The sequence below is a fragment of the Palaemon carinicauda genome, chromosome 27 (assembly GCF_036898095.1).
Source record: "Palaemon carinicauda isolate YSFRI2023 chromosome 27, ASM3689809v2, whole genome shotgun sequence".
Lineage (NCBI taxonomy): Eukaryota > Metazoa > Arthropoda > Malacostraca > Decapoda > Palaemonidae > Palaemon > Palaemon carinicauda.
In genome coordinates, this window is record NC_090751.1 from 27,138,607 (window position 1) to 27,282,785 (window position 144,179).

Genomic DNA, 144,179 nt, shown 5'->3' on the forward strand with positions numbered 1-144,179 from the left:
TTTAGCCTCCGCAGGGGAGCAATGACCACTCGGGGTCCCCAGCACACCAGCCAAACCTTAAAAAGATGCTGATGTTAATCCGTTCTCTCCTGATCCATGCGGCATACTCCAGGGAACCCATCTAAGGGCGTATGCACAGTGACGGCAGCAGCAGCAGCAATCTTTGCTATTGTCTTCTTGGGCAACGCCCAAGAAGACAATAGCAAAGATTGTCTTCTTGGGCGTTGCCCAGTCAGTACCCGACGAAAGCCTAGAGCACTTCTTCCCCTTCAGAGCTTACACCTCCCACTGCACCAGAGACCACAATTGATACTTGGTACAAGGGGATGCCTGCGTACAGACATGCCCCTGACAAGAAACAGAGAGAGAGTGTGGGGCTATATAGGTTTTCACCATGAAGTGGTTGCCGTGTTTGCCCTTCCCCTGACAAGCATGGATTTCCTGTTTTCATTTCATCATCAACAACAAAGCAGAAGAAGAAGAATCAATAGCTTGAAGAGTGCCAATCACACAGTTGTGGACAACACACCGCTCGAAGCAAAATTTAGTAGAGAACCGACAGTGAGGGCGCTTTAAACAGCTCTTTCACTGGTCAGATAACCGCAGGTTATCGGTTTTCAATGACCAATTCTAGTTCGGGCCTTAGTAATTGTCCTAATTAAAAGACTCAGGTTTATATGGCTAAGAAAAATACAAATTGCTTTTTAAATTTGTTATATTACAGTAACAGTTGGATGCTGAAGATCCTAGAAAATTAAATGAACTTGGATTCATCTTGTGATTAATGATCATTTTCCAAATGTGATTTGTTTTATATAGTGTGCTGAGGAAATGCTATTAACTGTACTTGAATGAATTGGAAGAGATATTCTTCCTCCTCTGTGTGTACCAAGAAGAACGAACATCTTTGGAGTTTAGTGAAATTAATACAAGTTTGGATTATAGTTTTACTGAACAGCATTAAAATGCTGGTGGCCATCATATTGGCCTCAAAGAGAATGGTCTTTGTGGTCAAAGTGACTGAGGAGGTTGTTATGCAACCCTTCTTCTCAAACAACTTTTGAGAGGAGTGTATACCAAGTTTAAGGTTGTACAGAGTATCCTCAAAAGCTAAGGTTTTTTTTTCAGGTCCTCTGGTTTATCTATTTTAGGTTTGAAAGACAGTCCATAGATAATCTTATTAAGTCAGTGGAATGGTAATTTTGATTGGTGCAAGTAAGCAATGGGCCAGTAACTGGAACTAGTTTAGGTAATACTTTGGTAAATTTGTTCATACTTTATTGTTTTTTAGGAATAGAACTTATCCACTTAAGATAATTTTATCTTCTTTGCAAGCATTTACAGAGTTTTCTTCAGCAGTACATGTACTAATTGGACTGGCAAATATTTTTATGATGCTTAGCTATACGAGAATAAACTCTTTTTTTCAATATTAAACTTAGCCGGTGATTATATAAGCTGCAGCTCTGCTGCTCGACAGAAAACTCTACGTTCAAAATCCGCCAGCGATCGCTAAGCAGGTAGGGGGTGTACATCAACAGCGCCATCTGTCGTGCAGATACTCAGTACTCAATGTAAACACAGAACTCAATTTTCTCTCTGTCGGGCTACCGGCAAGACCTACTAATTCGCTGTTGCTAACTGGATTTGTTTTCACAACTATTTGGTGAAGTACACTATTCTAGTTTTGAGCTTTCGCTATGCAGGTGTTTTATCTTCATCTCAAAACTTGAACTCGTTTTGGATAGATTTAATTATGGTGACAAAGAGAGTATGGACTTTTTTTCACTTTTAAATGGCCGACCCTTCCCTTAGACGGAAGTGTGTTTAGGTTTTTAGTAATTATCTTATCACGTTATATTATACCTCTCCGCCTTTATTAGGCCTCTTCGATTAACTTTCCATTCATTATAAACATATAAAAATAAATTTTAATGTTCTGTTTATATGCGACCTTTCCTGATAGTAGGCGGTCCTAACTTGGAACCGAAGTTAATCAACGTTGAGCCCTTTATATCGTAATTAGCTTATAAAGAATTTAAAACTTTTTAATTGTAATATTTTATGAAAGAATTTCTTTGATAGTCTTCGTACTGTTTTCAAAGATGAACTAACGTTTAGTTTTTATGCTACGCAGTTGTTGACGTTCAGGACGTTCAACTTGCGCTCTATCGTTACGATAGAGAGAGAGTGTATCACGGTTTCACTTTGCAGTAAGAGTAAATCGATTCTAACGTTTTGTTCATTCTTTCTTAACTTAAATGTTTTAAATTCTAATTTAAAGGAACTTTTTATTTGAAAAACCTTTCAGTTTTTTTTCCTTTAGTCAAATAACATGTTTTTTTTGACGAAATATAATTGGGCTCTTCTCTTAGGTGCGAAATCAAGAGAGAAAGAGAGAGAGAGAGAGAGATAGAGACGGAGGGAGAGAGAGGAGAGAAAACGTTCCGTTCAAGCGGGTAACGTTGTTCTCGTGTTACTCTCGTCCCTAGTCTCTGTACGGGGAGGAAGGATAAAACGTTTCTAGGTTTTTATTCTCGTCCCCAGGCTATGTGCGGTGAGAGATTGAAAACGTAGTTTATATGAACTAGTGTTTAGTCTCTTTCCCAGCCACTGAATTTTTTATCTTAATATATGTTTTCTGTTTTTTGCTGGTATTAATGAGATGCATTATACGACTGATTTCGCAATTACTACCTTTTTATGAAGGGTAGAATTGCGTGTTTCAGGTAGAAATCAGTAAAAGTTTCGATTTCAGTGAAATAAGTGCAAAACAGAAAATCGAAGTGATAAAGTGATATGCGCAAAGTGTTACAGTGTTGCGTCCGAGGGTTCGTCTGTTCGTGCCTGTCGTTCACCTAGTCCGGGACCTCTTGCAAGCTCCCAAGCCCAGGGGAGAAGTAATGTCGAACGACTTATGGGTTCGAGAGGCCTTGATCAACGAACAGACGTTTCCCTCCGTGGTTTCGGGCGTATCTACCCAAGATCGCCCCACCCACACAAAGACGAGAGAGCCCATTTATTCCTCGTCTGCGGAAGAGGTTTCTCATAAGAAACCATGGACCAAGGTCTAGCGGCTTATTAAGCGCAAGTCGGTCCCTTCCGCGCAAGTCCAACGGCCCAGTTGTAGCCACTGGGTCAGTTCAGACTCGCTGCAGTCTTCCGACGACTGCTCACCTCCTAAGAGAGGCAAAGCGGTACCGCATCAGGCAGTCACACCGTCTGTTGCCGCACCTGCTCTTGTAGACCCTAAGTGGTCTTTGCTGCAGACCATGCAGCCTCAGTTAACGTCATTGATGCAGGACTTTCGTGCGGAGAAGGTTGACACTGCACCAACCTCTAGCCTACAACCAACCACGGTTGTGCGTCCTGTGGACGCTGAGGTGACCTTCTGCCGCACTCCAGCTGAGAGAGTCCTGCCACCCATGCGTTCCAGTGTACCCTGCCAGCCGCATGTTGACGTTCAGCGACGCACGGAACCTTCCGTTGACGTTCGCGAGGTACAACAACAGTCTAAGTTGTTTTGTTTTGACGCGGTGCGTCAACCTCCACATTCTAGAGTTGTTTTGACTGCTCAGTCTAGACAGTCAAAGCAGTCTCGAGTGAACGCTGTATGTCCTCACGCACCTGTTGTGGTTGACAGTTCAGTTGTTGACAGTTCACAGACTGTCAAGCAGTTACATGACGTTGCGTTCTGGTCCGCTACTAATGCACCAGTGAGAGACTCAGCTTTTATCGGACAAGGTTCCTGTAGATGAGGAAGTTGCTGTTCTCCCTCCTACTGATATTCCCTTGAGGACTCTGTCAGATGGAGAGGAGCCTTAAGCTGCTTAGCCTCCTATGGACTTTAATTAAATCATGATGATTCTTTTTAAGGATCTTCGTCCGGATCTTGTAACTGCTGCTCCTCGTTCGCCTTAACGTCAGAACTTACACTAGGCCTAGCTACTTCGAAGCCGTTGTTTTTAAGCTAGTGCTCTCTCGCTCTCCTAGAGAGCGTTACGTTGGCTAGGCGACTGGTTTTTTCACCAGGAGGAGTTTGGGGGATACAGCCTTTGATTTCCCTTCTTTTAAACTGGTTTATAGAGCGAGAGTCTGATATGACACGAGAGAAGTTCTCGACTTGGGAGTTCATGCCTCTGCCCAGATAGACTTCTCAATTCTGGTAGACTCTCCCTGGCGCCTAGCCAGGAGACGCTCCAAGTTGTTTACAGGTCAACTTCTCAGCTTTTGTCGAGCCTTTGAAGTTTTGCTGTACTATTATGTCACGCATAACAAGGCTTTCAGGGATGGTAAACGGTTCCGCCTCAGTCGCTAACCCCGTCTGTTGCCACACCTGCTCCCGTAGACCCTAAATGGGCTTTGCTGCAAGACATGCAGTCCAAGCTTGCGTCCTTGATAGAGGACTTAAATGCGAAGAAGAACCTTCTGGCCGACAACCTTCCAACCGGTCGGTTCATCAGGCAGTCACACCGTCTGTTGCCGCACCTGCTCCTGTAGACCCTAAGTGGTCTTTGCTGCAAGACATGCAGTCCAAGCTTGCGTCCTTCTTGATAGAGGACTTAAATGCGGAGAAGAACCTTCTGGCCAACAACCTTCCAACCGGTCGGTTGTGCGCCCCGTTGACGCTGAGGTAACCTACTCGTGTCTGCCAGTTGAGGTGGTTCCTCCACCGATGCGACCCAGTGTGGGTTGCCAGCCGCACGTTGACGTTAAGCGACGCTCGGAGGTGGTTGTTGACGTTCAGGACGTTCAACAACCAGCAGAGGTGACTTGTTGTGACGCAGTGCGTCAACCTCAGCAACCCGGTAGGGTGTTGACTGCACAACCCAGACGGTCTAGACAGTTTCGGGTTGACGCTGTACTTCCTCGCACACCCATGGTTGTTGACAGTTCACAGACTGTGCAGCAGTTCCATGATATTGCGTCCGGCTCCGTCACGCATCCACCAGTGCGACCGGATTCAGCGAGTCAGACGTTGCCCACTCCGTTGCCGTTTCCTCATCAGTTTCGGATGAGGAACCATCTGATGAGGACGTTGCTGAACAAGACGATCAGCCCCCAGCCCTGCTATCCATCCAGAAGATGCTGAAGAAGGAACGCTGCTCAGTCAGGCTGTGGATGAGTCTGGTAGGGACGCTGTCATCCGTGGATCAATTTGTGTCACTAGGAAGACTACACCTCCGTCCTCTTCTATACCATCTAGCTTTTCACTGGAAAAAGGACAAGACGCTAGAAGCGGTCTCGATCCCGGTTTCCGAAAAGATAAAGTCTTGTCTGACTTGGTGAAAGGACTATATCAACCTAAGAGAGGGTCTTCCCCTGACTGTTCAGACTCCCAACCACGTTCTCTTCTCGGACGCATCGGATGTAGGCTGGGGTGCGACATTAGACGGTCGGGAATGCTCGGGAATATGGAACTCGAGTCAAAGGACAATGCATTTCAACTGCAAGGAGCTACTGGCAGTACGTCTGGCCTGGAAAAGCTTCAGGTCTCTCCTTCAAGGCAAAGTGGTGGAGGTGAACTCGGACAACACCACGGCTTTGGCGTACATCTCCAAGCAAGGAGGGACCTACTCTCTGACGTTGTACGAGATCGCAAGGGACCTCCTCACCTGGTCAAAAGGTCTAGACATATCACTAGTAACGAGGTTCATCCAAGGCAACTTGAATGTCATGGCAGATTGTCTCAGTCGGAAGGGACAAATAATTCCAACAGAATGGACCCTCCACAAGGATGTATGCAAGAGACTTTGGGCCACCTGGGGCCAGCCAACCATAGATCTCTTCGCAACCTTGATGACCAAGAGGCTCCCAATATTTTGCTCACCAATCCTGGACCCAGCAGCAGTTCATATAGATGCCTTTCTCCTAGATTGGTCACATCTAGATCTATATGCATTCCCTCCGTTCAAGATTGTCAACAAGGTACTGCAGAAGTTCGCCTCTCACGAAGGGACAAGGTTGATGCTAGTTGCTTCCCTCTGGCCCGCGAGAGAATGGTTCACCGAGGTACTTCGATGACTAGTAGACGTTCCCAGAACACTTCCCCTAAGGGTGGACCTTCTACGTCAGCCACACATAAAGAAGGTACACCAAGGCCTCCACGCTCTTCGTCTGACTGCCTTCAGACTATCGAAAGACTCTCGAGAGCTAGAGGCTTATCGAAGGAGGCAGCCAGAGCGATTGCTAGAGCAAGGAGAACATCCACCCTTAGAGTCTACCAATCGAAGTGGGAAATCTTCCGAAACTGGTGCAAGTCAGTATCCGTATCCTCGACCAGTACCTCTGTAACTCAAATAGCTGACTTCCTCTTATATCTGAGGAAAGAACGATCTCTTTCAGCTCCCACTATCAAGGGTTACAGAAGCATGTTGGCATCAGTCTTCCGTCACAGATGCTTAGATCTTTTCAACAATAAAGATCTACAGGACCTCCTTAAGTCTTTTGAGACCACGAAGGAGCGTCGTTTGGTTACACCTGGTTGGAATTTAGACGTGGTACTAAGATTCCTTATGTCAGACAGGTTCGAACCGCTACAATCAGCCTCCCTGAAAGATCTCACCTTAAAGACTCTTTTCCTGGTATGCTTAGCCACAGCTAAAAGAGTCAGTGAGATTCATGCCTTCAGCAAGAACATCGGATTCTCATCCGAAACGGCTACATGTTCTACAACTTGGTTTTCTAGCCAAAAACGAGCTGCCTTCTCGGCCTTGGCCAATATCGTTCGATATTCCAAACTTATCGTATGGTTGGAAATGAACTAGAAAGAGTCTTATGCCCTGTAGGAGCTCTTAAGTTCTATTTAAAACGAACTAAACCTTTACGAGGCCCGTCTGAAGCTTTATGGTGTTCAGTTAAGAAACCATCTTTGCCTATGTCAAAGAATGCTTTATCCTTTTTTATCAGACTGTTAATACGAGAAGCTCATTCCCATCTGAATGAGGAAGACCAAGCTTTGCTGAAGGTAAGGACACACGAAGTTAGAGCTGTCGCAACTTCCGTGGCCTTTAAACAAAATAGATCTCTGCAAAGTATAATCGACGCAACCTATTGGAAAAGCAAGTCAGTGTTCGCGTCTTTTTATCTTAAGAATGTCCAGTCTCTTTACGAGAACTGCTACACTCTGGGACCATTCGTAGCAACGAGTGCAGTAGTGGGTGAGGGCTCAACCACTACAATTCCCTAATTCCATAACCTTTTTAATCTCTCTTGAAATGTTTTATTATTGTTTTTGGGTTGTCCGGAAGGCTAAGAAGCCTTTCGCATCCTACTTGATTTGGCGGGTGGTCAAAGTAATTTCTTGAGAAGCGCCTAGATTAGAGGTTTTGATGAGGTCCTGTTGTATGGGTTGCAACCCTTGATACTTCAGCTCCTAGGGGTCGCTCAGCATCCTAAGAGGATCGCGAGGCTCCGTAAGGAAGACGTACTTAAAAAGGCAGAGTAATTGTTCAAGTCGTCTTCCTTACCAGGTACTTATTTATTTTATGTTTGTTATTTTGAATAACTGCTAAAATGAAATAAAAAATCCTTAGCTCATAATAATGTAAACAATTATTGCTGGTCTCTACCCACCCCCCTGGGTGTGAATCAGCTTATATAATCACCGGCTAAGTTTAATATTGAAAAATGTTATTTTTATAATAAAATAAATTTTTGAATATACTTACCCGGTGATTATATATTAAAGGACCCTCCCTTCCTCCCCAATAGAGACCCAGTGGACCGAGGAGAAAATTGAGTTCTGTGTTTACATTGAGTACTGAGTACCTGCACGACAGATGGCGCTGTTGATGTACACCCCCTACCTGCTTAGCGATCGCTGGCGGATTTTGAACGTAGAGTTTTCTGTCGAGCAGCAGAGCTGCAGCTTATATAATCACCGGGTAAGTATATTCAAAAATTTATTTTATTATAAAAATAACATTTCTGAAAGAAGTGGTCCCTATCAGCTATTAGGGTTTTTTGTCCATTCATCACACTGTACTCGAACAGGTTCTGATTTTGAACATTTGGAAAATCTTTCTGTTATAGGCCTCATGTCTAAAGCTGTCTCTTTGACATTATCATTGGCTAAATGCGTTAGTGAACTAAAACCTCTTTCTTGTAAGGTAAGAATTGTAGAACATAAGAGGATCTTATTGCTTCTGTCTGCCAAATCAACCATTGTCCAAATGCTTATCTTTCCTGGTTAAAAGATTGGTCACAGAAGCTCCAAAGATATTGTTTCAAAGTTGGTGGGAAAATATGTAAATTAGATTTCATGATATCAAGAGTGCAACAACATCACTGAAATTTTGTAGGAATCTGCCTTTGGGAAGAGTTTTGGCTGCAGATCAGAGCTTACCAAATCGTATTTGCTAAATATTCTCATAGAGAATCTTGGTCTCTTATCAACTTACGGGCATTTAGATACCATATTAGCAGCTGAGGATGTTTTAAAACAGTTAATTTTCTTTAAGTTTTATGAATTAGTCTTAAAAATATTTAGAATAACCGTAGTTATAACTGTTTAGTACTAAGGCACTACACCATTAGGTAAGTCTGGTGTATTGATGAATATTATTTTTGTACAGGTACTTTAAATTTTTGATCTCTCTCCTTCATAACCCATCTTCATCAAAGTATATGAACATCAGTGGAGGCTCATAGAAATTTAGTGAAGTTTGATGATGAAATTTGATTTGTGAATACTGTACTCACCTGATGTTCATATACAGTACATATTCCCCTTCTCTCCACTGACTAATGTGGTTAAGAACATAGGATATTAGCTTTGACTCTGAAACTGAATTAGATTTACATAAACCACCAGATGTCACCTTGGTGGGCAAGAGGTATGTCCTCTTGAAAGGGAAAAATGGGAAAATTTCAGCTTTTTGGCGGTAAGGTCAATATTGAGTCAGCTTCAAGGACAAAGCAGTATGAAAAGGTAAGTATAGAAATAACAAATTTTATTAATGAAATTAATTATTTTTGCCTTCTTAGGTTGAAGGCATTTCTCCCAAGTACACAGAAGAACTGAGAAGCTTGATTCATTCTCTGTTAAGCCGTAACCCTAACATTCGTCCAAGTGCTTCCCAGATTCTATGCAAACCTTTTATACGGGACCATATTTCAACCTTCCTAAAGGATACAATGACTCCATCTTATTTAGAGGACAAGAAAGATTGTGAACATCCTTTTAAGGAGAATATTTGTTACTTACCCCAAAATAATAGTGTTGAATGTAGACATAGCGAGGAAGAAAAATATTTAGAAAACAAGGTGCCAAATCAGTTTGTTAAAAGATGCTGTGAGATTCTGCCGACAGAATTTTCATCTTTGCACATAACAGGAGATAAAATGAAATTAGAGTGCAGGTCTCGGATAGAAGCGAAGCCTAGTGGTGTAAAGGAGTGTCACTGTAAACGTCGAGAAAAGGTTGATGTAAATGCTGCTGGTCAAATTGGATCACAGTCTCGTAGGAGACGGCGCATTAAAAAGGCACCATCTTCTGAAAATGAAGTTCATGAGAATAGAATTAACAGTTCTGAGGAATTAGATAGCTTTTATGAATCTCCAGAATTTTCGCAGTTGCCAGGAAACCATTGCATCCCTCAATCTTCTGCACGGGAAAGAAGAAGACAGAGAAGATACAAGGAAGCTGAGAATAGAGGCTGTAATGATCCACCAGATGAATCTAGTCTTGAAGAGCCTAATTCTGATATCGATGAGACTAAAGATCCTGATTCCAACAGCAATGAAAGAGAAAGTGAGAATGAACTCTCTCCAAGGAGACAATACACGGAAGGAGCTTGCACTGAAAATGTCTGTTCTGTGAAACCAGATTGCTTAGAGGACTTTGTTAGCATGCTTGATTCAACGCTGAAAGACTCTATCAGTTGTGAAAGTGATATAACAGAAGAGATAAAAAGTAATGTTACTAGTGATTATGGCATGGATCTCTCTAGCAGATTGTCGATGTTAGAAGAAACATTGAAGAAAAATATTGATGAGGTAAAGTATTTTCAGTTTCTGTATTGAATGTTGACTTCTTTTTACTTTAGATACATATACTGTACTGTATTTATTGCTGCTTTGTGTATTTTCTTTGTACAATACTCATCTAGTATTAAGAGTTAGGACAATTACAAATACTTGCAATACAGTACTGTGGCTTGTATATATTGTATATTTAATACTGCAGAGGATATTCAAAGCAAAACTCTAATTATAAGGGCAAGATAAGACTAGTTAAACAAGAGAATTATAGAGCGGTATAATAGTATAATTCATTTCAATAACCCTTACCTAGTAATGTATTCATGTAGCACTGTGTCTTAAGCTTTGCTTGAGGTTGGCAGAATAGAGAAAAAAATAGAAGTTCCTAGTCCAGTAACCTATCCCTTGAGGCTCACATTCTTCAGAAGCAGGTGATGTTTGTGAGGCCTAGTTATGATAATCACTCTTGCTTCTGTTTTCCGGGACTAGAGGCCATTTGTGTTGCTACAAAAATAAAATCCACGCTACATCGGTTTTCCAAACCTGACGTCAAGTTTCTGTTTCATAAAATAATGATTAAATGCTGTAATGTACATTACTGGGCTTCACATGGAAGCTTATTAATGTAAGTGTCTGGTTTTTATAAAGTAATAGCAGTTTATAAGCACAGAATTTTTTGTGTTCAGTATGAGTATAGGGAACATATAGTCTCTTTATATGGAGAAAATCTGACCTCTGTCAAAAATCATCTTACGTAAAGTCTCTTGGAATCAATTAACAATCTGTGCTGGAAAACATTCTTGTATGGCACCACCTATAGTATCAGTTAGTCCTTTTAAGATATTCTTGGTGCTCGCCTTCAGTACCACATACACTCAAGTTGCCTGTCCCATTTGCATATTTAGAAGGGTGAATGTAAGCAAAAAATAAAGTCAGGGTTAATAATGGTAAAAGTATATGGTAAATATTTATATGTACCATTCACTATTGCATGTGATTTGTAGTACCCGTACAACATAATATGAGCTATGGTTTAATTTTTCCTTTGTAGCTTATTTTACCATCCTTTGTTTTAACACTTTTTGTGTGATATAATCATGAAATGTAATTGGTTTCCTATATGAGGCCAATATAAAGAGCCATGGCTATTATTTTTTATGAGTTTTTTTTTTATTAATTATAAAGTTAATGTGCATCAAATTCCTATAAGGAGATTATTCCTTTTCATTTTGTGTCAAAGATCATTATGGTTTTTAAATTTTGTAAATTTTTATTTAAAGAAGTTTCATTCTATCATGTAGACATCAAATGAAATAATGGATATAAAATTCATCTATGCATTACTGATTGACTATTTTAATCTTTTACTTTGGTATTCTGTATCTGATAAATAGTGTACTTCATAATTTTTAGGAGCAAGCTGGTTTGATCTTATCCCTAATCAAATCTGGATCTTGGGAGGACTGGGAGGAGCAGCGCGAGCGGGCACGTTGCTTGCTTGGCGATGAGAAATTTGATGCTGTGTCGTCAACTCTCTGTCATGTGAAGTTATGTTTTTGTTTTACGCAAGAGTGATGCTGTTACGAAGAAAAGTGGTTGGTTGTTATGTAAGTTTTCTGTCTGTCATTGGAAATATTGTCATCTTCTCAAAGTTTTTCCCATATTGGGAAATATTTTATGAAGGTTATGCATAACAGTTTCTTAGAATCTTTCTAACGATCATCAATCAATAGATATGATAATCTTTGAGAAATTATATGATTTTCTATGGTAATATTTGATCCCACTTATATGTTTGTATTCGAGAATAAACAATAATTTCTAAAAAAAGAAAAAAACAGAAAGACTAAACGGGAACTAGATAAGCCTTAGAATTACTGAGAAATTGTAATTACACATGCTTATGAAAAAGATAATCAGGAAACTGTACTATACAGTATATATAGTATATTCATCATTGCCACCATCTTGAGAACTTTATATAATCTTTCTTGAAAATCAATAAATGTTTATTTACATATACAGTATAGAGAGATAGATAGATACACACACACACACACACACACACACACACATATATATATATATATATATATATATATATATATATATATATATATATATTAATTTATTTTAACTTAATATATTACTGTAGTGCCATTTTCTAGTACCTGTGCCTGCATGTGTAATAATATTCTGTACTTCAAGGAACAAAGATATATTTTTTTATGAAATCATATATATTATTTCATTGTGTATATATGTATATAAAGTAAACTATTGTATTTATTTTAATCACATATGTGGAAATAGAATAATTTGTCTTGAGCATTTTGTAATATGCTTTCGTTTGACTTCCCTTTGTTATGGCAAAATAGAGGTTGCTTGTTATGCAAGCAGGACAACAGAAAAATTGGTAATGTCTTTTTGGGATTACTTATTTTGCTAGTTGTAACTATCATGAGTAATTTAACAGGACCACTAACATGTTATTGTGAGGGGGAACTTTTGGTAGTCAAGGTCAAGGTGGATGTTTATAATTTCATTTTTAAATCTATCCATTGTAAGGCATGGAAAAACAAGCTCTAGATTGTACTTGGAGAGATTGGGATTCAAGATTATGTAGATCCTTTACCTTATTATGGAAGATTGTGGGGGTATTCTTCAGCATTATGTCTCCCAAGACATAGAAAATTATTGGCTAACTTTATTTTTTTTTCTGTCACTTTCATGAAAGCGGGCAAATAACAGTTGAGATACATTGCTTCATACTTTAGTATTTGAGCAATAATTGCAGGCCTTTTTTGTATCCTCAAACCTGAATGCAACTCAATATCACCTTGCTTATTATGAATATTACAGTCTAAACATTTCCCTAGTCTACAGTGAAAAGCCATCTATGAAGAAAGTAAAGAAGCTTCAATAGTAATACTGTACATGATGAAGCTGCATATTCATGTACTGTTTGGCAATTGTATGAAATACAAAGGCTTGCTTATAAAGCATGTTTTAATGTAAAGAAAACAATATTAGAAATATTTCTGTATCATTACAGCAGAATGGTGTAAAAATAGTATTAATAGAGGTACTGTATAGTATAACAGTAAATTGTTTCTAGCAGTCATAGTGCAGTGTAGGTGGAACTAAAGGTTCGTTAAAAGGCCCCATCAGGCCCAATTTATAGTGAGGTGCAGTAAAGGCACTGGTCTTCACACTGTTCCTTCAGCCCCCGAGCTTCAAACACCCTGAGGACTTCTACTGTACCTTCATTCCTGCTTCTTGTTTGGTCTCATGGTGTCTATCCTCTTCCAACTTTCCCCTCAAAGTACAAGTGCAACCCATCTCATTTACACCTTAATGCAGAGTAGCCTCCCCGACCGCAGTGCCAAGCCATACCTACCTCAATGCCAGGCCACATGGCAAAACTTGCTGTGTTAATTGCAGGGCAAGGCCCAAAATCCATAAGTCCAATGTTTAGTATAGATTGTTCTCTGTATTCCCCCCCCCCCCTTTTTTTTCTTAACCAACCAGGTTCTTTTGCATTACTTGCTTTGATTTTTAACTTCAAACAATTTATGTGATTTATAAAATCCTTTCCATGTCTCTTTTAGGCTGTTGTCACTAGAGCAAAACATTTTTGCAAACACCAGTAATACTTTGCCTTATGAAAAGTACCCCAACCCACCATTTTAGAACTAAACACCATTGGCATAAGGTAAGAATAACCACTTAGAACAGTTAAAAGATCAAAAGGCAAGCTTGTTTTTTAAATGCGGGCTGTTGAGCTCATTAACTTAGTACTAAAACTTTTAAAAGTCATTGCATGGAAAACTTGAAAATTTGGAAGCATGTATCTAAGCTTATGTAAGAAAACAAAAAAATCTTTTTACTAAAAAAAAAAAAATGTACCGTGCAAACTGTCAGTGATATGACTTCAAGTTAAAAACCAGTATATTTTTTTGTTACAATGAAGTAATATATTGAGGTACCCATAGTTATGTCATCAAACTAAAGGGAAATGAATAATATAAGCAGTTTACTTGCTTTTGGATGGCCATAGTGTTTATAACACTTAAATTGAGTAATCTGCAAATATTGAGGACCCTACAGGAGAAATATACCACATGTGACTGAAGTGAAATTTTTCAATATCTGCGTTTTCAAAAGGCCTATTAACACATACTGTCGTAAGAAAAAACTTGAGATTTTCAGTTATGATGAAGAATGAAAATAATACAGACTATGATTAATTTAATAATGCAATAATAAATGCAGGTAGTATCTTGGTCAAGGCACCAGCCACCCATTGAAATACTACTGCTAGAGTTATTGATTTCTTTGGAGTATCACTGTATGTTGAATCCTCCTGGTTATTGCTCCATTTTCCCTTACCTACACATGCACTGAATATTCTTGCCCATTCTTAACACATTCTGTTTGTTTTATCATAAACCTGCCAACATTTCTGACACTTTCCATTCGCTGTTGTTGCGTATACATAATTAAAAAGTAAAAAATCACCGAAATAACCACTTAAATTGAGCAATCTTCAAATGTTGCATGACCCTGCGAGAGATATATACTTTTGTCAGATCCATATGAGCCATCCAAGTATACTTGATTGTGAGCAAATCAAGCCACAGTGGAACAAACATCAATTGATGTAAGTTACGTACTGTAGATTATAGGTAATTACATGATGCTTTAATTTCATGCCAAATACATATAATTTTCTAGCTGGCTATCTTGTGTTTTTTAGGCATCTGTGACCATTATACCATTATTAATTATAGTAGCCAGTTGGTTTTGATATTTCTTACTCAAAATCCTTTCCAAATGGGATCTCCCGCAACTGTTTTGATATAGCTAGCGACAGTAGGAAATTATAAACGACCGGTTGACACTAATATACCATGGTCAGAAATTAATAAAACAAGGTAAACAATTTGGAAAATAGTACAGTATCTGGCAAGAAAAAATTAAAACCATATAGTTACTGAGTAATTTGTCTAGAAGAATGAGAAGAATTAATGTCGCTATTTCTTTTAGTTGGCCTAACATATGATATTCAGAGTAGATATTATACTGAGCAATTAGAAAAGATAAGGGGATAATTATTATATATTCTGCTTTTCACATATATAGAGAGAGGAAAATGTCAAAAAGAAAAAAATATATTTCGAAAATTAAAATCACACAAGGTTTAGCAAATCAAAACAAAATGGAGAGGCGTTCCAAAGGAAAAATCATAATATTACTACTACAGTACCTTTAGTAAACAAAGTAATTGAGAAATCAAACCTTCATGCAAGATTTAGCAATTAAATTTACTAATTTTCATAGAATTAAAAAAACTCCCATAGAAATGACTAATAGCGCAGGTTTCTGGTTGTATATATAGTGATTGAGATAGGTTAAGTTTGGAAGACCTAAAATCGGTAAGGCATGTTGATTTACTCATTAATATTTGAATAGTGAAAGCTTTTAAATTAGTGATACATTTTTATGGTAGAGAATTAAGAAAAAGCAATTTAAACAATTGAAAATTTATGGGGATGTATGTATGATAGCTGCCACTTGTATGATTGATAACGGCTAACAGAATATGGCAGTGTAAGGGAGGTCGCAGGGTGGCTTTAAACCCCCCCCCCCCCCACCATTAGGTAAGTCGGTTAGGACACGGCTTGTAGGTTAGGTTAGGGGGGAAAGTTTAGGTTAGTTGATGACCATTTTTAATTCACACGGGAGTAACGCCGCTGATATACAAAGGCTCCGAGAATTTATGCAGAGGGTGTTACCCCTCCCTCCAGTTAGGCAAGTGGGTAATGACGTGGTTTGTAGATTAGGATAGGGGAAGTTTAAGTTAATTGGTTTCCATTTACTATGCATTCAGGAGGACCTTGCCGCTGATATACAAAGGCTCCAGTTTATATAAGTAGATAACACAGTAGCCTACTATCTTGGGACCTTATTGCTTTGAAAACGTATATAGTAGCAGCTAAACAGGTGTGCAATTGAGTTCAAAGTTAACATTTTGTATTTCATTTTATATTTTGACAAAATTGCAAAACTATTTTGACCAGTATATTTCAATAGAACTCTACTGTTATATTAGTTTGGACCTCATAACCATGATTATGGGTGTATTACTGCTTCATGTAACTGTTACGCTGTATGTTATTTATGAACCATTGGAATCCGCAAAAAAAAAAAAGAAACCCTTATCTTTTATATCATGCATTGGTTGGATACAATTTTATCGATAGACGCAGCTAATACTGATTTTTTTTGGCTTCCCCAGATGGAATTTGAAGCTGGATCATCTGTTCTGTTTGTCGGAGAAGGCGACTTTTCATTTACTGAAGCATTGAGCTGTCATCATAAACTTGCTTGTGACATCACACTGGTAGCTACAGGTTTTCATCAAGATGTCACAGAACGAGCTAATATCAACATACAGAAGCTAAAGGAAAGAGGTAAGCTCATTCTCTCTCTCTTTTGAGTATATTTTGAAAACAGAAAACTAACCCTAACCATCTAACCATACCTGACTTTCATTATGTGCTTATAATGAAGCTGATTTTATTAATATGATATTAGTAACTAGTGTATGCGACCTGCCAAAAATGACGGCTAGATATTTAGATAGATATGCACGCACATGCTCACACACAGATTCAACTCTTCTCACCCCTTCCAACCTTTCCTAAATACTACACGTCAGTTTGGGTAATTTGTGGAAGATTGTGGTTTCCGATTGGTTACCACTCAGCATGACTGGAAAGAAACATACTGTATACAGTATATTTATTTATATACCCATACACTTGTTCTTTATTATATAGGGTAAATACAGTACTGTACATTAATTTGAAATGATAGCAATTCCACAAAACTTCAATAATTGTACTTAGAACTGTCTAGGAGAATTGTATTTGCAAAGAAGTCAAATTTCTCAATGTCTTTGTACGTCTGAATTTTTTAATTTGTGTTTTACTGTATATGACACTACAGTAAACACACAAAAATTGACATTTTCAATATTTAACTTAGCCGGTGATTATAATAGCTGCAACTCTGTTGCTCGACAGAAAAACGCTACGGAAAAATTCGCCAGCGATCGCTACACAGGTAGGGGGTGTACTCAACAGCGCCATCTGTCGTTCAGATACCCATTACTCATTGTAAACAAAGAACTCAATTTTCTCTCTGTCGGGCTACCGGCAAGACCTACTAATTCGCTGTTGCTAACTGGATTTGTTTTCACAACTATTTGGTGAAGTACACTATTCTAGTTTTGAGCTTTCGCTATGCAGGTGTTTTATCTTCATCTTAAAACTTGAACTCGTTTTGGATAGATTTAATTATGGTGACAAAGAGAGTATGGACTTTCTTTCACTTTTAAATGGCCGACCCTTCCCTTAGACGGAAGTGTGTTTAGGCTTTTAGTAATTATCTTATCACGTTATAGATTTTCCTATATATATTTTATATCTCTCCGCCTTTATTAGGCCTCTTCGATTAACTTTCCATTTTTTATAAACATATAAAAATAAATTTTAATGCTTTGTTTATATAGACCTTTCCTGAGAGTAGGCGGTCCTAACTTGGAAACCGAAGTTAATCAACGTTGAGCCCTTTATATCGTCTTTAGCTTTTAAAGAGCTAAGGATTTAAAACTTTTTAAATGTAATATTTTATGAAAGAATTTCTTTGATAGTCTTCGTACTGTTTTCAAAGATGAACTAACGTTTAGTTTTTTTTTTTTATGCGACGCAGTTGTTGACGTTCAGGACGTTCAACATGCGCTCTATCGTTACGATAGAGAGAGAGTGTATCACGGTTTCACTTTGCAGTAAGAGTAAATCGATTCTGACGTTTTGTTCATTCTTTCTTAGCTTAAATGTTTTAAATTCTATTTTAAAGGAACTTTTTATTTGAAAAACCTTTCAGTTTTTTCCTTTAGTCAAATAACATGTTTTTTTTTTGACGATATATAATTGGACTCTTCTCTTAGGTGCGAAATCAAGAGAGAAAGAGAGAGAGAGATAGAGACGGAGGGAGAGAGAGGAGAGAAAACGTTCCGTTCAAGCGGGTAACGTTGTTCTCGTGTTTCTCACGTCCCTAGTCGCTGTACGGGGAGGAAGGATAAAACGTTTTTAGGTTTTTATTCTCGTCCCCAGGCTATGTGCGGGGAGAGATTGAAAACGTAGTTATATGAACTAGTGTTTAGTCTCTTTCCCAGCCACTGATTTTTCTTTTTATCTTAAAATATGTTTTCTGTTTTTTGCTGGTTTTATGAGCTTGCATTATACGACTTATTTCGCAATTACTACCTTTTAATGAAGGGTAGAATTGCGTGTTTCAGGTAGAAATAAGTGCAAAACAGAAAATCGAAGTGATAAAGTGATATGCGCAAAGTGTTACAGTGTTGCGTCCGAGGCGCAAAGTGTTACAGTGTTGCGTCCGAGGGTTCGTCTGTTCGTGCCTGTCGTTCACCTAGTCCGGGACCTCTTACAAGCTCCCAAGCCCAGGGGAGAAGTAATGTCAAACGACTTATGGGTTCGAGAGGCCTTGACCAACGAACAGACGTTTTTCCCTCTATGGTATCGGGTGTATCTTACCAAGATCTCCCCTACCATAAGACGAGAGAGACGTTGTTTCTCCTCGCCATCCGTAGGCTTTTCGCATAAGAAACCTGTCACAAGGTTTCGAAGCCCTTAAGCGAAAGTCAGTCCTTTCAGGACAGGTCCAGCGTCCTGGTTACAGCCATTAGGACAGCTCTGACCCTATGCAGTCATCGGATAACTGCTCGCCGCCTAACTAAAGCGTAACACAGACTCCGAGAGTCTTTTTTTGTAGGCAAAGTGTTGCGGTCACAGACGTTACCCTCGTCTATTACCACAACCATTTCCGTTGATCCTTAAGGGGTTGTATGGCAAAACATGCAGTATATGCTTGCCTCCCTTATGGAAGACTATTCTGCCGATTAGTCCGTTGAGTCTAGCCGTTTATCTCATCGATATCCAGGCTTTCAGCCAACCTAACGTTCCTTTGTGCTTACTGTTGACGTTGGCGTAGCTTAGTCACGTCAGTCAGGTTGTTTAGAACCACACTCGATGCGGTCTCGTGTGGTTTCTCAGCCGCATTTGGACGTTAGGCCACTGGCTGATGCTCCTGTTGACGTTCAAGACGTTCACTAACAATCGGAGTTGACTTGTTTTGACGCTGTGCACCAACCTCCGCATTCTAGAGTTGTTTTGACTGCTCAGTCTAGGCAGTCAAAGCAGTCTCGAATGGACGCCGTGCGTCCTCACGCACCTGTTGTGGTTGACAGTTCACAGACTGTCAAGCAGTTACATGACGTTGCGTTCTGGTCCGCTACTAATGCACCAGTGAAAGACTCAGCTTTTATCGGACAAGGTTCCTGTAGATGAGGAAGTTGCTGTTCTCCCTCCTACTGATATTCCCTTGAGGACTCTGTCAGATGGGGAGGAGCCTAAAGCTGCTTAGCCTCCTATGGACTTTAATTAAATCATGATGTTTTTTTTAAGGATCTTCGTCCGGATCTTTTTGTAACTGCTGCTCCTCGTTCGCCTAAACGTCAGAGCTTACACTAGGCCTAGCTACTTCGAAGCCGTTGTTTTTAAGCTAGTGCTCTCTCGCTCTCCTAGAGAGCGTTACGTTGGCTAGGCGACTGGTTTTTCACCAGGAGGAGTTTGGGGGATACAGCCTTCGCTTTCCCTTCTTTTAAACTGGTTTATAGAGCGAGAGTCTGATATGACACGAGAGAAGTTCTTGGCTTGGGAGTTCATGCCTCTGCCCAGATAGACTTCTCAATTCTGGTAGACTCTCCCTGGCGCCTAGCCAGGAGACGCTCCAAGTTGTTTACAGGTCAACTTCACAGCTGTTGTCGAGCCTTTGAAGTTTTGCTGTACTATTATGTCACGCATAACAAGGCTTTCAGGGATGGTAAACGGTTCCGCCTCAGTCGCTAACCCCGTCTGTTGCCACACCTGCTCCCGTAGACCCTAAATGGGCTTTGCTGCAAGACATGCAGTCCAAGCTTGCGTCCTTGATAGAGGACTTAAATGCGGAGAAGAACCTTCTGGCCAACAACCTTCCAACCGGTCGGTTGTGCGCCCTGTTGACGCTGAGGTAACCTACTCGCGTCTGCCAGTTGAGGTGGTTCCTCCACCGATGCGACCCAGTGTGGGTTGCCAGCCGCACGTTGACATTAAGCGACGCTCGGAGGTGGTTGTTGACGTTCAGGACGTTCAACAACCAGCAGAGGTGACTTGTTTTGACGCAGTGCGTCAACCTCAGCAACCCGGTAGGGTGTTGACTGCACAACCCAGACGGTCTAGACAGTCCCGGGTTGACGCTGTGCTTCCTCGCGCACCCATGGTTGTTGACAGTTCACAGACTGTGCAGCAGTTCCATGATATTGCGTCCGGCTCCGTCACGCATCCACCAGTGCGACCGGATTCAGCGAGCCAGACGTTGCCCACTCCGTTGCCGTTTCCTCATCAGTTTCGGATGAGGAACCCTCTGATGAGGACGTTGCTGAACAACAAGACGATCAGCCCCCAGCCCTGCTATCCATCCAGAAGATGCTGAAGAAGGAACGCTGCTCAGTCAGGCTGTGTATGAGTCTGGTAGGGACACTGTCATCCGTGGATCAATTTGTGTCACTAGGAAGACTACACCTCCGTCCTCTTCAATACCATCTAGCTTTTCACTGGAAAAAGGACAAGACGCTAGAAGCGGTCTCGATCCCGGTTTCCGAAAAGATAAAGTCTTGTCTGACTTGGTGAAAGGACAATATCAACCTAAGAGAGGGTCTTCCCCTGGCTGTTCAGACTCCCAACCACGTTCTCTTCTCGGACGCATCGTACGTAGGCTGGGGTGCGACATTAGACGGTCGGGAATGCTCGGGGATATGGAACTCGAGTCAAAGGACAATGCATTTCAACTGCAAGGAGCTACTGGCAGTACGTCTGGCCTGGAAAAGCTTCAGGTCTCTCCTTCAAGGCAAAGTGGTGGAGGTGAACTCGGACAACACCACGGCTTTGGCGTACATCTCCAAGCAAGGAGGGACCTACTCTCTGACGTTGTACGAGATCGCAAGGGACCTCCTCACCTGGTCAAAAGGTCTAAACATATCACTAGTAACGAGGTTCATCCAAGGCAACTTGAATGTCATGGCAGATTGTCTCAGTCGGAAGGGACAAATAATTCCAACAGAATGGACCCTCCACAAGGATGTATGCAAGAGACTTTGGGCCACCTGGGGCCAGCCAACCATAGATCTCTTCGCAACCTCGATGACCAAGAGGCTCCCAATATTTTGCTCACCAATCCCGGACCCAGCAGCAGTTCATATAGATGCCTTTCTCCTAGATTGGTCACATCTAGATCTATATGCATTCCCTCCGTTCAAGATTGTCAACAAGGTACTGCAGAAGTTCGCCTCTCACGAAGGGACAAGGTTGACGCTAGTTGCTCCCCTCTGGCCCGCGAGAGAATGGTTCACCGAGGTACTTCGATGGCTAGTAGACGTTCCCAGAACACTTCCCCTAAGGGTGGACCTTCTACGTCAGCCACACGTAAAGAAGGTACACCAAGGCCTCCACGCTCTTCGTCTGACTGCCTTCAGACTATCGAAAGACTCTCGAGAGCTAGAGACTTTTCGAAGGAGGCAGCCAGAGCGATTGCTAGAGCAAGGAGAACATCCACCCTTAGAGTCTACCAATCGAAGTGGGAAATCTTCTGAAACTGGTGCAAGTCAGTATCCGTATCCTCGACCAGTACCTCTGTAACTCAAATAGCTGACTTCCTCTTATATCTGAGGAAAGAACGATCTCTTTCAGATCCCACTATCAAGGGTTACAGAAGCATGTTGGCATCAGTCTTCCGTCACAGAGGCTTAGATCTTTCCAACAATAAAGATCTACAGGACCTCCTTAAGTCTTTTGAGACCACGAAGGAGCGTCGTTTGGTTACACCTGGTTGGAATTTAGACGTGGTACTAAGATTCCTTATGTCAGACAGGTTCGAGCCGCTACAATCAGCCTCCCTGAAAGATCTCACCTTAAAGACTCTTTTCCTGGTATGCTTAGCCACAGCTAAAAGAGTCAGTGAGATTCATGCCTTCAGCAAGAACATCGGATTCTCATCTGAAACGGCTACATGTTCTCTACAACTTGGTTTTCTAGCCAAAAACGAGCTGCCTTCTCGACCTTGGCCAAAATCGTTCGATATTCCAAGCTTATCGTATGGTTGGAAATGAACTAGAAAGAGTCTTATGCCCTGTAGGAGCTCTTAAGTTCTATTTAAAACGAACTAAACCTTTACGAGGCCCGTCTGAAGCTTTATGGTGTTCAGTTAAGAAACCATCTTTGCCTATGTCAAAGAATGCTTTATCCTATTTTATCAGACTGTTAATACGAGAAGCTCATTCCCATCTGAATGAGGAAGACCAAGCTTTGCTGAAGGTAAGGACACACGAAGTTAGAGCTGTCGCAACTTCCGTGGCCTTTAAACAAAATAGATCTCTGCGAAGTATAATCGACGCAACCTATTGGAAAAGCAAGTCAGTGTTCGCGTCTTTTTATCTTAAGGATGTCCAGTCTCTTTACGAGAACTGCTACACTCTGGGACCATTCGTAGCACCGAGTGCAGTAGTGGGTGAGGGCTCAACCACTACAATTCCCTAATTCCATAACCTTTTTAATCTTTCTCTTGAAATGTTTTTATTGTTGTTTTTGGGTTGTCCGGAAGGCTAAGAAGCCTTTCGCATCCTGGTTGATTTGGCGGGTGGTCAAAGTCATTTCTTGAGAAGCGCCTAGATTAGAGGTTTTGATGAGGTCCTGTTGTATGGGTTGCAACCCTTGATACTTCAGCTCCTAGGGGTCGCTCAGCATCCTAAGAGGATCGCGAGGCTCCGTAAGGAAGACGTACTTAAAAAGGCAGAGTAATTGTTCAAGTCGACTTCCTTACCAGGTACCTATTTATTTTGTTTAGTTATTTTGATAACTTCTAAAATGAAATAAAAATTCTTAGCTCATATGATGTAAACATATTTTGCTGGTCTCTACCCACCCCCCTGGGTGTGAATCAGCTATTATAATCACCGGCTAAGTTAAATATTGAAAAATGTTATTTTTATAATAAAATAAATTTTTGAATATACTTACCCGGTGATTATAAATTAAAGGACCCTCCCTTCCTCCCCAATAGAGACACAGTGGACCGAGGAGAAAATTGAGTTCTTTGTTTACAATGAGTAATGGGTATCTGAACGACAGATGGCGCTGTTGAGTACACCCCCTACCTATGTAGCGATCGCTGGCGAATTTTTCCGTAGAGTTTTTCTGTCGAGCAACAGAGTTGCAGCTATTATAATCACCGGGTAAGTATATTCAAAAATTTATTTTATTATCAAAATAACATATTCTGAAAAATTGGAGTTTGTCAAAGAGGTTCTGTTTTTTTTTTTTTTTCATTATAAGCAAAAATTTAGAGAGAATCTGGAAGAAAATGACACTTGTTTCATTTCATGATATTTAATGCTATAGAATGAAATATCATCCCTATTACAGTATCTCCTCCTACGCTTATTGATGCAAGGGGCCTTGGTTAGAGTTTGTCAGTCATCTCTATCTTGAACTTTTAAATCATTACTTCTCCATTCATAATCTCCAACATCACACTTCATAGTCCTCACCCATGTAGGCCTGGGTCTTCTAACTCTTCTAGTGCCTTGTGGAGCCCAGTTGAAAGTTTGGTGAACTAATCTCTCTTGAGGAGTGCAAAGAACATGCCCAAACCATCTCCATCTACCCCTCACTATGATCTCATCCACATATGGCACTCGAGTAATCTCTCTTATAGTTTCATTTCTAAAACTGTCTTGCCATTTAACTCGCAATATTCTTCTGAGTGTTTTGTTTTCAAATCTACTAAATCTGTTGGATATTGTTTCACTGTCATGCTATGACTCATGTCCATACAGTAACAATGAGCTCACTAAACTGATATATAGCCTGATTTGTATATGTAATTTCAGGCAATTTGATTTCCAAATTTTACTTAACCTAGCCATTGTTTAATTTGCTTTTTCAATTTTTCATTTAACTCAAATTCTAAATATTGTGCATCAGAGATCAGTTCCTAAATATTTAAATGATTCAACCTCATTAATCCTTTATTCCTTTATATGATATTTCATCTTCCATTGCATATTCCATTCTCATAATTCTCTGCCTTTCTTCTATTTATCTTGAGCCCAACCTCATGTGATATTTCATGCATTCTGGTAAGCATGAAATATAATGATAGAAAATTACAGGGATGGTATTAAGTCTTTATTGTACAGTACTTGAAGTTATGTTATATTTACAGTAATTAATATTATTAGGTAAAAGCTCATTGCAGTAGTTTTAGATTTTGCTATATCGTAAAAAAGCTAAGTTAATTATATTAGATAAATTGAAATTCATCATATACAATACAGTATAGGGTACAGTATTATAATTCCTTGCGTGACTACTACAGTTAACACTCACCAAACAAGTGTAGGCAGAGTTGACTTTGTTGACCTTTGTACTACAGCCCTCTAAAGAATCCTTAGATGATGGTCCTTTTATAAAATGGAACAAAGTAACCAAAGATAGATACTGCACAGTACTCCAGGTGATTAGTTTTCAGGTGATATTTATACAACAGGTGTAGATAAAAATATTCAGAGGTAAATATTAGTTCTTAATGCTTTTGTGTGAAGTTTCCTTTCAAGATTGTTTGGCTGTATGTGCATGCAGCACATATTTTATCAGTAACACTTACCTTGTAGTCATTATGTTAAAGTTATTGAAGCCACCGCTTGCCCGACCTCTTAAAATAAAAAAATTTCTACCCCACTCTCTCTTTCTCATCTCCCCCCTCCCCATGGAGGCCCATTAGACCTGATAAGGAGTGCCACTTGGGGAACATCAATACAGGCCTATTAATACCAAATACTTCATATAATCTACATAGGTAATACCAGGCAAACCAACATCTCCATCATCAACTTACTGTTTTAGAAATTTGTGTAATTTGGTAGTAGAAGTTGAGTGAGTTAAAAGGTGTATTTATCAAGTTTTAAAATACACGTACATCTAAATTTTCTTCTTAAAACATGAAAATAATTTATCGAATTAGTACTACAGTACAGTGCAGCTAAGGGGAAATATGTAATGAAACAGGAACTGAAACAGCAACTGAATCATTAATAAAGTGCAGTACAGTATCTGGTTAGTGCCCATTTGCAGGTCACAGGCTGTTTAGCCTGTTTGGTAGTTTGGTTGAGTGAGTTAGAGACTAAGACACAATTTCCCAATTTTATAGTAGGTTTTGATTAATCCAAAGTTTAGCTAATAAGGTTCAGATTCGTTTGTATGAAAAATGAAGAGCCTTTATGTGCAGTGTTAAATATGGTTTTCTTTAGTGCTTGTATGAAGTTACCAAGAATAAGAGGTTGTAAACTAATTTCTCACTCAGTTAGATTTGGGTGTTTTATCTAACGTTAATTAATGTAAATACAGGAGCCGGTCGGCAATCACAAGAACCATAGCTAAGCTGTTTGATTGCCAGATAACTCTTGCACGAAGAATATTGATGCGAAGGATTTGGATGGCAGTAGAAGTAATTGGTCAGGCTAATAGTGAACTGTATGAGGTTTGCAATGAAGTTGATGATCTTAAATCTCATGTTTCAGTGTTTAAGGAAAAGTTTCTTTTGTTCAACCAGTCTGAGAAGGCTAAAATTCCTGCTGGTATTATTTTTAGTCTAACCTGTCTATGTTTGATCCGTAGGTTAGTTTCCCCTAATAGTTTGGCCAGCAGTTCTTATGTACCATCTGGTGAGAGTTCTGATGGTACTTGGAGCATTATTGAGTCCAATGTCTCCTCACAAGCTTTGAGCTATCAGCTTTGTCCTTATCCTCTATTACAAAACCATGGCATTTTCACATTCCTGATTTGCACTTAGACAATTGTATACCGAGACAGAAGACTGGAGCAGGAGTTTGGATTCTCATATCCCTCTTTCTGCTGAATTAAATGCATATGAGCAATCTTACAGTGCCATTATTGATAATGTGGTATGTTGTATTATGCCTCTAATGCCAGGCACACAGATTTTCAGTTAGCCTTTAGCAACATCTTCAAAGGTTAACAAATGGTTGCATTATGATACACATTGCAGTGGCCCCAACCCTTCTCATGTAGGCTTAGCCAGTAGCAGTCGTCATCTGTCTAGCAAGTCAAAATGATTAGGTGTTTTAGAATTGATCACTTTCCTAACCTAACTATTTTAACAGATCAGACTACAGTAATTTTCTGGAGCCCCTAGTCAGTGTCAATAGGAGACAGTCACTAAATTCAGGTACTGTAACTCAAGCTTATTGACTAAAGTAATTTTGGCTATGTGCGAGTGTATGGCAAGCTATTGTGATGATGACAGAGGTGGTAAAAATTTTTAAAGAGATTTTGTTTCTCGGATCTAAAAGTGCCTTAATTATTAAGAAAGATAGGATTTAAAGAGATTACTATACTGTCCAGGCATTCCTCCTATTGGCTTTGGCTTCGGTGTAACAAATGGATAATCTACAGGCTCTCTAAATGTGAGAGGTTTTGCTATGAATATTTAGTTTGATTAAATTAACAAGTTATAGAGCTTTAAAAGATGACAAGGCTAAGAATGGAATCCAGTATATGAAATACAAACTGAATCTGGGATAGAAGAATGGGTCAGGATAGCAGATGCATTTTGCAGTTCCTTAACTTGTAACAGTACAGTTTCTGAACAAAGCATTGAAAGGTACCCTGTATATCTTTAATTCGATTTAAATTAACAAGTTATAGTTATTACAAATTATGTCAATGCTAAGAATAGATTCTGATTCGTATTTTGCAATTGAAATCCCAGATAAAGAAGGGTCAGGACAGCAGATGTATTACCCAGTTCCTTGATACTGCATCTGTACTGAGCACTCAGCTGTGAATGTTAATTTGACTAAGTATGGCACAAATTTTCTCAATCAGTCCCTTGTGGATATAACATACCAAAAGCCTGCATGTGTTTAAGGTACATTATCCTCATCAATTTACGATAGGTTTAAGTAAATTCAGCATTATGAGGGGATTCAGCATTATGAAGCTTTATTTGTGGTGGATAATGTGGGAGGGTGGGCTGTGGCACCCTAGCAGTACCAGCTGAACTCGGTTGAGTCCCTTGTTAGGCTGGAGGAACGTAGAGAGTAGAGGTCCCCTTTTTTGTTTTGTTTCTTTGTTGATGTCGGCTAACCCCCAAAATTGGGGGAAGTGCCTTTGTATAGGTATGTACAGTATAAGTAAATTAGCAATTTTACAGTTCTTCATTTTGTGCATGGGCAGTTTGGTAGGAATCTGTCTTTTTTGCAGAATCTGTGGTAGTGGTTTTATCTGCTCATTTTGAAAAGAAGTTTCTTGGCCAAATAGATTTTAATCTTATTTTGGATATACTGTATTGAGGTGTTTGGGTAAAACGGTATTGGATGGTGCACAGTAGGCTACCAGTTTGTTTGAAAAAGTCGGGAGTAGATGCGCAAAAGCACTCTGATTATGTCTGCCATTATGAGGTCCGTTTTGGATTCTGGTCGGATCATTTTAGTGGAGTCCCCTTTTTGTTTTTGTTTCTTTGTTGATGTCGGCTACCCCCCCAAAAATTGGGGGAAGTGCCTTGGTATATGTATGTATGTACCAAATTCATTTTACAAAACATTCAAATAAATCTTATTTAGTTTTTTAGGTTATTGTTTTCTAGGCCAGTAATAATGCTTGTGTTATTCAGATAATTTATCCCTGATGTCAAGAGCTTGTGAAGCTCATTACTATCAAAAGATGACTGAATTTGTGTTGTTCAAAGGTGGAAGCATGTCATTATCAACATCATCCTTGCTTTAATCAACTAACCTAGTCTTCCCCAACTTCTCCCTATGAACTAACTGCAAGTTTCCTTTTGTGCTTAGAGCTGTTAACTTGATCAGTAACCATTGAAACACTTTTCCATGAGTGGTACCGAGAGTGAAATGCACTCTTCACAATGAACACATTATTGCCTCTGACTTAGTACACAAAAGGAATATAGATTATGATCTCCCAGGCAATAATTACTAACAAAACCAGAAGACTTCTCTATGAGATTCCAGCCGATCAATGAAGATAACCGAAGAGACAGAGTTTCTGATATGGCAGTCCAGGGTTTTTTACCACTTACTGCTAGATGTTTCCATTCCTTTGTTTAGGGCATGTATTTATTGAAGTAAGGGAAAATGGGAAAATTAATTTTTTTTTTTATAGGCAAGTGTCAATTAAGGGATTTTGATGAAGGAAAAATCTATTTCTGGGCGAGAGACCCGTGCCGCCCAGTGAAATGCTCCTTTAACATCATTTCTAAGGTAAAAACTGCTATGAATTTATCAGAGAAAAATTTGTATAGGAATGCTAGGTTGAACCCAGCTCGCTCACCTTAATAAGGTGTCGGTATAATACTGGGGCGCTGAATAAATCACAACCAGAGGCCTCGCACCATTTAGATATCTCCTGTCAACATCCTCGAACAGCGAGGTGCCGTTCAACATCCTACTACTACTAGCAATCCCACCCCAGTGACGTCACTCCTTATAGCACCCCAGATTGGGGCCCAATCAGGGAGGAACGGGTGGGTTCACTGGGCGGCACGGGTCTCTCGCCCAGAAATAGATTTTTCCTTTGTCAAAATCCTTTTTCTGGGCTCCGACCCGTGCCGCCCAGTGAAATCGTACCAGAGAATGGGGACCCAATATGGCTAACTACCTGAAGAGGGAATAACACAAAATAACAGAGCTGATGAGTTTAATATAAAAAAAAAGAGGGATGTGGAAACCCGTAAAATTAGATCAACATGTGTATGACAGTGATAAATAGACATGGTAAACAATCAATAATGAAACCCGTAGGTAGAATTCAACAGATATGAATAGTGGGAATCCAGCTTGGGAATCAAAAAAGCAAAATAAAATCAGCTCGGGGATTCAAGAACAAGTGTAATGAAAACAATTCGTGAAATTGAACAATTGAATAATAAAATAATACACCATAAGGGTGTATAGTAACAAAACAGGTAGGAACAACAGGTAAGCCAGGCAGGAGGGAAAGAGGACAGAGCAAGACGTTGTGATTAGGACTCAGTACCTTCAGGAGGAATTATATTCCCTGCAGCTACTGTGGCAAATCTAAGAGCTTCTAAAGGTTTTAGGTAGTGGCGCTTGAAAACTTTAGGGGACTTCCAACCCGTATATTTTGAGAGCTCATCAAATTTCATATGGTGGAAAAAATTAATTGAGGTAGCCACAGCTCTAATATCATGGACATGTGGGAATGATGCAGGATTAGCTTGTTTAATAAAATAAAGAATTTGTTGTCTAATTCCCTTAAGGGTAATAGTTCCTCTCTGTTCTCTAATAAATAAGGGCCCTGTGGTTGTAGTGGAAGTTCTACCTAAGTAGGCTTTCAGGGTGGTAACTGGACACAGGGATGGATCCCGAGGAAGTGGAACAATCTTCCAGGGAGACCACCTGTTTTGGGGGTCTTCATTTTTAGCCAGGAAAACTTTGTTAGGAGAGAGAAGAACCTCACCCGAAGAGAGAAACTCTATATGACCAGGGTCTCTAGATAAGGCTGACAATTCTGAGATTCTGGAGCCCGAGACGAGGCTCAAAAGAAAAAGTAACTTTCTTAACAATGCCATATAGTTACAGGATTCATTTGGGGTGTCAGAGGCTAGCTTAAGAACATCGTTCAAAAACCAGGAAACTGCGCTAGGGCGAGTTGAAGGTTTTAGTCTGGCACAAGCTCTCGGAATGGATGAGAAATATGAATCCGTTAGATCAATGTCAAAACCAATATGGAAGATCTTTTTCAAGGCTGACTTGATTGTAGTAATGGTATTGGCTGCCAGGCCAGATTTGAAGAGAGTTCTGAAGAATGTCACAGTTAGGTTCCTCGTCATTTTTTTTGGGAATCTTTCAAGAACTTAGCTAATTTCTTGACAGCTGAGTCATATTGACGGAGAGTAGATTCCCTTTTGTCAGATTCCAGGAAAATAGTATTCAAAGGATCGATGTTTGCACCCCGTTGGGCTGCGAACTTCATGAAGTCCATAAAGTTAGGGCATTCAGAATCCTTGAGGAAGCGAACACATTGCGAGTTTGCACTGTCTTTGTTAACACCGGATTGAGAATCCGCCAGGGGCGGAGCCCAGTTCTAGCAACAAGGGGAACCAATTGCTCTTGGGCCAGTTGGGGGCTACGAGAGCCACTTGACCTTTGAAGGATCTGAGTTTGTGCAGAACTTTCAGCAGGAGATTCTCCGGAGGAAACAGATAAATCGTCTTCCAGGTATTCCAATCAAGAATCATAGAGTCTGTGGCATAAGTCTGAGGGTCCAGGTTTGGGGCTACGTAACAATCTATTTTGCTATTGGATTTCGTCGCAAACAGATCCACCTGGAGACCCGGGACTAGAGATATCATCCACTGGAAAGATCGATTGTCTAGTGACCATTCCGACTCTAGCGGAGTCGTCCAGGAAAGTAAGTCCTCTACCACATTCTGGACTTCTGCTAGATGGACTGCTGACAGGTACCACTTGTGCATCGCCGCCATGGAGAAAAACTTCAACATGATGTGGTTTATTTGGGCTGATCTGGAGTCTTCTCCGTTGAGGCAGTGTACTATGACTGCACTGTCGAGAACTAGTCTGATATGGAGATTCCTGGCTGGATTGAGACGTTTTAAAGTGAGGAAGACTGCCATGGCCTCTAGGACGTTGACGTGAATTTGTTGGAAGACCGGTGACCATAACCCTTGGACTTTCTAGTGTTGTAAAGGAACCGACTTGGAAAGATTCTTGATCTTCGTCCAAGTCTGCAGACTTTTTCTCAGGGTTGGGGAAAGGCGAGCATGTCTGTCTCGGCATATTGCGGTTGCTCTGGAGCGCCACACACTGTTTATGTCCTTGAGTTTAGACCTCAGGACGATGTCTGTCACGGAGGCGAACTGTAAGGAACCTAGGATCCACTCTCGGCTCCTTCGGAAGGTCAATTTTTCCTTGAGAAATTGTTTTGTATTCCTCGCTATCACCTTCCTTTTGGCTTTGGGGAGGCACAGCGTATGGGAGAACAGGTCCCCTTGTAGTCCCAGCCATTGAAACTTGGTCTGTGGCGGCGGGATTTCTCGAGGTTGACTTGGAATCCCAGTTGCCGAAGGAAGGTGAGGACTTTGTTCGTTGCTACGCGGGAAATCTGGGTATTTCACTGGGCGGCACGGGTCGGAGCCCAGAAAAACAGTTTGTTCCAACACGAATACTTACCTCGAACTACTTTCTTAGGAGTTACCTGTAATCTCCTCTCTACCGACCAGAGTTTTGTGTAGGATACCCTAAAACCCGTTTTCTATGGAGGGCTCTCTCGGGCGTAAGAGAACGTGCCCCGAGGGTAGCTTTTGCGCTAGGTCGAGGTACGCCTGGGTCGTGAGCGTCAGTAAGTTCTCTGGTCGCGACGTGTCACCACGTCGCTCTCGTTCTCTCTTGACCCTTTGTGTGCGCCGCGTGTGTCCCTCGTGTTTACCGCGTGGTAACTTGTGCTTATCCCTTGTGTTCCTGTGTGTTCACTTCCCTTCCTTATGCTTCCCCAGTGTATTCCTTTAATTCCCTGCGTTCCTGTGTCTTGTGTTTGTGCGTTATGGAGCAGATCCGCCGTTGTCCTGGGCCTAGAGCCGGAAAATCGTGTGGTGCGTTCCTCTCCAAACCTCAAGTGGACCCTCACTCCCTTTGCTCTTCCTGTAGGGGCAAAGTTTGTTCGTCTTCGGATACGTGCCTCGAGTGTGTTGGTTGGAGTGATATTCAGTGGGTGCGTTACGGCACGAAGAAGAAGCAATCGTCGAAGCGTTCACCCAGGAAAGCTAGTGTTTCTTCGCCGCTACCGTCGCCCAGTGAATGGTCCAACGGGGCTTCTCTCTTGCCTTCCCCTACCCAGAGTAGGGGACGAGGTAAGTCCATCATGGGGAAGGAACCGAGCGTTCTTCCCCAGGAGTCTGGTGAATGTGAAGTGGGGGTTGCGGCGCCTTCTCGGGCTAGAAGGAGCCCGGTAGTGCTGTGTCAGGGAGCTCTGGAGACTCGGCCCTTGTGCTTGGGGGGCACGTTTCCTCCGATGACCCCTTGTGGTGTAGCAACGTTGTTTCTGTGTCTTCGCCCCCTTCGTGGGCCTGTGTTTCAGGTTCTTCGGCAGGCGGCGACAACTAGGGTAAGTTAGGTTCCGCAGGGAGTGATGCCTTCAGATGGAAGCTTCCTAAAACACCAGGTAGGTCCCCTATGCGGATGGAAGAGGGCCTGGATTCCTGGTTCCCTAGTGTTGGGCGCCAACCCTCGTTTCCAACCCCTCTCACGGAAGTTCCTGAAGAATTCCTGCAACCCTCTACCTCGGGTACACAACGAGTAATGAGCGCGAAGACCCCCGGGTTCCCCGCTCCCGCCCACCGTACGGTAGGTACAGTGACGTCGGGCTCCTCAGAGGAGTCTTTCTCGTCGGGAGAAGAAGCCAGGAGGAAACATCGGCGTCGGAGGGAGCGGTCCAGGAGCAGGCGTTCCCGCTCAAGATCACGTTCCAGGTACAGCAGGAGGCGCTCCCGTTCTCCACGAAACACAGGAGGAGTAGGTCACCCGATGGCGATTGGGTTTTCGTACCCCGTAAGTCGGAGATACAGTGTTCCCCGGACCGGCGGTCCAGGGATTTCTCGCCAAGGAGACCATCCTCCAAGCATGGTTATGACCCTCGCAGGGAGAAACGCGAGAAGGCCTCTGCAGGCAGGCGTAAGACCGCGAAGCCTCCGGTTCACCCCGCCCAGCGGGGGGAACCGCGCTTCCTTACGGGCAGCCTGGCCGAACTAGCCCAGCTGGTGCGGCCCTCGGACCTTAAGGAACGGTTCCCGCTGTTGGGTCAGCCCACGGGATCCGTGTCCTCGTCCCCCAGGGAACATGATCAGACACTAGTCCTCGCTTGTTCGGCGATGCCTGTCCTAACCCCCGCCCCTGGTGCGGAGACCTTCGCCGGGGAGGACCATTACCTCTGCAGGGGAGTGCCTATTGTGCCAGGACCAAGGCGCCCGGTGGGAGTGCCCGGTGACCCGGCTCCCCGGGCTGAAGCCGAAGCTTCGGCCGACGGAAGAGAGGGTTCCCCGACGGAGGACTCGGCTTATAGAAGAGTGATTGGCCCAATCAGGAGGCATCACAAGATTGAAGAACCGGCAGCTACCGACGAGGACTATTGGAGGTCCAGCCTTATCCGGCTGATGCAGGCCCCTGCCCAGCCAAAAACCTCCCTGGCTCTTCCTGTAGCCCGGGATCTCGTCCTGGGACAGGAGCACGTGGATAGAGTGGTGGCAGGTAATGCCGAAGCCCCCAAGACTCAGAGCTCTTCTAAGGTGCTCCAGGGACTCAAGACGCAGAGCAAGGTCTATGTACCAGAAGGACGACGGCCGGGAGCCTGCAAAGTAGAACCTTCTCTTGACATTCTGGGGCGGGGCGTCTCGGAGGACAGAGCCTCTTCAGCCCCAGTCTGTTTTTCTCCATCGGAGGCTGCGATGATGGAGGAAATGTCTAGGGACCTGGTACACGTCTCCTCTTGGCTAGACTGGTGAGCTTCCACCTTAGTAGGGGTGCAAGCTACCTTTGACCCTATAGACCCGGAACAGCAAAGCCTCCTGAGGGAACTTATCACCTCCGGGGGCAAGACTCTTAAGTTCCTGACTTACCAGTCCCTCGCCCTGACAGCGAATTGGGTGCTTCGCAAGAGAGACACTATCCTGGCGAAGGTGTCCCGAAAGGTCCCAGACAGAGAGGCGCGGGCCATGAGGAGCCTTCCTTTGTGGGGTGACTCCTTGTTCCCCTTAAAGGACTTGGAAACGATCATGGAGAAAGTGTCTAAAAGGAAAGAATTAAACACGCCCATGCCTACGCCGGTAAGGAGACCGCCCTACAAGAGGTCAGTCTCAGACAGTGCCGCGACGTCTCAGGCCTCTTCTAGTATGACGAAGCGAGAAGCTCCTTCTTCCTCCTGGGCCTCAGCGCCTCAGCCCCCCCATAGAGGAGCCCCAGCAGCTTCAGCCTCCTTTAGGACAGGTTATTCTGCCTCCAGGAGAGGCCGTTCAGGCCGCTCCTCCAGGAGGAGATAGAGTGGGAGGCCCCCTATCCCTGCCCAAGCCTCAGGTTGGGGGATGCCTCAGACTATATTGGCAAGCATGGAAAGCTCACGGAGCAGAGCCCTGGACAGTGTCCGTACTGAAGGAGGGCTACAGGTTACCGTTCTTAGCAGAACCCCCCCCTCTAATTCCGGCCATCCGGTCGGAGTGGCTGGTTCCCAAGGATCCGTTGAAGAGGGCCGCCCTTCAAGAGGAGGTGTTCTCCATGTTAGAGAAGGGCGCCATGGAGGAGATCCTACACCCAGGTCCAGGTTTCTACAGTCGTCTGTTCCTGGTGGAAAAAGCAACGGGGGTGGAGGCCGGTTATAGATCTGTCGGCTCTCAACAAATTCATAAGGAAGACAGACTTCAAAATGGACACTCCAAAGTCAGTCCTGCTGTCCTTGAGGGAGAAAGATTACATGATGACCATAGACCTCAAGGACGCTTACTTCCAAATTCCGGTCCACCCCTCGAGTCGGAAGTTTCTCCGGGTGAAATGGGGTACCCAGATCCTGCAATTCAAGACCCTTTGCTTCGGATTGTCAACAGCGCCCCAGGTATTCACGAGAGTCTTCACGACAGTCTCAGTGTGGGCTCACGAACGAGGCATTCGCCTCATCCGGTACCTGGACGACTGGTTGCCTCTTTCCTCCTCGAAGGACCTCTTGAAGGAGCAAGGGATGAAACTTCTCCAGTTTTGCAAGGATCTGGGTATCGTGATCAACCCGGAAAAATCGAACCTATCCCCCTCCACCAGAATGACCTATTTGGGGATGATACTAGATACCCTTCTGGGAAAAGCATTTCCTTCGGAAGACAGAATAAGCAATCTGATGGAGATCCTTCGTCCGTTCCTATCAGGGCAACCCAGGAGAGCGAAGGACTGGCAAAGACTAATAGGGCATCTGGTGTCGTTGGAAAAACTGGTTCCCCAGGGGAGAATCAGGCTCAGAGCCATCCAATGGAACCTGAAGAACCTCTGGTGCCAACTGGACTCGCAACAAGAACTAGTCCCAGTCCTACCAAACACAATGCCCTCCCTGGAATGGTGGCATTGCCGATCGAACTCGCTCAAGGGGATGCCCTTCGCGAACGACCCTCCCGAGTTACTTCTGTTCACAGACGCCTCCAACCAGGGATGGGGAGCCCATCTCCTCGACGAGACAGCGAGAGGAACCTGGATGGACGGGGAAAAGAACCTACACATCAATGTCCTAGAGTTGAAGGCAGTCCAGAAAGCTTGCCTACACTTCGTAGATCTACTAAGGGGAAACACTGTGGCGTTGATGTGCGACAACGCCACAGTGGTAGCGTACATAAAGAAACAAGGAGGTTTGAAGTCAAGGGAATTGTGCGATCTCGCCCTAGAGATTCTAGATTGGGCAGAAACGAACCAGGTTGTGTTATTAGCAAGGTTCATCCCCGGGAAAAAGAACGTGCTGGCCGACGGTCTCAGCAGGATGGGTCAAATAGTAGGGACAGAATGGTCCCTCCTTCCAGAAGTAGCCAAGCTCATCATCCAACGTTGGGGTTCCCCGGTGATGGACCTCTTTGCAACCAAACTGAACGCGCAACTTCCCGTGTATTGTTCTCCTGTCCCAGACCCGAAGGCAGCCTTGGAGGATGCCTTTCAGCACAGGTGGGACAACCTAGACGTGTACGCTTTTCCCCCCTTCACGTTGATAAGGCAAGTACTCAACAGAGTAAGGACTGCCCGGAACTTAAGGATGACTTTGGTAGCGCCCTGGTGGCCGGAGAGAGAGTGGTTCGCAGACCTAAAAGACCTGGCGAGTCAACCTCCGTGGCTACTCCCCGACAGGTCAGATCTTCTACAACAACCGCATTTTCTCAGATTTCACGACAACCCACAGTCTCTACGTCTTCACGCCTGGAGACTATCGAGCGACTCCTGAAGAAGGAGGGGTATTCATCAGCTACTGCTAAGAGGATGTCGCTATACCTGAGAAGGTCGTCGGCAGCGGTCTACCAAGCTAAGTGGGCCTCCTTCACGAAGTGGTGAGCTTCGAGGCACATTAAACCCCTCAAAGCCTCGGTCCCAGACATAGCGGATTTTCTGGTATATCTCAGGGACAAAATAGGAATGTCAATCCCAGCCATAAAAGGAGTACGGGCCGCCTTGGGTCAAGTCTTCCTCCTGAGGGGCATCGACCTGGGTTCCTCTAGGCACATCTCGATGCTTGTCAGGAGCTTCGAGCAGTCCTGCCCCCACAAGCAGTTAGGGTACCTCAGTGGGACTTAGCTAGGGTCTTGAAGATGTTAAGTGGCCCCCCCTTCGAACCAATGAAAGATATCGTAGACAGGGATCTCACTCTCAAGACAGTCTTTTTGCTAGCCTTGGCTTCCGCTAAAAGAGTAGGGGAGATCCATGGGCTGTCTTATGACGTCTCTCATTCGAGGGGGTGGAAGGAAATATCTTTCAAGTTCGTTCCCTCTTTTGTGGCGAAGACCCAGAATCCAGTTGTCTGTGATCCTAAATTCGAAGGTTTCTCTCTGCCAGCCATCCCTTGGACGGGGAATGCTGAGGATTTGAAATTATGCCCGGTCCGTGCCATTAGAAAATACCTTGAAAGGACAGCTCATCTCCGGCCAGGCATCAAGAGCCTTTTCGTCTCCACGGGTGTTACTAAGAAACAGGTATCCAAGAACACCATTTCCTTCTGGTTGAGACAAGTTATTGCCAGGGCCTACAGGGAAGAAGCTCTGGCCTTGCCAGGCGTCCCAAAATCCCATGACATCAGGGGTCTGAGTACGTCCTTAGCCTTTGAGAAAAACATGGCAGTGGGTCAGATCCTTCGGGCAGGTACCTGGTCTAACCAGTCAACCTTTACTGCCCATTACCTTAAGGACTACTCTAGGAAGTCCTTAGACGGGTTCTCCATTGGAACAGTCATCTCCGCTCTCCAAGTGGTTTAACGGTAAAAGCCCCAGGCTCAATCGTGGATAGCAAACCGGGAGACACAGGTTCGTTCCCTTTCACCCTATTCCGCGTTTTTCCCTATCCTTATCGGAGATAACCCTCTTGTAACCATTGGATTACACGTTCTCCACAACTACGTTACTGGATTCAACATCAGAAGAAGTTTTTCAAAGGGTGAGTACTTAGACACTAACGTGAGCTCTTTGTGTAGTTACCCTATCGTCCGTTTTCCTAGTATGTTTCGTTTATACCTAGGCCTCTTGGCTTCCGCTTACTGGGTCTGAAGGTCAGAAAGGCACTCCCGCCTCCTAAAGTGTAAGTCTCCTAAGAAAGTAGTTCGAGGTAAGTATTCGTGTTGGAACAAATAAAAAATTTTAGGTAATTTTTATTTTTCCTAACATACTTACCGAGAACTACTTTCGGGTAATGGCCCTCCCTTCCTTCCCCGAGTGCCTCTCTACCCTTGCGAGTATTGTGCAACATCCGAAGAACTTACTGACACTCACGACCCAGGCGGACCTCGAACTAGCGCAAAAGCTACCCTCAGGGCAAGTTCTCTTGAACCCGAGATAGCGCTCCATAGAAAACGGGTTTTAGGGTATCCTACACAAAACTCTGGTCGGTAACTCCTAAGAAAGTAGTTCTCGGTAAGTATGTTAGGAAAAATTAAAATTACTGAAAATTTTTGATTTTTGGAGAAGAACTAGTATGAACATCAGATAAGTATAGAAATGAGAAATGTAATTATTAAAATTCATTTTTTCTCTATGGTTGGTATACACTTTTCTCTCATGTTGTTTGTGAAAACTACATTATGGTTTGGTAGGAAATTTTGTTACATTACTAACTGAAAAAGCTTTATCCTTATGGAAGCTAAAGGGAAGAAAGAACTGAATATTCCCTAATTAAGTCAAACATGGAATGTTAATAATGTTGATAAGTTGAGATGTATCAAGTTGGTTTGAACATCTGATTTTAAAATTGGGATTAATTTTGTCCCATCACATACCCATCTCCAAAAGAGTGTGGTAGTCAGCATGGTGATTACAAAATAAGGGTCATTTAATTAAATTTTATAAAAAAAAACACTGTGTAGCAATACTTACCTTATTATCAATTTCCCTCCTTCCTCTCCATATTTAGTGATTTCAAGAGCTTATTTTTTAATATCAACAGGTGTACAATGACTCGGAATATGTGGAGTTCTTGGTATTAATAGCCCTATGGTGATATTCCCTCCATGGTACCACCTGTTGGGTTTACTAGGCATCACAGGGGAGGGGGGACGGGTCAGGAGATTGGGGTAGAAATTTTTCGGGTTTTTGTTAAAGGACAGGAAGCCTGTGGTGTCGATGAATTTAGCACGATGACTGCAAGGTAAGTACGGTACTGTATATAGGTAATAAATTTTTTAATAAAAACTCCATTTTTGCAGCATTTAATTTCTTTTATATTTTATTCACACTTTCTATTTCAGGAGTAGAGGTGATATTGGGTGTAGATGCAACCAAACTTCACATTGATGAAACCTTAAAAAGTCGAAAGTTCACCTGCGTAGTCTTCAACTTCCCTCACGTTGGGGGGAAAATGAAGATCCACTTGAATCGAACCTTGTTAGAGGAGTTTTTTGCAAGTGCCAGTTGCATGCTTACTGATCATGGTAATATCATTGTATCACTCTGTGCTGGGCAAGGAGGAGTACCCATAGATTCAGAGACTAGGAGGTGGGACGATACTTGGCAGGTGGTTCTCATGGCCTCACGTGCTGATCTCATTCTAAAAAGGGTTTTTAAATTTGATGCCTCGCGCTATAATGGATATTCGGCCACTGGGTACCGATCTTTGGAAAAGGGTTTTGATCTTTCCAAAGCCATTACATATGTGTTTGAAAGAGGCCCAAGTGAAATAGATCTTTTCAATTGTGATTCCTTGTGTACAGAAAGTGCAATACTTTATGATGGACATCGTATGAATATTCCCTATTTTATATATGCTCAAATACAAAGGAATATTTGTTCTGATTTATCCACAGTTCCTGGCCAGCTTTGTTCTCTGATCCAGAAACATTTATCTAGAAATGTGATATTGCAATTTAAGGATTACATATTAATGGATGAAAACACAGAATTTAGAAATATATTGCATCATTATAGTGGGTATTTATTATCTGTGAGCGGTAAAGTTGCATCTGTATATCCTGTATATATTTTGAAAAAGTCACCATTCTCAATAGACGCTTTCTTACTGATTATGTATAACAAGAAAAATCTTGATTTTGAAACCATTTGCATGGGAAATATTGAATTAGAAATACAAAACCTCAGTAAATCTTTTTCTCCCTACAGCAAAACCCTGACTTGGAAAGATATTATGTATGATACCTCTTCTGTATCTGTTTCTTATTCTAGTGTCTCAGAAGCCTCACAAACAGAATATCTGGGAGACTTAGCCATGTATGCTGTAAATCTGAACCAGCTAGTAAAATTTTGTTTTGACATTGATATAGATGAATTTTGGGCATTTGGGCAGCGCATTACTACTGAATCCCATTGCTTCACTTATTCACCATTCAGCCTTTTTCCTCTGGAATATGTCTATGACCTTAGCTTTTGGCAATATAAGGAAGAATCAAGAAAATACCACCCACCTAAAGGAGTTTCTGAGCTGCCACCAACAGGGGAGGAAGAGGGCAAGGTTATGCTTGATCTGAATTTGGTTGGCACTATCATAGTTAATGTTGCGAAAGACTTGCTGTTAGATTATAAGCTATTGAGCTCGTATGTTCATCCAGTAAAGAGAAGAATGAGCTTCACTTACAGAATTAGATACAGAAGTTTCTTTCAGTCTTTGTCCGACTGCAGAGCAAAGCAGATCCATACAAATATTGGACTAATATTGGAGGAAAGATTGGGAGTGGAGATCCGGTGAAACTGGCTCCTGTAAGTGAAATGCGGCTACCATGCATCTTTGGGAAGAATTATGTAAAGCTATGGTACTGGTCAGCTATATCAGTTGCTTGCAAAGAAATGGAACTTTTACAAAAGTTTGGAATCCAGTTCTTCAGGTTGATCCTGCAAGACTTGAGATTTGGCCTTGTACTGTAATAAGGTTAGATTACAATACTGTGATAACAATCAGAACCTATGAGGCTGTAATTAGCCAGCCCTGAGCTTGTGCCTATTATCTTACAACTACCCTCATCTGATAAATTTCACCAATGCTTATCCATTCTTGGCTTTCAATGGAAAATAGTCTCGGCAAGAAAGAATAAACCATGTGGGACAACACTCCAACAAGAATTACTCTATTCCTCCTGCCCTTTCCCCACAACTCTCAGTGACAACATCAATCATGACTAGCAATTCTGATGCCTGATTTATGTAAAAAAGCAATCCGTCTTTCATCTCAACAAGAGTTTGAACTGCAGGAATCAAGATCTTTATATCACTTGGTATCTTCTTTAATAATAGTAAAAATATATAGTATTTTTTTATTTGCAACTGGTCTTTTCAGAACCAAGGCTCTAAGTGCTTTAGTAACTATGATGAATTTAACAAAGTACAATTGATTTAGTGGTCTTAGAAAATTTTAAAACCATGTCAGAATTGTGTGGAATTGATAACTATTTGTATGGCAACAGACAGGCTGCTTCACTGAACAGACTTCAATTGTTAAATTCTGTAGCCTTCATAGATGATCTGTCAGACCCCAGATAATCCAGTGCTGTCATCCATTAGGAGAGCTGGGTCATGTAAGTAGCTACTGTATTTTTACATATGCAAGACATCAATTTCAACAAAGAATAATTGTTTATATCTTTATGAAAGTCAAAGATAATAAGGACTTATTGTTATGTTTAGTATTGCAATCAAGTTTATATTTTCAGTTCCATATCTATTTTGCAGTACTGTGCTATATTCAAATACAGTACTGTAGTTTATTTATTTCTTTTAAAGGAAATTTTGTTCAAGTTTTTCATTAAGATATTTTTCTATTTTAGAACATGTTGAAGAAGAATTTTAGTAAATTGTTGTAACTTGGGATGTTACACTATGCAACACTGTAAGAAAATTATTTGAAGAGAAAATAAACATTAATAGAGGGTAAGAAATCTTTGTATAATTTCAGATACAGTATTTTTAAGAATCATATATAAGATTCATTCTTCAATATTGTTACAACTGTAAAGTGTATAGTATTCTGAGTACTCCACAGATTATATTTATAAGAGTCAGTGTGAACTTTTCATGAGTACAGCATAGGATCAGCCTAATACTCTGCATGTTTGACCTCTTGATTGGGTGCAGTCATATACCTCTCCTCGACCTGAAATTCAACATTAATAAGATGCAGAATTATGCAAACTTGATATTTCTCAGGCATAAGGTAGGATTTTCCTGACACTGCAGCCAGTTACCCATGGGCCTTTGGATCCCAAAGGAGCACAGAGGAAAAGAGTACACTCAATGTCTTCCATACGCTTATCCAGAACTTTACAGCCAACACTTCCATTGGAAAAGTTGACTGGAACTCACAGAGCAACTTTTTTCCCCTTTTTTGACTTCATTCAAAATACAGAAAGTACTGTACGGACCGCCATCTGGTAGAAAATTTCTCTGTGAACTTTAAGGATACTTGTATCTAGATACCCATTTGTCATCAGGGCTGTAGTTATCAGTTCAAACCAGTTACTTTGAACTCTACATCTCCCGAGTGTTTACGAGAATCACCCCTTGGGTCTCGACGATCGTCTTGCCCGTCTCACTCCAGGAAGCAATGCTCCAAGTCCTAGGCAGTTGACTTTCCTTGGACCACGATCAGAGAATTGTGTTCAATCAGTAAGTACCATCTCATAACCAAGTAGAAGGTAAAGGACCAGTGTATGCTGTTAACACATGGAACAAGCATATCAGCAAATGTAGGTAGGTAATGTAGCGACTCTTATATGACCAGGAACTTCAATGTCTTCCAAATCTTCTCTTGTCTGTGTAGAACTTGTGCTACTTTAGCTCCTCCACCAACAAATTCTCCAGGATTGCTGGAATTATCTCTGGTCGGTAGCCAGGAATTTCCCTACCTCTTGGTTTCATTGGATCAGGAACTCAGGGTGATTGATTCCAAATGCTGAATGTCAAGATCCCCTCCAAGGAGTTCCACTCGACTCCCCACCTCCAGGTATCCTCCAATGCACAGATGTATCCAAGGAAGAGGGTTGTATTGAAGACAGTGTAGCACCTCACGAATATGGTTCACAGAATTAGAATCAAACACCTGCAAATCAATCTACTGGAAGTCTAAGCGACGCTTTTAGCTTGGAAACTTCCAACTGAGTTTGGTAGGATACTCGGTAGCGCTGAAGAAGGACAACACTGTCATGACTTACACTCGCAAACCCTGTGCGATTGAGCCAGCAGGTTTGCACAATGTGATAGAGTAGTCAGCAAGGTCCATTCCAAACAAGGGGGATGGTCTAGCAGATGCACTTAGTCACCAGGGACACAGAGTAGGAATATAGGGGTCCCCACATTCTTGCATGGTGGAAAGGCTTCTTGGTCTTCAGGAATCAACATTGAAAGACCTGTTCCCCTTGGTTAATCCAGAACTAACAGTGTACTGCTTTCCTGTTCTAGAACATCTATAAGTAGATTGCTCTCCAGTTCCAGAATATCTTCCTGTAGACTGCTCTCCAATTCCTGGTATATCTGGATACTTTAACTTTTCAGTCCGTCTACCTAATTGACCAATTCTCAACAGTCTGTTGATGATATCGGTCTCAGGATACCCTGTGGGTTCCCAAGTGCCACACTGTGGTTGTCTCCAGACTTGCTGAGGCTCGTCTTAGAGATGCTGTTAGAACAACCCATCTTCTGGTGTGGCATTGTGGAAAATTACATCTCGGGTATGGGCATCTATACAAGTGTTTATGATTTTTCTCTTCTTCCTCCTTTGAGGGAGTTCCTCTCTACTTTTAACCAGTTCTCAGACTGAAGAGCTCTGAACAATCTTCCCCTCAATCCTTGGTCTCTCTGTTGAGAATAGTGTACAGCTTAACACTCATGTATCACGAGTCATTCCCTAATGGAGAAAGGTCTTCCTCTCCTTTGATACTGAGTTCATGTCTAATATCCAGATTTTAGCTGTACAAAACTCAAAAGTCAAGTCCTTCTCCATCTCTTCTTGACAAGCATGTTTTAGGATTATTCGCTCCTCTATCCTGTGAAGACTAGACGATGCAACTTGGAGAACTCATGCAGAGAACTCCTGCATTGAAAGGGCAAAGAAGATATCAAAGAACATTGCCTATGTTGACTCTTCCACCATTGAATGTGCGGATACAATGAGAGGATAAAAGAAACATTCTGATTGAAGCACTTGAAGTCAGGGATATCGGATCTGGCCCAACCTCCAGGAAGAACTTGTAATTGACACTAGTCCTGAAGAAAGGAGTGGTATGATAAACCACCTTCGCTGTTCCCTATCTATGCGAGTTTACCCACAAGTCGCAGGATAACCCTATCTTTGGTCCTGCAGTAGCTACTCAACAAGTTCATGTTGTAAACACAGCTCTTTCACGGAATGAGAAACATGTCATCAGAGATAGGAGTCATGACAAGCCTAGGAGAGCTAGAATATCTGTCCTTTCTGGGCTCCGAGCTGTGCCGCCCAGTGAAATACTCCTAAAGCACTATTTCTAAGGAATATAACTGCTATATATTACCAGAGAAAAAAAGCATAGGAATGCCAGGTTGAACCCAGCTCGCTCACCTATATAAGGTGTCGGTATAATATACTGGGGTGTGATAATTCACAACCAGAGGTCTCGCACTATTTAGATATCTCCTCTTCAAAATCCCCGCCACAACGAGGTGCCGATCAACACTACTACCACTAACCCAACCCACGCCAGTGACGTCACTCCTTTATAGCACATCTTCTATGAACATTTGTATATTTTTCTCTTTGGTTTTTTCGTTCATATCTCATTTCTTTTTGCCGATGGCGGATTCCCTGGTCCCCATACCTAAGTTAAGTACCAAATCTATGAGTTTTGAGCTTTTGGGGGTAGCATTGCCATTAATTTTAATTTTATTCGAGGTTTTATTATTTCCTCTTGTTGGACCGCTTGCGGCTCCCTTGCTGGCTTGCTACCGCCTTCGCTCGTTCTTAACGTATTGCAATTGGTCTTCCATACTGATTGTTTTTCGTTTCGAACCTTATTTTGGAGGTTTTTCTCATCGATTACACCTCATCATTGTGCTTTGGGTATTATTTTGATGTTTTGATGATATACTACGTATCATAGTTTTGAACTCGGTTGGCAAGCCTGCCTTCGGGCATGGCCTAGTTGGTTTCGCTACCGCATTAAGTGTTTATATTATTATATTATTGATATTTTATATTGATCTTATTAATAATTATTGCGATTACCGTCTAGTTATCGCTTAGTTTGAGTGGGACTCTCGCGGGGCAGTTGTTATTTTATTTGTTTCCTACCGTTCGGCATCTACCCGAGGTAGATGTTATGTTGGTATCCCTGTCCAGCGCGACTCCTCCCGCTCTGGAGGGCTGCCAGCTATTATCCCCCTGCCATTCCCTTGCGTCCTTCTCTTACTAATTTTATTTCAAGTTACGCATGCCTATAAACCAGTTCAATGTGTTACATCATTTAACATTATTGTACACTATTTTTTGCTTATTCCGTTTATGATCATTCCGTTTTACTTATGTGGTTCCAGCGGTCAGGTTGGTACTCCTGTCCTCCCTCATGCCCACGTGATCGCCTCCTGCCCTCTCATTGGTTAGTTCTTGTTGCCTCCTTTCCCCCCCATTATCCCCATTCAGGGATTCCTCCCGGTTGCGTGAGCGGTTTGGCATTACGGATCGAGTCCTTCTCGTACCTCAGCCTTGCCACCACCACCTCCCCCCTTCACACCATCCCTTACTGGGATACCTTATGACTCACTATAGTTCGTACCGAGAACATCCACCGGGGTTTCAGTCTAGTACATTCATTCTCATGCCTTGTCGTAGCCCTTTTTCCCCGCCGCTCTGACTGGCCATCGGTCAGCTGGGGGAACTTGGTTGTGTATTGGTTATGTTTCGTTATGTACTGTATTATTTTAGTTTCTACTATAATGTAGAAACTTTTGTTCGTGGCGTATCACGGAGGAGCGAATATTTGTTGTTATATTATTTATTGGCGGTGTTCATTTGGGTTCCTGTGGCTGGCGGGGAGTCATTGAACCCCTTCCTCCCTCCCCTTTGACTCCCACTACCCCGGAGGCATGTTACGACCCCGGGGTCTCTCATAGTTGTCTCCCCGGAGCCAACGGGTAGCATGTTATTATAACATGCTATTATAACATTTTTATCCTATACTTCCCCAGTAACAACGGGATAGTATATCTCCTACTATGACAACATTATTTCATTGAATGATCATATCTATTTACGGAATTGTTTAACAGGGAACATGTTATTATAAGGTAGCATATTATTATAAACCCTTTTTTTATTTTATGCCTCCCTGGTAATGACGGGATGGTATATTCCTCGCTATGACAATATTATTTCATTGATAATCTTAACTTATTACGGAATTGTTTCAACAATGTCAGTTAATTTTTATAATTTTTTCCCCGGTTACTATACCGGTTCGAAATTTTGTTCATAGCCTTTTGTCCCGATTTCATATCGGTCTATTTTAAGAATCCGGAACACCCGGATCTTTTTAGGTTATTAACCTATTATGGGATACTCACGTATCTGTATTTTATTCTATACTTCCCAAGTAGCGACGGGATAGTGTATTTCAAGCTATGACAATATTATTTCATTGATAACCTTAACTTATTACGGAATTGTTTTAACAATGTCAGTTTATTTATAAGATTTTCCCCGGTTACTAAACCGGTCCTAGAGTTGTTCATAGCCTTTTGTCCCGGTTTCATATCGGTCTACTTTAAGAATCCGGAACACCCGGATCCTTTTAGGTTACTAACCTATTATGGGACACTCACGTATCTTTATTTTATTCTATACTTCCCAAGTAGCAACGGGATAGTATATTTCTCGCTATGACAATATTTTTTCATTGATAATCTTAACTTATTATGGAATTGTTTTAACAAAGTCAGTTAATTTATGATAAGTTTTTCCCCGGTTACTGTACCGATCCGAAATTTTGTTCATAGCCTTTTGTCCCGATTTCATATTGGTCTAATTCAAGAATTCGGAGCATCCAGATCTCTTTAGGTTACTGACCTGCTATGGGATACTTATGTATCTTTATGTTATTCTATACTTCCCCAGTACCGACGGGATAGTATATTTCTCGCTATGACAATATTATTTCATTGATAATCTTCACCTTTTATGGAATTATTTTGACAATGTTCTTAGCCTTTTGTCCCGCTTTCATACCGGTCTATTTTAAGAATTCGGAACACCCGGATCTTTTTGGGTTACTACCCTACTATGGGACACTCTGTAGGTGCCCCTGTCGTTACTATCTATAATTATAACTTCGGATATAATCTTTTGGGATTTTCATTTCATTTCCTTTGTGATTGATCGATTTAAACATTTATTCTCGATCTATTTATTTTACATTCCCAACGGAGTTACCTTTTTCATTAGTAACGATATACCCTCTTTCAGAGCTCGCAGTCTTCCCTGACTTCTACCTTGGCGACTCTTTAGATCTGGGTTGGCGGGTTTGCCTGGAGTGTCAGGGCAAAGACACTCTGTGTCTCTTCCTTTTAGGGTTTTCAAGGAAGCACGTGGCTGATGTCGGGCCACGTCCTGTTGTCCCTAAAGTTAAAGCTACCTGCCAGCCCCTACCAAAGACTCAAAGGTCTTCCAAATCACCAAACCAGTTAAGACTTCTCTTGGGTCAAGAGCGAAGCCCGGCCTGAAACCTACGACCCCGGAGGCTCCCTTCGATCCGGCAGCCCTTTCAAGATTGATGCAATGGCCTCTCGTGGCATGGTTGGTTTCAACCTGACCTTTCATTAGAAGAGGCCAGCGACCAATCCCTGGGATGAGGTAGAAATTTATTTCTATTTGAACACGATGTTGTGTTGATATTTATCCATATATATACATATATATATAATTTACGGACCTCTGTAGCTCACTGGCTCAAACCTCATGTTACATACCGAGTCACCAGGAATTATATGATGAAAGATTCCTGGTGCCTCTGTGAACTTGACAATTGAATGGAATAATTGCCCTTTAGGGGGAAGAGAGAGTGCTAAACCAGATAGCCTCATACAGGGTCTCATTTGTTATGGGCTACCTCAACAGCACAATATTTCATCCCGGATGCCTCTAAGCTCCCGGAATTCGTCGAAAGCAATCCGTGGAAGGCGGCCTTGCACTCTCCCTTCAAAGATGGTATGTTAACCATCGAAGGGTTTGGCACCTGGACTGTAGAAGTTTTTGAATTCTACCCGCCGGGTCTACAGTTCCCTCTCTCTGGTTTCGCATGCCTTACCGAGGAGACACTCGTAAGGTTTGACAAGGTCCCCAAAGAAACCAAAATGTACCCAAAGGGGCAGGCTCAGTCCACCTGGGTCCGGCCCTTAAACGAGTGGGAGTGTGTTAACACTACGTTAACACCTTCCCTCGTGTCCCCGGGGGATCACGATTGCTGGACTAACGCCCCGGCGACCTTCACATCGGGTAAATTAAGCGCTGACTGTGCTTCCATTCAGTTCAGTGAGTGGCTACCCAGGCTTCCGGAATCCCTGATATGCCTCGAGTTCGAAGCCTGTATGCGCCTGAGTAGACCTATCAACTCGGCTACAATGGCAGAAAAGACCTCTTTAATGTATGAAGAAGAACCACCTTTTAAGGTCTTGACGAAGTCATTACTTCAAACCTTACTGTCTGATTCCTACGACTTCTTTGCGGCCAGACGTCGTTGCTGTAGGCATGTCTTGTCTGAGGCCACTATCAGACATGAGCCTAACAAGCTCATTAAAGCCCCAGTCTGGAGCCCTGACTTATTCCCTGAGGATTTAGTCAACAACGTCGTCAGTGGAGCTGCTAGGGTCAATCAGAACCTGGTTCGATGGGCTTAGTCCCCAAGCTCAAGTTCGAACCGGCCAGCAACCAATCTCGAGGTAGTAAGAGTCTGAGATCTTTCCATTCCTTCCAAACCGGCGGTCCCAACAGGTGGTTCAAACCATCCCGGTGGCACAAGGGAGTCAACCTTTCACTTCGAAGGGTCAACCCCAACAGCGATACGTGCTGGTTCCTCAGTCCCAAGTAGCAACTACCTCCTATGCTACTTCCCCAGCCCTTAGGCCCACCTTTGAAACTCAGGGTACTTTCCAGGGTTACCAGCGCGCCAGAGGCGCTAGCTCGAGAGGAACTTTTCGCAACAGCTACTCTCGAGTCCGAGAATTCCGCGGAGGCCGAGGAGGTAAATCCGCAGCAAATCATTGGGAATTCTCAGGTAGGGGGAAGACTTTACATCTTCCGGAACCGTTGAACGTTCAACATTTGGGCTTTCAGCATAATTTCCAAAGGTCTGGGGTGGAGTTGGATAGAAAGGCCCCCTCCACCAACCAGTTTTCATCAACATCCAACGGAAGAGCTAGTCTTATATGAAAACGATCTATTGCAAAAGGAAGCAATAAAGAAAGTAAATCGCTTGTAATTTCAGGATCACTTGTTCAGCGGGCCAAAGAAAGACTCAGAATAGCGAAGAGTAATCCTGGACCTGTCGTTTCTGAATTCTTACATTCAATGCGACAAGTTTCACATGCTGACCATCTCTCAGGTGCGGACCTTGCTTCTCTGTAGGGCCGTCACCTCCTCTATGGATCTTGCAGACGTTTGCTATCATGTTCCGAAAGCAAGGCATTTTCGTCCGTTTCTAGGCTTCAACTAGGCAAAACTGCCTCACAGCAACTACAGAGTGATAATCTCTTACAACAGTTTTGGTTCCAAATCAACTTCGAGAAATCTCGTTTGGTCCCGAAGACAAGTTTCAATGGTTAGGATTCAATGGGTTCTATGCTCCCACACTCTGTCTCCCAACAGCCAAGAGGAACAATATAGCAAAACACAATACGTTTTCTCAAAGACAAATTGTCTTCCAGGAGAAATCAAGAGAGAATCCTGGGTGCCCTCCAGTTTGCCTCAGTAACAGATATACTACTGAAGGCCAGACTGAAAGATAAAAGCCGAATATGGTACTCCAGGATAACGAGTAATATCGAGACAAAGGGCTCGACTCCAACCAATTCTGAAGAAAGGACTTCAACCATGGACAAAGCTCAAAATCTGGCAAATCCGTTTCCTTACAATATCCACCCCCAAGCTGGTCATTTACACAGACGCCGCCTTAACAGGCGGGGGGGGGGATACTCTCAGTACAAGAAAGTCCTGGGACTATGGTCGACAATATTCCGCCAACTTCATATCAATGGCTTAGAGGCCATGGCGGTATTTTTGACCTTAAGCAACCAGCTCTAGCAAAAAACCAACATATCAGGTTTCTTCTAGATAGATAGTGGCGGACGCACTTTCGAGGACAACTCCGCTGGAGTCGGAGTGGTCACTAGACCCAAAGTCCTTCAGTTGGATTCTTTCTCAGGTTCCGGATCTCCAGATAGATCTGTTTGCAACAGAGTCCAACTACAAACTAGAGTGCTACGTAGCTCCCAGCCCGGATCCTCGGGCTTACGCCACAGACGCAATATCATTAGTCTGGAACATTTGGGAGAGAATTTACCTATTCCCACCAATAAATCTGTCGATGAAAGTGTTAGACAAGCTCAAGACTTTCAAAGGCCAAGTTGCTCTAGTAGCCCCCATCTGGCCCAAGAACAACGGGTTTCCCCTTCTGGTGGAACCGGGTCTCCACCTCGACAGATCCCCAATCCAATACTAACACAAGCAGTACAACTCGCAGTGTGTTAGCTTCCTCAAGTTCTGAATGCCTTACCTTTATGGACTTTGTGAAATTTGCAGCTCAAGAGGTGCAGATATTGATCCTCAAATACATTATTTTTAGAATCAGATAAGAGGGGATCCACCCTTCGACAGTATGATTCGGCTGTTATGAAACTTGCCAGTTTTTAAGGGACTCAAAGGTTGAGACGATGACTATGAATCTGACAGTAACCTTCTTCAGAATTTTATTTGAATCAGACTTAGCGACTTGTACTATTACCACAAATTAAGTCAGCCTTGAAGGTTTTACAATTGGTTTTAATATTGCCCTTACAGATTCATACTTCTCATCCATCCCGAGAACCTGCGCCAGATTGAAACCATCAACTCACCCTAGCTCAGTTTCCTGGTTTCTGAATGACGTACTTAAGTTGGCTTCAGACACTCTTAACGAGACTTGCCATTATATTCTATTGGTTAGGAAATCCTTGTTCTTAATGAACCTGACTTCTGGCGCCAGAATATCAGAACTTTCAGCCTTGTCTAGAGATCCAGGTCATATTGAATTTCTCTTGTCAGGGGAAGTACTCCTTTCCCCTGACAAAAGGTTTTTGGCGAAAATGATGACCCCCAGGACAGACGGTTCCCCTGGAAGATTGTCCCACTTCCGCAGGACCCATCTTTATGTCCAGTAAACACTCTGGAAGCCTACTTAAACATATCTCCCGTTCAGTCCTCAGGGCCCTTACCCATTAGAGAAGGTGAGGAACCATCATCCTGAAAGGACTCAGACAGCAGATTCTGCATTTCATTAACAGGCTACCTAGAATCATTCCCACATCACTCCCTCACGTCCATGATATATGAGCTGTAGCTACCTCAGTTAATTACTATGAACTTCACTGGACTTACTAAATATACAGGCTGGAAGTCTCCAACAGTATTTAAACGCCACTGCTTAGAACCTCTGGAAGCCTTATATTTGCTACAGTGGCAGCAGTGAATGTGATTCCTCCTGAACATAGTGAACCTTAATCAACTATGTCTTGCTATCCTCTTACCTGTTATTTTGGATTTTATTTTACTTCCTCAGGTATTGTTCCAAGATTTGGGACCATTTCTCTGGTACTATTTCACTGGGCGGCACAGCTCGGAGCCCAGAAAAGGGATTTTGACGAAGGAAAAATCTATTTCTGGGCGAGAGACCTGTGCCGCCCAGTGAACCCTCCCTTGACTTCCCTCCCAACATGGGCCCCAAACCTTGGGTGCTATGAGGAGTGACGTCACTGGCGTGGGTTGGGTTAGTGGTAGTAGTGTTGATCGGCACCTCGCTGTGGCGGGGATTTTGAAGAGGAGATATCTAAATAGTGCGAGACCTCTGGTTGTGAATTATCACGCCCCAGTATATTATACCGACACCTTATATAGGTGAGCGAGCTGGGTTCAACCTGGCATTCCTATGCTTTTTTTCTCTGGTAATATATAGCAGTTATATTCCTTAGAAATAGTGCTTTAGGAGTATTTCACTGGGCGGCACAGGTCTCTCGCCCAGAAATAGATTTTTCCTTCGTCAAAATCCCTTTTTTCCTCTTCCCTTCCTTAGAGTCCAGCAGCCATTCTGTTATATGCTGAACTGGATGCTAGATTTGGTAAGCTTCAAGGCAGAGTACTTTTCCTAACAGACAAAGTTGGTATCAAAGTACAATACAGTGATACCTCTGGATACAAAAGTTTCTGCTTACGAAAAATTCAGGATGCGAAAACCTTACGAGATCCCAACTCTTCGCCGAGAGTAATTTTGAATAGCGCGCTGCCAGACTTTGAACTTGGGTAGACTCACTTACAGCCTCCCGCTCACCCATTGGTTATTTCCCTACTCAGACGCTAGCTGATGCCATAAGATCCCGCTTTCCTATTGGTCGGCAACTATCCCAGCTTGCCTACGCACGGGCGTTCATCTCTCTCTCTCTCTTTTCGTTCCGACCACGGTATCGTTAACAGACATTGTGTGCTTTCGCTTGTTTGACTTAGTGTTAATATACAGTACATTTGTACGCCACGTGTTATCGTTAATAAACATTCGTTACTGTGCACTGTACTGTATTAATGTTTACTATACATAGACTGTATATAACGTACGTAGTGTATTATATTACGTATTACTGTAACCATGGGTCCTAAGAATGTTGCCGAAGGAAAGAAGAAGAAGACAATGCTCTCGATGGAGACGAAACTTGAAATCGTTAAAAAGTACGAGTCTGGCATACGTTTAAGTGCGATCGCCAAGGAGTATGGCCGGAATCCATCTACGATAGGCACCATCCTGAAGCAGAAGGCAGCCATAAAAGCAGCGACACCTTCTAAGGGCGTCACTATTTTCTCCAACAAGAGAACCCACGTGCATGACGAGATGGAGAGGCTGCTTCTTGTGTGGATCAAGGACAAAGAGATCTCAGGAGATACCATCACTGAGACTACAATTTGCCAGAAGGCCTCCGCCATTTTCGGTGATCTTGTGCGTGCTCAGGCCGAAGAAGGGGCAGGAGAAGGAACATCCCAGCAGGAATCCCCAGAGTTCAAGGCTTCTCGTGGGTGGTTTGAGAAGTTCAAGAAAAGGACTGGCATCCATTCAGTGGTACGGCATGGGGAGGCAGCCACCTCGGACACGAAGGCCGCCGAAGCCTTTTTTAAAACGTTTGAAGAGTTGACTCTGCAGGAAGGCTACAGTTCGCAGTGAGTTTTCAATTGCGACGAAACTGGGCTTTTCTGGAAGAAAATGCCTCGTCGGACATTCATCACGGCGGAGGAGAAGAGGCTACCTGGACGGTACACGGACGGGATGCCGAATGCATTTTTGCCGAAGGACAAGAAGCAGAAGCCAGGAAGCTGAACGGACAGAATGCCGAACAGACATAATGCCGAAAGGACACAATGCCTAACAGACGTTAAGTCGAACGGACAAAATGCCGAATAATGACTATATCTCTTTTTATATACTCTATATAAATATCTCTCTTGCAAATTGATAAATGATTTCTTTCATTTATCTATTCATTCTTTCAATCACTTAATCTTTCAGCCATAAATAAAAAAGAAAATTATTATGTAAATGATAAGTATCGTTAATGGATAAAAAAATAAGAAAATACCGTATTTAAGATTGTTTTCTTCTTCCAACTTTAACTTTTAACTAATTTGATAATTACTATTTAACTACTTCTTTAAGTAACAATATGCTAGTTTACTATTCATGCTCTGTAGTTATTTATATTTATATTTTTTTCCTTTACTCGAATTTCACTATGGAATTTATTTGTTTAAAAAAGCCAGTTTAACCATGGAATTTACCAAGACAGGACGTGGTGGCCGAAAGTTACTTCATAATGGATATTCATACGTTGTCGATAAAACTGTTAAAGCAACTACTTACTGGAGATGTGAGAGACGAAAAGAGTGCAATGCAAGAATTAGAACGATTAGTGATGTCGAACATGGACAGGCTTCAGAACATTCACATCCTCCTGACGGTGCTCATAATATAATTTTAAAATCTTTGGATGTAATGAAGAATTCAGCAGAACAAACAGAAGAGGTAACAAGCCGCATAATTAATAAAGTCTTGGAAGAACTGCCACTCAGCATTGCTGGTTCTATACCTAAAAGAGAAACACTTGCAAGAATGGTAAGACGAGCAAGAAAGAATGAAGAAAGTGAAGACTTGGATAAGACAAGCCGTGGCGAGAATTTTCATCTTTATGAAACCACCTCCGTTACAATTTTATCGACAGAAACTAACTTGGAATTATTATCTAAAAAACGAGCATGGTTTGCCGATGGCACATTTGACTCCGCTCCTTTAGGCAAGCAGCTTTATACTTTACATGCCATTGTTTCAAAAAATAAAACCTTGCCACTGGTATATTGTATTGCTAGTAACAAAGAAGAAAAAACGTATGACGAAATTTTTGGATTTTTAAAAAGCAAAGGTGTTCAGGATCCTGATTCAATAACTGTTGATTTCGAAAGAGCAACAATAAATAGCATTAAAAAAAAACTTTCCTAATACATTTTTATCAGGTTGTTTTTTTCATTTTGGCCAATGTTTATGGCGAAACATCCAGTCTTGTGGTCTACAGCAGTGGTATGTTGAACTCAATAACGCACTTTTTATCAAGCAGTTACAAGCACTTGCCTTCGTTCCACCCGCAGATGTACATGAATTATTTAACGAATTGGTAAATATCTTAGATGCTGAAACGGATGAATTGTTAAGTGATTTTTTGGTTTACTTTGAAAGTACATGGTTAGGGATAATCCAGCGAGGTCGAAGGAGGAAACCACTGTTTGATGTTGATTTGTGGTCTGTTCACACTCGCGTTAATAATGATTTACCGAGAACAAACAATTCCCTTGAAGGCTGGCATCAGGCATTTAAAAAGAGAATCAACATAACGCATCCAACATTCGCCAAATTACTAAAGGTTATCAGAAATGAACAAGCATGTAATGAAATTCTAATTGAACAAGCTTTTGCAGGGATTGATATAACACGACTTAACAAGAAATACGATGCCATTAACGATAGGATAAAATCCATATTTTTTTCTTATGATAAGGATGAAGGATTAACTTTTTTACGGTCTTTAGCTCACAATTTTTAAATATTCTTTTTTTCTCTTATACATAATACTATGTAGGTTTTTAACTTTTTTTTAACCCAGCCGACACATTTTATCTTTTAAATAAACACATATTGTATGTAGTATATTGTAGAAATAAAATGATTATCAAGCATTTTACTTTTATTTCAGGCCTACGTCCTTTTGTCTTTTACAGGTGTTCTGAATAAAAAAAAAATAATCATTGATTTTCTTACTGGACTAAAGGAAAAAAAAAATATATATTTGCTTATAATTACATTTAGTCGTAGCAGTATTCGGCATTTTGTCCGTTCGACTTAACGTCTGTTAGGCATTGTGTCCTTTCGGCATTATGTCTGTTCGGCATTCTGTCCGTTCGGCTTCCTGGCTTCTGCTTCTTGTCCTTCGGCAAAAATGCATTCGGCATCCCGTCCGCGCACGACCTGGACATAAGCCTATGAAGGACAGGCTTACCCTTGCTTTTTGTGCAAACGCCAGTGGGGACTGCAAGATAAAGCCCCTGCTGGTGTACCATTCAGAAAATCCCCGAGCCTTCAAAGCCCACAAAGTCATCAAGGAGAACCTTCCCGTGATGTGGAGGGTGAATGCAAAAGCCTGGGTAACGAGGCAACTGTTCATTGATTGGGTGAATGTCTGCTTCTGTCTGACTGTCCGAAAATATTTGGAAGAAAACCGCCTCCCTATGAAATGTCTGCTGGTGTTGGACAATGCTCCAGCTCACCCTCCTGGCCTCGAGGAATATCTTCTGGCCGAGTATTCCTTCATAAAGGTCCTATATCTACTGCCTAACACCACCCCTCTCCTCCAGCCCATGGACCAGCAAGTTATTTCAAATTTTAAAAAATTGTACACGAAGCATCTCTTCAAGAGATGTTTCCAAGTCACAGAGAGTACAAACCTCACTCTGCGTGAATTTTGGAAAGATCACTTTAACATCGTGATATGCCTCAAACTCATCGATCTCGCTTGGCAGGAAGTTTCGAGGCGTACCCTAAACTCATCTTGGAGGAAGCTGTGGCCTGATGCTGTCTCTGCACGAGACTTCGAGGGGTTCGGGAAGCCTGGAGGCGAAGCCGAGATCGTTGACGATCCTGAACCAATTCAGCAGTCTGAGGTGGCTGACATCGTACATCTTGGTACGTCCATGGGGCCTGGAAGTTAGCGCGGAGGATATAGATGAACTGAAGGAGTTGGAGACGATCCAAGTGAGTGATATTCAAGAGCAGTTCTCTAGCGGTGATGAGGTGGATGTTACACCTTTGAAAACGGCAGACATCAAGGAAATTCTTGCATGTTTCCATAAAAGGGCAGACTACATCGGAAAGGAACATCCAGAAAAAGTTTATACCAACCGTGCGCTTCAATACTGCAATGACGTTTGCCTAACGCATTTTAGAAATGTGTTGAAAAGTAGGCAGAAACAAGCTTCAATGGATAGTTTCTTATTAAAGAGGCCAGCGGTATTAGTAGGCCAAGATGAAGGTGAAAGTGAAGAAAAGAAACAGAAAAGAGGAAGGGATGAAGAATTAGAAGGTGAAAGTAAAGAAAAGAAACAGAAAAAAGAAAGTGATTAAGAAGTAGAAGGTGAAAGTAAAGAAAAGAAACAGAAAAAATAAAGTGATGAAGAAGTAGAAGAGATTTAGAAAATATGAAAAACGTAAAGTTATAAAAAAGCAAAAAAAAAAAAATTCAATTTTAAGTTTTATGTTACCGTTAAGTGTTAAAGTAATTTTTTCTTTCATTTTATAGTTTTCCATATGTAATGTTAAGTGTTAATTATTTCTGCCATTTTTTTATTTCGTAAAGTGTAAGTGTTAATGTGTTAAGTGTGTAAATTACTGTACGTAGTCTGTCACTTATTACGTTTTCTGCCTTATGCCATCCTCCTCTGCCGCGACTTCGCTATCGGACATCGTCTCAATCAAAAGGTAAGTTTCAACTTTTTTGTTACACTAATTAACTGTAACCTTTTTTTCAGAGTGTACAGGTATCAATCCTTAATTTAGGTGTACGTACAGGTAACAATACACCTTCACTGATCTAAATGCTTTACATACACTACCGTAACTTTTATACAGTAGTAAAGAAAACGGACTATTTTCTTTGGGCTTGGGGGGGATAACTTGGCTATAATTACATTATTGAATAATCTCATAGTGGTTTCTGGAATGGATTAGGCTGTTTTTAACGGTTGGGTTAATTATTGAATGATAGAAATGGCTGCATTGCATGTTTATTACTACAGTTTAGCGTGTTTATGAAAGAAAAGGTGACTTTTTGTAAGGCTTGGAACGGATTAGGCTATTTACATGTAAAACGTGACTCAGGATACGAAACCGCATCCTGAACGGATTACTTTTGTATCCTGAGGCATCACTGTATCTCCCCCATCCCCCTAGACATCGAGAAGGATGGAATTAATGTACGTACAGTAGGTCCTCAACTTACAAATTTTCAGAGATGCCAGCACAAATCCAATGGAATCATAAATCTCAGATATTGTATCAAAAGTTTGTACTGTATACTATAATAAGATAAAGAAATACTGTAATAAAAAAAATATATTTAATACAGTAGGCGAAACAACATTTGCAATAACCTGACATTTATTTCATATGAAATGGGACTATTTGTTGCCTTTTGTAGCAGGAAATTGTAGGCATAGGAGTCAGGTTAGGCTTACTCTAGGCCAAAATTTAACAAAATTTGACTTGCAAACAATTCAACTAATAAACAGCGTCTTGGAACCTATGAAGTTTGTAAGCTGATAACCTTCTGTGTACCCATTTCTCATCAGCATACATTTTGGCAACATCCTTTTGGATATACCAGTAGATTCTTTCTGTGACCACCTACCAGTCTTCTGGTAACCAGGTACTGTACTGTAGTTTGATTATAAGGACTTTCCCCCTCCCAAGGATAAGTCTCCTTTTGAAGGATGATTGTATATTATCGTGTAGGAACAAATCACAGATTTTTTTAAAGTAATTTGTATTTTTCCTAAGTATGCAAACCTCTGCCTCAAGGTCATAGTTTGCGAAGCTTACCCACTATGTGACAGGCAAGTATGCATATCTCATTAAAAGTTTAAACTGCCATTTTAGCTTTTCTGAAATCATACTCTTATTAAAGGAATTGGGTTTGTATAGTTAGGAAATATACAAATTACTTTAAACCTATATAATTTTATGGAGTCATGGGTACTTCATAAACAAAGTGCAACTGCTCTTTTCCACATCAGGATAATATTGATATCTCACTCCCTCATCAGACACATGTTCCAATGTTGCCCATTCACCCTAATTAATGTCACTTTGGGTTTGCATAATACTGTACTGTACTACATGATTTGTTTGGAGTGAGTTTGACACCTATTCACATTTTCAATTTACATAAGTTTTCCCTCCTAACCCCACCTGTTAACGGTTCAATCGCACGTGGCCGTTACCATAACCAACATCCAGTCGCCTTGCCGCATTTTGATTTTATGCATAAGCGATAGAAAAATTACAAAGAATAAGCTCTGAAATCTCTAGTGAAAAAGTAAGAAAACTGATATACATAAGAGGGAATAGGTAAAACACTGCTACAGTTATTAACACTTATTGACTAGAAAAATAGCTGCAAGAGACTGAAGTCCTATGACTCCCCTGAACCCCCATCTCCCTGCTGACTCATATTCACAATCACCTGCCTCCAACCCAGAATGTCCGCTATCTTCGTCCAGTAAAATTGCCGGGATTTAATTATTTTTTCAACTATACATAGGTCACGTCGAATGAAAAGAGTTGAAATATCTGTAGTACGTAGAATACGTCCAATGATGTTCAAAGGGTTATTTAGTGTTCAGAGGATTAATAATGTCCATAAGGGGAGATTTATCAAGTTGGTTTGAGTGAGAGTTCATTTTGATATTAGGTTATATTTTGTCTCTCCATCACATACCCACGTGCAAGTGAGGATGGTAGTCAGCGTGATGACTACAAGGTAAGGGTCACTAATATAGATAGAATTTGAATTATGAAATTTATTATATTCATACTCTACTAGAGAGACTTCCTGCACCGAAAGGGCAAAGAAGATATCAAAGAACATTGTCTATGTTGACTCTTCCACCATTGAATTTGCGGATACAATGAGAGGATAAAAGAAACATTCTGATTGAAGCACTTGAAGTCAGGGATATCGGATCTGGCCCAACCTCCAAGAAGAACTTGTTATTGACACTAGTCCCTTCCTCCTCCTCACTTAGAGTAATGGCAAGAGAATTTATTTTGAGGATGTGTACAGGTCTTTCATGACCCCGATTATATGGATTTCTTAGGTATTAATAGGCCTGTGGTGATATACCCCTAATGGTGCCACCAATATGGTCTACTGGACATCACATGTGAGGGGAGATTGGTGAGAATGTGGTAGGAAATTTTTTTGACTATTTAAGAGGTTGGGAAGCTGGTGTCTTCGAGGATTTTAGCTTGATGAGTACAAGGTCAGATATGTTATTGTTATAATAAATTTTATTATTCAAATTCCATTAATGCTCTTCTTTACACTGCGGCTGTCTCTGTCAGAGAAGCTACAATTAACCTGGAATTTACAAGAGGGTTATGTTTCATGGAGATAATTAATAAAGGAACATTTATACTAAACTGAATTTATGACTTAGAAATAGGGTTTCACTTAATCAATTGCCCAGTCTTCATCACTTAAAGAATATGTTTGAGTCTTTGAAACAATTGAGTACAATCACCTATTTTTTGCTTATTTACTTTTTATATTGCAGTTCCCTTGAAGATACATTACATACTGATATTGTAAATACTGTAGACCTATTGCTTTATTTAGATTAATTTTTCCAAAGCTTATAGTCGTCATTTGGAAGGAATGGATTTGACTCCTTAAATTAAAGCAAAATTTAAGCTCACTTTATCCGGAAGATACTCCTTTCCCTAACAATCTCGAGCTATATCCTTAGCTGGTTACAAGTGTCTTTATTGAAGTGAAACACATAGAGTAAATTTCCTTTATTTCTAATGGGAAAATAATAGTTTAGTACATGAGCATTTCAAGTTGTGAGCTCGCTCACTTTCAGAATGAACTTAACTCGTAACTTTAGAAAGACTCTACTCTGTTCAAGACTACTTTATAAAGTATGCCTCCTCAGTTTGTTTAAGGCCGAATTTGTTATGTGTAAAGTTGGAAACTTAATCAAGAGCATAAAATTTTGATCTGCTCGCAGGTGCAAAATCCTTCGGAATAAAGTACAATAGAAGACTAGTATGATACATGTAGGAATGCATTGCAGCATGGTGCAGGTATATTGTATCTTAATCATGTAGAGTACAAGAATAAGGATTAGGAAATTAAGAACAAGAAAAGAATGTGCAGTGCCTCACCTAGTAATTCTGTAGGAGGGGCTGGTACTGCTGTTAGGAATAGGAGTAGGTCTAGCTGGTGTGTTATCCACGTCTGTTGTAGTTCTTTCCATATTATTATTATAATTATTATTATTATTTGTTATTATTCTGATTATTTATTATTATTCTGATTATTTAGTACCATTATTGATTATTATTATTGATATTTTTTATTTATTATTATCATTATTTATTATAATTATTATTATCATTATTTATTATTATCATTATTATTATTATTATTATTATTATTATTATTATTATTATTAGCTTAGCTATAATTCTAGTTGGAAAAGCTAGATGCTATGAGTCCAGGCTCCAACAGGGAAAAATAGGTCAGTGAGGAAAGGAAATAAATAAACGTTTAACAAGTAATGAAAAATTAAAATTAAATATTTTTTAAAACATTAACAACAATAAATCAAATTTTTCAATATTAAACTTACCCGATAATCATGTAGCTGTCAACTCCGTTGCCCGACAGAATTCTATGGAGGGATACGCCAGCTATCACAATACTAGAAGGGGGTGTACTTACCAGCGCCACCTGTGGCCAGGTACTCAAGTACTTCTTGTTGACACCTCCTCAATTATTCCTCTGTCGTGCTTCCGGCAAGACGTTCTGGGATACGCTTATGTTCTTGGAGTATTTTCACGACTTTGGTGAAGTATTTCTCTTTGATTTCGGCTGTCGCTTTACTGGAAACTTCTATATTAGCTTAGTTAGCTTTTGGAATTAATTTGATTAATTATGGTGACGAAGAGAGTATGAACTCTCTTTCACCTTTAAATGGCCGACCCTTCCCTTAGACGGAAGTGTTGGTGTCTAAGAGAGTATAGACTCTCTTTCTTAATTTTGCTTAACAAAAGTTATAGATTTATTTTATATCTCTCCGCCTCTTATAGGCCTCTTCGATTAACTTCCTTTTATTATAAACTTATTAAAATTAATTTTTATATTTGTTTATATTCGACCTTCCTAATAGTAGGCGGTCTTTTCTTGGTACCGAAGTTAATTAACATTGAGCCCGTCATTTTGGTTTTACCTGTTAACATATTATGCTATTTTAATGTCTTTGAAAGAATTTCTTTGATAGTCTCGTACTGTTTTCAAAGTTGAACTAACGTTTTGTTTTGTCTCTGCAGTTGTTGACGTTCAGAACGTTCAACTTGCGCTCTATCGTTACGATAGAGAGAGAGTATTCACGGTTTCACGTTGCAGTAAGAGTAACCGTGTCTAGCGTTTTGTTCATTCTTTCTTAACTTAATGGTTTTAATCCTAATAAAGGAACTTTTCATTTTGGGAAATATTTCAGTTTTTTCCTTTAACAATAATATGTTTTAACGATATATATGATTGGGCTCTTCTCTCAGGTTCTAAGTCAAGAGAGAGATAGAGACGGAGGGAGAAAGAGGAGGATAAACGTTTCATTCAAGCGAGTAACGTTGTTATCGTTTTTGCTCTTCTCCCTAGTCTCTTTAGGGAAGAAGGTAAACGTTTCTAGAGTGATCTAGTGTTTAGTCTCTTTCCAGCCACTGAATTATTTATCTTTCATTAGATTTTTCTGTTACATTGTAATTCTGTTTTCGCAATTACTAACTTTTGAGAAAGGATAGAATTGCGTGTTTCAGGTACAAACCACTTAAAGTTTCGAGTTCAGTGAAATAAGTGCAAACAGAAAATCAAAGTGATAAGTGATTAGCGCAAAGTGTGTCAGTGTTGTGCGTGAGGGTACTTCTGTGCGCGCCAGTTGTCCTCCCAGTCCGGGACCTCTTGCAAGCTCCCAAGCCCAGGGGAGAAGCAATGTCGAAGGGCAGAAGGGTTCAGCAGGCCTTGATCGGCGCACAGAAGCATCCTCGGTGGTTGTGGGCGTGTCTTACCGAGACCGTCACTCCCACCCGCAGACGATTGAGCCCTTATTTTGCTCGTCTGCAGAAGAAATTTAGGGGAGAAAACGCTGGTCTCAGGTCTCAAGACCTCTTAAACGTAAAGTCCAGACCTATGCCAGACGTACAAAGTTAGAGTTCAACAACCCGGATGCAGTCATTGGGTTAGCTCTGACTCTCCTCAGTCATCAGTTGAATGCACTCCGCCTAAGAGGAGTAAGGTTCTGCCACAACAGAGCTCGACTGTTAAGGCTTTACCTCAGCCTACTGTAGTTTCTGCCGACCCCAAGTGGACTCTACTATAGTCCATGCAAGCACAGCTTTCGGACTTGATGCGTGAGTGTCGGGCTGAGAGTGTTGCGCCTCCGCCTCCGCCTACACTCCCTCCGCCTGCGCTCGCTCCGCCTGATCGCAGTACCACCTGCCAGGCGTACGATGTTGAGCCACGTTCTGAGTTTGCTGTTCCCAGTGGTGTTCAGCCTCCGCCTTCCTTAAGGCAACCTTTACAATGGGATCAGGAGGATTATACCTCTCTTCCTCCGCCTCCACTTGCTGCTCCACCAGTGATGCAACACTCGGTTGAGGTACAACAACCTCTCCCGTCCATGAGTCAGTCTCCTCAGCTCTCGCTGCAGCGAGCTCAACCCTCCTCAAGGCAAGCACCTCAACACCTTAGCCTTGCGCCTCAGGAGCCTCAACTTGCGAGATTTTTACTGCGTTCTGCGCAGCCACTACCTTTTCGCTCTCAGCTCACACCGCAGGAACCTCAACTCGTTCCTCAGGAACTTGCTACTGCGCATCCGCCAACCACTCAGCAAGCGCAACCCTTGAGTTCAGCCACTCATGCCAGGAGTCAGCCTCCTCCACCCATGCGCCTACCTTCTGCTACTTCCTTTGATCAGCCTTTGCAGACTGAGCCTCAGGTGTTCCCTCAACAGAGTCTTGAAGAGGAAACCACAACTATTGTTGTTCCAGCTCGTTCTGACTCTGCTGTTCAGCATACCTTACCTCCATTTTCAGACCTTATGATAATGGAGGTTATTTGTATTACTTATAAAAATATATTTGTATTCCTGGCAATATATTTTTAACAATATCGCAAAATATGGCAAAAATATGAATCATGAGTTATGAATGTAAGGTATATATTATGTTGATATTAAAACCCCATGCAAGCATGCATAAAGCACTCTAGCACTGGTCATGGAATTTCTGAGAAATGTTAAACGCCATGCACACGCTCTGCTTACCTTACATGCTCTGCTTACAGCATGCTCTGCATTCTACATGCTCTGCATACAGCATGCTCTGCATTCAGCATGCTCTGCATACAACATGCTCTACATACAGCATGCTCTGCATACAGCATGCTCTGCATACAACATGCTCTGCATACAGCATGCTCTGCATTCAGCATGCTCTGCATACAACATGCTCTGCATACAGCATGCTCTGCATTCAGCATGCTCTGCATACAACATGCTCTACATACAGCATGCTCTGCATACAGCATACTCTGCATACAACATGCTCTGCATACCTTACCGCATGCTTCTCAGTCACACATCTTTGGTTGTTGCCAACTCACTAGACTGTCAAGCAGTTTCATAACGTTGCCTTCTAGTCTGCTGCTTTTGCACCAGTGAACCCTCACTGAGAGAACTTAGCTTTTCTAGGATATGGTCCCTGTAGATGAGAAAGTTCTTTTCTCCCTCCTTCTGATATTCCCTTGAGGACTCTGTCATTTGGAGGGAGCCTTTAGCTGCATAGCCTCCTATGGACTTTTATTTAAGCATAACATGCTTCCAGGGAAGGTAATGGTTCCACTTCAGTCGCTAATCCCGTCTGTTACCACACCTGCTCCCATAGACCTTGAGCTGTGTTACAAGACATGCAGTCCAAGCTTAGTCCTTGTTAGAGGATTTTTTGTTTACGGAGTCAATGTGTCACGGGGAAGACGTTCAACAACCAACAGAAGTGACTTGTTGTGACGCAGTGCGGCAACCTCAGCAACCCGATAAGGAGTTTGTCTGTACGACCCAGACAGTCTAGACAGATTCGGGTTGTCACTGTACTTCCTCGCTTGCCCATGATTGACAGTTCACAGACTGTGCAGCAGTACCATGATCTTGTGTCCGGCTCCGTCAGACGACTGGCTTTTAAGAGCTCCCACAAGTCGTCGCTGTCTGGAGATTTTCAAATGGACTATGGATCTGACCAAGGAACTGGGCCTCCTGGTCAATTTTGAGGAGTCTCAGCTCGTCCCATCCCAGACCATTGTCTCCTTGGGTATGGATCTTCAGAGTCGAGCTTTTCGGACTTTTCCGTCGGCCCCAAGGATCTTCCAAGCCCTAGAATGCATCCAGAGCATGCTGAGAAGGAACCGATGCTCAGTCAGGTAGTGGATGAGTCTAACAGGGACACTTTCATCGCTGGCCCTGTTCATCGTGTTAGGGAGACTCCTCCTCCCCCCCCCCTTCAGTATCATCTAGCTGCTCACTGGATAAAGGACATGACGCTAGAGACGGTCTCAGTTCCTGTTTCCGAAGAGAGGAGGTCTTCTCTCGCGTGGTGTAAGAACAGCTTTCTTCTCAAGGAAGTCTACCTTTGGCTGTTCAGAAACACGACCGCCGTCTCCTCTCGGACGCATCAGACACGGGCTGGGGTGCGACTTTGGACGGACAAGAATGCTCGGGAACATGGAATCAGGAGCAAAGGACACTTCACATCAATTGCAAGGAGTTGTTGGCGGTTATTCTGGCCTTGATAAACTTCAAGTCCCTCCAGCTTAACAAAGTGGTGGAGGTGGACTCTGACAACACCACAGCCCTGGCTTACATCTTCAAGCAGGGAGGGACTCTTTCGTGGAAGTTGTTCTAGATCGCAAGGGACCTACTCATCTGGTCTAAAGATCGAAAGCTAACTGGTAACGAGGTTCATTCAGGGCGGTATGAATGTCATGGCAGATCACCTCAGACGGAAGGGTCAGGTCATCCCCACAGAGTGGACCCTTCTCAAGAATGTTTGCAGCAGACTTTGGGTCCTGTGGGGTCAGCCAACCATAGATCTGTTCACTACCTCGATAACCTAGAGACTCCTGTTGTATTGTTCTCCGATTCCAGACCCAGCAGCAGTTCACGTGGATGCTTTTCTGCTGGATTGGTTCCATCTCGACCTGTATGCATTCCCGCCGTTCAAGATTGTCAACAGGGTACTTCAGAAGTTCTCCTCTCACAAAGGGACACGGCTGACGTTGGTTGGCTCCGCTCTGGCCCGCGAGAGAATGGTTCTTAGAGGTACTGCAATGGCTGGTCGACATTCCCAGGACTCTTCCTCTAGGAGTGAACCTTCTAAGTCTACCTCACGTAAAGAAGGTACACTCAATCCTCCACGCTCTTCGTCTGACTGCCTTCAGACTTTCGAAAGACTCTCAAGAGCTAGGGGCTTTTCGAAGGAGGCAGCCAGAGCGATTGCCAAAGCAAGGAGAACATCCACTCTCAGAATCTATCAGTCTCAAGGGGAAGTCTTCCGTAGCTGGTACAAGACCAATGCAGTTTCCTCAACCAGTACCACTGTAACCCAGATTGCTGACTTCCTGTTATATCTAAGGAAAGTAAGATCCCTTTCAGCTCCTACGATCAAGGGTTACAGAAGTATGTTGGCAGCGGTTTTCCGCCACAGAGGCTTGGATCTTTCCACCAACAAAGATCTACAGGACCTCCCTAGGTCTTTTGAGACCTCAAAGGAACGTCGGTTGTCCACTCCAGGCTGGAATCTAGACGTGGTCCTAAGGTTCCTTATGTCATCAAGATTTGAACCTCTCCAATCAGCCTCTTTTTAGGACCTCACATTAAAAACTCTTTTCCTCGTGTGCTTGACAACAGCTAAAAGAGTAAGTGAGATCCACGCCTTCAGCAGGATCATTGTTTTCACATCTGAAACGGCTACATGTTCCTTGCAGCTCGGTTTTTGCTAAAGGAGCTTCCTTCACGTCCTTGGCCTAAGTCGTTCGAGATCCCAAGCCTGTCCAACTTGGTGGGGAATGATCTGAAGAGAGTACTTTGCCCAGTTAGAGCTCTTAGGTACTATCTAAAAAGGTCTTAACCTTTACAAGGACAATCAGAAGCCTTATAGTGTGCTATCAAGAAACCTTCTTTTCCAAGTTCTAAGAACTCAGTTTCTTACTATTCAGGCTTCTGATTAGAGAAACACATTCTCATCTGAAGGAAGAAGACCTTGCTTTGCTGAAGGTAAGGACACATGAAGTGGGAGCTGTGGCTACTTCAGTGGCCTTCAAACAGAGCCATTCTCTGCAGAGTGTTATGGATGCAACCTATTGGAGAAGCAAGTCAGTGTTCGCATCATTCTATCTCAAAGATGTCCAGTCTCTTTACGAGTACTGCTACACCCTGGGACCATTCGTAGCAACGAATGCAGTAGTAGGCGAGGGCTCAGCCACTACATTCCCATAATCCCATAACCTTTTAACCTTTCTCTTGAATACTTTTTATGGGTTGTACGGTCGGCTAAGAAGCCTTCCACATCCTTGTTGATTTGGCGGGTGGTCAATTCTTTCTTGAGAAGCGCCGAGGTTAAAGGTTGTGATGAGGTCCTTTAGTATGGGTTGCAGCCCTGTATACTTTAGCACCTTTGAGTTGATTCAGCCTCCCAAGAGGAACGCTGCGCTCAGTAAGGAAGACGATCTTATTAAAGGCAGAGTAACGGTTCAAGTCGACTTCCTTACCAGGTACTTATTATTTCATTGTTATTGTGGATAACTGATTATATGAAATACGGGATACTTAGCTATCCTTTAATCTTGTACACTGGTTTTCACCCACCCCCCTGGGTGTGAATCAGCTACATGATTATCGGGTAAGTTTAATATTGAAAAATGTTATTTTTATTAGTAAAATAAATTTTTGAATATACTTACCCGATAATCATGATTTAATCGACCCTCCCTTCCTCCCCATAGAGAACCAGTGGACCGAGGAATAATTGAGGAGGTGTCAACAAGAAGTACTTGAGTACCTGGCCACAGGTGGCGCTGGTAAGTACACCCCCTTCTAGTATTGTGATAGCTGGCGTATCCCTCCATAGAATTCTGTCGGGCAACGGAGTTGACAGCTACATGATTATCGGGTAAGTATATTCAAAAATTTATTTTACTAATAAAAATAACATATTTCATATATAAACTATACAATGAGAGGAAAAGGGAAATAAAATACATAACGGTCTCATGGAAAAAAAAAGTCGAAAATAAAACATGTTTCTCACAATGTAACGATTTTAATTACTGTATATTGACCCTATTATCATTGACTTAACTGATTGTTCTTTTCAACTCAGTTATATTAATTTGCAACTTCAGCTATTCACTGTAAGTGTTATCTCTTTCTACCAAGTTTACCTCTATTCCTTCTTCCTTTCTTCCATCGTGCTTCCCAACCTGTCAGCTTTTTCTTTATATCACAACTTCATGGTTTTCCACTAGTTACATTGTGGCACTGAATGGCCTCCCAGGCTCCCTGACATCAGTATCGAGCCCTGTGGCCCAAATTTATAAATCTATCCAATAGGTATAGGATGATGATCCCAACCATATCTTTCAGACCTTACTGTTGTGTATTTTCTACTGTAATACTATATGCGCTACGGGCATTAAGAGTAATTTTGCGCAGTATTGCATTGATAGACATGTTTTAACATAGTTTATAAGAGCAGTAGCTTATTTTATGAAGGATTTAATAATTAATTAATTGCCCTAAAATTTTGATGGGATTCTTCTTACTTTTGAATTGCAGTAGGAGCCAACCTTTTTAATAGTGATGCTCATTATGTGTACGAGGTTTGTTTACATATTCTCACTTGAAGTTGAGAGTCACAACTCGGATTTAGCTGTAGTGTAAGCTTTAAGCATTAAACGTATTTCAATAAGAAGTCTCTGATTGTACCCCCTCCAACCAGAAGAAAAGTCGGCGAAAGTCCTGGCATAGGAACATTCTTTATTATTATTCCAGGTATGTTTGATGGAAAAATTCAACTTTGATAACCAACACCATATCCAACACTTACAATCAGTTCATGATTAAAAATCGTTTTAACCCCCTCCCCCAGTGATGTGAAAACCCATGAAGTGTGTGGATAGTTCACATGATTATCTTTAGTTTCGTCTAAGATAGCCCCATTTTCTTTTTCCTGCCTACTTGAAACAACCAGGTAAGCGCATCCTGAAAAAAAAAATGGGAAAATTTACATGGTTGACGTACGGCCTTTTTATATTCATACATTAACTGATGAAAGGCTTGGAGACATTGATACTTTCTATAAATTTTGAAGAAAAATAATTAAACGTAAATGTTCCATAGAAAGCATTGCGTCAAACAGGTTTATAGTACTACTTGTTAAACGTCTTTTTTGGGCTCAAGCCATGGCGTCCTGATGGAAGGTTCCTGTTTGGTAGCTTCCTTGGGTATAAGACTACTAAGATATTCCCAGAGAATTTAACCACAGGTTATCACAGAATTCTAACTTCTGGAGCGAGTATCTCAAAGGTTTCCCTTTAAGACATCGTAATACAACAGGGGACACGCATGTCTGGTCGTGCCACATAGCTATCTCCACCCCGAACAGAGTTAACGCTTCGGTGTGAAAGGGCTGAGAATAGCTGGGAGCCGTTCCACAGCTAATCTCACTCGTGGCTACTACTGATACTCGAGACGTAAACAAACGGACGCCATTGCTCTAATGACGTCACGCGCGTCTTTATCCTTTGTTTAGTAGCTGCCCTACTGAGACGGATTTTCCCTTGTGTGAACTTTATCGTTTTGCATCTTCGCTATGTCGTTACCTTCAGCCTCGCCTTCTTCTGGAAAGTTGAGTACAAGGTTCCAGTATTGTTTAATTAAGCTCTGGCCGTAAAGTAAATATTATTTTGCGAAATAATTGATGTTTTGTGGCAGAGCTGTGCCTCTACCGGACCCGCCATTTTATGGCGTCGTTGTTGTTTTGCATGTCTTATTTAGTTAGCCACAACAACGCTTCCGGCCTTATATACTAATCGAATACATTAGTTTATTTAGTCTTCATAGCTAGGAACTTTTATATCGTGTTTAGACGCTTTTTATCGGTCATTGATTGACCTCATACCAGTCGGCTACTATAGCCCCCAGGCCAGGAGCCTATATACAAGTGTTCATGCATGATTTATCAGTGATCCTAGACTAAGTTATGAAGATAGTGGCATTATTATTTTACAATACTTTTGACTAGTGATGCAAATGTTTTCGCCTTCAGGGACTATATAGGGGATAGGCTAGTCAGTGATTCTTACTAGCCTAACCTAACCTTAGGACCCCTATATGCTTCCTTCATCCCCTGCCTTGGCATTCCCTCTAATTAGCCTTGATCCCTTTTCTGAGTAAAGGGATTCATTGTCTAATAGAGTATTATATCGCCTCTCAGTCCTCCCTAAAGGAATGAACCCCCTTTAGGATTGCGTCTGAGAGTGAGGTTAGGCTAGCCTACCTCTATGGCTAGGATAGTCTGCGACTTTCCTGCGATAGCGATACGTCTTCTTCCTTGCCTAGTTCAGGACTTTTAGCCCTGATCTAGGTCGGGCTAGGAAGGTTTCTCTGTTCCATGCTGAAACTGTACTCTTGCACCGTTTTAGCCGATCAGCCTAATCTTAGGTTAGGGAGTGTCCTCCCTTCCCTTTGTGGCCGCTCTGGTACAGAAACCCTTCCTGGGAAGACCCCTCTCTTCTCCCTCCCCACCTATCTCTTGTATAGCCTAGCCTATGCTTAGGTTAGTTTATACTCATCTGTCCCCTGTCCTACAACTCCTCCTTAGGGTGGATGAGTAGGGCTACCCGAGCTTCCTTGTGCAGTCCGCTCTGGTACATATACCTTCATAGTGTCCTATAAGGTTAGTTCCTAGTGTAGCTCTGCATAAGGGAGTCTCCCCCCCCCCCCCCCCATCTTGGGTGTTCCCTAGTCCTCCCTTGGGCTACCTGCTCCCGGTCCCTAGTGACCCCTGCATATGGATGATAGAGCCTGTCTCTATCATGGGTACACCCCCTCAGGGAGGGGGAGGGATGTCTGGAACCCTGAAGGTACTTCCTGCATCCTTCCCCCCCTCCCCCTGTCTCTCTATCTATCCGGGTGCCGGTCTCTTGCCGCCTCTTATGCCGGCAATACCTGCCTCTTGGTGACTTCCCTACCCTTGCCGCCAGCCCCCCGTGTTCCGAGGGACTGCCGGCTGCCGCCGGCTACTACCGGCGGCTCTCCTACTCCTATCTAATCGTCCGCTTGCCGGTCGATCTCCGGAGTGCCGGCATATACTGCCGGCAACCCGATACTACCTGTACCATCCTTACCCCAGTCACCAATCCGGCATCCTCCGGCTGCCGGAGCCGCCGCTCCCTGCCGGCGTGCCGCCGTTGTGCCGGCGGCCGCCATCCTGGTATCTAACTGACTTTTGAAAATTGTCTGTTCTAATGCCAGAATCTATGCTGGAGCGAGCTCCGGCGTGCCGGCGGCTTGCCGGATACCCCGGAGGCGTCAAGAATACTTGCACCCCCTCTCTGTAGCTATCATAAGACTAAGATAGCCCTACCTGGCAAATAGATAAGCTGCTTTGCTTCTAAGATCAGTACCTAGTACTGCTCTATTAGTGATCATGCTGTCTCTTTGCATTCTTCTATTTCCAGCATGCTATGTGCATCTTAGCACGGCTGGTTGCCAGAAGCAGTTACCCTTAATGAGACCTTCTGGCTCTTATCTGGGAACCGAATGAATTCGATCCCAACCTTGTCCTTGGCTTTCCATGGAGTTCCAATATAATGGGAATCCTAGGAAACTATATCCAATGATCTCGGTCATTTGGATTATCCCAGGACCAAGCCTATGGTAACCAGCCGGGCGAGATGCATGGAGCGTGTTCTCCTTTACTGTTTCACTCTCTATGCATCACACCTTCTATAAGTTAAAATTAATGATTAATATTAACTTAATTTAAGAGCCATTCCTATGACTCCCCCATACTCATTTTCTCTTTCTTCCACAGGAGGAGCAGATGAAGTGCGATTTCGCATACTGTGCCGTGAAACGCTCCCAGTTTTACGGACATACGGCGTGCAGGACTCACGCCCCTTGCTCAGACAAGAAAGGGGATTGGAAGTTCTGGAATCCACTGGATTGTACGGTCTGCCAGGCCTACCTAGTTGAGGCCTTCCATAACCCTCCCTCAGCGGAGGTTAGAGACATTGCTCGTGAGAAACTGCGCAAGTGGGTGCGTGGTTTTCAGAGGAATGCCACTGGACCGTACCTGGCCACCGAAGAACTGAGGTCCCTGCTGTTCCCTAAGGCCTCCCCTGATTCAGTGGTTCCAAAGGAAGCAATCCCCACTGTCCAAATTACGGTGGAACCTGATGTGGTCATGGCTCAGTCCATGCACGAGTGTCGCCTAGATTCCGAAGAGGATGAACAGATCTCTGACGTCTCGGAAGACACGGAGAAGACGCTTATGGCTCAAGGAGCCGAAGAGGACGAAGACAAGGTGGAATACACCGAGTCGGAGATTGGAGCTACTCCCTCGTCTATCCCTCCGCCTACTCCTACACCGACGGATGTGTCCATTCCGTCTACCTCCTCGACCCCGGATCCTTCTTCTTCTACACAAGAACTGATCCGACTGATTAGAGCTGTCATGGACGACAGACTGAAGGAGAACCAGGAGTCCATCAGGTCTATGATTGGATCCAGAGAACCGAAGAAGATCTCGGTTAAGGATCTCCCAGCTTGCTCTCATGCCAACCCGTGGAGGTATGCAGAGCATATGGTTATTGCGACCGGCAGGATCTTTGTTAGTGACAAAATCGGCACGGTCCCGTTGGAAGATGTGGAATTCTTCCCAAGCTTCGAGGCCTACCCGGACTGTTACGTCCGGCTTCGTTCTGAACCTGCCTCGAAGGAGGAGACCGAACCTAAGGAAGAGATAGTGTTCGATCTCGCAAAGGCCCAGGCTATGCTAGCCTCCGCATTTAAGAGCAGGGGCTTTACCTGCTCTAAGCTTCCTGCCTTGAGCAAGAAGCATCCTACTTATGTCGCTCCCGACACTGCGATTCTTCCATTTTTGGAAAAGGCCTTGGCTGCATGCCTTAAGGCGGCGGAAGAAGGGAAACCCTGCCCTGCACTGGAGGAGTGCAGACCCTTCTCCATCGTAACGCCCCCTGACACTAGACAATGGAAAGATGTCCAACATACTTTCGTTGTGGGTAGGCTCGATCCTGACGTTGCCGGACGTCAGTTTAATGAAGACCTCCCTAAGCTCAATGATCACCTCCTTCGCCGGGAACAAGACACGAAGGAGAAGCTTGCAGCGTCTCTTTCTCATCAAGTCCAACTTGAAGTTATGGCCTGTGACACAGCAGTACCCGATCACTACATGGTACTGGCCAAATCCCACTTACTCACGGTAATGAAGGACTTGTACCATTTCATAAAGGCTCGTAGAGCCTGTCGTGAATTCGTGTTTGTCGGTGCCACCGTGAAACACGAACCCCGGAGGCTGATTTCCTCCAACATCTGGGGAAAGCACCTGTTTCCTTCGGACCTTGTCAAGGAAATAACGGACAGAGCCGCCACGGAGAATAGGAACCTTCTCCACAAGTGGGGCATGTCCAGGAAAAGGAAAACCTCTCAGGACGATGGACCTCAGCCTAAGAGGAAACCTCAGAAACCGAAACCCCAGCAACGTCAACAAAGACGTCAGTTTCCGGGACCCGCTACCTCCCAAGTGGTTGCCCAACCACAACAGACCTTTCAATTGGTCCCCCAACCGGTGTTGTCACAGTCACCGGTCTTCACCCCTGCCTTTGAGCAGCCATCCACTACCTTTCATGCCAGAGGTAGAGGCTCGTCCAGGGGTGCAAGCAGAGACGCCTCTCGTCGTCCCTCCAGAGGTAGAGGAGGAAAGGGAGCTAGCGGCCGAGGCAACAAGTCCTCGGGACACCAGAAGCAATGAAGTGCTTCCGGTGGGAGGAAGACTCCGCCAATTCCAGGATCGTTGGACCTTCGATCCTTGGGCACACAGCATCATCAAGAACGGTCTAGGCTGGAGTTGGGTGCAACCACCCCCAATCTTCCAGCGGTTCTTCCAACAATCGACCCCCATTCTGGAAGAATATGTTCTAGACCTCTTGAACAAGAAGGTGATAAGGAAGGTAAAGTCCACCAGGTTCCAAGGGAGACTGTTTTGCGTTCCCAAGAAAGACTCAGACAAGCTCAGAGTCATTCTGGACTTATCCCCCCTCAACAAGTTCATAGAGAACAACAAATTCAAGATGCTGACGCTTCAACAAATAAGGACCCTTCTGCCTCAAGGTTCCTACACGGTCTCTATAGACCTGGCGGATGCCTATTGGCACATTCCAATGAACCATCACGCTTCCTCCTACCTAGGATTTCGACTCCAAAGGAAAAGCTACGCCTTCCGGGCCATGCCATTCGGCCTCAATGTGGCCCCTCGGATCTTCACGAAGCTGGCAGACGCCATAGTACAACAGCTCCGCCTAAGAAACGTCCAGGTGATGGCCTACCTCGACGACTGGCTAGTCTGGGCTCCATCGCCCGAAGAGTGTACAAAGTCTTGCGACGAAGTTACCCAGTACCTAGAACACCTGGGATTCAAGATCAACGAGAAGAAATCTCGCCTCTCTCCGGCTCAGAAGTTTCAGTGGCTGGGAATCCACTGGAATCTTCAGTCACACCGCCTTTCCATCCCCCAGAAGAAAAGGAAGGAAATAGCAGGGTCTGTCAAGCGACTACTGAAATCCAAACGCATTTCAAGACGACAGCAGGAACGAGTTCTAGGCTCTCTACAATTCGCCTCAGTGACAAACCCAGTGCTTCGTGCACAGCTAAAGGATGCCGCGGGAGTCTGGAGACGATCGGCATCCATCGCTCGAAGAGACCTCAAGAGACGGCTTCCAAACAGACTTCGACGCCTCCTAAAGCCGTGGTCGGAAGCAATGGCCCTGAAAAGGTCCATTCCTCTCCAACACCCTCCTCCTTCACTCAACATCCACACGGATGCCTCACTGGAGGGCTGGGGAGGTCACTCCCACCTGAAACAAGCTCAAGGGACCTGGTCTCCACTATTCAAGACGTTCCACATAAACATCTTGGAGGCCATGGCGGTCCTTCTTACTCTGAAGAAGCTATCCCCGCCGCCCTCGATCCACATCCGTCTAACCCTAGACAACTCGGTGGTAGTTCGTTGTCTCAATCGCCAAGGCTCAAGATCGCCCCAGATAAATCAGGTGCTTCTCCCAATCTTCCGTCTGGCGGAGAAGAAGAAGTGGCACCTGTCTGCAGTTCACCTACAAGGATTCCGCAACGTGACAGCGGATGCTCTATCTCGGACAAACCCGATAGAGTCGGAATGGTCTCTAGACGCAAGATCATTCTCCTTCATCTCTCATCAAGTCCCAGAACTTCAGATAGATCTCTTTGCAACGAGCGACAACAATCAACTTCCTCTGTACGTAGCCCCGTACGAGGACCCCAAGGCAGAAGCGGTGGACGCCATGTCACTGGACTGGAACAGATGGTCCAAGATATACCTGTTCCCTCCCACCAACCTTCTGTTGAAAGTCCTCTCCAAACTGAGAACCTTCAAAGGGACAGCGGCCCTAGTGGCTCCCAAGTGGCCCCGGAGCAACTGGTACCCCCTGGTCCTGGAGCTGCAGCCCAAGCTGATCCCTCTCCCGGGCCCAGTTCTCTCTCAACAAGTACAGAAGTCGACTGTCTTCGCTTCATCATCGAAAATCAAGGACCTTCATCTCATGATTTTCTCTCCCTTGCCGCAAAGAAGAGGTTTGGGATCTCGAAGAAAAGTCTAGACTTCCTAGAGGAATACAAGACCGTATCCACGAGACGGCAATATGAATCATCCTGGAAGAAATGGGTCTCCTTTGTTAAAGCAAAAAATCCTAAAGAAATCACCATTGATTTCTGCATGTCCTTCTTCATTCACCTTCATGGACAAGGATTAGCAGCCAATACGATTTCGACCTGCAAATCAGCTTTGACTAGACCAATTCTATACGCTTTCCAAATTGATCTGTCCAGCGACATCTTTAACAAACTGCCGAAAGCATGTGCTCGCCTACGCCCAGCACCCCCTCCGAAACCGATCTCCTGGTCACTAGACAAGGTGCTCCATTTCGCCTCCAACTTGGACAACGATTCATGCCCCCTCAAGGATCTGACTCAGAAAGTTATATTTTTATTTGCTCTCGCCTCGGGAGCTCGAGTCAGCGAAATAGTGGCATTATCAAGAGAAGAGGGACACATCCTGTTTGCTGATTCAGGAGAAGTGACCCTCTCCCCTGATCCGACGTTTCTCGCCAAAAATGAATTACCCACCAAAAGATGGGGCCCTTGGAGAATATGCCCCCTGAAGGAGGATGTCTCTCTATGTCCAGTAGAGAGCCTCAAGGTCTATCTTCGCAGAACTTCAAACTTTGGTGGAGGCCAACTCTTCAAAGGAGAAACATCGGGCAGCGACCTGTCACTGAAACAATTAAGAGCGAAAATCACCTACTTCATTCGCAGAGCGGATCCGAACAGTACACCCGCTGGTCATGATCCTAGAAAAGTGGCATCTTCTCTGAACTTCTTTCAGAGCATGGACTTTGAGAGCCTTAAAAACTTTACGGGCTGGAAGTCCTCGCGAGTTTTCTTTAAACATTATGCGAAACAAGTGCACGAAATCAAACATTTTGTGGTAGCCGCAGGTAGTGTTATGAAACCTGCACCTAACTCTGCGTAGAACAGTGAGTTACTTGGGACTCTAACTCTTCGGGTGCCTATGTTGACCCTCGAGTGATTCATAGTGATGTCTAAAAACACTTAGTGCTTTTATAACTGTTCTTATCCCAGGTGAAATGTCATAGTGTTACACAAGTGCCGCATGCCTTGAGCATGATGTGTTATTTAAAGACTTGCGTTCCTCGAGAACGAGTACCTACTAATCCTGAAATTCCCTTTCAGATTCAAGAGCAAGCCTTTATTTCTATGTACATTATTATTACTGTAAATGAACTTTACTTTTGCTGTAAATTATTTAATTTCTGCATTGTGAAATAAAATTTCTATTTTATTACTTATGCGTCTCTTTCAGCTCCTACTTACTATGAAATACATACTGTCATAGTTTTATTTACTCCTCCTTTCTTATGGTCATGAAGAATTTAAGATGTCCATTCCTAAATTATATTCACCTTGCCTCAGTAAGGTTCCTACACGAATACTTACTTCTGATAATCAGGAGATGAACTCTACGCACAGTGCCCAACCACCACTGGCCTACTTCAGAATGTTCCTATACAAATATCAAACATTCTGCTTCATCTCTAAGCTTTTAAAAAGTTCTTCTGTCAAGATGAATAGCCCTTCAATACCACTTTGACGTCGGCATAGCCCATGGGAACTTCCTACCAATGGGGGACAGGATATTTCGTTCCTATGGTTCTTACCTAAGATTACTTTGCTGTTTTGTCAATGCCTAGGCACTTAACTCTGGGGGAAAATCTACCACGATACATTGATTCTCTGGTACTCTTCCATCAGGACGCCATGGCTTGAGCCCAAAAAACGGATTTTGAGCGAAGCGAAAAATCTATTTTTGGGTGAGATAGCCATGGCGTCCTGATGGACCCTCCCTACTACTTCGTTCAGTTTGCTCCCACCCTACACAATTGTATCATGGTGATGGGCAGCAACTGGCGCCAGGATAAAGACGCGCGTGACGTCATTAGAGCAATGGCGTCCGTTTGTTTACGTCTCGAGTATCAGTAGTAGCCACGAGTGAGATTAGCTGTGGAACGGCTCCCAGCTATTCTCAGCCCTTTCACACCGAAGCGTTAACTCTGTTCGGGGTGGAGATAGCTATGTGGCACGACCAGACATGCGTGTCCCCTGTTGTATTACGATGTCTTAAAGGGAAACCTTTGAGATACTCGCTCCAGAAGTTAGAATTCTGTGATAACCTGTGGTTAAATTCTCTGGGAATATCTTAGTAGTCTTATACCCAAGGAAGCTACCAAACAGGAACCTTCCATCAGGACGCCATGGCTATCTCACCCAAAAATAGATTTTTCGCTTCGCTCAAAATCCGTTATTTATTCATATTTTCATTTTATTTTGAGCAACACTATTGGTAAAGAACTTCATGGTTATCTATTGTAGAATCTGTGACGGGAAAAGATAAGAGTGAAAAATACCATCGAGATATCTTGAGAACAACACACAGTCTACACATTTTTTTTGTTTGGGGGTGAGGGGGCTGTTACTTCTCATGGATTCTTATGATTGTATAAAACAGTTAAAGATAAATTTCATAAAGAATGACAGAATATTAAGACTATAATCAAAAGTATACTCTCTAGCGCGGTCTGTTACCATAAAATCATTACAGTGCTGCTTATTTTCCTATGCCAGAATTAGTTGGAACCTAATCAAGTTATCAAAAGATAGAGATGATTATTAGAAATTAATATACAATGAGCAAATAAAGTTCAATACAAATTCGTACACTCTCACCTACGACAGATATAGCTGATTTAAGATTTTTTTTTTTCTTTCATCAAAACTACAATTAAACACCTGCCATGCTCCCAGTAATTCGATAACAATAGCGGGTGTCTTCATGTAAAAATGCTTGTTCCAAGTATTTATTATTAAAACTAAATTTAGAGTTTTATACACTTTTAATCTCATAATATATCATCAGTTATTAAGCTGGATATTTAGGCGAATTATTTAAAAACTGATGTTAACGACAATTGCAAGGTTGTGTGGAGAGCAACGCCAATTTATGAATCATATTTTTTTTCAATAATGTTAGTGATAATAAATAATAATGATATGTTAGAATTGATACGAATTAAAGACAATACATACACAAATATGACAATGTTTACGGCATCGGGCTTAGTATTTTCTATACACATAATAATACTCTATCAAAACTCCAATTTTATTTTACAGCCAAACTTATTGTTAGATTAAACAACGCCATTATTGTTGTTGACATAGGAATTTTATTTATATTCCCTAGTGGAATGACTAAGATATAATAAAATTCTGCCAGAATTTGGTGTTCGTGTTCTTATCAGGCATTTGTAATATTTGGTGTATCGTAGGTTCTTGCCCAAATCAGGAGGTTTGAAATTACATTCGCCTTTTTCCTTTCATTGAAATGGGAGACTCGGTAGATTATAACAAAGAAACAAAAATATATGTAGGCCCAAAGAGGAAGCATGAATATCCTAACGAAAGAAAGTATACAGTATATTATTATTATTATTATTATTATTATTATTATTATTATTATTATTATTATTATTATTATTATTATTATTACTACTACTTGCTATACTACAACCCTAGTTGGAAAAACAGGATGCTATAAGCCCAAGGGCTCCAACAGGAAAAAATAGCTCTGCGAGGAAAGAAACAAGGAAATGCGTAAGCTACAAGTGACGTAATGAACAATCAAATTAAGATATTTTAAGAACAGTAACAACATTAAAATATATCTCTCATATAGAAGCTATAGAAACTTCAAAACAACAAGAGAAGAGAAATAAGACAGACTAGTGAGCCCGAGTGTACCCTCAAGCAAAAGAAATCTATCCCAAGACCGTGGAAGACCATGGTACAGAAGCTATGGCACTACCCGAAACTAGAGAACAATGGTTTAATTATGTAGTGTCCTTCTCCTAGAAGAGCTGCTTACCATAGCTAAAAGAGTCTCTTCTACCCTTACCAAGAGAAAGTAGCCACTTAACAAATACAGTGCAGTAGTTAACCCCTTCAGTGAAGGAGAATTGTTTGGTAATCTCGCTGTTGTCAGGTGTATGATGAAAAAGGAGCTTGTGTAAAGAATAGGCCAGACTATGTGTTGTATGCGTAGGCAAAGGAAATTTAGCCGTAACCAGAGATAGGGATTCAATGTAGCACTATATGGCCATTCAAAGGACCCAATAACTCTCTACCGGGTGGCTGGTGTCCTGGCGAACCTACTCGCTAAGGTCATAATGCAAAAGAGATTTTTTAGGACTTAAACATTTTAGGGATCCTGGATCGCAACTTCTCACTCCTCAAAACAAGTTTGCAGCCACTCTACTAATTAATAGATAAGTGCAAAATTTTTTTAGAATATCCTTTTTACTGCCATAAATTTTGTTTCCGTAACTTTATCAGTGTTTGTCAACCTATTCGGGTATTTTTAAACACTTCTCTCAGATTTAGAAGCCAACTTACGTATTCCGTCAGCTTTCTGGTGAGATTTTGCAGCATATTAACATGTTTAGCTTTGCTTTCATTATTAGAATTGCCTTAGCGATATCCATTGCTCAAACATGAGGTCATTCCCTTCTATAAATCTCACTTTCCACCCCTTTCTTTTTTCTTTAATTGTTATCCGTCTTTTCTATAACTTCTTAATTTCATTTTCAGGATCCTCCCATCCCCATTACTTAGTTCTTCCATTTTCATTCTATATTTATCACAACTTTTTTTAATGCTGTTGCTCTAGCAATTTCCATAGAGCTCCCACAATTGGTCTTCAACTATTTTTCTGATTAATCTCCCGTGAAAAAGTTTTGATGGTCATTACATATCTTTTGGCATAAAAACTTAGATTTACACACAATAAATTGGTTGAATCAAGTATTCAATAAAATAAAATTTTTTTTATCTTCCACTGGAACAAGGGATTTTTTTTTCAAACTCGAACATTTTTACAGTTAATTGAATTACATAAATGTAAACATTCAAATTTTAAATGTGGATCACCAGTCAAGCCATTTGCAACGAGCAAAGGTAGTTAGTGGGATACATATTCAACCTGACCCAATTGTCTGCACGGTGCAAATTATGGGACATGAAGTTGAACCCTAAAAAAAGAATTAAAAAAAAAAAAAAGCACGAACGTAGAGGTCCTCAACATCCAGATCTCATCATTAAAAATGTTTCTTGAACTCTAAAAGACTCAACATTTTAGGCATAATTCTTGATAACAAATTTACTTTTGAGAAATACACTGTCTGTTTCTTCTTCAATTGCACAAAAAATGGGCTTAACAAGTATATATTTTTTTTGGGTGATCAATCTATCTGAAGAAGTAGGCTATTTTTTTTCTACCTTGTTTCGAGTATTGTTCTTATGTTTGGTCTTCCCCTGTTGAATCTCATCTTAATTTATTGGAAAAGAACTTACGGTCTATTAAATTTCCTATTCCCGATCTAGATATTAATCTCTGGCTCCGTCGTTCAATCAGTTCGTTATGCATGTTGCATAAGATTTTTCATAATTCTCACCACCCTTTTATTCGGATCTCACAAGAACGTGCCATCCTGCTCGTAATACTAGGAATGTATTTAATTCTAATAGCCATGCCTTCTCCATCATAAGGCTCAATACTGCACAGTATTCTAGAAGTTTTATTCCAGTTACGACCGATTTGTGGAATGATTTTCCTAACCAGGTAGTTCAAACTTGCAGTGAATTATTTTTTTTTTCGAACAGGCTGACATGCACAAGCCTCTCTTTAAAGTTTTTATGTGAAATATATATTTTAATGTGGTTACTGTTTTAAAATGTGTTACATGATTGGTGTGTTACTTCCCTTGTAGCCTATTTCTTTACCTCACTGGGCTATTTTTCCCTGTTGGAGCCCTTAACTGTTAGCATCCTGCTTTTCCAACTATGGTTACAACTTAGCTAATAATAATAATAATAATAATAATAAGAAGAAGAAGAAGAAGAAGTCAGAGGAACGTTCTCTTTACATAGAGAACCGAGGCCCTTTTCGTCGGGAGAAGATGATGATATTTAAGATCTTCGGAACGCGCTAGTCTTTGAAACGGCTCCCAAGAAACGAGTTATTGTTAATTCTATTTAACTACTTCGGGAAGAAGATCTGTATCAAGAAAAAATTATATATATGAATCATTCCGTTCCAAGAAATATTCGTGAGAGATATTGCAATAATAAGAAAGAATTTTAAATTTCGTTATCATAATCTTTTATCGGGCTCCAAAAACCGCTGTATATATATTGAACTACGTAGTTATTCAGATTAGTGCGAGTTTAGTCTCTTCGGGAGAGAAAGCTAAAGTTTAGGCTAAAACTGATTGGACTCAGATTCCAAGGTTAGTTTTCACTTTTAGTTCATTCATTCAGACATGTTTGTAATTTTCTTTTGTATTCTTATGTTTTTGCTTTAATTAGTCTTTAGGAGATTGAGGGAAGCGTCAACCCCTCCCATAGTCTTATGATACAACGGACTCGTGTAATAGATTTATATGATAAAATTAAGAAGACACCTCTCTCTCTCTCTCTCTCTCTCTCTCTCTCTCTCTCTCTCTCTCTCTCTCTCTCATAGTCTATTGATACAACGGACTCTTATTTGTGCAATAGATTCAAATGATAAACTTGAGTAGACATCTCTCTCTCTCTCTCTCTCTCTCTCTCTCTCTCTCTCTCTCTCTCTCTCTCTCTCTCAGTATTTTGTACTGGGTTTGGGACACTATGGACCAGAATTAAACACACTTCTTATATTCTACTTTATTCACTATGTATACACATTCAAGCACTATAATCGCGTAGGCTATATTCACTTATAATAACTTAGTTTTATCTTCGTTAATATTTATCCAGCCTAACCTTATTTTCTTTTTATACATATTATTATTATTATTATTATTATTATTATTATTATTATTATTACAAGCTGAACTATATTATAACCCTTGTTAGAAAAGCGAGATGCTCCAAGCCCAAGGGCGCCATCAGGAGAAAATAGCCCACCGAGGAAAGGAAACAAGGAAATAATTAAACTGCAAGAGAAGTAGTAAGCAATCAAAATAAAATATTATAAGAATGAAGACATCCATAATGGACACAGTGGAAATAATATATTTACATTTATATATATATATATATATATATATATATATATATATATATATATATATATATATATATATATAGTGTGCTACTTTTATAAGCACACATTGAGTATGTGTTGTTTAAGATGTTAAGGCTGGATAACGAAGTTCATCTTGTTAGCTTTAAAAGTATTTATTCTCTAAAAACAACAGAGTTAAACATCTCCATCATAGGAGTGGAGCTGGTTTGGTCGGATGACCAATTCGGGTGAAGTATGGATATGAACTGATTAAATTATCGATATCACAGATATCGTATGCTTAGTTGACGTAGCATTTAAACACAATGTGGAAACTTACATTCTTTCTCGGAAGACACCTGCATCCGGTGACGTCACAATCTTTCACACACTGATGCATTGGTGTTGACGTTTAAGAAAAATGTTACATTTCTGAGGCTGCATAGTGCATCCTGTTTATGATTTTACATGACTACAGCAAATCTCACGGCAAGCATCTTCATCCAAAATGACATATTACGTCATGTGTTTTAAACATGTAATAACAACTATTTCATTTATTACACACACACACACACACACACATATATATATATATATAAATATATATATATATATATATATATGTATATATATATATATATATATATGTATATATATATATATATATATAATATATATATATATGTGTGTGTATATATATATATATATATATAATATATATATATGTGTGTGTATATATATATATATATATATAAAGTAGGTCAATGCAGATGAAAGAAGAATGTAAAAAGTCCAAACTCACCACAAAAGCTTTCCAAAACTGATAACAACAAGGTGTTATCCCCAAATGATTCCAAGGTAAAGATTAAGAATTTCATCATTAGTTTTTTTTCTTTAGGTGATATAGGTAAATAAGCTTGATCAAAATAATATGTATAAACTTAAAAGCTGTGCACCTATCTATAATGCAATAGAGTGCCCGCAAACTTTATTTTGCGCAGTGAGCAGTTAGGAACCAGGAACTCTTCCATAATTAACTTTCTGAATACGCTGAATACGTGTTCCAATGTCAAATAAACGATAACGAAAAATTAACATTGTATCGAGTCCTTACTAATGACCTTCATTTTGCGTTATAATCCTTACAGCATACGTTTTTTTTTTTTTCTGTTTGTCATACCTATAAATCACCGTGAGAGAATTTCTTTCCATCCATCTAGATGAAATAAATTTGTTTTATTAAACATCTTGTTTACATAAATGTCGAATAGCTACAGATATTAATCTAAATGTATGTACAGATTTAAAAATAAAAATGTTGAGGTATAGGCTAGGCCTACCCTGTAAAGGGCCCAACATAATTTCACCCTTCAGCTGTAGACCTACTTATATTTGGAATCTGTTTCAGGATGATGATGCTATCAGTGATGTTTGAGGCTGCTCTTTTGCTAGTTTTTGTCCTCTGCCCATGCTTTGGTTCCAGCGTCAAACGTCTCCCAGTCTGAAGGTTTGAATAGTCGGAACTGCCTCGAACTTCGGCAACTGGGAATTGATATCAGTGATGTCTACACAATCTACCCTTACGACAGCGCACCTGAGCATCCTGTAGAGGTTTGGATGTGTTACACTTTCTCTGGTGAAATCTACGAAAATAAAATCTCGTTTTTGAAACTGGCTTTGCTTTAGTTTTCTTAAATTTTGAAGTCTTTAACAGCTCAATTGTTTTGAACCAGGTATTCTGTGACATGAAAACAGATGGAGGCGGATGGACAATCATTCAGAGGAGGGATGACCTTCAACCTAGGGAAGACTTTTATCGAACTTTGATCGAATATGAGCTAGGCTTTGGAAACCTTCGAGGGGAGTTTTGGTTGGGTCTCAATCACATCCATGCCCTGACAGACCAAACGCTGAATGAAATACGATTTGACTTGGAGGACTTCGAGGGCGAAAGTCGATACGCCAATTACCGTACCTTCTACGTCCACGATAAAGCATCGGAATACCTATTGGAGGTCAATGGCTACTCGGGCGATGCTGGAAACTCATTTGATTATCATAATGGGCAGAAATTCTCGACTATAGACCACGATCGTGATGATTGGTCTGGTGATTGTGCTGTCACGTAAGTTGCAAAGTTTTTTTTTTTTTTTATATGATCTGATAGCATTATAAAATAACCTAGAAAGCAGATTTGTCTCCGGAATACTTTTTTTTTTTTTTGGCTTAATATGAAGTGCTTGTTATGGGCAGTTCTGTGTCAAGTTTGACAGTAATGGAAAAATCTATATGTGGCATGCATGGGTCTAGAAAAGGTTTAATAAAAACGAGGAGGTCCCTGATGATGTATAAGTTATAGCCTACATACCAATTTCTACGACAGAATTTGTTGTGAATTTTTCTCCGACTTATTACAATTATGATTCTAGGCCCGATGGTGTGGGCCGATAACAAGACCTTGAAGAGGTTAGCCTCCCAAAACTGTCCAGGATTCAATAAAATATGAATACACTTTACAAATTTATTACAAAAATAACTATTTAACAAGGAAATAACACACTAAAACATTTGAACTAATTGATAAATGAAACTATCTCCCTTAGGGGTCTGTAACATGTGCCCGTGGGGCACTAAGTCCACGTCGGACTAAAAAAAAAAGGACTAAATACACTTAATTTCAATATGATACCTTGGTAGAACACCTCTGACGTATCTTAGTAAATAAATCTAATCCCCAATCACTGGGATCACAAAGTTACAGACAGATATAAATTACACTTCGCGCTCAGAAAAAGGCTAGGGGGGAACCGACCTGGTTTCACACGGTTTGGAACGGAGACAGAGAGAGTAACAATAAGAAGAACTTACTTGTTTGGGGGATATAGGCAGAGAGGACGACCGTAGCTCTGGACAGCCTCAAAGAAAACTATGATCTCCCGCGCTTACTAAAGTGTCCTTGGGAGAGGGGAGGGAATTCTTACGTTATTTATTCATAAGGGGTCTGATAAAGCTTCTTTATCGACCACAAGACGGAGAAACTGTTAAAGTCTTACTTCAGATCAAAGGGTGAGCTTAATGCTTCGGCTGAAGGCCATAATTTGCTGCAATCCACCAAACTAGAGAGTCCTTGGCTCTAAACATATACATCGATATTTTTATCGTGGTTCAATAATACGAGATGATTTTTGTAATTCGTAAATAACAAATACTTAGTTTCTCTGACACCCGCTCCTTCCCCAACAGGTGGTTAAATTTTATGCCCCAATACCGTCACGTATTGGACCATAGTCATTAGCAGCAACGCCCGCGAGATCTTCCAATCTTACCTCAATTTAACGTAACGTTTGTGGAGTTAAATGGCGGGACTTTCGAATGATCAGTTCGAAACTCCCAACAGAATTATTTGCATTTGAGAATGACTGGTCTGATGTAAAAGTGGGTTTGAAAATATAGTGTATTGTATTTCCGTGGCTTGTCAGTGACTCATCAATGTTTGCCAATGATACGGTACCAATTTGATTTTGAAAGGGTTTCAATTGGAGAAAAGGACATAAATTTGAGCAATATGAATGTCAATGGTACCATGAATTAACCAATGAATGTCGATATGAATGTTATTGTTAGATAAGTGAAATCAGCCAATTCTTTAACGTATTTGGGAGCAAATATGATTGATGAGGGTAGGTGGTGAGGTGTAGTAAACCGGGAACGGAATACGTGAACACGGTGCAAAAGATAACGAAGAATTGTTAAGTCTCTGTGAAACAAAAGGTTGCAGTATATGAAGCGATTATTGAGGCAGGTCTTCTGCCTTATGAAATGGAAGTCCAAATGTTGAATTTAAGGAGATTAATTATTTGCATTGTGTTTGGTGTAAAAATGACAAAGTTATAATTATGGAGTTAGCTTATGTAGATGTTAAGTGTAAGCAAAAAGAAGGACTAGAGTGTTTAAAGGTGCCTTGATCAATAAAAAGAAAGAAAGCCTGAAGGTTTGTGGAAAGATTTCTTAATTTGTAAGCGTCGGGAGGGGAAAGGAGAGGAAGACCCGAAAAGTATTCGATAGATGGCGTGCAAGATACGGGTGGCTGATGCAGGGTGTGACACTGTGAGCAGGTTATATGCACTGTTGATGAGCCTAGAGTGAGCATGATGTAGCTAATATGTGGGAATTTGTTCAGCACAGAGTATTGATGCATGAATCAGCAGTAACAGTAGGGCCTGTACTTGTTTCAGAGGCCATTGTGTTGTATTTTCGATGTTGCAACTCTATTCAGGCTTAGTGTTGAGCACACACACACACACACACACATATATATATATATATATACAGTATATATATATATATATGTATATATATATATATATATGTGTGTGTGTGTGTGTGTATGTATATATATATATATATATACTGTATATATATAAATATATATATACATATATATATAATATATATATATATATATATAATATATATGTATACATAATATATATATATATATATATATATAATTTATGTGTTGTATGTGTCCATCTTTTCATTCATGAGAGTGTGGCTCCAGAGAAAACAACATAACAGTCTGTCACATTGTGAAAGAGATTGCTTTGCACACATGTACATGCATGGCTCAACGGCAGTGCTGAATTAAATACCCTGCTAACTCCTAATGCTGGGATCACACTTGGACGATATGGCCATGGCAATGCGGTGAGATGTTGATTTTAGCAAAATTTTGAGCATATCACCACACATCCCCATTCATCCCATGTGTGTTTTGCCCCAAATCCCACGGACCGAGATGAGCATCGTTACGTCTGCGATACATCCTAGATTGCCACACGCCATCGCAACACTGGTGGACAGAATGAAACCTGCTCCATGTTTTCGCCTACTCTGCGATAATGGTCGGGCACCTGGGATACAACGCGTGCAAGGATATAACGCATCGCGTTATCCGTGTTCTGTTTTGCTGTTATTGCTAATGTAATGGCCTCTCAAAACTATATATGCGATATATCTCTCTATGGGAGATGTGACAACATGCATTCAGCACTGGTATGTAGAGAGAGAGAGAGAGAGAGAGAGAGAGAGAGAGAGAGAGAGAGAGTGGAGTGCAGTTATACTCTGGAAGAGAGAGAGGTTGGAGTGTAGTTACTGTATACTCTGGAAGAGAGAGAGAGAGAGAGAGAGAGAGAGAGAGAGAGAGAGATACTTTGTCATATTCGAAATATAATACAAAGCCTGAACATGTAACAAATGAAATATATTTGGGTGGAAACAAACTTTTGCTTTTATGATATAAAATGCTTTATTGGAGTGGTGGAAAACTTTTTATATATCGGAGTCCCGTGAATTGTGGATGCTGAGATCCGATCCGTACCTTATGTATATTGCATACATAATGATCACTACCACAAAGTGCCAGACCAATTGAGATGTCACAATTTGGCCACTGCGATGTATGCTGCAGCGTCCTGTGTTTCGAAAAATATGTGCTGAAATATCGCCTGAAAGCGCCTGTGATATTCAAATTTTCAGGATTTTTCCATATCTCCTCTGATCGCCCAAATGTGATCCCAGTTTAAATATACAAATTGCATATTATGAGCTACATATGGTTATATCATCATCACCATCTTGCCATTTTATTCATAGATATGCTGGAGCTTGGTGGTACAATAACTGTCATCGATGTAACCTGAACGGATTGTACCTCTCCGGTGCACACGAGTCTTTTGCTGACGGAATTGAATGGAATGCTTGGCATGGCCTATATTATTCCCTCAAGCGAACGGAAATGAAGATCAGGCCGGCTTATTAATAAATGGAATGTCGCTTGCTATAGATTGGCCGGAAGTCTGTGTGTTGTTGACGGAAGCAAGAAGCTGCCAAACCACTGATATTTGAGGGAAGCATTTTGAAAAAATTTGTTAGTGTTCTTTGTTGAAATAAATTTCTCGTAAACAAATCAATTTCACAAATTAATCTTGTTAGTAGAATATAATTTGTATCACTTTTAAAAATATGCACTGAAAACCAGCTGGCGTTTTTCTCATAGATTTATGCTTTTTTTTTTACCAAGTTTATTGTAATTGCCAGATGATTCCGTACTTGTGGGGGATCTTAGAAATTAAGAAATACTCTTCTACTCTGTTTTTCTGGGAGCCCGAATGCTAGCCTACTTGTAAAAGGATGCACCCTTATCCCCACATCTATGATCCTCATTTATTTAGATCATATTGTGTAGGCCCACGTAAGCTAATGGATATTTCAGCAGCATTTTTTTTTCTTTTTGATTCGGGAGTGAAATTCAATAGTTACGACAATGCCTCGGCCAGGATGAGAAAACCATTGTTAGGTATAAAACTTAATAGCCAATTATTACGGTTGGTCAGAATGTGTGCTTGTTATTTAAATTTTCATAAAGGAAATATTAATTGATGGAAGAAATCACCAATTCAAGACAAATATTGGTCATCTAGTCATGTTTATGGGAACATTGTAAAATATGATTTAGAAGTACAGTATGTGCATTATTGTTAGAAATTAATATTTGTTTTTTTCATTATTCTGAATTCTTACTAAATAAAGAATTCAGAAAACAATGAAATGGTTGCGCACTTGAGGAATTTGTGTATAACCACTTCCTCACTCCATTATCCTTGTTTGTAATTTTACACTGAGTAGTTCGAAGCTTCGAAAATCTTCTCGTTGACCATAGCTATCCATCAAATATACGAGATCATGATAAGTTTAAGAACGAAGTAACTAGTTACTAGAAGTCAAGAATCATTTATACCAAATGCAATCACTGATGAATATTCTCTATGTGTTTCACGGAGAATCCTCTAAGTAAACGGAGTTTCTCATTTGACGTTTGGTTCCGAACTCGAATTATGATCGAGATACTGAGTCGTTAAATGTCAGGGTAAAGGAAATTTCGTCAGTGGTCCTTTACCTTGATGACCAGTGACTTAGTTTATTTACGTTGGACTTCGTTAATCATATTCCGGAATTATATATTTCGAGTTACGTCGATCTGATATTGTGTGCGGTTTGTGAATAAGCAAAGTTTCTGATTTTACAATGCCGTGGAAAGACTAGAAAATGCTGCTTTTTAATATGGTGTGTTTGTTGATGACAAATTCAATAATCTCTGGACAGCTGATATTATTAGATTGATTGATTGATTGATTGAAAGTTTTCTGGCATCCTGACATTGATATTATTAGAGGAGCCGGGTGAGTGCATATGTATGTTTAAAAGTATACTGTATGCTACTGCAAGGCTGCAAAGTTCATGTTCATTGAAATTAACTAAGCTGTATAACGATATTTATCGAACAAATACTAGAGGTATTGGCTTGTGAGAAATAAGATTCCTTTTCTTATGGTCACTCAAAGGAACTTCTTAAAATCTCTCTTAAATAGGGTGTGGTTGGTAATGATACTCTAAATATCTAGCTAACTACAAGAACAAATTGTATGTCCAGCTGGTTATATCCATTTCTGACGCAAGGTTATTGGTTTACATCCACACACAAAGCATTTTCCCCTTTAGAATTAATGTTTTGTTGTTCTGATACCAGTTTCCACAAAAGTATCCATTTCTCTATTACCACCATCAAACACCCTTATTCCCAGGTGGGAATATGGGATTTTGGGTGGAATGAAATTAAAACTAGTGAATTATGTCTGACAATAACCGCTAAAAGCAATTAAACAAGATGACAGCAGAAATAATTTTTCTCATGCCAAAATGACTGAAAAAACTTGTGGAATAACTGTCGCAGATCTGTCTGGAGTACCCTTCTCTTTAAGAGTTGTCTGAAGCCCATTGTCTCATTGGTGATAGTATAGAACACCACGCTCTCCATTTACTCCAATACAATGTAATCCTGCAGTTCTCACCTTCTTGCACAGGGATTAGGGGATTATTTAAATACTCTTCGCTTGTCTGAGTCTATCTTTGGCACGCTGAACAAGCGACCTTGAAATTTTAAGTGATGAACCCTTTGGATTGCGTTCTTCTGCAATAAGTCGTCTGCAAACGAGACTAGCTCTTTCGTTGGAAGTTGATAGAAACTGGTTGGTGGAGGGGACCCTTCTATCCAACTCCACCCCAGACCTTTAGAAATTATACTGAAAGCCCAATTGCTGAACTTCCAACGATTTCGAAAGACATAAAGTCCTCCCCCTTCCTGAAGATTTTCAATGGGTTGATGACGATTTGCCTCCTTGGCCTCTGCGGAATGCCTTGCCTCGGGTGAAACCCCTTCCGCTACCCCTGTTACGAAAGGCACCTCTGGTGCCGGAGCCTCTGGCGCGTCTGTAGCCTTGGAAGAAACCTTGGTATTCGTAGGTGGTGTTAAAGGCAGGGGAGGTAGCATACAAGGTCGATGCTACCTGAGCCTGAGGGACCAACACATATTGTTGTTGAGGGTGCCCCTTCGAAGTAAAAGGCTGGTTACCTTGTGCCACTGGAACGGTTTGCACGAACTGAAGGGGTTGTCGGTTCTGAGAGGAGTGGAAGGGCCTCAGCCTCTTCCTGCCTCGAGCAGAGGTGCCACTGGCTCAAACTTTCGCTTGGGGACTAGGCCCCACCTAACCTTGAGGCTTTGGTTAACCCTGGCAGCCTCGCTGAGGACGGTGTTCACCAAGTCCTCTGGGAATAGATCAGGGCCCCAGACTGGGGCTTTAATGAGCCTGTTAGGCTCATGTCTGATAGTAGCCTCAGACAAAACATGTCTTTGGCAATGAAAGCTGGCTGCGAGGAACTCGTAGGCATCGACCAACAGAGTCTGCAGAAGGGATTTAGTGAGAACCTTAAAGAGGGGTTCCTCCTCGTATGTAATGGCGGTCATCTCAGCCATAGTGGCTGAATTGATAGACCTACTGAGCCTGCACCGGGCTTCGAACTCAAGGCAGATCAGCGAGTCCGGAAGCCTGGGGAGACGCTCGCTGAACTGTGTGGAGGCACAGTCAGCGCTCAGTTTGCCTGTCGTGAAGGTGGCCGGGGCGTTATGCCAGCACTTGTGGTCACCCGGGAAGAGGAGGGAAGTCAGGTAAGCTGCGGTAACGGCTTGTCCTCCTTGATGGCCTGATAGGCTAGGTCCATCATCTTGGTGACGCATGGAGTGGGGGTTTGCTCATCCACCACGAACATCATGTATGAGCTCTTGTGGGGTGTGAGCATAGTGTTCACACAATCCCACTCATTCAATGTGCGAACCCAGGTAGACTGGGCTTGTTCCTTAGGATAGATTACAGTCTCCTTAGGAACTTTATCCAACCGAATAAGAGCTTCCTCGGTCAAATGAGCGAAGCCGGGGAAGGGGAACTGGAGGCCCGGCGGGTAGAATTCAAAGTCCTTGATAGGCCGGGTGCCAAAACCCTTGATGGTCAGCATGCCATCTTTGTAAGGAGAATGCAGAGCCATCTTCTATGGGTTATTCTTCGTAAACTCCGGGAGCTTGGAGGCGTCGGGGATGGCGTATTGCTGCTGTTGCGGCAGTCCCAAACGCATGAGGCTTTCCACTAAGCTTTCATTATTTTGCATCCTCTCAGTTAGGGATGACATCATGGACCTGATCTGAGTCAAAAGCTTGCTGGAGAAAGCTTCCGGGTCAAAGGGAGCCACCGGGGTGGGAACGGAGGCTGGCGTCGTTCTCGAACCATGAGAAGACGAAGACGCGACAGCAGAGTCTTTGGGGACTCTAGAAGAAGAAGTCTTCACAGACTTCGGAGACTTGGAAGACTTACGGGTCTTGAGTAAAGGCCTGCGTTGAGCCTTAATCTTCGGGGTAACTGGGCGAGGCCTGATATCAGCCCCGTGTTTCCCTGGGAAGCCCTGAAAAGAAGAATGGGTAGAAGTAGTAGAAGAGAAAGGCAGGCTAAGGAGAGGAATCTTAGCCCGGGACCCACCTGCCTCACTTACCTCCCTACCTGGATCCGGTTCGTCAAGGGCCATCGGTTCTATGTCGAGGCTAATAGCCGTGACGTCTTCTGCTATGGTCTTGCCTATCTCCTCCTGGTCTTGGACTAAGAGCAAGGTCTCGATCTTAGCGATGATGGGGTCTGCCACATCTTTAGGAACCGCAGCCGATGTCTTGGCGTTGGGGTAGATAAGGGAACACCATTCTTCAGAGAGAACATAAGGCTTCTTAGCCTTAACGTTGCGGGCGAACCCGCCAACCCAGACCTTAAGGGTCGCCAGGGTTGAGGTCTTAGCAGGCTGGGAGCTCTCAAAGAGAATAGACCGTTACTAGTGGCAAGTGACTTCAACGTAGGAAGTGAAATAAGAAGGTTTAGATAACTTGTGAAAACGGGGTCATCGACTAGAGGACACAGTGGAAATAACAGAAATGTCAAAGATTAATATTATGTAAATCTAAATAGTAACTGCAGTTCCACTTACCAAGTCTGAGGTGAGTGTAGAAACCAGCTTATAACAGACCAAACAGTTGTCGGGGTGCCAGATGGTCAGTTCATCGACAAGGACAGCACAGTGGACGTGCAACCTACATACATCGTGGCCGCAAGCTTGGTGAAGTACAGCCGCACAGGCTGTCATCTTACAGCAGACCACCTGTAAAATAAAGATACATAAGTATCCCGTAGTAGGTAAGGGTCCTAGAGGAGCCCGGGGGCTCCGGGTGCTTAAAGTAAACCGGCAACCGCCGGGTAGGTATTGCATTCTAAGTCGTAAGGGCGATCAGTAGAAAACACTTAAGGTAAAATGCAAACAAATTAAATCCGTATGGCTATGATCATTCAGAAGGGAAACAGTTGAGCATAAAATATAATGAATAATAATATGGTTAATGATATACCGTTGGCTCCGGGGAGACAACTGAAAGAGACCCAGGGGTCATTGCTAGCCTACCGGGGTAAGCGGGACAAAAGGGGGGGGGGGGGAGAGTCAGAGACTCACCGACGGTCGCAAGGAGCTTAACCAAAAAAACTCGACAAAGTTCAACAAACCTCGAAAGCTACAAAAGGGATTCCTGCAAATAAAAGGGAGCTAACATCGAGTGGGGTTTGTGGTATGCGGAACGTCACATGGGAAGGGTGGGGGAATCCTATTGACTGGGTCCCGTGGGGTGCGGAACGACACGGGGGAAACGCTGTAAAACCCAAAGCATAGCTGAAATCACTCTAGCCGATCGATGGCCAATCAGAGCGGCGGAGAGAAAACGGCTACGAAAGGGCAGGAGTAAGCGTAAGAATATATATATATATATATATATATATATATATATATATATATATATATATATATATATATATATATATATATATATATATATATATATATATATATAGCCTCGCTAGTGTTCACGGTTCCGCTAGGGAAAGGAGTCAGTCGACACCCCGGGGGTGGGGACTAGGGAACGAGAGGACTCGACCCGTAAGACAAAACAGCTGACTCCAAGTCTCATAGAGACGAGAGGCATCTCAGGAGTGGGGATGGGTAGGCGGGTGGAGGGGGGGGGTTGCCATACCCCTGCAACGAGAACAAGCCAATGGGGAGGCAGGAGGCGATCACGTGGGACAGGGAGACCAGGCGTACCAACCTGGCCAATGAACCACGACAGATAATAATGGAATGATCATAAACGGATAAATGACTAGGTAATATATGATATAATATGATATAATGAATAGGAAAGCATGCGATAAGATTCATAGTAAGAGAGGGACGCAGGGGAGAGGCAGGGAAATAACGAGCCGAGCCCTCCAGCACGGGTCGGTACCGAGCTGGACATTGGGCCAACATAACACTAAATCGGGTAGATGCCGATCGTAATAAAACATAATAAACTAAAAAGAACTGCCTCGCGAGAGTCCCACTCAAACTAAAGCAAAAAACTAGGTGGTAATATAAAATACTGTAATGTATTCTGCTAGGTAAAAAACATAATAGCGTGAAGTAACCAACTAGGGAGCGCCCAAAGGCGAGCAGGCATGCCAACCTAACATCAACTATGATACGTAGAATGATCTATCTATCTATATACCAAGGCACTTCCCCCAATTTTGGGGGGTAGCCGACACCAACAATGAAACAAAACAAAAAGGGGACCTCTACTCTCTATGTTCCTTCAGCCTAATCAGGGACTCAACCGAGTTCAGCTGGTACTGCTAGGGTGCCACAGCCCAACCTCCCACATTTCCACCACAGATGAAGCTTCATAATGCTGACTCCCCTACTGCTGCTACCTCCGCGGTCATCTAAGGCCCCGGAGGAAGCAGCAGGGCCTACTGGAACTGCGTCACAATCGCTCGCCATTCATTCCTATTTCTAGCACGCTCTCTTGCCTCTCTCACATCTATCCTCCTATCACCCAGAGCTTTCTTCACACCATCCATCCACCCAAACCTCGGCCTTCCTCTTGTACTTCTCCCCTCAACTCTTGCATTCATCACCTTCTTTAGCAGACAACCATTTTCCATTCTCTCAACATGGCCAAACCACCTCAACACATTCATATCCACTCTAGCCGCTAACTCATTTCTTACACCCGTTCTCTCTCTCACCACTTCGTGCCTAACCCTATCTACTCGAGATACACCAGCCATACTTCTTAGACACTTCATCTCAAACACATTCAATTTTTGTCTCTCCATCACTTTCATTCCCCACGACTCCGATCCATACATCACAGTTGGTACAATCACTTTCTCATATAGAACTCTCTTTACATTCATGCCCAACCCTCTATTTTTTACTACTCCCTTAACTGCCCCCAAAACTTTGCAACCTTCATTCACTCTCTGACGTACATCTGCTTCCACTCCACCATTTGCTGCAACAACAGACCCCAAGTACTTAAACTGATCCACCTCCTCAAGTAACTCTCCATTCAACATGACATTCAACCTTGCACCACCTTCCCTTCTCGTACATCTCATAACCTTACTCTTACCCACATTAACTCTCAACTTCCTTCTCTCACACACCCTTCCAAATTCTGTCACTAGTCGGTCAAGCTTCTCTTCTGTGTCTGCTACCAGTACAGTATCATCCGCAAACAGCAACTGATTTACCTCCCATTCATGGTCATTCTCGCCTACCAGTTTTAATCCTCGTCCAAGCACTCGAGCATTCACCTCTCTCACCACTCCATCAACATACAAGTTAAACAACCACGGCGACATCACACATCCCTGTCTCAGCCCCACTCTCACCGGAAACCAATCACTCACTTCATTTCCTATTCTAACACATGCTTTACTACCTTTGTATAAACTTTTCACTGCTTGCAACAACCTTCCACCAACTCCATATAACCTCATCACATCCCACATTGCTTCCCTATCAACTCTATCATATGCTTTCTCCAGATCCATAAACGCAACATACACCTCCTTACCTTTTGCTAAATATTTCTCGCATATCTGCCTAACTGTAAAAATCTGATTCATACAACCCCTACCTCTTCTAAAACCACCCTGTACTTCCAAGATTGCATTCTCTGTTTTATCCTTAATCCTATTAATCAGTACTCTACCATACACTTTTCCAACTACACTCAACAAACTAATACCTCTTGAATTACAACACTCATGCACATCTCCCTTACCCTTATATAGTGGTACAATACATGCACAAACCCAATCTACTGGTACCATTGACAACACAAAACACATATTAAACAATCTCACCAACCATTCAAGTACAGTCACACCCCCTTCCTTCAACATCTCAGCTTTCACACCGTCCATACCAGATGCTTTTCCTACTCTCGTTTCATCTAGTGCTCTCCTCACTTCCTCTATTGTTATCTCTCTCTCATTCTCATCTCCCATCACTGGCACCTCAACACCTGGAACAGCAGTTATATTTGCCTCCCTATTATCCTCAACATTCAGCAAACTTTCAAAATATTCCGCCCACCTTTTCCTTGCCTCCTCTCCTTTTAACAACCTTCCATTTCCATCTTTCACTGTCTCTTCAATTCTTGCGCCAGCCTTCCTTACTCTCTTCACTTCTTTCCAAAACTTCTTCTTATTCTCTTCATATGACTGACCCAATCCCTGACCCCACCTCAGGTCAGCTGCCCTCTTTGCCTCACGTACCTCGCGCTTTACTTCCACCTTTTTCTCTCTATATTTTTCATACTTCTCTATACTATTACTCTGCAGCCATTCTTCAAAAGCCCTCTTCTTCTCTTCCACTTTCACCTTCACTCCTTCATTCCACCATTCACTGCCCTTCCTCATGCTGCCTCCAACAACCTTCTTGCCACATACATCACTTGCAATCCCAACAAAATTTTCTTTTACTAACTTCCATTCCTCCTCTAAATTACCAGTTTCTCTTACTCCCACCTCATCATATGCCATTTTCAACCTTTCCTGATATTTACTTCTTACCCCCGGTTTTATTAGCTCTTCAATCCTCACTACCTCCCTTTTACATCCACCTACTCTATTCCCCCACTCTTTTGCTACAACTAATTTTCCTTCCACCAAAAAATGATCAGACATACCGTTAGCCATACCCCTAAACACGTGCACGTCTTTCAATCTTCCAAACATTCTTCTAGTTACCAACACATAATCCATTAATGCCCTTTCTACTACTCTTCCATTTGCCACTCTTACCCATGTATACTTATTCTTATCTTTCTTTTTAAAGAAGCTAGCACCTATTACCATCTCTTGTTCAACACACATGTCTACCAGTCTCTCACCACTCTCATTTTCACCTGGTACGCCATACTTACCAATGACACCTTCTACCTCTCCAGCGCCCACTCTAGCATTTAAGTCACCCATAACAACTACATAATTCCTTCTACCCAGTCCTTCTACACACCTAGTTAAATCATTCCAGAACTCATTCCGATCTTCTTCACTTTTCTCACTACCTGGCCCATACGCACTGACAAACGCCCAACATTCCCTACCCAACCTAACCCTTACCCACATTAACCTAGATGATATCTCCTTCCATTCCACTACTTTACCTGTCATCCATTCACTCAGCAATAACGCCACACCCTCTCTCGCTCTTCCCCTTTCAATCCCAGACACTCTACCAGACATATCACCAAACATCACTTCACCCTTTCCTTTCATCTTTGTCTCACTCAAGGCCAATACATCCATCCTTCTACTTCTAAACATACTTCCAATCTCACATCTTTTACTCTCTATCGTACTACATCCACGCACATTTAAACACCCCAAAACTAGAGTGCGGGGAGCAGTCACTCTCCCCCCAGCTCCATCTCCTTGTCGATGTCTCGTAGGAATTTTTTACAGGAGAGGGGGTTCCCAGCCCCCTCGTCCCGTCCCTTTTAGTCGCCTCTTACGACACGCAGGGATAACGTTGGCGCTATTCTAATTTTTATATGCCCCCGCGGCCACAGGGGGCATATGATATAACAGCGAAAATACCATAATCATAATATAATAAAATAACACAGGGTGTGAACGGTGATATTACCCAGCAAGGTTCGAAACGAAAAACAATTAGTATAGAGGACTAATTGTAAGGCGTTAAGAACGAGTGAGAGAAGGTAGCCAGCCACCATGGCAGCCACGAAGCGGGGCCACGAACAGTAAATAATAAAAACTGTGATGGAATTAAAACTAAGGGCAAGGCTACTTCCAAAGACTCAAAACTCATAGATCTGGTACTTAACCTAGATGGAGAGACAGTAGAGTCCAACATCATGAATAAATCCTGGGTAAAAACCGAGAAAAAACACCACAGAAATAAACACAGTGTGCGAAGCAACGTGCTATGAAAAGGAGTGACGTCACTGGCGTGGGTTGGACTGTTGGTAGTAGAGATCAGAGTTAGGTGTTGAACGGCACCTTGCTGTAACAGGGATATTGAGAGATATCTAAATGGTGCAAGACCTCTGGTTGTGATTTATCACGCCCCAGTATATTATACCGACACCTTATTAGGTGAGTGAGCTGGGTTCAACCTAACATTCTTATACAATTTTTTCTCTGGTAAATTCATAGCAGTTTTTTACCTTAGAAATTATGTTAAAGGAGCATTTCACTGGGCGGCACAGGTCGGAGCCCAGAAATACCATTACCACTATTTTTTGAGACTTCAAAACTGGTCTCAAGATATTGGTGCTGATTGGTCATTTGAGAGTACTGTATTGCACTTTCTGCCTGTATTCAAAAGATATGAAAACATAGAAGGAAAATAATCATGGCAAACCATATTTTTGGGAAAAAATAGATCGCCAAGAACTCTGTAGGGGAAAAATAGTGTACAATGTCCAACTCCCATGCCTTTGATATGTTCTGGATTCCCTGATAGATATCATAGGTCTTCCAAAAATCTTGATAAATGTGGATCTGCATCAATGGCATTGATAGCTTGAGCATATGTGCAGATAATTTACTTTAAAAGTAAAAATAAAGGGATTTTGACAAAGGAAAAATCTATTTCTCGGGAGAGACCTGTGACGCCCGGTGAAAAGTCCTTCTATCTACCTTTTCTGATAAAAATCTTCCAAATATACCAGAGAAAAAAAAAAGCATGGAATGCAGAGGTTACTACCCTCGCGCGAGCACCTCGTGAGTGTCGTGTATACATCAGGGGCGTGTGAAAACACTATTCACAGGATCTTCCAATTAGATAACTCCTTCATCAAAGGGAAGGGCCGTAACAAAGACCCCAGAAACCACACTTGCACCACGCCATCGCCACCTACACGAACACCCTCCAGGTCATCCTTCTGAAAGAACACATGGCTTGGCAAGGAAAGGGTGGGTCCGTACAAAAATAACCGGGAAGGGTTTCACCGGGCGTTACAGGTCTCTCCCCAGAAATAGATTTTTCCTTCGTCAAAATCCCTTTTCTGGGTCGACCTGTGACGGCCGGTGAAAATGTACCAGAGAATGCCTTCCAAGCCCAATAAAGTAATAACATAATGAGGAGAATACGATCACCATGTACGACAATAATATAATATAATAATGTAAGAAACGTCCAATTACCAACTAGCCAAATGACATAGGGAACGTAAGGCTAAATAACTAAGACGATAAGGAATCAACTGAGTGTCGAATCGCAAAAGGCATCAAACCTTACATGTCTAAGCATATTTAAACATTAAAGGAACGGTAACTACAATAACAGTTAAACCATAGGAAATAAACCTGGCAAATATCATAGGGCTAACGAAGTACCCAGGAGAGTGGCGACGTGGTGTGAGTGGCGGGTAGGAGGGAGAAGAGAAGAGATGGAAGAAAGGAAGAAGTAGAGATTAATGGGGAGGGAAAGGCTCCCCGCTGCCATCGTCGGGTATTTAAGGGCCTGTAAGATATTTAGATAATGGCGTTTGACAACCATATGGGATTTCCAACCCGTATTTTTTTTAAAAATCATCAAAGTCCCTGTTCTGGAAGTAATTGATGTAGGTATCTACTGTCCGTATATCATGAGCCTGGGGAAATTATTCCGGATTAGTATGTTTAAAGAAGTAGAGGATTTTTTTCCCAATACCGTGAATGGAAATAGTACCTCCTTGTTCTCTGATAACCAAGGGGCCAGACGAGCGGGTGGCAGTTCTAGCTAAAAGGGCCTTGAGAGTAGTGACTGGACACAGAAAAAATCCTGGGGAAGAATAATCATCTTCCGAGGGGAGCACCTATTTGCGGATCCTCATCTTTTAGCTAGGAAAGCATTGTCTGGAGAAAGGAGTACTTCGGCTGAAGGGAGGAAAACTATGTTTTCCGGGTTTGTGAGAGAGCTAGTTCTGATATTCCATCACCTGAGGCCAGAGCCTTTAGAAATAAAGTCTTCCTAAGAAGAGTGATATAAGAGCAGGATTCATTGTCCGTGTCCGGCGCAAGTTTTGAGGACACCGTTCAGAGACCAGAGTCCTTTTGTGGCCGAACCGAAGGTCAAAGCCTAGCACATGTTTTTGGAATAGATGAGAAATAGGAATCAGCTAGGTTAATGCTAAACCCAACAAGGAAGATCTTCTTCCAAGCTGACTTGATGGTGGTTAAAGTGCTAACTGTTAGGCCTTTGCCTAATAGGAACCTCAAGAAAGAGATGGCTATATTCGGAGACATACGAGTATGGTCTGAACTCTTAGGGAATCTGCTAGTTGTTAAGGGCCGAATCATATTGGCGAATTGTTGAGTCCCTTTGTCTGATTCGATGAAGAGATCGTTTTCCGGTTCAATGTTCGCGTCTCTACGAGCTGCAAACTTCCTGTAGTCCACAAAGTTAGAGTTTTGGCTATCCTTGAGTAATCTGACACAGTGAGTTTGGATTACTTGAGTCAGTTTGGGGAACGGGATCCGGAAGGGACGGAGTTTCAACTCGAGGAGGAGAGGAAACCAACTGTTCTTGGCCAGTGAAGTGGTACTAAAGCCACTGCCCCCCGGAAGGGCGTAGTTTGTGTAAATATCTCATTAGAAGATTCACTGGGGGAAATAGGTAAACCTTCTTCTAATGGTTCCTGAGTATCCACCGGAATGAAATTATGTCTAGAGACCATTCTGACTCCAGTGGTTTCATCCTGACTAGTGAGTCCGCTCTCACATTCTGGACTCCCGCTAGGTGAGTTACTGACAGGAACCAGTTCTTTTCTGTTGGCCAGGCGAAGATAGTGACCAGGATCCGATTCAGGTTGGGTGACTTGGATCCTCCCCTGTTGACACCGTGTACTACATCTGTTCTGTCTGACACTACTCTGATGTGGCTCGACCTCGGAGGAGAGAGTCTCTTCAGGGTCAAGAACACTGCTATGGCTTTGAGAACATTGATATGAGACTGTTTCATGGCGGGTGACCAAGAGCCCTGAAACATCTGATGTTCGGAGTAATCCCCCCATCCACTTAGAGGCGCGCCTGTATGGAATGTCACTTGTGGAGGTGGGAATTCTTCGGTTTGGACCATGGGCGTAGTCTCATTTTCAAGACAGAGGGGATCTTCGAGACCTTGTCTCTTACAGGTACTGTAGCTCTCTTTCTTCAAACTCGATTGATGTCTTTGAGTTTGGCTTTTAATAGGAGACCTGTTATTGGAGTGAATTGGAGAAGACCGATGATACTTTCTAAGGTTCTTCTGGACACCTGTTTGTGTTTGAGAAAATTCTTGATCTTGGAAGCTATTCCTCTTACCTTTTTGGAAGGGAGAGACGTGTGCTTCGAAAGGTCCCACTGAATGTCTAACCAATCTAAGTGGCCTGATGGTTGCAGGCAAGACTTTTGGAGATTGACCCGAAATCACAGGTTGTCGAGAAATCGAAGTACTTCCTTCGTAGCTCTGTTGCCTTCTATGGCCGACCGGGCCCAAATGAGCCAACCATCCAGATAAGCAATGATCTGTATCTCTTGATTCCTGAGTTGTTCTCTCCCAGTTTCGTGAATATCCTGGGATCAATGTTGAGGCCGAACGGCATGTCTTGAGCGCAAAGGCTTTCCTGCCTAGGCGGAAACCCAGATAAGAAGAGAAGTTTCGAGCTATAGGCACATGATAATAGTCGTCGGTAAGATCGACAGAGGTGGTGACGGCCCCACGGGGAAGTAAGGTCCGTACCTGAGAGATAGTCAACATCCGGAACTTGTCGCAGAGAATGTAAGAGTTTAGCTTTGACAAGTCCCGGTCCACTCTCAATGCCGACAAGCCTTTCTTCGGAATTGTGAACAGGCGGCCTTGGAACTTCGGTGATCGGTCCCGTTTGATTGCTTTCTTCTTGAGTAACTCTGTGGTGTACTCTTTCAGGATGGGAGTGGATTTCTGGGAGAAGGTCACTGGTGGAGGAGGAGGACCTTGTTGCCATTTCAACTTCAAACCTTTAGGGATTATGCTATGAGCCCACGGACCGAAGGTCCAATGGTCTTGAAAGTGGTAAAGTCTCTCCCCTACTGGGACTACCTCGTTGTGAGGGAGTGAACATAGGGGGATCCGGATGCATAGCCGACGAATCAGAGGAAGACTGTGATGTCGAGTGGGTAACTGACTATTGATGGCAGTGACCCCGGTTCATTGTGTAGAGGGCAACTCTCTGCTTCTTCTTGAAGAAAGCTTGCTTTTGGTCTTCGACCTTCTTTCTGGCAGAGAGGCTCCGCCTTTCCTGCAATTTTGGGTTGCTCTCGTATCATCTTGTAGAACCTTGTTCACCTCCTCCTGAGGGAAGAGGGTTTTACTTCATCAGGAGGAACTATCAGCCTGCTCGATTCCTATCTGATAGAGGCCTCAGACAGAACGTATTTCCCACAACTAACCCGATCAGACCACCAAACGTGTAGGTCGAATTGGAAGGGCAGAGATTGGTTCTTCCTGAATATCCGAAACAAAGTCTCAGTGGGATAAATCGAGGCTAGGGTCTCCCCGAGGTGGGGTCCGGCTCTTTAAGAGCCGGTATGGCCGAACCTTCTTTGTCAGTTTGAATAGTAAGACCTGTCCATTTATCCATAATAGGCAAGGCAACAATGAGAGCAGCTGTAGATATGGCGTATTCCCCATTGTGTGGGGTGAGCTTGGAATTATCGTACCCCCCAGACCGACAACATCCTGGTCCAGACAGATCGGGCCTACCCTTTAGGAAATAATACCGTTACCTTTGGTACCTTGTCTAACCTAACCAAGGCATGCTCTTTCAATCGAACGAACCCATTGAATGGGAATTCTAGTACCTGAGAGTAAATACTAGGTCCCAAAGAGGGCGGACGTCTATGCCATCCAGAGTTATGGTACCATCTATACATGGAACATGTAAGGCAAATATCTATGCGTTGTTTTTATCGAAGGAGGTTACTTCGATACGCCTGGGGCTGTAGGGGGAGTCATCCGAGTTCCTGAACGGATCCGACTCACCACCATATCTTTGAGCTCCGTCATAGCCCCTTGGCTTTCCCTAGAATGTGTTGCTTTTAGCAGTCACGGTTTTATGCAAGGTAACATGAACAGCAGGATCCTTTGAGGGTCCTTGGTCGGTGACGCAGGTAATTGCAAAGCTCAAGGCTCAAAACTCATCCCCACCTACCTGCCCGTCCATGGGGTCGACGTCCAACCTTAGAGAGGACACTCCGAGGAGATAGGGACCTCTAGATGGAGCATTCCTTCTAAACCTTGATACCCAACGGCGGAGAGCCTCTCTTGCAGGCCGGAGAGATTCATCATCATCCTGAAAGAAGTGAGGGGATTAGTGATGAAGGAGAAGACCGTTCTCCTCAATAAGCAATGCATACATTAATCCAGATCAAATTAAATCATCGCCAAAGGATACCAAAAGGAAACATATTAGAACCAACTTACATCATGGGTCCAGAGTAGCGAGGACAGCTCGTAGCCGAACGTGCATGACTACGGGAACCATACCATGTAGGCGTACCTTCTGTAAAAGAAAGGGGACATAAGTCTGGATGTTCCTTTAAACTTTGGTTAGTGATCCTATTCACAGGCTGGGATCAGCCGTATAACTAATAAAAATGCCTATATTTATGTATATATTTAATTCTAACTATGTATAAATATGGATAAATATCCATACAACATTGTGTTCAAATAGAAATAAATTAATTATGCCTATATTATGCATATATTTAATTCTAACTATGTATAAATATGGATATATATCCATACAACATCGTGTTCAAATAGAAATAAATGTCCCTTAACGTCTCCGGAGGGTGCCGGCAGACCCACGGAATGCCGGAGGCCGGTCCAGCAGGATGGAAGGCATCAAGACAGACACATTGAGTATCTAAAGTATAATACCATCGTGGCGACCTCCAGCACAGCGGCGGGTCGCCGGCAGGAGGCAGCGGCTCCGGCAGCCGAAGGCTGACGGCCTGGTGAGCTTGGATCAATTCATAAGATGGATATGTATATGGTTGTATACCTAGACCGCCGGCAATCAGTGCCGGCATGTCGATGGCCGGCTCCGAAGGTCGGCCAGCTGTTACTAGGTAAAGGAGGGGTGGAACGTCGGCTGTATGCCGACAGAAGGCGGCAGCCTCCGGCACATGGAAGGCTGACGTCTTAGAGGGAGGAGGGCATCTTATGAAAGAATGTCACCAGAGGTAAGGCGGTATCGCCGGCAGTAGAGGCGCCAAGGGACCGGCACCAGGATAGATGGAGAGAAAGGTAAGGAGGGATGGAAGGGGTAAGACCACATACCCCTCCGGCATCCCTCCGGAGAGAGTGCACTCATGATATGAGTAGTTACTCATAGCATCCGGCGGAAGGGGGCCGGCAGTCGGCCGGGTGCCTGGGGTAACCCAAGGGAAGGTCAGAGGGCACTCAAGAGGGGGAGACCCTCGCCGGCCGGACCGCTGCCGGCGACTACCCCCATAGAACACTATGAAGGGTATGTGTACCACAGCGGCCAGCTCAGCAGGAGAACAAGTTAGCCCTACCACTCCACCCAAGGGAGGAGTTGTAGGACTAAGGACAGATATGTATAGGCAAGCCTACACCAAAGGGATAGTGGGGAGGGAGAAGAAGAGGGGTCTTTCATAGTGGAGGCTCTGTACAAGAACGGCCACCAAGGAGAGGGAGAACGCTCCCTAACCTAGGTTAGGTAACCAGAATGAGATTGGTACAGGAGTACCGTCTCAAACTATAAAAGTACAGAATCAACCCCCAGAGCTTAACCTAGAGAAGGAGGGTTAACTCCTAGGCTAGGTAGGCTGAAAGACACATCGCAAGTTGCAGGGAGGGAGGAGTAACCCAACCAGGTGCAACTGAGGAAGGGCAGAGCCGTTCCTTATTTCTCGGTCGCAACCCTAAGGGGGGATCATTCCCTTAGGATAGACAGAAAAGCGATAAATACTCTGATTGTGGACAAGATTCCCCTATATAGAAGGGGAAGCATGGCCACACAGAGGGAATGCCCGCAAGCAGGGGATTAGGGAGCATATAGGGGTTCCTACATTTAGGTTAGGTTGGAAAGATACATAATCAACCAGGTCCCCTATATGGTGCCCGAAGGCGAAAACACTTACATCACAGTTAACAGTATCTTTAATAATGCCACAATCTTCATAACTAACCTAGGATCACTGGTATATATCATGCATGAACACAAGTGCTAGGCTATCTAGCCTAGGGGCTAAGCTAGCGATCTAGTATGGGGTCGAACGACGACCGAGTAGATGAGCGCTAAAACACGATATAAGTAATTCCTAGCTATGAAGACTAAATAACTAATAATATAGATTAGTTAAGAGACCGGATAAGGCTGTTCTGGCTAGCTAAATAAGGCATGCAATAGAACAGCGACGCCATAAAATGGCGCGTCCGGGATCGGCACAGCTCCGCCACAAAACACAATATTTTACGAAAAGTAGGAGTTACTTTACGGCTGGAGCTTATTTAAACAATACTGGGACCTGGTACTCAACTTTCCAGGAGAAGGCGAGGCTGAAGGTAACGACATAACGGCGATGTAAGTGGATGAAAATCGTACAAAGGGAAATCCGACCAAAGCAAGGTGCTACAGGCTAAAGGATGAGGACGGACGTGACGTCATTTAGCAATGGCGCCCGTTTGTTTACGTTTCGAGTACCAAAATCAGCCACGGACGAGTGTAACTGTGGAACGGCTCCCCAGTTATTCTCCACCTTTCCATATCGAAGTGTTAACTTTATATGGGGTGCAGATAGCTATGTGGCGTGTTAATACATACGTCCCCTGTTGATATACGATATCCTAGAGGGAAACCTTTAGGGTACTCGCACCAGAAGTTAGAATTCTGTGATAACCTGTAGTTTAATTCTCTGGGAATATCCTTGTAGTTAAATATACCCAAGGAAGCTACTGAAGGAACCTTCCATCAGGACGTCATGGCTTGAGCCAAAAAAATGAAATTAGAGTGCAGGTCTCGGATAGAAGAGAAGCCTAGTGGTGTAAAGGAGTGTCACTGTAAACGTCGAGAAAAGGTAGATGTAAATGCTGCTGGTCAAATTGGATCACAGTCTGGTAGAAGACGGCGCATTAAAAAGGCACCATCTTCTGATAATGAAGCTCTTGAGAATAGAATTAACAGTTCTGAGGAATTGAATAGCTTTTATGAATCTCCAGAATTTTCGCAGTTCCCTGGAAACCATTGCATCCCTCAATCTTCTGCACGGGAAAGAAGAAGACAGAAAAGATACAAGGAAGCTGAGAATAGAGGCCGTAATGATCCAACAGATGAATCTAGTCTTGAAGAGCCTAATTCTGATATCGATGAGACTAAAGATCCTAATTCCAACAGCAATGAAAGAGAAAGTGAAAATGAACTTTCTCCAAGGAGACAATACACGGAAGGAGCTTGCACTGAAAATGTCTGTTCTGTGAAACCAGATTGCTTAGAGGACTTTGTTAGCATGCTTGATTCAACGCTGAAAGACTCTATCAGTTGTGAAAGTGATATAACAGAAGAGATAAAAAGTAATGTTACTAGTGATTACGGCATAGATCTCTCTAGCAGATTGTCGATGTTAGAAGAAACATTGAAGAAAAATATTGATGAGGTAAAGTATTTTCAGTTTCAGTATTGAATGTTGACTTCTTTTTACTTTAGATACATATACTGTACTGTATTTATTTATTGCTGCTTTGTGTATTTTCTTTGTACAATACTCATCTAGTATTAAGAGTTAGGACAATTAAAAATACTTGCAATACAGTACTGTGGCTTGTATATATTGTATATTTAATACTGCAGAGGATATTCAAAGCAAAACTCTAATTATAAGGGCAAGATAAGACTAGTTAAACAAGAGAACTATAGAGCAGTATGATAGTATAATTCATTTCAATAACCCTTACCTAGTAATGTATTCATGTAGCATTGTGTCTTAGGCTTTGCTTGAGGTTGGCAGAATAGAGAAAAGAATAGAAGTTCCTAGTCCAGTAACCTATCCCTTGAGGCTCACATCCTTCACAAGCAGGTGATGTTTGTGAGGCCTTGTTATGATAATCACTCTTACTTCTGTTTTCGGGGACTAGAGGCCATTTGTGTTGCTACAAAAATAAAATCCACGCTACATCGGTTTTCCAAACCTGACGTCAAGTTTCTGTTTCATAAAATAATGATTGAATGCTGTACTGTACATTACTGGGCTTCACATGGAAGCTTATTAATGTAAGTGTCTGTTTTTTATAAAGTAATAGCAGGTTATAAGTACAGATTTTTTTTGTGTTCAGTATGAGTATAGGGAACATATAGTCACTTTATATGGAGAAAATCCGACCTATGTCAAAAATCATCTTACGTAAAGTCTCTTGGAATCAATTAACAATCTGTGCTGGAAAACATTCTTGTATGGCACCACCTATAGTATCAGTTAGTCCTTTAAGATATTCTTGGTGCTAAGCCTTCAGTACCACATACACTCAAGTTGCCTGTCACATTTGCATATTTAGAAGGGTAAATGTAAGCAAAAAATAAAGTCAAGGTTAATAATGGTATAAGTATATGGTAAATATTTATATATACCATTCACTATTGCATGTGATTTGTAGTACCCGTACAACATAATATGAGCTATGGTTTAATTTTTCCTTTGTAGCTTATTTTACCATCCTTTGTTTTAACACTTTTTGTGTGATATAATCATGAAATGTAATTGGTTTCCTATATGAGGCCAATATAAAGAGCCATGGCTATTATTTTTTATGAGTTTTTTTTTTAGTAATTATAAAGTTAATGTGCATCAAATTCCTATAAGGAGATTATTCCTTTTCATTTTGTGTCAAAGATCATTATGGTTTTTAAATTTTGTAAATTTTTATTTAAAGAAGTTTCATTCTATCATGTAGACATCAAATGAAATAATGGATATAAAATTCATCTATGCATTACTGATTGACTATTTTAATCTTTTACTTTGGTATTCTGTATCTGATAAATACTGTACTTCATAATTTTTAGGAGCAAGCTGGTTTGATCTTATCCTTAGTCAAATCTGGATCTTGGGAGGACTGGGAGGAGCAGCGCGAGCGGGCACGTTGTATGCTTGGCGATGAGAAATTTGATGCTGTGTCGTCAACTCTCTGTCATCTGAAGTTATGTTTTTGTTTTACGCAAGAGTGATGCTGTTACGAAGAAAAGTGGTTGGTTGTTATGTAAGTTTTCTGTCTGTCATTGGAAATATTGTCATCTTCTCAAAGTTTTTCCCATATTGGGAAATATTTTATGAAGGTTATGCATAACAGTTTCTTAGAATCTTTCTAACGATCATCAATCAATAGATATGATAATCTTTGAGAAATTATATGATTTTTTATGGTAATATTTGATCCCACTTAAATGTTTGTATTTGAGAATAAACAATAATTTCTAAAAAAAATAAGAGACTAAACGGGAACTAGATAAGCCTTAAAATTACTGAGAAATTGTAATTACACATGCTTATGAAAAAGATAATCATGAAACTGTACTGTACAGTATATACAGTATATTCATCATTGCCACCATCTTGAGAACTTTATATAATCTTTCTTGAAAATCAATAAATGTTTATTTACATATACAGTATAGAGAGATAGATAGATACACACACACACACACACACACACACACACACACACACACACACACACACACACACATATATATATATATATATATATATATATATATATATATATATATATATATATATATATAATTTATTTTAACTTAATATATTACTGTAGTGCTATTTTCTAGTACCTGTGCCTGCATGTGTAATAATATTCTGTACTTCAAGGAACAAAGATATATTTTTTTATGAAATCATATATATTATTTAATTGTGTATATATGTATATAAAGTAAACTATTGTATTTATTTTAATCACATATGTGGAAATAGAATAATTTGTCTTGAGCATTTTGTAATATGCTTTCGTTTGACTTCCCTTTGTTATGGCAAAATAGAGGTTGCTTGTTATGCAAGCAGGACAACAGAAAAATTGGTAATGTCTTTTTGGGATTACTTATTTTGCTAGTTGTAACTATCATGAGTAATTTAACAGGACCACTAACATGTTATTGTGAGGGGGAACTTTTGGTAGTCAAGGTCAAGGTGGATGTTTATAATTTCATTTTTAAATCTATCCATTGTAAGGCATGGAAAAGCAAGCTCTAGATTGTACTTGGAGAGATTGGGATTCAAGATTATGTAGATCCTTTACCTTATTATGGAAGATTGTGGGGGTATTCTTCAGCATTATGTCTCCCAAGACATTGAAAATTATTGGCTAACTTTATTTTTTTTTCTGTCACTTTCATGAAAGTGGGCAAATAACAGTTGAGATACATTGCTTCATACTTTAGTATTTGAGCAATAATTGCAGACCTTTTTTGTATCCTCAAACCTGGATACAACTCAATATCACCTTGCTTATTATGAATATTACAGTCTCTAAACATTCCCCTAGTCTACAGTGAAAAGCCAGTTATGAAGAAAGTAAGGAAGCTTCGATAGTAATACTGTACATGAGGAAGCTGCATATTCATGTACTGTTTGGCAATTGTATGAAATACAAAGGCTTGCTTATAAAGCATGTTTTAATGTAAAGAAAACAATATTATAAATATTTCTGTATGATGACAGCAGAATGGTGTAAAAATAGTATTAATAGAGGTATAATATAACAGTAAATTGTTTCTATCAGTCACATCAGTGCAGTGTAGGTGGAACTAAAGGTTCGTAAAAAGGCCCCGTCAGGCCCAATTTATAGTGAGGTGCAGTAAAGGCACTGGTCTTCCCACTGTTCCTTCAGCCCCCGAGCTTCAAACGCCCTGAGGACTTCTACTGTACCTTCATTCCTGCTTCTTGTTTGGTCTCATGGTGTCTAGCCTCTTCCAACTTTCCCCTCAAAGTACAAGTGCAACCCATCTCATTTACACCTTAATGCAGAGTAGCCTCCCCGGCCGCAGTGCCAAGCCATATGGCAACATTTACCTACCTCAATGTCAGGCCACAAGGCAAAACTTGCTGTGTTAATTGCAGGGCAAGGCCCAAAATCCATAAGTCCAACGTTTAGTATAGATTGTTCTCTGTATTCCCCCCCCCCCTTTTTTTTTTCTTAACCAACCAGGTTCTTTTGCCTTACTTGCTTTGATTTTTACCTTCAAACAATTTATGTGATATATAGAATCCTTTCCATGTCTCTTTTAGGCTGTTGTCATAGTAATACTTTGCCTTATGAAAAGTACCCCAACCCACCGTTTTAGGACTAAAACACCATTGGCATAAGGTAAGAATAACCACTTAGAACAGTTAAAAGATCAAAAGACAAGCTTGTTTTTTAAATGCCGGCTGTTGAGCTCATTAATTTAGTGCTAAAACTTTTAAAAATCATTGCATGGAAAACTTAAAAATTGGGAAGCATGTATCTAAGCTCATGTAAGAAAACAGAAAATCTTTGTACTAAAAAAAAAAAAATGTACCATGCAAACTGTTGGTGATATGACTTAAAGTTAAATACCAGTATATTTTTTGTTACGATGAAGTAAAATATTGAGATACCCATAGTTATGTCATTAAACTAAAGGGAAATAAATAATATAAGCAGTTTACTTGCTTTTGGATGGCCATAGTGTTTATAACTCTTGAATTGAGTAATCTGCAAATATTGAGGACCCTACAGGTGAAATATACCACATGTGAATGAAGTGAATTTTTCAATATCTGCATTTTCCAAAGGCCTATTAACACATACTGTTGTAAGAAAAAACTTGAGATTTCCAGAGTTATGATGAAGAATGAAAATAATACAGAATATGATTAATTTAAGGATGCAATAGTAAATGCAGGTTGTATCTTGGTCAAGGCACCAGCCACCCATTGAAATACTACTGCTAGAGTTATTGGTTTCTTTGGAGTATCACTGTATGTTGAATCCTTCTGGTTATTGCTCCATTTTCCCTTACCTACGCATGCACTGAATATTCTAGCCCATTCTTAACACATTCTGCTTTTTTATCATAAACCTGTCAACACTTCTAACACTTCCTGTTCACTGTTGCGTATACATAATTAAAAAATAAAAAAAATCACCGAAATAACCACTTAAAATTGAACAATCTTCAAATGTTGCATGACCCTGCGGGAGATATATACTTTTGTCAGATCCATATGAGCCATCCAAGTATACTTAATTGTAAGCAAATCAAGCCACAGTGGAACAAACTCCAATTGATGTAAGTTACGTACTGTAGATTGTAGGTAACTACATGATGCTTTAATTTCATGCCAAATACATATAATTTTCTAGCTGGCTATCTTGTGCTTTTTAGGCATTTGTGGCCATTATTAATTATACAAACAAGTTGATTTTGGTATTTCTTACTCTAAATCCTTTCCAAATGGGATCTCCCACAACTGTTTTGATATAGGTAGCAACAGTAGGAAATCATAAACGACTGGTCGGCACTAATATATCATGGTCAGAAATTAATAAAACAAGGTTAACAGTTTGGAAAATATATAGTTCATATATCTGACAAGAAAAATTAAAACCATATAGTTACTGAGTAATTTGCCTTGAAGAATGTGAAGAATTAATGTCTGTATTTCTTTTAGTTGGCCTTACATATGATATTAAGAGTAGATGTTAACTGAGCAATTAAAAGAGATAAGGGGATAATTATTATATATTTTGCTTTCCACATATTTATAGAGAGGAAAATGTCAAAAGCAAAAAAATCATTTGAAAATTGAATCACACAAGGTCTAACAAATCAAAACAAAATGGAGAGGCGTTCTAAAGAAAAACCATAATATTACTACTACAGTACATTTAGTAAACAAAGTAATTGAGAAACCAAACCTGCATGCAAGATTTAGCAATTAAATTTACTAATTTTCATAGAATTAAAAAAAGCACCCATAGAAATGACTAATAGCGCAGGTTTCTGGTTGTATATATAGTGATTGAGATAGGTCAAGTTTGAAAGACCTAAACTCGGTAAGGCATGTTGATTTACTGATTAACATTTGAATAGTGAAAGCTTTTAAATTTGCGATACATTTTTATGGTAGAGAATTAAGAAAAAACAATTTAAACAATTGAAAATTTATGGGTATGTATGTATGATAGCTGCCACTTGTATGATTGATTACGGCTAACTTAGAATATGGCAGTGTAAGGGAGGTCGCAGGGTGGCTTTAAACCCCCCCCCCCCTTCCCCATTAGGTATGTCGGTTAGGACACGGCTTGTAGGTTAGGTTAGGGGAGAAAGTTTAGGTTAGTTGATGACCATTTTTAATTCACACGGGAGTAACTGGCCGCTGATATACAAAGGCTCCGAGAATTTATGCAGAGTGTGTTACCCCTCCCTCCAGTTAGGCAAGTGGGTAATGACGTGGTTTGTAGATTAGGATAGGGGAAGTTTAAGTTAATTGGTTTCCATTTACTATGCATTCAGGAGGACCTTGCCGCTGATATACAAAGGCTCCAGTTTATATAAGTAGATAACACAGTAGCCTACTATCTTGGGACCTTATTGCTTTGAAAACGTATATAGTAGCAGCTAAACAGGTGTGCAATTGAGTTCAAAGTTAACATTTTGTATTTCATTTTATATTTTGACAAAATTGCAAAACTATTTTGACCAGTATATTTCAATAGAACTCTACTGTTATATTAGTTTGGACCTCATAACCATGATTATGGGTGTATTACTGCTTCATGTAACTGTTACGCTGTATGTTATTTATGAACCATTGGAATCCGCAAAAAAAAAAAAAGAAACCCTTATCTTTTATATCATGCATTGGTTGGATACAATTTTATCGATAGACGCAGCTAATACTGATTTTTTTTGGCTTCCCCAGATGGAATTTGAAGCTGGATCATCTGTTCTGTTTGTCGGAGAAGGCGACTTTTCATTTACTGAAGCATTGAGCTGTCATCATAAACATGCTAGTGACATCACACTGGTAGCTACAGGTTTTCATCAAGATGTCACAGAACGAGCTAATATCAACATACAGAAGCTAAAGGAAAGAGGTAAGCTCATTCTCTCTCTCTTTTGAGTATATTTTGAAAACAGAAAACTAACCCTAACCATCTAACCATACCTGACTTTCATTATGTGCTTATACTGAAGCTGATTTTATTAATATGATATTAGTAACTAGTGTATGCGACCTGCCAAAAATGACGGCTAGATATTTAGATAGATATGCACGCACACGCTCACACACAGATTCAACTCTTCTCACCCCTTCCAACCTTTCCTAAATACTACACGTCAGTTTGGGTAATTTGTGGAAGATTGTGGTTTCCGATTGGTTACCACTCAGCATGACTGGAAAGAAACATACTGTATACAGTATATTTATTTATATACCCATACACTTGTTCTTTATTATATAGGGTAAATACAGTACTGTACATTAATTTGAAATGATAGCAATTCCACAAAACTTCAATAATTGTACTTAGAACTGTCTAGGAGAATTGTATTTGCAAAGAAGTCAAATTTCTCAATGTCTTTGTACGTCTGAATTTTTTAATTTGTGTTTTTCAATATTAATCTTACCCGATGATCATGTAGCTGTCAACTCTGTTGCCCGACAGAAATCTACGGTCGGGATACGCCAGCGATCGCTATACAGGTGGGGGTGTACACAACAGCGCCATCTGTGAGTAGGTACTCAAGTACTTCTTGTCAACAAGAACTCAATTTTTCCTCTGTCGTGCCTCCGGCAAGACCTACTAATACGCCGTCCCTAACTGGATTTGTTTTCACAACTTTTTGGTGAAGTACACTATTCCAGTTTTGAGCTTTCGCTATGCAGGGGTTTTATCTTCATTTCAAAACTTGAACTCGTTTTGGATAGATTTTATTATGGTGACGAAGAGAGTATGGACTCTCTTTGACTTTTAAAAAGGCCGACCCTTCCCTTAGACGGAAGTGTTGGTGTCGAAGAGAGTATACACTCTCTTTCACTTTTTATGACCCACCCTTCCCTTAGACGGAAGTGTGTTTAGGTTTTTGGTAATTTTGCTTAACAAAGTTATAGATTTATTTTATATCTCTCCGCCATTTATAGGCCTCTTCGATTAACTTTCCATTTATTATAAACTTATAAAAATTAATTTTTATGTTTGTTTATATGCGACCTTTCCTAATAGTAGGCGGTCCTTACTTGGAACCGAAGTTAATTAACATTGAGCCCGTCATATCGTTTTTCCTGTTAAGAATTTATGCTATTTTAATTTTAATGTTTTTGAAAGAATTTCTTTGATAGTCTCGTACTGTTTTCAAAGTTGAACTAACGTTTTGTTTAGTCTCCGCAGTTGTTGACGTTCAGAACGTTCAACTTGCGCTCTATCGTTACGATAGAGAGAGAGTATTTCACGGTTTCACGTTGCAGTAAGAGTAAACCGATTCTAGCGTTTTGTTCATTCTTTCTTAGCTTAAATGGTTTTAATTCTAATAAAGGAACTTTTTATTTGGGAAACCTTCCAGTTTTTTTCCTTTAACAAATAATATGTTTTAACGATATATATAATTGGGCTCATCTCTCAGGTTCTAAGTCAAGAGAGAGAGAGAGAGAGATAGAGACGGAGGGAGAGAGAGGAGGATAAACGTTTCGTTCAAGCGGGTAACGTTGTTCTCGTTTTTTGCTCTTCTCCCTAGTCGCTATAGGGGAAGAAGGTAAAACGTTTCTAGAGTTTTTTCTTGTTCCCAGGCTTTATGCGGTGAGAGATTTTAAACGTAGTTTATTTGATCTAGTGTTTAGTCTCTTTTCCAGCCACTGAATTCTTTATCTTTAATTATGTTTTTCTGTTACATTGTAATACTGTTTTCGCAATTACTACCTTTTAATGAAGGATAGGATTGCGTGTTTCAGGTACAAACCACTTAAAGTTTCGAGTTCAGTGAAATAAGTGCAAACAGAAAATCAAAAGTGATAAAGTGATATGCGCAAAGTGTTACAGTGTTGCGTTCGAGGGTTCGTCTGTTCGTGCCAGTTGTTCACCTAGTCCGATACCTCTTACAAGCTCCCAAGCCCAGGGGAGAAGTAATGTCGAAGGACTTATGGGTTCCACAGCCCTTGATCGACGAACAGACGTTTCCCTCCGTGGTTTCGGGTGTATCTACACACGTTGCCGACGTGATCACCCCACCCACACAAAGACGAGAGAGCCCATTTATTCCTCGTCTGCGGAAGAGGTTTCTCGCAGAAACCATGGACCAAATCTTGCAGCTTTTAAGTGCAAGTCGGTCCCTTCCGCGCAAGTCCAACGGCCTAGGTGTAGCCACTGGGTCAGTTCGGACTCGCTGCAGTACGACAACTGCACACCTCCCAAGAGAGGCAAGGTGGTACCGCAACAGGCAGTAACTCCGTCTGTTGCTGCACCAGCTGTTTTAGACCCTCAGTCACAACGGACAGTAGCTCCGTTTGTTGTTGTCTTTCATAGACCCTAGTGGTCCATGCTGCAGACTATACAGTCTCAGCTTGCTCCTTCATGCAGGAGTATCGTGCTGGAAGGATGACAATGCACCTGTTAACCTACAACCCGCCGAGGTTGTGCGCTCAGCAGATACTGCGGCTGCCTGCTCCCACCCTCCTCCTGTGAGAGCTCCACCACCGATGCGCAGTCCACCCTGCCAGACGCATGTTCTTGCTGCACCATCTGCTAACATGCGTGAGCTACCGCATCAGCAGTGGGAAGGTTCTGTAGAGCTGCCGGGTTCCAGCACTATGCGGCATTCTCCGCAGCCCATGCAGCATGCTCTGCATACCTTACAGCATGCTCCGCATACCATGCAGCATGAGCCGCATACCTTACAGCATGCTCCGCATACCATACCGCATGCTCCTTAACCCACCGCAGCCCCTCCCACGCACCAGCACTCTGCTTTTGTTGTTGCCAGCTCCCACACTCCGACTGCGGAGAAGGTTGACGATGCACCCGTGGGCCTACACCTCCCACGGTTTTGCGCCCGGCATGGCTTCCTGCTCTCACACTCTTGTTGTGAGAGCTCCTCCACCCATGCACAGTCAACCCTGCCAGATGTATGATGACTCCCACACACAGAGCACTCCGTTGCCGTGCGTGAGCTACCACAAGCTGTCGTGTTTTGACACGGTGTGTCAGCCTCCGCAACACACTGTGGTTACCGCCACTCGCCAGCAGCAAACTAGTCAGTCAGGAGTTGAGGCTTCCCCACACAACTTTGGTTGTTGCCAACTCACAGACTGTCATACAGTTACATGACGTTGCCTTCTGGTCTGCTGCTTATACACCAGTGCTGTATGTCCTCACGCTCCTGTTGTGGTTGACAGTTCAGTTTTTGACAGTTCACAGACTGTCAAGCAGTTTCATAACGTTGCCTTCTGGTCTGCTGCTTTTGCACCAGTGAAACCCTCACTGAGAGAACCTAGCTTTTTTCGGATATGGTTCCTGTAGATGAGAAAGTGCTGTTCTCCCTCCTTCTGATATTCCCTTGAGGACTCTGTCATTTGGAGAGGAGCCTTAAGCTGCTTAGCCTCCTATGGACTTTTATTTAAGCATAACATGCTTCCAGGGAGGGTAAATGGTTCCGCTTCAGTCGCTAACCCCGTCTGTTGCCACACCTGCTCCCATAGACCTTGGGCTTTGTTGCAAGACATGCAGTCCAAGCTTAGTCCTTGATAGAGGATTTTTTTACGGAGAAGACCCTTCTTGCCAACGACCTTCCTACCGGTTGGTTGTACGCCCTGTTGACGCTGAGGTATCCTACTCACGTGCGCCAGTTGAGATGGTTCCTCCACCGGTGCGACCCAGTGTGGGTTGCCAGTCGCACGTTGATGTTATGCTACTCTCGGAGGTGGTTGTGGACGTTCAGTGTGTCACTGGGAAGACGTTCAACAACCAGCAGAGAGGTGACTTGTTGTGACGCAGTGCGGCAACCTCAGCAACCCGATAAGGGATTGTCTGTACTACCCAGACAGTCTAGACAGTTTCGGGTTGTCGCTGTACTTCCTCGCTTCCCCATGGTTGACAGTTCACAGACTGTGCAGCAGTACCATGATCTTGTGTCCGGCTCCGTCACGCATCCACCATTGCGACCGGATTCAGCGAGTCAGACGTTGCCCACTCCGTTTCCGTTTCCTCATCAGTTTTGGATGAGGAACCCTCTGATGAGGACATGGCTGAACAAGAAGATCAATCCCCAGCCCTGCTATCCATCCAGAAGATGCTGAAGAAGGAATACGGCCCTGTCAGGCTGTGGATGAGTCTGGTTAGGACACTGTCATCCGTGGTGCATTTGGTGTCACTTGGAAGACTACACCTCCGTCCTCTTCGGTTTCATCTAGCTCTTCACTGGAAAAGGACAAGACGCTAGAAGCGGTCTCGATCCCGGTTTCCGGAAGATAAGTCTGGTCTAACCTGAGGAAAGGACTTTATCAACCTTTTATAGGGTCTTCCCCTGACTGTTCAGACTCCCAACCACGTTCTCTTCTCAGACGCATCGGACGTAGGCTGGGGTGCGACCTTAGGCGGTAGGGAATGCTCGGGATTATGGAACTCGCGTCAAAGGACAATGCATTTTAACTGCAAGAAGCTTCTGGCAGTAAGTCTGACCTGGAAAAGCTTCAGGTCTCTCCTTCAAGACAAAGTAATGGAGGTCAACACGGACAACTCCCTGCTTTGATGTTCATCTCCTAGCAAGGAGGGACCTACTCTCTGACATGGTGCGAGTTCGCTAGTGACCTCCTCTACTGTTCAACAGGTCTAGACTTTTCACTAGTAACAAATTCTTCCAAGGCAACTTGAATGTCTTAGCAGTTTGTCTCAGTAGGAAGGGACAATAATTCCAACATATTGGACCCTCCACAGAGATGTATGCAAGAGACTTTGGGTCACCTGGGGCCATCCAACCATAGATCTCTTCGCAACCTCGATGTCCAAGAGGCTCTCAACAGACCCAGCAGTGGTTCTTTTAGATGCCTTTCTACTAGATTAGTCTCGTCTAGATCTATATGCATTCCCTCCGTTCTAGTTTGTCAACAAGGTACTGCAGAAGTTCGCCTCTCACGTTGGGACAAAGTTGACACTAGTTGCTTCCCTCTGGCCCGCGAGAGAATAACTTACCGAGGTACTTCGATGGCTAGTAGACGTTCCCAGAACTCTTCCCCTAAGGGTGGACCTGCTACGTCTGCCACGCGTAAGAAGGTACTCCAAGGCCTCCACGCTCTTCGTCTCACTGCCTTCAGAGTATCGAAAGACTCTCGAGAACTAGAGGTTTTTCGAAGGAGGCAACCAGAGCAATTGTTAGAGCAAGGAGAACATCCACCCTTAGAGTCTACCAATCGAAGTGGGGAATCTTCCTAAACTGGTGCAAGTCAGTATCCGTATCCTCGACCAGTACCTCTGTAACTCAAATAGCTGACTTCCTCTTATATCTGAGAAAAGAGCGATCTCTTTCAGCTCCCACTTTCAAGGATTACAGAAGCATGTTGGCATCAGTCTTCCGTCACAGAGGCTTAGATCTTTTTAACAATAAAGATCTACAGGACCTCCTTAAGTCTTTTGAGACCACGAAGGAGCGTCGTTTGGTTACACCTGGTTGGAATTTAGACGTGGTTCTAAGATTCCTTATGTTAGACAGGTTCGAACCACTTCAATCAGCCTCCCTGAAAAATCTCACCTTTAAGACTCTTTTCCTGATATGCTTTACCAGCTAAAAGAGTCAGTGAGATTCATGCCTTCAGCAAGAACATCGGATTCTCATCCGAAACGGCTACATGTTCTACATCTCAGTTTTCTAGCCAAACACGAGCTGCCTTCTCGGCCTTGACCAATATCGTTCGTTATTCCAAACTTATCGATATGGTTGGAAAGGAACTAGAAAGAGTATTATGTCCTGTAGAGCTCTTAAGTTCTTTTTTTTAAAAACCTTTATGAGGCCCGTCTGAAGCTTTATGGTGTTCAGTTAAGAATTCATCTTTGCCTATGTCAGAGAATTCTTTATCCTATTATTTTCAGACTGTTAATACGAGAAGCTCATTCCCTTCTGAATGAGGAAGACCAAGCTTGGCTGAAGGTAAGGACACACGAAGTTAGAGCTATCACAACTTCCGTGACCTTTTAATAAAATAGATCTCTGCAAAATATTTTCGACGCAACCTTTTGGAAAAGCTAATCAGTATTCGCGTCTTTTATCTTAAGAATGTCCAGTCTCTTTACGAGAACTGCTACACTCTGGGACCATTCGTAGCAACGAGTGCAGTAGTGGTGGGGGCTCCACCACTACAATTCCCTAATTCCAGAACCTTTTTAATCTTTCTCTTGAAATATTTCTGGGTTGTCCGGAAGGCTAAGAAGCCTTCCGCATCCTGGTTGATTTGGCGGGTGGTCAAATTCTTTCTTGAGAAGCGCCTAGATTAGAGGTTGTGATGAGGTCCTTTAGTATGGGTTGCAGCCCTTAATACTTCAGCACCTAGGAGTCGCTCAGCATCCTAAGAGGATCGCTAGGCTCAGTAAGGAAGACGTACTTAAAAAGGCAGAGTAATGGTTCAAGTCGACTTCCTTACCAGGTACTTATTTATTTTATGTTTGTTATTTTGAATAACGGCTAAAATAAGATACGGGATACTTAGCTTCTTTGTTAACATGTATGCTGGTCTCCACCCACCACCCTGGGTGTGAATCAGCTACATGATCATCGGGTAAGATTAATATTGAAAAATGTTATTTTCATTAGTAAAATAAATTTTTGAATATACTTACCCGATGATCATGAATTTAAGGACCCTCCCTTCCTCCCCATAGAGAACCAGTGGACCGAGGAGAAAATTGAGTTCTTGTTGACAAGAAGTACTTGAATACCTACTCACAGATGGCGCTGTTGTGTACACCCCCACCTGTATAGCGATCGCTGGCGTATCCCGACCGTAGATTTCTGTCGGGCAACAGAGTTGACAGCTACATGATCATCGGGTAAGTATATTCAAAAATTTATTTTACTAATGAAAATAACATTTTACTGTATATGACACTACAGTAAACACACAAAAATTGACAATTCTGAAAAATTGGAGTTTGTCAAAGAGGTTCTGTTTTTTTTTGTTCATTATAAGCAAAAATTTAGAGAGAATCTGGAAGAAAATGACACTTGTTTCATTTCATGATATTTAATGCTATAGAATGAAATATCATCCTTATTACAGTATCTCCTCCTACGCTTATTGATGCAAGGGGCCTTGGTTAGAGTTTGTCAGTCATCTCTATCTTGAACTTTTAAATCATTACTTCTCCATTCATAATCTCCAACATCACACTTCATAGTCCTCACCCATGTAGGCCTGGGTCTTCTAACTCTTCTAGTGCCTTGTGGAGCCCAGTTGAAAGTTTGGTGAACTAATCTCTCTTGAGGAGTGCAAAGAACATGCCCAAACCATCTCCATCTACCCCTCACTATGATCTCATCCACATATGGCACTCGAGTAATCTCTCTTATAGTTTCATTTCTAAAACTGTCTTGCCATTTAACTCGCAATATTCTTCTGAGTGTTTTGTTTTCAAATCTACTAAATCTGTTGGATATTGTTTCACTGTCATGCTATGACTCATGTCCATACAGTAACAATGAGCTCACTAAACTGATATATAGCCTGATTTGTATATGTAATTTCAGGCAATTTGATTTCCAAATTTTACTTAACCTAGCCATTGTTTAATTTGCTTTTTCAATTTTTCATTTAACTCAAATTCTAAATATTGTGCATCAGAGATCAGTTCCTAAATATTTAAATGATTCAACCTCATTAATCCTTTATTCCTTTATATGATATTTCATCTTCCATTGCATATTCCATTCTCATAATTCTCTGCCTTTCTTCTATTTATCTTGAGCCCAACCTCATGTGATATTTCATGCATTCTGGTAAGCATGAAATATAATGATAGAAAATTACAGGGATGGTATTAAGTCTTTATTGTACAGTACTTGAAGTTATGTTATATTTACAGTAATTGATATTATTAGGTAGAAGCTCATTGCAGTAATTTTAGATTTTGCTGTATCATAAAAAAGCTAAGTTAATTATTTTAGATAAATTGAAATTCATCATATACAATACAGTATAGGGTACAGTATTATAATTCCTTGCTTGACTACTACAGTTAACACTCACCAAACAAGTGTATGCAGAGTTGACTTAGTTGACCTTTGTACTACAGCCCTCTAAAGAATCCTTGGATGATGGTCCTTTTATAAAATGGAACAAAGTAACCAAAGATAGATACTGCACAGTACTCCAGGTGATTAGTTTTCAGGTGATATTTATACAACAGGTGTAGATAAAAATATTCAGAGGTAAATATTAGTTCTTAATGCTTTTGTGTGAAGTTTCCTTTCAAGATTGTTTGGCTGTATGTGCATGCAGCACATATTTTATCAGTAACACTTACCTTGTAGTCATTATGTTAAAGTTATTGAAGCCACCGCTTGCCCGACCTCTTAAAATAGAAAAATTTCTACCCCACTCTCTCTTTCTCATCTCCCCCCTCCCCATGGAGGCCCATTAGACCTGATAAGGAGTGCCACTTGGGGAACATCAATACAGGCCTATTAATACCAAATACTTCATATAATCTACATAGGTAATACCAGGCAAACCAACATCTCCATCATCAACTTACTGTTTTAGAAATTTGTGTAATTTGGTAGTAGAAGTTGAGTGAGTTAAAAGGTGTATTTATCAAGTTTTAAAATACACGTACATCTAAATTTTCTTCTTAAAACATGAAAATAATTTATTGAATTAGTACTACAGTACAGTGCAGCTAAGGGGAAATATGTAATGAAACAGGAACTGAAACAGCAACTGAATCATTAATAAAGTGCAGTACAGTATCTGGTTAGTGCCCATTTGCAGGTCACAGGCTGTTTAGCCTGTTTGGTAGTTTGGTTGAGTGAGTTAGAGACTAAGACACAATTTCCCAATTTTATAGTAGGTTTTGATTAATCCAAAGTTTAGCTAATAAGGTTCAGATTCGTTTGTATGAAAAATGAAGAGCCTTTATGTGCAGTGTTAAATATGGTTTTCTTTAGTGCTTGTATGAAGTTACCAAGAATAAGAGGTTGTAAACTAATTTCTCACTCAGTTAGATTTGGGTGTTTTATCTAACGTTAATTAATGTAAATACAGGAGCCGGTCGGCAATCACAAGAACCATAGCTAAGCTGTTTGATTGCCAGATAACTCTTGCACGAAGAATATTGATGCGAAGGATTTGGATGGCAGTAGAAGTAATTGGTCAGGCTAATAGTGAACTGTATGAGGTTTGCAATGAGGTTGATGATCTTAAATCTCATGTTTCAGTGTTTAAGGAAAAGTTTCTTTTGTTCAACCAATCTGAGAAGGCTAAAATTCCTGCTGGTATTATTTTTAGTCTAACCTGTCTATGTTTGATCCCTAGGTTAGTTTCCCCTAATAGTTTGGCCAGCAGTTCTTATGTACCATCTGGTGAGAGTTCTGATGGTACTTGGAGCATTATTGAGTCCAATGCCTCCTCACAAGCTTTGATCTATCAGCTTTGTCCTTATCCTCTATTACAAAACCATGGCATTTTCACATTCCTGATTTGCACTTAGACAATTGTATACCGAGACAGAAGACTGGAGCAGGAGTTTGGATTCTCATATCCCTCTTTCTGCTGAATTAAATGCATATGAGCAATCTTACAGTGCCATTATTGATAATGTGGTATGTTGTATTATGCCTCTAATGCCAGGCACACAGATTTTCAGTTAGCCTTTAGCAACATCTTCAAAGGTTAACAAATGGTTGCATTATGATACACATTGCAGTGGCCCCAACCCTTCTCATGTAGGCTTAGCCAGTAGCAGTCGCCATCTGTCTAGCAAGTCAAAATGATTAGGTGTTTTAGAATTGATCACTTTCCTAACCTAACTATTTTAACAGATCAGACTACAGTAATTTTCTGGAGCCCCTAGTCAGTGTCAATAGGAGACAGTCACTAAATTCAGGTACTGTAACTCAAGCTTATTGACTAAAGTAATTTTGGCTATGTGTGAGTGTATGGCAAGCTATTGTGATGATGACAGAGGTGGTAAAAATTTTTAAAGAGATTTTGTTTCTCGGATCTAAAAGTGCCTTAATTATTAAGAAAGATAGGATTTAAAGAGATTACTATACTGTCCAGGCATTCCTCCTATTGGCTTTGGCTTCGGTGTAACAAATGGATAATCTACAGGCTCTCTAAATGTGAGAGGTTTTGCTATGAATATTTAGTTTGATTAAATTAACAAGTTATAGAGCTTTAAAAGATGACAAGGCTAAGAATGGAATCCAGTATATGAAATATAGCAGATGCATTTTGCAGTTCCTTAACTTGTAACCGTACAGTTTCTGAACAAAGCATTGAAAGGTACCCTGTATATCTTTAATTTGATTTAAATTAACAAGTTATAGTTATTACAAATTATGTCAATGCTAAGAATAGATTCTGATTTGTCTTTTGCAATTGGAATCCCAGATAAAGAAGGGTCAGGACAGCAGATGTATTGTTGTTGGGGTATTAAAGCCAACACTTGTTGTTGGCACGGGCCTTTCCCTTGGTTGGCCCGTAGAGCAGATGTATCACCCAGTTCCTTGATACTGCATCTGTACTGAGCACTCAGCTGTGAATGTTAATTTGACTAAGTATGGCACAAATTTTCTCAATCAGTCCCTTGTGGATATAACATACCAAAAGCCTGCATGTGTTTAAGGTACATTATCCTCATCAATTTACGATAGGTTTAAGTAAATTCAGCATTATGAGGGGATTCAGCATTATGAAGCTTTATTTGTGGTGGATAATGTGGGAGGGTGGGCTGTGGCACCCTAGCAGTACCAGCTGAACTCGGTTGAGTCCCTTGTTAGGCTGGAGGAACGTAGAGAGTAGAGGTCCCCTTTTTTGTTTTGTTTCTTTGTTGTCGGCTAACCCCCAAAATTGGGGGAAGTGCCTTTGTATAGGTATGTATAAGTAAATTAGCAATTTTACAGTTCTTCATTTTGTGCATGGGCAGTTTGGTAGGAATCTGTCTTTTTTGCAGAATCTGTGGTAGTGGTTTTATCTGCTCATTTTGAAAAGATGTTTCTTGGCCAAATAGATTTTAATCTTATTTTGGATATACTGTATTGAGGTGTTTGGGTAAAACGGTATTGGATGGTGCACAGTAGGCTACCAGTTTGTTTGAAAAAGCCGAGAGTAGATGCATTCTTCTCTGATTGAGGCAGTCTCAGATGCGCAAAAGCACTCTGATTATGTCTGCCATTATGAGGTCCGTTTTGGATTCTGGTCGGATCATTTTAGTGGAGTCCCCTTTTTGTTTTTGTTTCTTTGTTGATGTCGGCTACCCCCCCAAAAATTGGGGGAAGTGCCTTGGTATATGTATGTATGTACCAAATTCATTTTAAAAAACATTCAAATAAATCTTATTTAGTTTTTTAGGTTATTGTTCTCTAGGCCAGTAATAATGCTTGTGTTATTCAGATAATTTATCCCTGATGTCAAGAGCTTGTGAAGCTCATTACTATCAAAAGATGACTGAATTTGTGTTGTTCAAAGGTGGAAGCATGTCATTATCAACATCATCCTTGCTTTAATCAACTAACCTAGTCTTCCCCAACTTCTCCCTATGAACTAACTGCAAGTTTCCTTTTGTGCTTAGAGCTGTTAACTTGATCAGTAACCATTGAAACACTTTTCCATGAGTGGTACCGAGAGTGAAATGCACTCTTCACAATGAACACATTATTGCCTCTGACTTAGTACACAAAAGGAATATAGATTATGATCTCCCAGGCAATAATTACTAACAAAACCAGAAGACTTCTCTATGAGATTCCAGCCGATCAATGAAGATAACCGAAGAGACAGAGTTTCTGATATGGCAGTCCAGGGTTTTTTACCACTTACTGCTAGATGTTTCCATTCCTTTGTTTAGGGCATGTATTTATTGAAGTAAGGGAAAATGGGAAAATTAATTTTTTTTTTTATAGGCAAGTGTCAATTAAGGGATTTTGATGAAGGAAAAATCTATTTCTGGGCGAGAGACCCGTGCCGCCCAGTGAAATGCTCCTTTAACATCATTTCTAAGGTAAAAACTGCTATGAATTTATCAGAGAAAAATTTGTATAGGAATGCTAGGTTGAACCCAGCTCGCTCACCTTAATAAGGTGTCGGTATAATACTGGGGCGCTGAATAAATCACAACCAGAGGCCTCGCACCATTTAGATATCTCCTGTCAACATCCTCGAACAGCGAGGTGCCGTTCAACATCCTACTACTACTAGCAATCCCACCCCAGTGACGTCACTCCTTATAGCACCCCAGATTGGGGCCCAATCAGGAAGGGACGGGTGGGTTCACTGGGCGGCACGGGTCTCTCGCCCAGAAATAGATTTTTCCTTCGTCAAAATCCTTTTTCTGGGCTCCGACCCGTGCCGCCCAGTGAAATCGTACCAGAGAATGGGGACCCAATATGGCTAACTACCTGAAGAGGGAATAACACAAAATAACAGAGCTGATGAGTTTAATATAAAAAAAAGAGGGATGTGGAAACCCGTAAAATTAGATCAACATGTATATGACAGTGATAAATAGACATGGTAAACAATCAATAATGAAACCCGTAGGTAGAATTCAACAGATATGAATAGTGGGAATCCAGCTTGGGAATCAAAAAAGCAAAATAAAATCAGCTCGGGGATTCAAGAACAAGTGTAATGAAAACAATTCGTGAAATTGAACAATTGAATAATAAAATAGTACACCATAAGGGTGTATAGTAACAAAACAGGTAGGAACAACAGGTAAGCCAGGCAGGAGGGAAAGAGGACAGAGCAAGACGTTGTGATTAGGACTCAGTACCTTCAGGAGGAATTATATTCCCTGCAGCTACTGTGGCAAATCTAAGAGCTTCTAAAGGTTTTAGGTAGTGGCGCTTGAAAACTTTAGGGGACTTCCAACCCGTATATTTTGAGAGCTCATCAAATTTCATATGGTGGAAAAAATTAATTGAGGTAGCCACAGCTCTAATATCATGGACATGTGGGAATGATGCAGGATTAGCTTGTTTAATAAAATAAAGAATTTGTTGTCTAATTCCCTTAAGGGTAATAGTTCCTCTCTGTTCTCTAATAAATAAGGGCCCTGTGGTTGTAGTGGAAGTTCTACCTAAGTAGGCTTTCAGGGTGGTAACTGGACACAGGGATGGATCCCGAGGAAGTGGAACAATCTTCCAGGGAGACCACCTGTTTTGGGGGTCTTCATTTTTAGCCAGGAAAACTTTGTTAGGAGAGAGAAGAACCTCACCCGAAGAGAGAAACTCTATATGACCAGGGTCTCTAGATAAGGCTGACAATTCTGAGATTCTGGAGCCCGAGACGAGGCTCAAAAGAAAAAGTAACTTTCTTAACAATGCCATATAGTTACAGGATTCATTTGGGGTGTCAGAGGCTAGCTTAAGAACATCGTTCAAAAACCAGGAAACTGCGCTAGGGCGAGTTGAAGGTTTTAGTCTGGCACAAGCTCTCGGAATGGATGAGAAATATGAATCCGTTAGATCAATGTCAAAACCAATATGGAAGATCTTTTTCAAGGCTGACTTGATTGTAGTAATGGTATTGGCTGCCAGGCCAGATTTGAAGAGAGTTCTGAAGAATGTCACAGTTAGGTTCCTCGTCATTTTTTTGGGAATCTTTCAAGAACTTAGCTAATTTCTTGACAGCTGAGTCATATTGACGGAGAGTAGATTCCCTTTTGTCAGATTCCAGGAAAATAGTATTTTCAATATTAATCTTACCCGATGATCATGTAGCTGTCAACTCCGTTGCCCGACAGAAATCTAAGGTCGGGATACGCCAGCGATCGCTAAACAGGTGGGGGTGTACACAACAGCGCCATCTGTGAGCAGGTACTCAAGTACTTCTTGTCAACAAGAACTCAATTTTTCCTCTGTCGTGCCACCGGCAAGACCTTCTTGGATACGCTGTTGATTCTGGAGTTGTTTTCACGATTTTGGTGATGTATTCGCTCTAGATTTTAGCCTTCGCTATTCAGGAATCTTTATCATTAGCTTAGCAAGCTTTTTTATTTAATTTGGATTAATTGTTAACGAACTTTGCTAGATTTTGGAATTCCCCCTTGACTATTTCTACAATTCAAGATGTCTGACCAGTCTCAAGTCCCTAAGTACAGGCAGTGTAGTGTTAGGGCTTGTACTAGGCGTCTTCCGAAGGCCTCCATAGATCCTCACACCGTTTGTTCCAATTGTAGGGGTAAATCCTGTCAATTGGAAGATCGAAGTGAGGAATGTGCTGGGCTTTCGGAATTCGATTTTAACGAATTCCTTAAAAATGCACGTAGGCTAGAGAAGGATAGGATCAGGAGGAGTTCTTCTCGCTCTTTTGATTTTTCCTCTCCCCATGCCCCTCAACCTATTCCTTCCCCTGTAGTGGTGACTCCCGACCCTGCTACTAGTGCTCAGCCCTCCATGGCGGATATGATGCGTGCCATTCAGGCTCTTGGTGACAGAGTGGAGTCATTGGCTAATGACCGTAATCAGCTTTTGGCAGATGTCAAAGAGCTGAAAGCGCAAAGTGCAGTGGGAAGTGTTGTGAGTGCAAGTGAAGTGAAAAGTGTCAGTGTCAGTGTTGCGCATGAGGGTACATCTGTTCGTGCCAGTCGTCCTCCCAGTCCGGGACCTCTTGCAAGCTCCCAAGCCCAGGGGAGAAGCAATGTCGAAGGACCAAAGGGTTCGGCAGGCCTTGATCAGCGTACGGATGTACCCTCAGTGGTTGCGGACGTATCTGTCAGAGATCGTCCCATCCACAAACAGACGAATGAGCCCTATCATTCCTCGTCTGTGGAAGAAGTTTCAAGGAAGAAACGTTGGACCAAGGTCTCACGACCTCTCAAGCCTAAGGTCCCTTCCGAGCGAGTCCAACGGCCCAGGTGTAGCCACTGGGTCAGTTCGGACTCGCCGCAGTCTTCCGAAGACTGCACACCTCCCAAGAGAGGTAGAGTGGTTCCGCAGCAGGCAACTACTCCGTCTGTTGCCGCACCAACCACGGTAGATCCTAAGTGGTCCATGCTGCAGACTATGCAGTCTCAGCTTGCTTCCTTTATGCAGGAGTATCGTGCTGAGAAGGTTGACACGGCACCAGTTAACCTACAACCTGCCACGGTTGTGCGCTCAGCAGATACTGCGGCTGCCTGCTCCCACACTCCACCTGTGAGAGCTCCACCTCCGATGCGCAGTCCACCCTGCCAGACGCATGTTCATGCTGCACCCTCCGTTGACATGCGTGAGCTACCGCATCAGCAGTGGGAAGGTGCTGTAGAGCTGCCGTGTTTTGACACAATGCGGCATGCTCCGCAACCCATGCGGCATGCTCCGCATCCCATACGGCATGCTCCGCAACCCACGGCAGTCCCTCCCACGCACCAGCACTCTGCTTTTGTTGTTGCCAGCTCGCAGACTGACCAGCAGCGGCATGATGTTGGATCCGCAGCAGCTACGCATGCACCCGTGCTGCCGGATTCAGCTGTTCAGCTTTCTGCTCCACCTTTGCCACTTCCTACTCAGCTTTCGGATGATGGAGTATCGGATGACAAAGCTGCACATTTGGACGAACCGCACTCCGACTTAGAAGGACCCAAGTCTACGCCTCCCTCCTTAGACTTTCGGAAAGTCCTTGCCTTGTTCAGGGACTTGTATCCGGAACAGTTTGTGTCTGCAACCCCTCGCTCTCCTCCCTCCGAGTTTGCTCTGGGCATGCAGTCAGCAGCTCCTGCCTTCACCAAACTTGTCCTCGCACGCTCATCCAAGAGAGCTTTGAGGGTTATGGGAGAGTGGTTGCAGTCCAAGAAGCAACTGGGAAAGACTGCTTTCATCTTTCCGCCTACCAAGCTTGCTTCCAAATCTAGCGTCTGGTATGCCACGGGAGAGGAACCCGGCTTGGGAGTTCCTGCCTCTGCCCAGGGCGACTTCTCAAGTCTGGTTGACTCTCCCCGCAGGCTGGCTATGAGACGATCTAAGATTTGCTGGTCCTTTTCTGACATGGATCATCTGTTGAAGGGAGTCTTTCGTGCTTTTGAGATCTTCAACTTCCTCGATTGGTGTTTGGGAGCGTTAAGCAGAAAGACTTCCCCTTCGGATAAGGACTCTGCCATGCTTATCATGTCTAGCATGGACAAAGCCATTCGGGATGGGTCTGGTGAGCTTGCGGCTTCGTACGTGTCTGGAGTGCTTAAGAAGAGAGAACATCTTTGCTCCTTCTTGTCGTCTGGGATCACTCCTTGCCAGAAGTCGGAGTTGTTGTTTGCTCCTCTCTCCAAGTGTCTCTTTCCGGAGGAGCTGATCAAGGGGATGGCTGCCTCGTTGATCCAGAAGGATACCCATGACGTGATGGCATCTTCCGCACGTAAGGCTAAAGCTTTACCTTCCGTGCCTAGACCTTTCCGTTCTGCAGCAGTGGACACACCAGCAACTAGGTTCATCCCGCCCTTTCGTGGCAGAACCTCCAGCAGAGGAGGTACCCGTGCCGACAGTCACCGTGGCAAATCGAAGAAGGGTTCCAAGTCCGCAAAAGGCAGAATCTGACTGCCTTCCTCTCCAGACAGCAGTGGGAGCCAGGCTCAAGAACTTCTGGCAAGCTTGGGAGAGCAGAGGTGCAGACGCTCAGTCTGTGAAGTTGCTAAGGGAGGGGTACAGAATTCCGTTCTGCCGCAGTCCCCCTCTAGCAACGTCTCCCATCAACCTCTCTCCCAACTACAAGGAGAAGGACAAGAGGCTAGCGTTGCAACAAGAGGTGTCGCTCTTGCTACAAAAGGGAGCGGTAGTCATAGTCCGGGACCATCAATCCCCGGGCTTCTACAACCGTCCCTTCCTGGTAGCGAAGAAGACAGGAGGTTGGAGACCGGTGCTGGACGTCAGTGCTCTCAATGCTTTTGTCACCAAGCAGACGTTCACGATGGAGACGACGAAGTCGGTCCTAGCAGCGGTCAGGAAGGAAGACTGGATGGTCTCGTTAGACCTGAAAGACGCGTACTTTCATGTCCCCATCCATCCAGACTCCCAACCTTTCCTAAGGTTCGTCTTTGGAAAGGTCGTGTACCAGTTCCAAGCCCTGTGCTTTGGCCTAAGCACGGCACCTCTTGTGTTTACCAAACTGATGAGGAATATTGCCAAAGTCCTTCACTTGGCAGACATCAGAGCCTCCCTCTATTTGGACGACTGGCTTTTAAGAGCTCCGTCAAGTCGTCGCTGTCTGGAGAATCTCAGATGGACTATGGATCTGACCAAGGAATTGGGCCTCCTGGTCAATATAGAGAAGTCCCAACTCGTCCCATCCCAAACCATTGTCTATCTAGGTATGGAGATTCAGAGTCGAGCTTTTCGGGCTTTTCCGTCGGCCCCAAGGATCAGTCAAGCCCTAGAATGCATCCAGAGCATGCTGAGAAGGAACCGATGTTCAGTCAGGCAGTGGATGAGTCTAACAGGGACACTTTCATCGCTGGCCCAGTTCATCGAGTTAGGGAGACTCCACCTCCGCCCCCTTCAGTATCATCTAGCTGCTCACTGGAGAAAGGACATGACGCTAGAGGCGGTCTCAGTGCCTATTTCCGAAGAGATGAGGTCTACACTGACGTGGTGGAAGAACAGCATTCTTCTCAAGGAAGGTCTACCATTGGCTGTTCAGACCCCCGACCACCGTCTCTTCTCGGACGCATCGGACACGGGCTGGGGTGCGACACTGGACGGACAGGAATGCTCGGGCACGTGGAATCAGGAGCAAAGGACACTTCACATCAACTGCAAGGAGCTTTTGGCAGTTCATCTGGCCTTGATAAACTTCAAGTCCCTCCAGCTAAGCAAGGTGGTGGAGGTGAACTCCGACAACACCACAGCCTTGGCGTACATCTCCAAGCAAGGAGGGACTCATTCGAGGAAGTTGTTCGAGATCGCAAGGGACCTCCTCATTTGGTCAAAAGATCGAAAGATTTCGCTGGTAACGAGGTTCATTCAGGGCGACATGAATGTCCTGGCAGATCGCCTCAGCCGGAAGGGTCAGGTCATCCCCACAGAGTGGACCCTTCACAAGAATGTTTGCAGCAGACTATGGGCCCTGTGGGGTCAGCCCACCATAGATCTATTCGCTACCTCGATGACCAAGAGGCTCCCGATGTATTGTTCTCCGATTCCAGACCCAGCAGCAGTTCACGTGGATGCCTTTCTGCTGGATTGGTCCCATCTAGACCTGTATGCGTTCCCTCCGTTCAAGATTGTCAACAGGGTACTTCGGAAGTTCGCCTCTCACGAAGGGACACGGTTGACGTTGGTTGCTCCCCTCTGGCCCGCGAGAGAATGGTTCACCGAGGTACAGCAATGGCTAGTGGACGTTCCCAGGACTCTTCCTCTAAGAGTGGACCTTCTGCGTCAGCCACACGTAAAGAAGGTACACCCAAGCCTCCACGCTCTTCGTCTGACTGCCTTCAGACTATCGAAAGACTCTCAAGAGCTAGAGGCTTTTCGAAGGAGGCAGCCAGAGCGATTGCCAGAGCAAGGAGGACATCCACTCTCAGAGTCTACCAGTCAAAATGGGAAGTCTTCCGAAGCTGGTGCAAGGCGAATGCAGTTTCCTCAACCAGTACCTCTGTAACGCAGATAGCTGACTTCCTTTTACATCTAAGGAATGTAAGATCCCTATCAGCTCCTACGATCAAAGGTTACAGAAGCATGTTGGCAGCGGTCTTCCGCCACAGAGGCTTAGATCTTTCCACCAACAAAGATCTACAGGACCTCCTTAAGTCTTTTGAGACCTCAAAGGAGCGTCGGTTAGCCACACCAGGCTGGAACCTAGACGTGGTTTTAAGGTTCCTGATGTCAGCAAGGTTCGAACCGCTTCAATCAGCCTCTTTTAAGGATCTCACATTGAAGACTCTTTTCCTCGTTTGCTTAGCAACAGCTAAAAGAGTCAGTGAGATTCACGCCTTCAGCAGGAACATAGGTTTTACATCTGAAACGGCTACGTGTTCCTTGCAGCTCGGTTTTTTGGCTAAAAACGAGCTTCCTTCTCATCCTTGGCCCAAGTCGTTCGAGATCCCAAGCCTGTCCAACTTGGTGGGGAACGAACTAGAGAGAGTACTTTGCCCAGTAAGAGCTCTTAAGTACTATTTAAGACGTACAAAGCCATTACGAGGACAATCAGAAGCTTTATGGTGTTCTATCAAGAAACCTGCTTTACCGATGTCTAAGAACGCAGTTTCTTACTACATCAGGCTTTTGATTAAAGAGGCCCATTCTCATCTGAAGGAAGAAGACCTTGCTTTGCTGAAGGTAAGGACACATGAAGTTAGGGCTGTCACTACTTCAGTGGCCTTCAAACAGAACCGTTCTCTGCAGAGTGTTATGGATGCAACCTATTGGAGAAGCAAGTCAGTGTTCGCATCATTTTACCTCAAAGATGTCCAGTCTCTTTACGAGAACTGCTACACCCTGGGACCATTCGTAGCAGCGAGTGCAGTAGTAGGTGAGGGCTCAGCCACTACATTCCCATAATCCCATAACCTTTTTTAATCTTTCTCTTGAAATGCTTTTTATTGTTGTTTTTGGGTTGTACGGAAGGCTAAGAAGCCTTCCGCATCCTGGTTGATTTGGCGGGTGGTCAAATTCTTTCTTGAGAAGCGCCTAGATTAGAGGTTGTGATGAGGTCCTTTAGTATGGGTTGCAGCCCTTCATACTTCAGCACCTAGGAGTCGCTCAGCATCCTAAGAGGATCGCTAGGCTCAGTAAGGAAGACGTACTTAAAAAAGGCAGAGTAATGGTTCAAGTCGACTTCCTTACCAGGTACTTATTTATTTTATGTTTGTTATTTTGAATAACTGCTAAAATGAAATACGGGATACTTAGCTTCTAATGTTAACATGTATGCTGGTCTCCACCCACCACCCTGGGTGTGAATCAGCTACATGATCATTGGGTAAGATTAATATTGAAAAATGTTACTTTCCTTAGTAAAATAAATTTTTGAATATACTTACCCGATGATCATGAATTTAAGGACCCTCCCTTCCTCCCCATAGAGAACCAGTGGACCGAGGAGAAAATTGAGTTCTTGTTGACAAGAAGTACTTGAGTACCTGCTCACAGATGGCGCTGTTGTGTACACCCCCACCTGTATAGCGATCGCTGGCGTATCCCGACCTTAGATTTCTGTCGGGCAACGGAGTTGACAGCTACATGATCATCGGGTAAGTATATTCAAAAATTTATTTTACTAAGGAAAATAACATTTCAAAGGATCGATGTTTGCACCCCGTTGGGCTGCGAACTTCATGAAGTCCATAAAGTTAGGGCATTCAGAATCCTTGAGGAAGCGAACACATTGCGAGTTTGCACTGTCTTTGTTAACACCGGATTGAGAATCCGCCGGGGGCGGAGCCCAGTTCTAGCAACAAGGGGAACCAATTGCTCTTGGGCCAGTTGGGGGCTACGAGAGCCACTTGACCTTTGAAGGATCTTGAGTTTGTGCAGAACTTTCAGCAGGAGATTCTCCGGAGGAAACAGATAAATCGTCTTCCAGGTATTCCAATCAAGAATCATAGAGTCTGTGGCATAAGCCTGAGGGTCCAGGTTGGGGGCTACGTAACAATCTATTTTGCTATTGGATTTCGTCGCAAACAGATCCACCTGGAGACCCGGGACTAGAGATATCATCCACTGGAAAGATCGATTGTCTAGTGACCATTCCGACTCTAGCGGAGTCGTCCAGGAAAGTAAGTCTGCTAGATGGACTGCTGACAGGTACCACTTGTGCATCGCCGCCATGGAGAAAAACTTCAACATGATGTGGTTTATTTGGGCTGATCTGGAGTCTTCTCCGTTGAGGCAGTGTACTATGACTGCACTGTCGAGAACCAGTCTGATATGGAGATTCCTGGCTGGATTGAGACGTTTTAAAGTGAGGAAGACTGCCATGGCCTCTAGGACGTTGACGTGAATTTGTTGGAAGACCGGTGACCATAACCCTTGGACTTTCTTGTGTTGTAAAGGAACCGACTTGGAAAGATTCTTGATCTTCGTCCAAGTCTGCAGACTTTTTCTCAGGGTTGGGGAAAGGCGAGCACGTCTGTCTCGGCATATTGCGGTTGCTCTGGAGCGCCACACACTGTTTATGTCCTTGAGTTTAGACCTCAGGACGATGTCTGTCACGGAGGCGAACTGTAAGGAACCTAGGATCCACTCTCGGCTCCTTCGGAAGGTCAATTTTTCCTTGAGAAATTGTTTTGTATTCCTCGCTATCACCTTCCTTTTGGCTTTGGGGAAGCACAGCGTATGGGAGAACAGGTCCCCTTGTAGTCCCAGCCATTGAAACTTGGTCTGTGGCGGCGGGATTTCTCGAGGTTGACTTGGAATCCCAGTTGCCGAAGGAAGGTGAGGACTTTGTTCGTTGCTACGCGGGAAATCTGGGTATTTCACTGGGCGGCACGGGTCGGAGCCCAGAAAAACAGTTTGTTCCAACACGAATACTTACCTCGAACTACTTTCTTAGGAGTTACCTGTAATCTCCTCTCTACCGACCAGAGTTTTGTGTAGGATACCCTAAAACCCGTTTTCTATGGAGGGCTCTCTCGGGCGTAAGAGAACGTGCCCCGAGGGTAGCTTTTGCGCTAGGTCGAGGTACGCCTGGGTCGTGAGCGTCAGTAAGTTCTCTGGTCGCGATGTGTCACCACGTCGCTCTCGTTCTCTCTCGACCCTTTGTGTGCGCCGCGTGTGTCCCTCGTGTTTACCGCGTGGTAACTTGTGCTTATCCCTTGTGTTCCTGTGTGTTCACTTCCCTTCCTTATGCTTCCCCAGTGTATTCCTTTAATTCCCTGCGTTCCTGTGTCTTGTGTTTGTGCGTTATGGAGCAGATCCGCTGTTGTCCTGGGCCTAGAGCCGGAAAATCGTGTGGAGCCTTCCTCTCCAAACCTCAAGTGGACCCTCACTCCCTTTGCTCTTCCTGTAGGGGCAAAGTTTGTTCGTCTTCGGATACGTGCCTCGAGTGTGTTGGTTGGAGTGATATTCAGTGGGTGCGTTACGGCACGAAGAAGAAGCAATCGTCGAAGCGTTCACCCAGGAAAGCTAGTGTTTCTTCGCCGCTACCGTCGCCCAGTGAATGGTCCAACGGGGCTTCTCTCTTGCCTTCCCCTACCCAGAGTAGGGGACGAGGTAGGTCCATCATGGGGAAGGAACCGAGCGTTCTTCCCCAGGAGTCTGGTGAATGTGAAGTGGGGGTTGCGGCGCCTTCTCGGGCTAGAAGGAGCCCGGTAGTGCTGTGTCAGGGAGCTCTGGAGACTCGGCCCTTGTGCTTGGGGGGCACGTTTCCTCCGATGACCCCTTGTGGTGTAGCAACGTTGTTTCTGTGTCTTCGCCCCCTTCGTGGGCCTGTGTTTCAGGTTCTTCGGCAGGCGGCGACAACTAGGGTAAGTTAGGTTCCGCAGGGAGTGATGCCTTCAGATGGAAGCTTCCTAAAACACCAGGTAGGTACCCTATGCGGATGGAAGAGGGCCTGGATTCCTGGTTCCCTAGTGTTGGGCGCCAACCCTCGTTTCCAACCCCTCTCACGGAAGTTCCTGAAGAATTCCTGCAACCCTCTACCTCGAGTACACAACGAATAACGAGCGCGAAGACCCCCGCGGTCCCCGCTCCCGCCCGCCGTACGGTAGGTACAGTGACGTCGGGCTCCTCAGAGGAGTCTTTCTCGTCGGGAGAAGAAGCCAGGAGGAAACATCGGCGTCGGAGGGAGCGGTCCAGGAGCAGGCGTTCCCGCTCAAGATCACGTTCCAGGTACAGCAGGAGGCGCTCCCGTTCTCCACGAAACACAGGAGGAGTAGGTCACCCGATGGCGATTGGGTTTTCGTACCCCGTAAGTCGGAGATACAGTGTTCCCCGGACCGGCGGTCCAGGGATTTCTCGCCAAGGAGACCATCCTCCAAGCATGGTTATGACCCTCGCAGGGAGAAACGCGAGAAGGCCTCTGCAGGCAGGCGTAAGACCGCGAAGCCTCCGGTTCACCCCGCCCAGTTGGGGGAACCGCGCTTCCTTACGGGCAGCCTGGCCGAACTAGCCCAGCTGGTGCGGCCCTCGGACCTTAAGGAACGGTTCCCGCTGTTGGGTCAGCCCACGGGATCCGTGTCCTCGTCCCCCAGGGAACATGATCAGACACTAGTCCTCGCTTGTTCGGCGATGCCTGTCCTAACCCCCGCCCCTGGTGCGGAGACCTTCGCCGGGGAGGACCATTACCTCTGCAGGGGAGTGCCTATTGTGCCAGGACCAAGGCGCCCGGTGGGAGTGCCCGGTGACCCGGCTGCCCGGGCTGAAGCCGAAGCTTCGGCCGACGGAAGAGAGGGTTCCCCGAGGGAGGACTCGGCCTATAGAAGAGTGATTGGCCTAATCAGGAGGCATCACAAGATTGAAGAACCGGCAGCTACCGACGAGGACTATTGGAGGTCCAGCCTTATCCGGCTGATGCAGGCCCCTGCCCAGCCAAAAACCTCCCTGGCTCTTCCTGTAGCCCGGGATCTCGTCCTGGGACAGGAGCACGTGGATAGAGTGGTGGCAGGTAATGCCGAAGCCCCCAAGACTCAGAGCTCTTCTAAGTTGCTCCAGGGACTCAAGACGCAGAGCAAGGTCTATGTACCAGAAGGACGACGGCCGGGAGCCTGCAAAGTAGAACCTTCTCTTGACATTCTGGGGCAGGGCGTTTCGGAGGACAGAGCCTCTTCAGCCCCAGTCTGTTTTTCTCCATCGGAGGCTGCGATGATGGAGGAAATGTCTAGGGACCTGGTACACGTCTCCTCTTGGCTAGACTGGTGAGCTTCCACCTTAGTAGGGGTGCAAGCTACCTTTGACCCTATAGACCCGGAACAGCAAAGCCTCCTGAGGGAACTTATCACCTCCGGGGGCAAGACTCTTAAGTTCCTGACTTACCAGTCCCTCGCCCTGACAGCGAATTGGGTGCTTCGCAAGAGAGACACCATCCTGGCGAAGGTGTCTCGAAAGGTCCCAGACAGAGAGGCGCGGGCCATGAGGAGCCTTCCTTTGTGGGGTGACTCCTTGTTCCCCTTAAAGGACTTGGAAACGATCATGGAGAAAGTGTCTAAAAGGAAAGAATTAAACACGCCCATGCCTACGCCGGTAAGGAGACCGCCCTACAAGAGGTCAGTCTCAGACAGTGCCGCGACGTCTCAGGCCTCTTCTAGTATGACGAAGCGAGAAGCTCCTTCTTCCTCTTGGGCCTCAGCGCCTCAGCCCCCCCATAGAGGAGCCCCAGCAGCTTCAGCCTCCTTTAGGACAGGTTATTCTGCCTCCAGGAGAGGCCGTTCAGGCCGCTCCTCCAGGAGGAGATAGAGTGGGAGGCCCCCTATCCCTGCCCAAGCCTCAGGTTGGGGGATGCCTCAGACTATATTGGCAAGCATGGAAAGCTCACGGAGCAGAGCCCTGGACAGTGTCCGTACTGAAGGAGGGCTACAGGTTACTGTTCTTAGCAGAACCCCCCCCTCTAATTCCGGCCATCCGGTCGGAGTGGCTGGTTCCCAAGGATCCGTTGAAGAGGGCCGCCCTTCAAGAGGAGGTGTTCTCCATGTTAGAGAAGGGTGCCATGGAGGAGATCCTACACCCAGGTCCAGGTTTCTACAGTTGTCTGTTCCTGGTGGAAAAAGCAACAGGGGGGTGGAGGCCGGTTATAGATCTGTCGGCTCTCAACAAATTCATAAGGAAGACAGACTTCAAAATGGACACTCCAAAGTCAGTCCTGCTGTCCTTGAGGGAGAAAGATTACATGATGACCATAGACCTCAAGGACGCTTACTTCCAAATTCCGGTCCACCCCTCGAGTCGGAAGTTTCTCCGGGTGAAATGGGGTACCCAGATCCTGCAATTCAAGACCCTTTGCTTCGGATTGTCAACAGCGCCCCAGGTATTCACGAGAGTCTTCACGACAGTCTCAGTGTGGGCTCACGAACGAGGCATTCGCCTCATCCGGTACCTGGACGACTGGTTGCCTCTTTCCTCCTCGAAGGACCTCTTGAAGGAGCAAGGGATGAAACTTCTCCAGTTTTGCAAGGATCTGGGTATCGTGATCAACCCGGAAAAATCGAACCTATCCCCCTCCACCAGAATGACCTATTTGGGGATGATACTAGATACCCTTCTGGGAAAAGCATTTCCTTCGGAAGACAGAATAAGCAATCTGATGGAGATCCTTCGTCCGTTCCTATCAGGGCAACCCAGGAGAGCGAAGGACTGGCAAAGACTAATAGGGCATCTGGTGTCGTTGGAAAAACTGGTTCCCCAGGGGAGAATCAGGCTCAGAGCCATCCAATGGAACCTGAAGAACCTCTGGTGCCAACTGGACTCGCAACAAGAACTAGTCCCAGTCCTACCAAACACAATGCCCTCCCTGGAATGGTGGCATTGCCGATCGAACTCGCTCAAGGGGATGCCCTTCGCGAACGACCCTCCCGAGTTACTTCTGTTCACAGACGCCTCCAACCAGGGATGGGGAGCCCATCTCCTCGACGAGACAGCGAGAGGAACCTGGATGGACGGGGAAAAGAACCTACACATCAATGTCCTAGAGTTGAAGGCAGTCCAGAAAGCTTGCCTACATTTCGTAGATCTACTAAGGGGAAACACTGTGGCGTTGATGTGCGACAACGCCACAGTGGTAGCGTACATAAAGAAACAAGGAGGTTTGAAGTCAAGGGAATTGTGCGATCTCGCCCTAGAGATTCTAGATTGGGCAGAAACGAACCAGGTTGTGTTATTAGCAAGGTTCATCCCCGGGAAAAAGAACGTGCTGGCCGACGGTCTCAGCAGGATGGGTCAAATAGTAGGGACAGAATAGTCCCTCCTTCCAGAAGTAGCCAAGCTCATCATCCAACTTTGGGGTTCCCCGGTGATGGACCTCTTTGCAACCAAACTGAACGCGCAACTTCCCGTGTATTGTTCTCCTGTCCCAGACCCGAAGGCAGCCTTGGAGGATGCCTTTCAGCACAGGTGGGACAACCTAGACGTGTACGCTTTTCCCCCCTTCACGTTGATAAGGCAAGTACTCAACAGAGTAAGGACTGCCCGGAACTTAAGGATGACTTTGGTAGCGCCCTGGTGGCCGGAGAGAGAGTGGTTCGCAGACCTAAAAGACCTGGCGAGTCAACCTCCGTGGCTACTCCCCGACAGGTCAGATCTTCTACAACAACCGCATTTTCTCAGATTTCACGACAACCCACAGTCTCTACGTCTTCACGCCTGGAGACTATCGAGCGACTCCTGAAGAAGGAGGGGTATTCATCAGCTACTGCTAAGAGGATGTCGCTATACCTGAGAAGGTCGTCGGCAGCGGTCTACCAAGCTAAGTGGGCCTCCTTCACGAAGTGGTGAGCTTCGAGGCACATTAAACCCCTCAAAGCCTCGGTCCCAGACATAGCGGATTTTCTGGTATATCTCAGGGACAAAATAGGAATGTCAATCCCAGCCATAAAAGGAGTACGGGCCGCCTTGGGTCAAGTCTTCCTCCTGAAGGGCATCGACCTGGGTTCCTCTAGGCACATCTCGATGCTTGTCAGGAGCTTCGAGCAGTCCTGCCCCCCACAAGCAGTTAGGGTACCTCAGTGGGACTTAGCTAGGGTCTTGAAGATGTTAAGTGGCCCCCCCTTCGAACCAATGAAAGATATCGTAGACAGGGATCTCACTCTCAAGACAGTCTTTTTGCTAGCCTTGGCTTCCGCTAAAAGAGTAGGGGAGATCCATGGGCTGTCTTATGACGTCTCTCATTCGAGGGGGTGGAAGGAAATATCTTTTAAGTTCGTTCCCTCTTTTGTGGCGAAGACCCAGAATCCAGTTGTCTGGGATCCTAAATTCGAAGGTTTCTCTCTGCCAGCCATCCCTTGGACGGGGAATGCTGAGGATTTGAAATTATGCCCGGTCCGTGCCATTAGAAAATACCTTGAAAGGACAGCTCATCTCCGGCCAGGCATCAAGAGCCTTTTCGTCTCCACGGGTGTTACTAAGAAACAGGTATCCAAGAACACCATTTCCTTCTGGTTGAGACAAGTTATTGCCAGGGCCTACAGGGAAGAAGCTCTGGCCTTGCCAGGCGTCCCAAAATCCCATGACATCAGGGGTCTGAGTACGTCCTTAGCCTTTGAGAAAAACATGGCAGTGGGTCAGATCCTTCGGGCAGGTACCTGGTCTAACCAGTCAACCTTTACTGCCCATTACCTTAAGGACTACTCGAGGAAGTCCTTAGACGGGTTCTCCATTGGAACAGTCATCTCCGTTCTCCAAGTGGTTTAACGGTAAAAGCCCCAGGCTCAATCGTGGATAGCAAACCGGGAGACACAGGTTCGTTCCCTTTCACCCTATTCCGCGTTTTTCCCTATCCTTATCGGAGATAACCCTCTTGTAACCATTGGATTACACGTTCTCCACAACTACGTTACTGGATTCAACATCAGAAGAAGTTTTTCAAAGGGTGAGTACTTAGACACTAACGTGAGCTCTTTGTGTAGTTACCCTATCGTCCGTTTTCCTAGTATGTTTCGTTTATACCTAGGCCTCTTGGCTTCCGCTTACTGGGTCTGAAGGTCAGAAAGGCACTCCCGCCTCCTAAAGTGTAAGTCTCCTAAGAAAGTAGTTCGAGGTAAGTATTCGTGTTGGAACAAACAAAAAATTTTAAGTAATTTTTATTTTTCCTAACATACTTACCGAGAACTACTTTCGGGTAATGGCCCTCCCTTCCTTCCCCGAGTCCCTCTCTACCCTTGCGAGTATTGTGCAACATCCGAAGAACTTACTGACGCTCACGACCCAGGCGGACCTCGAACTAGCGCAAAAGCTACCCTCAGGGCAAGTTCTCTTGAACCCGAGATAGCGCTCCATAGAAAACGGGTTTTAGGGTATCCTACACAAAACTCTGGTCGGTAACTCCTAAGAAAGTAGTTCTCGGTAAGTATGTTAGGAAAAATTAAAATTACTGAAAATTTTTGATTTTTGGAGAAGAACTAGTATGAACATCAGATAAGTATAGAAATGAGAAATGTAATGATTAAAATTCATTTTTTCTCTATGGTTGGTATACACTTTTCTCTCATGTTGTTTGTGAAAACTACATTATGGTTTGGTAGGAAATTTTGTTACATTACTAACTGAAAAAGCTTTATCCTTATGGAAGCTAAAGGGAAGAAAGAACTGAATATTCCCTAATTAAGTCAAACATGGAATGTTAATAATGTTGATAAGGTGCGATGTATCAAGTTGGTTTGAACATCTGATTTTAAAATTGGGATTAATTTTGTCCCATCACATACCCATCTCCAAAAGAGTGTGGTAGTCAGCATGGTGATTACAAAATAAGGGCCTTTTAATTAAATTTTATAAAAAAAAACACTGTGTAGCAATACTTACCTTATTATCAATTTCCCTTCTTCCTCTCCATATTTAGTGATGTCAAGAGCTTATTTTTTAATATGAACAGGTGTACAATGACTCGGAATATGTGGAGTTCTTGGTATTAATAGCCCTATGGTGATATTCCCTCCATGGTACCACCTGTTGGGTTTACTAGGCATCACAGGGGAGGGGGGATGGGTCAGGAGATTGGGGTAGAAATTTTTCTGGTTTTTGTTAAAGGACAGGAAGCCTGTGGCGTCGATGAATTTAGCATGATGACTGCAAGGTAAGTATGGTACTGTATATAGGTAGTAAAGTTTTTAATTAAAACTCAATTTTTGCAGCGTTTAATTTCTTTTATATTTTATTCACACTTTCTATTTCAGGAGTAGAGGTGGTTTTGGGTGTAGATGCAACCAAACTTCACATTGATGAAACCTTAAAAAGTCGAAAGTTCACCTGCGTAGTCTTCAACTTCCCTCATGTTGGGGGGAAAATGAAGATCCACTTGAATCGAACCTTGTTAGAGGAGTTTTTTGCAAGTGCCATTTGCATGCTTACTGATCACGGTAATATCATTGTATCACTCTGTGCTGGGCAAGGAGGAGTACCCATAGATTCAGAGACTAGGAGGTGGGACGATACTTGGCAGTTGGTTCTCATGGCCTCACGTGCTGATCTCATTCTAAAAAGGGTTTTTAAATTTGATGCCTCGCGCTATAATGGATATTCGGCCACAGGTTACCGGTCTTTGGAAAAGGGTTTTGATCTTTCCAAAGCCATTACGTATGTGTTTGAAAGAGGCCCAAGGGAAATAGATCCTTTACATTGTGATCCCTTGCGTACAGAAAGTGCAATACTTTATGATGGACATTGTATGAATATTCCATATTTTATATATGCTCAAATACAAAGGAATATTTGTTCTGATTTATCCACAGTTCCTGGCCAGCTTTGTTCTCTGATCCAGAAACATTTATCTAGAAATGTGATATTGCAATTTAAGGATTACATTTTAATGGATGAAAACACAGAATTTAGAAATATATTGCATCACTATAGTGGATATTTATTATCTATAAGCAGTAAAGTTGTATCTGTATATCCTGTATATATTTTGAAAAAGTCACCATTCTCAATAGACGCTTTCTTACTGATTATGTATAACAAGAAAAATCTTGATTTTGGAACCATTTGCATGGGAAATATTGAATTAGAAATACAAAACCTCAGTAAATCTTTTTCTCCCTACAGCAAAACCCTGACTTGGAAAGATATTATGTATGATTCTTCTTCTGTATCTGTTTCTGATTCTAGTGTCTCAGAAACCTCACACACAGATTATCTGGGAGACTTAGCCATGTATGCTGTAGATCTGAACCAGCTAGTAAAATTTTGTTTTGACATTGATATAGATGAATTTTGGGCATTTGGGCAGCACATTACTACTGAATCCCATTGCTTCACTTATTCACCATTCAGCCTTTTTCCTCTGGAATATGTCTATGACCTTAGCTTTTGGCAATATAAGGAAGAATCAAGAAAATACCACCCACCTAAAGGAGATTCTGAGCTGCCACCAACAGGGGAGAAAGAGGGCAAGGTTACACTTGATCTGAATTTGGTTGGCACTATCATAGTTAATGTTGCGAAAGACTTGCTGTTAGATTATAAGCTATTGAGCTCGGATGTTCATCCAGTAAAGAGAAGAATGAGCTTCACTTACAGAATTAGATACAGAAGTTTCTTTCAGTCTTTGTCCGACTGCAGAGCAAAGCAGATCCATACAAATATTGGACTAATATTGGAGGAAAGATTGGGAGTGGAGATCCGGTGAAACTGGCTCCTGTAAGTGAAATGCGGCTACCATGCATCTTGGGGAATAATTATGTAAAGCTTTGGTACTGGTCAGCTATATCAGTTGCTTGCAAAGAAATGGAACTTATACAAAAGTTTGGAATCCAGTCCTTCAGGTTGATCCTGCAAGATTTGAGATTTGGCCTTGTACTGTAATAAGGTTAGACTACAATACTGTTATAACAATCAGAACCTATGAGGCTGTAATTTGGCAGCCCTGAGCTTGTGCCTATTATCTTACAACTACCCTCATCTGATAGATTTCACCAGTGCTTATCCCTTCGTGGCTTTCAATGGAAAATAGTCTCGGCAAGAAAGAATAAACCACATGGGACAACACTCCAACAAGAATTACTCTATTCCTCCTGCCCTTTCCCCACAACTCTCAGTGACAACATCAATCATGACTAGCAATTCTGATGCCTGATTTATGTAAAAAAGCAATCCATCTTTCATCTCAACAAGAGTTTGAACTGCAGGAATCAAGATCATTATATCACTTGGTATCTTCTTTAATAATAGTAAAAATATATAGTATTTTTTTATTTGCCACTGGTCTTTTCAGAACCAAGGCTCTAAGTGCTCTAGTGACTATGATGAATTTAAAAAAGTACAATTGATTTAGTGGTCTTAGAAAATTTTAAAATCATGTCAGAATTATGTGGAATATTGTGACTGTTTGTATGGCAACAGAGAGGCTGCTTCACTGAACAGACTTCAATTGTTAAATTTGGTAGCCTTCATAGATGATCTGTCAGACCCCAGATAATCCAGAGCTGTCGTCCATTAGGAGAGCTGGGTCATGTAAGTAGCTACTGTATTTTTACATATACAAGACATAAATTTCA

At 42.6% G+C, this 144,179-nt stretch overlaps 4 protein-coding genes across 6 annotated transcripts in view; all 4 read left to right on the forward strand.

The window, feature by feature from the left end:
• The window catches only part of LOC137620627 (uncharacterized), a 59,736-nt gene extending 47,411 nt beyond the window's left edge, over positions 1 to 12,325 (forward strand). For both annotated transcript variants that reach the window (XM_068350925.1, XM_068350926.1), the window contains exons 7-8: positions 8,989 to 9,999; positions 11,398 to 12,325. In XM_068350925.1, coding sequence (XP_068207026.1) covers positions 8,989 to 9,999; positions 11,398 to 11,559 — 1,173 coding nt within the window. In that variant the 3' untranslated portion in view covers positions 11,560 to 12,325. The remainder of the gene's footprint in view (positions 1 to 8,988; positions 10,000 to 11,397) is intronic.
• A 2,954-nt stretch (positions 12,326 to 15,279) lies between these two features.
• On the forward strand, positions 15,280 to 41,406 carry LOC137620629 (uncharacterized). The gene is made up of 3 exons (XM_068350929.1): positions 15,280 to 15,422; positions 16,286 to 16,460; positions 38,700 to 41,406. Exons 2-3 carry the CDS (start codon positions 16,286 to 16,288, stop codon positions 40,148 to 40,150), a joined length of 1,626 nt encoding a protein of 541 aa, XP_068207030.1. The 5' UTR covers positions 15,280 to 15,422; the 3' UTR covers positions 40,151 to 41,406.
• A 17,365-nt stretch (positions 41,407 to 58,771) lies between these two features.
• Positions 58,772 to 88,130, forward strand: LOC137620853 (techylectin-5A-like). Its single transcript, XM_068351301.1, has 5 exons — positions 58,772 to 58,782; positions 59,579 to 59,609; positions 83,544 to 83,702; positions 83,825 to 84,216; positions 87,747 to 88,130. The coding sequence occupies exons 1-5, from the start codon at positions 58,772 to 58,774 to the stop codon at positions 87,910 to 87,912; spliced, it is 759 nt and encodes a 252-aa protein (XP_068207402.1). The 3' UTR covers positions 87,913 to 88,130.
• Positions 88,131 to 105,661: 17,531 nt separating this feature from the next.
• Positions 105,662 to 144,179, forward strand: part of LOC137620628 (uncharacterized) — a 39,089-nt gene continuing 571 nt past the window's right edge. Inside the window, exons 1-4 of one of the 2 annotated variants that reach the window (XM_068350927.1) lie at positions 105,662 to 106,552; positions 107,956 to 108,149; positions 112,853 to 113,027; positions 141,861 to 144,179. The exon at positions 141,861 to 144,179 is cut by the window's right edge and continues 571 nt beyond it. In XM_068350927.1, the coding sequence (XP_068207028.1) occupies positions 108,093 to 108,149; positions 112,853 to 113,027; positions 141,861 to 143,311 (1,683 nt within the window). In that variant the 5' untranslated portion in view covers positions 105,662 to 106,552; positions 107,956 to 108,092 and the 3' untranslated portion in view covers positions 143,312 to 144,179. Of the gene's footprint in view, positions 106,553 to 107,955; positions 108,150 to 111,831; positions 111,984 to 112,852; positions 113,028 to 141,860 lie in introns of those variants that run through there. The other variant, XM_068350928.1, reaches the window with a different exon arrangement.

Excerpts from the sequence above, each read along its gene's own strand:
- LOC137620629 (XM_068350929.1), top strand. The coding sequence starts at position 16,286 with ATGGAATTTGAAGCTGGATCATCTGTTCTGTTTGTCGGAGAAGGCGAC. Across the intron at positions 16,461-38,699 it reads ACAGAAGCTAAAGGAAAGAG|GAGTAGAGGTGATATTGGGT; the intron begins GTAAGCTCATTC and ends TTTCTATTTCAG.
- LOC137620853 (XM_068351301.1), top strand. Across the intron at positions 83,703-83,824 it reads CACCTGAGCATCCTGTAGAG|GTATTCTGTGACATGAAAAC; the intron begins GTTTGGATGTGT and ends GTTTTGAACCAG. Across the intron at positions 84,217-87,746 it reads TCTGGTGATTGTGCTGTCAC|ATATGCTGGAGCTTGGTGGT; the intron begins GTAAGTTGCAAA and ends TTTTATTCATAG.